The sequence below is a fragment of the Bufo bufo genome, chromosome 3 (genome assembly GCF_905171765.1).
Source record: "Bufo bufo chromosome 3, aBufBuf1.1, whole genome shotgun sequence".
Lineage (NCBI taxonomy): Eukaryota > Metazoa > Chordata > Amphibia > Anura > Bufonidae > Bufo > Bufo bufo.
Genome location: NC_053391.1, coordinates 46,461,480 through 46,605,658, shown reverse-complemented (window position 1 = coordinate 46,605,658; position 144,179 = coordinate 46,461,480). Strand labels below are relative to the sequence as shown.

General features: G+C 45.4%; 1 protein-coding gene across 1 annotated transcript; it reads left to right on the top strand.

Moving 5' to 3' along the window:
- Positions 1-79,865: 79,865 nt before the first annotated feature.
- Positions 79,866-82,429, top strand: LOC120994535 (claudin-8-like). The gene has a single exon (XM_040423177.1). It carries the CDS (start codon positions 79,981-79,983, stop codon positions 80,656-80,658), a length of 678 nt encoding a protein of 225 aa, XP_040279111.1. The 5' UTR covers positions 79,866-79,980; the 3' UTR covers positions 80,659-82,429.
- Positions 82,430-144,179: the final 61,750 nt, after the last annotated feature.

Here is a 144,179-nt window from a genome sequence, read left to right as displayed (position 1 = left end):
CCTCTCTCTTTTGCGGAACGGGTGCAGACCCATTTATTTGTATGGGGCTGTAAAAAAGATGGGGACTGCATATGGTTCCATTCCACGGCTCCGTAGAAAAGATAGAGCATGTCCTATTCTTGACAAGAAAAGGCATTTTCTATTAGGGTTGCGTCCAGGTGCGGTCTGCAAATGGCAGTCGTCTGAATGCGCTCTAAGGGAAATAATTACTAAGGATACATTAGTGTAGCAGTAAAGATAGCTGGGAAAATGGTATAGACCCTATTACGTGGGAACAATGGTATAGGATATGGGCTACTGAGATTATGTTCATAACCTCTATTATAGAGTAACACAATTTATGATTTTACATCATTTGTACTGTTTGTGACTCCTAGATGGCTTTACAAAGTATCTAGCAACACCCCTAGAATTTGCCCAAGATTTCAGTCTGACGATGCTGGTCTTATTCACATGTGGTGGTGCTGCTCCAAGATCCCACCATTTTGGTTTAATCTAATTGAAATTATAGGGGATATTTATAAGTGCAAACTGGACTCTTCCATCCCCCTGTTAATTCTGGGAGATCTGCCACAGGGGTTGGAAAGGGACAAGGAGCAAATTATATCAGTTTTTTTGGCACGTCTACTGATTGCTAGAGATTGGATGAGGACTAGAGTGTCCTCCATGAAGGAGTGGTTAATTTATTAAACCTAAATGGAATGTTAGAAAAAGAAGGGTATATTAAGCAAAATAAGGGGGGTGGAGGGAGGATAAGTGAGTTAGGGTTATTGAGTATTAGGGCTCATGCACACGGCTATTGCCCGGCCGTGCCCGTATTGCAGCCCACAAACAGCTGTCTGCAATATACGGGCGCCGGCTGTTTGTAATACCTAAATATGCCCACACAGATCTAACAAAGACACCTTCTCTACAAAAAATCATGAACCACAACAAAGGCAAACAGAGCGAGCCGAAGAATAAAAATATCACATATTTTATTAGTACAAAATCACAAATAAATATAAAAAATATCTGATGTTGCTGTCTATTATTGAAGACAACCCCAATAATGCAGAGTGCACATAGCGGTGCGATCTACAACTCTCGAGGTGGACTTTTCAGTCTAGCGGTGCAACACTACATTTTCGTCATGTCGCAGGGTATGTACCATTTGTATTGATTTTTGGTGTTGAGCTTTTTCTTTATTTATTTCGGGATATTGTTTATTTTCCAAATTTCCATAAACATTTTGTCAATCTTTGTGCATTTTTGTATTGGGAGATATACTATTTATTTGCTGTTACCATACATCAGTTTTGGCAATTTTGTCTCCTATTCACCACCAATTTCAGGTATATTTTTGCACATTTTTTGACACATTACTATTATATTTTTTATTACTTTTTTTCTTTATTTTTACACATGCCCGCTGTGACATGAGTTGTAGATCGCACCACTATGTGCACTCTGCATTATTGGGGTTGTCTTCAATAATATACAGCAACATCAGATATTTTTTATATTTATTTGTGATTTTGTACTAATAAAACATGTGATATTTTTATTCTTCGGCTCGCTCTGTTTTCCTTTGTTACCAGCTGTTTGTGCACCACACCACGGATGCAGACCCATTCACTTGAATGGGTCCACAATCCGGAAGGTGCGGTGCGGAACAGAGTGCTTCTGTGGGGTTTCTGTCTGTGCCTCCACACTGCAAAAAAGTAGTGCATGCACTACTTTTTTGCGGTGCGGTCCGTTGGATGCGGATCGCAGACCCCATTCAAGTGAATGGGTCCTGCGTCCACATATGGCGGTGTTGCATGAACAATTATAATGTAAAAATTGGAAGGTGGAATATTATATTGTTTTTTGGGGGATAAGTTTTGGGGGTGGGAGTTGGTGGGGTTGGAAAATTATGCATATGGATATGAGATATTTTATCTGTATTTGGAGATCTATAAATAAAGATTAAAGAAAATTGGTGTATCTTTAAATCTTTTCTAGAAATGCTGCTCCAGTGTTTCTACACCACCCCCTACTGGAGTGAAATTGTGACTTTTTTGTGACTTCCTAAAAAATTTACTGTGATAAATCATAAAATTATGAAAAACAAGAATTCCGGCCATTCTGGAGGTCTCTGCCAGTCTGTGTTTACTTCCCTGTAGTAGTAATGTACTGTTCATCCCTGTGACCACCGTAGCCAATCACTGGCCTCAGTGTTGACGCTTGCATTTATGAAAAGTCCAGTGATTGGCTGTACCGGTCACATGGTTGTATGGAACGTCTTCATTGCTGGACAACCCAGCAGGTACCACTGGAGCGGCAGGAATTTAAAAGATGAGTTATTTTCTTTATTAATTTGATGACATCGACTACTGTTGCAAAACTACTTAAACCTCCTGGAAAAACCCTTTCAAGCATTTTTCCTGGTTCCATAAACATCCTTTGTTTATGAAGGTCGCTGAAATTTTGTCATGTATTTCTTTTACCTTTATTGCTCCTATCTCCAGTTCTACTCTGCAGTCAAATGACCATGTCCATGCAGCTCTTTCTTATTTCCTGTGATGTCATGTCCTTGGGCGGGGTATTGATAGGGGAGTGTCTATGTAACTAGGTGGGTGGGAGGAGCTATAAACCATCCGGGGCGTGGTGCTGGAGCTGTGGCAGGGAAAGGAGAAGTGCATCATGGGTTTGGTTGGATAAAGCAACAGCAAGTGCTACATACAAGATGGAAACAAACCAGAGTGAGTTGTAGCTACATGAGCGTTTCTGTTAAAAACCATAATCCCCTTTAAGGGCCTAATATAATTCGGTGCTGGTATCTGTAAATGTATTATATGTATATACACACCTTAAAAGATACACTGTCTACAAACATACTAACACATTTAACTCCAAGCCCTAGGGCCACAAAAATATCCTTATTTTACAGGTACATTGTGTTCTGCTGCATTGAATTGATGGATGATGATGAATTATATATAAAAAAAGGCTTTGTATCAGCGTCATATTTATTCACATGGAGACAGAATAGCAGTGAAGTATTAAATTAAGGAGGGCATGATGAAAAATCCATTCATTTATACATACAGTATGTTGGCTTGCAAATTCCATTATCTCCGTACTGGAAGGAATAGAATCTTCTAAATAAGACTAAACCCTTTGTCTAATGTTTAACTGGAGAAGAACAATTTTCTTCCTTATATTTTATTCAGGTCGTACTTTACAATCGCTTGTGGATGCGAAAATTAAAATGCAATAAAAGAAGAATGGAGGCATGAGGACTATGAAGTATCTTCCTAAAGGACCCTCCACCCCCCAAAAAATGAATAATTGAAATGAGACCTACACTAGAGGTAGAGCATGTTACCCTTATGAGATACTTAGTGACAGGGGCCCAGTATGCAACTGCTCATTCTGTTCTCCCCTTCCCTTGGTCATGGTGTTAAAGGGTTTATTGAAAAATCACAAACTATAACCTAGTCAACTGCTGATTGCTGGTGGGTCCCATAAGCTATCTTCACCAGTCCCATAGACTTTCAATGGAGTGGTGGTGAGTATGACCCCTGTTCTCTTGATAGTTCCAGTGGTGGGACCCCCCCCCCCCCCCCCCCAGTGATCAGACACTTATAACCTATCCTGTGAACAAGTGATAAGTTGTGATTCTGGGACAACACCCTCCCTGACCGAGCAATTTTCCATTTTTGCGTTTTCGTCTTTCACTCCCTGTCTTCCCAGAGCTATTAATTTTTTATTTTCCTGTCCACATAACCATATAAGGGCTTGGTTTTTGCAAATTATAATTTCTATTGGCACCATTTTCTATTGCATAAGATTTAGCAGGATGCTGGAAAAAAAATCCAAATAGAGTGAAATTGGAAAAAAAACCTGCAATTCCGACACCGTTTTATGGGGTTTGTGTTTACGGCATTCCCTATGCGGTAAAACTGACCTGTTACCTTTATTCTCCGGGTCACTATGATTACAGCGATACAACATTTATATAGTTCTTCTTGTGTTTTAATACTAAGAAAAAAAATCTTAGGATTTTTTTTTTTTTTCTTTACATTGACATATGAGGTATCTTCTTCTGAACCATTGGGACTCAATATTGTGGTAGAGGCTGGGCCCACCAGATGATGCTTTGGTAGTCTGAGGGGTCAATCTGACCATGGCTATGCACTCCGGAAAATAAAGAATTAAAACAAGATTCGAATGGGTTCCATATTAGCAGCAGAGACATAGAAGATGTGGCCTCACACTTTGGAATAACTTGAAGATCCTGACGCCATATGCAGAATCAGAAACAGGACCCTCACCTACCATGTACCATTTAGAATACTGGAATTTTCTTACATGGCAGAAGGCCTTTTTGGGATATCTTCAGCCACCAGTTGTGACCTCTGCACATCTATAATCATGGCCCTGCTCTCGCAACGTTCTCTCTTTAACATCAGCCTCTAACAGGAAAACACATAGGACAGCAAGTACTGAACTGAATAGCCGAATAATACAGACAATGACATCTTATTTCACTCATCAGCTCATGTTGCTTGTTTTTTTACCTAGCTTATGACAAAAGACATGGATGTTAGGCAGCTTGGATGCGTGCCCTGCCCATCGCCCGTCCTGCCAACTTTTCAGTTTTTCTCTGGTGCATTACTGTTACTGGGTGACCTCCTGCAATAATTTTGTGTGGTGATGTTAAAATATTAATAACATAAATGTTTCATGACTATAAATATTAATAATACAGAACAGTCAAATTGAACACTTGCCAAGTTTGAAAATCACGGAACTGAAGTCAATTTTCATTCTCAATGGACAAGGTCAGCTAGTAGGATCAGAAGAGCTGGGGGTGTCAAGCATTATGCCACACAGCAATTAAGAAACCTCCAAGTGGGGATAAGGTACCTTATATTAAGGGAGTACATTGAGGAGAAAGGGCCCCATAGAAAAATCTAAAATGTGGAGCCCATCTTATACTGATTGAGGTCACCAAGTCCCTATCCACCTTGAACAGGAGGAATTGGTGTGCCTATTTTAATGATCTTTGGGTTGATTCCCTGTGGAGATCATAAGTTCTCACCACTTATTAAAATAACTGGCTTTGGTTTCCTAGCCCAAGGGACCCCAAAGAAACCACATGGTTTGGCTCTATGATTTGGAGTCCCTAGACTTAAAAGATGTGTTTAATTAGGACCCCCTTTTTTCCCATTAGTGGAACATATACTGTATTAGCCAAGGATGAGAGCTCCGAAGGACTACCGGTGACCACATAGCTATCCACTGATTTAAGTAAGAGGTTTTAAAGGAAACTTCAAAAAACTTTTGATATGTCATAGAGACATATCAAGAGTTTAGATTGGTGGGGGTCTGAGCACTGAAACCCCAACTGACCTTTAAAACTGGAGGAGAGAAGCACACCTATATTACCCTCTTTCTCCTTGCTGCATGACATGGCCTCCATAGAAGTCTATGGGCCCATCTCAATTTTGTCTTCAGCAGTGAGAAGAGAGAGCATACAATATTCTCTCCTCTCCGTTTTGAGATCAGTTGGAGTCTCAGCACTCACACCCCCACTGATCTAAACTTTTGATATGTCTCTATGGTTTGTTGCTTGTTGAATATGCCATATGTGTGCTATAGCCCAAAAAATGATTTAAAGAGTTTGTCCTCTTTTGACAATCTTTTTTGCTCAAGGGGTCCCTAACAACAGGGTGATCAGAGTGTCCTGCTAGTGGGACCACATTGATCAGCTGTAATCTGTTGGAAACCTGTTCTATTAAACGCTTATACAAGTAGAGCCCCCCTGACAGAGTGGAGAGGGTGTCAGCAGTAAGTTTGTGTTGACATCACTGATTCTCATTCTCCGTAGATCCCTCCAGTATCTCATCCACTGGAAGGGTTACAGACCAGAGGAGAGGATGTGGGTTCCAGAGGATGTTAATGCGAATCGTCTGGTGAAGGCCTTTCACAGAGCCCATCCTGATAAGGTCTGTCCTGGGTGCCCGGAGGTCACCCGTAGAAGGGGGGGGGGGGGGGGGGGGTACTGTCACAGTCCCTCAGGTGACTGATGTCAGGAAATCAAGGAGATTGGCTTAGCGTGGAGGAATCTAACAGCCTCCTTGATATCTTTTGATTCAGTGTTGATAACGTTGAAGGGCTTCTGTCACTCCTCTAAACTCATTTTTTTTTTTGTCTCCTTAAAATCCTTATGCTGCGATTTCTCAATATATAGGGCTATTACTCAGTTTGGTTCAGTAGTTAGATCAAAAAACTGACTTTTATAATATGCAAATTACCTCTCTAGCAGCAGGTAGGGCGGCCGCATCCTCCATTCATAATGACGCCCCCTCCTCATGTTGATTGACAGGACCAGCGGACGCGCTCGTTCTCTGACTGGCCCTGTCTGCATTTTAAATCTCACGCCGGTCTCCAGTTGGTGTAGGCGCACTGAGTGGAGGACGCTCGCTCGGCCGCTCCATCCTCAGTGCGCCTGCGCCCGGTGTACATGTGACGTCATCGGCGCAGGCGCACTGAGGATGGAGCGGCCGAGCGAGCGTCCTCCACTCAGTGCGCCTGCGCTAACTGAAGACCGGCGCGAGATTTAAAACGCAGACAGGGCCAGTCAGAGGAGGAGCGCATTCGCTGGCCCTGTCAATCAACATGAGGAGGGGGCGTCATTATGAATGGAGGATGCGGCTGCTAGCAGCAGGTAGCTGCCCTACCTGCTGCTAGAGAGGTAATTTGCATATTATAAAAGTCAGTTTTTTTTATATAACTACTGAACCAAACTGAGTAATAGCCCTATATATTGAGAAATCGCAGCATAAGGATTTTAAGGAGATAAAAAAAAAAATGAGTTTAGAGGAGTGACAGAAGTCCTTTAACCACCTCAGCCCCCATGGCTTAAACACCCTGAAAGACCAGGCCACTTTTTACACTTCTGCACTACACTACTTTCACCGTTTATTGCTCGGTCATGCAACTTACCACCCAAATGAATTTTACCTCCTTTTCTTCTCACTAATAGAGCTTTCATTTGGTGGTATTTCATTGCTGCTGACATTTTAACTTTTTTTGTTATTAATCGAAATTTAACAAAAATTTTGCAAAAAAATGTCATTTTTCACTTTCAGTTGTAAAATTTATCAAAAAAAACGACATCTATATATACATTTTTCTCTAAATTTATTGTTCTACATGTCTTTGATAAAAAAAAAATGTTTGGGTAAAAAAAAAATGGTTTTGGTAAAAGTTATAGCGCTTACAAACTATGGTACAAAAATGTGAATTTCCACTTTTTGAAGCAGCTCTGACTTTCTGAGCACCTGTCATGATTCCTGAGGTTCTAAAATGCCCAGACAGTAAGAACCCCCCTACAAATGACCCCATTTCGGAAAGTAGACACCCTAAGGTATTCGCTGATGGGCATAGTGAGTTCATAGAACTTTTTATTTTTTGTCACAAGTTAGCGGAAAATGATGATTTTTTTTTTTCCCTTTCAAAGTCTCATATTCCACTAACTTGTGACAAAAAATAAAAACTTCCATGAACTCACTATGCTCATCACAAAATACCTTGGGGTGTCTTCTTTCCAAAATGGGATCACTTGTGGGGTAGTTATACTGCCCTGGCATTTTAGGGGCCCTAATGTGTGAGAAGTAGTTTGAAATCAAAATCTGTAAAAAATGCCCTGTGAAATCCTAAAGGTGCTCTTTGGAATTTGGGCCCCTTTGCCCACCTAGGCTGCAAAAAAGTGTCACACATCTGGTATCGCCGTACTCAGGAGAAGTTGGGGAATCTGTTTTGGGGTGTCATTTTACATATACCCATGCTGGGTGAGATAAATATCTAGGGCAAATGCCAACTTTGTAAAAAAAAAAAGGGAAAAGTTGTCTTTTGTCGAGATATTTCTTTCACCCAGCATGGGTATATGTAAAAAGACACCCCAAAACACATTACAGGGGGGTGATTAATGACGGGGGTGATCACCCCATATAGACTCCCTGATCACACCCCTGTCATTGATCACCCCCTTGTCATTGATCACCCCCCTGTAAGGCTCCTTTCAGACGTCCGTATGTGTTTTGCGGATCCGATCCATGGATCCGCAAAACACATACGGACCTCTGAATGGAGCCAGCCTTACAAGGGGGTGATCAATGACAGGTGGGTGATCAGGGAGTCTATATGGGGTGATCCCCCCCCTGTAAGGCTCCATTCAGACGTCCGTATGTGTTTTGCGGATCCGATCCATGGATCCGTAAAACACATACGGACGTCTGAATAGAGCCTTACAGGGGGGTGATCAATGACAAGGGGGTGATCAATGACAGGGGTGTGATCAGGGAGTCTATATGGGGTGATCACCCCCGTCATTAATCACCCCCCTGTAAGGCTCTATTCAGACGTCCGTATGTGTTTTGCGGATCTGATCCATGTATCCGTGGATCCGTAAAACACATACGGACATCTGAATGGAGCCTTACAGGGGGGGGATCGATGACAGGGGGGTGATCAATGACAGGGGGGTGATCAGGGAGTCTATATGGGGTGATCAGGGGTTAATAAGGGGTTAATAAGTGATAGGGGGGGTGTAGTGTAGTGTGGTGATTGGTGCTACTTATTACAGAGCTGCCTGTGTCCTCTGGTGGTCGATCCAAGCAAAGGGGACCACCAGAGGACCAGGTAGCAGGTATATTAGACGCTGTTATCAAAACAGCGTCTAATATACCTGTTAGGGGTTAAAAAAAATCGCATCTACAGCCTGCCAGCGAACGATCGCAGCTGGCAGGCTGTAGATCCACTCGCTTACCTGCAGTTTCTGTGAACGCGTGCACCTGTGTGCGCGCGTTCACAGGAAATCTTGCGTCTCGCGAGATGACGCATATATGCATGACTCTGCCTGGAGCTGCCGCCTCCGGAACGCGATCCTGCGTTAGGCGGTCCGGAGGCGGTTAATGACCACTTCCCTTTTCTCAGCTGTTGCTCAGTGGTCATCACTTCTACCCTTCATAGTCTCACCCCACCCTTCTGACTATGCGATTGATAGCTTAATTTGGGTTTGGCTGAGCTGGTGTGAGATCCTCTTTGGTGTTCCCGTTCTTCCATCTCTACAAAAGTTAAGTGTCACATTTGTTTGTATTTGTTATATTTCGTGTTATTGTATCTGGGTGTGAGACAGAGACTTATATTCGTCCATCTGGGGAGGAATGGGTTGTCTCTGGTTCTATACCTATTCCAGGGCCTTATAGGGAAATCAGGGCCTAGGTATCCTGCTTATGAATATTCCTACCTTCAAGGTCTATTCATCTTGATAGGTAATCAGGGACCGGATTATGGTTGTCTAGGAGGTGACCTGTTTCTTTCCTAGTTTCAAGGCCCAGTTACTGTTCCCCTTCCCTCCTGTGTTCAGTGTGGAGTTTTCCCCCCACACTGATCGTGACATTATCAACCTCCACAAAAACCACAATTTCGTTCAGGTCAGTGCAGCTATAGATCCTATGTCTGTACTGGTCGAACAGCTGCAGGAACTGTCTTTGGAGGTAGCTGACCTCCGCGTAACAGTCTTACGGATTCAGAGACCACAGGCGGCTGGTTCTGATGGTGGGTACCAGGCCTGCCCTGAACCTAAGGTTGCCCTCTCGGACAGATTTTCTGGAGGTTGTGACAATTTCATTCGGTTCAGAGAATCGTGTAAATTGTACTTTAACCCCTTAAGGACTCAGCCCTATTTCACCTTAAGGACTTGGCCATTTTTTGCAAATCTGACCAGTGTCACTTTAAGTGCTGATAACTGAAAACGCTTTGACTTACCCAGGCCGTTCTGAGATTGTTTTTTCGTCACATATTGTACTTCATATATAAGTAAATTTGAGGCACACAATTTTTTGAGTTGCAAAACTGGGGCATTTATTCATTAGCATATAATGCTGTCATCCATAGGCCCAATCTTTTTCAAATTATACACATATTGGCAGAAACCGTACGTTTCGGTCGCGCAGGACCTTCATCTGCGGTTTTATCTGCTCAGACGGATGTGTGTAAGTGGGGCGCTGGATGCAGCGCCCCACTTACACACATCCGTCTGAGCAGATAAAACCGCAGATGAAGGTCCTGCGCGACCGAAACGTACGGTTTCTGCCAATATGTGTATAATTTGAAAAAGATTGGGCCTATGGATGACAGCATTATATGCTAATGAATAAATGCCCCAGTTTTGCAACTCAAAAAATTGGGAAAAGTTTAATATACAACTACAGCCGGCGGCAGAAACACATTGCCGGCACCCTGCCTCTGACAGGGCGCTGCGATCCGCGGCAATCAACCCCTGCCAGGGGCAGGGTGTCGGCAATGTGTTTCTGCCGCCGGCTGTAGTTCTATATTAAATGTTAATTATCATTGGTGGCGCAGTGCGCCCTGCCCCGCCCCCCCTAGTATTAAAATCATTGGTGGCAATGGCCACAGAGTCCCCTCAACTCCTCTCATTGGTGGCAGTGGCAGCTTCTGATCGGAGCCCCAGCAGTGTAATTGCGGGGCTCTGATCGGTTACAATGGCAGCAGGTACGCCACTGAAGCCCTGGCTGCCATGGTCAGGGAGAGTGTGAAGTCCTATTCACTCTAATAGATCTCTATTAGGGTGAATAGACAAGGGATTAAAAAAATCCCAGGTTCTAGCCCCTAAGGGGGGCAATTGTTATTAAATAAACTGTAAAAAAAAAAAAAAGTTAAAAGAAATACAACAAAATATTAAGTATAAATCACCCCCTTTCCCAATTTAACATATAAAATATATAAACAATAAATAAATAAAATATTACATATCGCCACGTCCGAAAAGTCCAAACTATTAAAATATTAAAAAATATCTCCTATGCGGTGAACGCCATAAAAGAAAAAAAAAAGAAAAGAAAAACTGCGCGATTCGCCTTTTTATTTATTTTTTGTCACCTTGTCCCCCAAAAAATAGGATAGGACTGTTCGATTATGGGCCGGACATTCCATAAAATGCGGAATGCATGCGGATTTCTTTGGCATTCTTTTTTTTTTCCGCGTGGTATCGAATGGTATCGAGTATCACAATACTTTTTTATGGTATTGAAACGGAATCAAAATTTTGGTATCAAAACAACCCTATCCGGACCTGAGAGTGGGTGATTCTGTGTGGCTGTCCACAAGAAACATTAAGCTTAAGGTACCTTCTTGGAAGTTGGGCCCAAGATTTATTGGTCCATATAAGATCACTGCCATTGTTAACCCTGTAGCCTTCCGTCTTGAACTTCCTCAGGGTTTGAAAATTCATAATGTATTTCATAAGTCGTTGTTAAAGAAATGTGTCGAACCTGTTGAGCCGTCCTCCTTGCCTCCCGCTCCTGTCATGGTGGATGGTAATTTAGAATTTCAAATCAGCAGGATTGTGGACTCCCGAGTTCTCCGTAGATCCCTCCAGTATCTCATCCACTGGAAGGGTTACGGACCAGAGGAGAGGATGTGGGTTCCAGCGGCCGATGTTAATGCGAATCGTCTGGTGAAGGCCTTTCACAGAGCCCATCCTGATAAGGTCTGTCCTGGGTGACGGAGGTTACCCGTAGAAGGGGGGGGGGGGGGGGGACTGTCACGGTCCCTCAGGTGACTGATGTCAGGAAATCAAGGAGATTGGCTGAGCGTGGAGGTATCTAACAGCCTCCTTGATATCTCTTGATTCAGTGTTGATAGGGTTAATGACCACTTCCCTTTTCTCAGCTGTTGCTCAGTGGTCATCACTTCGGCTCTTTATAGTTTCACCCCACCCTTCTGACTATGCGGTTGATAGCTTCATTTGGGTTTGACTGAGCTGGTGTGAGATCCTCTTTGGTGTTCCTGTTCTTCCATCTCTACAGAAGTTAAGTGTTACATTTGTTTGCATTTGTTGTATTCCCTGTTGTTGTATCTGGGCCTGAGACAGAGACTTCCATTCGTCCATCTGGGGAGGAATGGGTTGTCTCTGGTCCTATACTTATTACAGGACATTACAGGGAAATCAGGGCCTAAGTATCCTGATTATGAATATTCCTACCTTCAAGGTCTATTCATATTGATAAGTAGTCAGGGCCCGGATTAGGATTGTCTAGGAGGTGACCTGTTTCTTCCCTAGTTTCCAGGCCCAGTTACTGTTCCCCTTCCCTCCTGTGTTCAGTGTGGAGTTTCCCCCCCCCCCCCCCACTGATCGTGACATCCTCTGATCCGTTAGAACAATAACCCCCAAAAAACGGATCCTGTCTGTTGAGCATCCGCCTTGACTCGGTCAGCATTTGGTCAGTAATCCATTAGTATTGCTAAAGCCCAAAAAAAACAATGGATCAAAAACAGAGATGACACGTGAATGGAATATTTGCATGTCTTCTGTGTTTTATACCCACTCCTGCTTTTGGCGACCAAATCAAGCCAAATTAAGTCAATTCTGATGCAAAATGGGACCATGTTATACAGACCTTACAGGTGCTACATAGACAGGATCCGTTGTGCATCTCATTTTTTCTTCCTTCTGACAGATCAGAATAAGGGTCAAATAAATGATGATGTCAACCGGGCCAAAATGGCAAAATAGTGGCCCAATCATGGAGTGGGGAGGGTGGGAACAGCATAAGAAGTCCACAGAGTGGCCTGACAGACTGTTGAGGTGGCAGCAGCATGAGGAGACCACAGAATGGCCCAGTGACATAGTGGTGAGCTGGCAGCAGCATGAAGATACCACAGAGTGGCCCAGTGACATAGTGGTGAGGTGGCAGCAGCCTGAGGAGATCACAGAGTGACCCAGTCACATAGTGGTGAGGTGGCAGCAGCATGAGGAGACCAGAGAGTAGTGATGTGGCAGGAGCATGAGGAGACCACAGAGTGGCCCAGTGACAGAGTGGTAAGGTGGAAGCAGCAGCATAAGGAGACAACAGAGTGGCAAGGCAACATAGTGGTGAGGTGGCAGCAGCATGAGACTACAAAGTGGCCCAGTGAGATAGTGATGAGCTGGCAGCAGCATGAGGAGACCACAGAGAGGCCCAGTGACAGAGTGTTGGGGTGGCAGTGTAATGTCCCAGAGCGCCATTACCACTCCTTTGGACACCTTGCTACCATTTCCTATGTGCTAATCCTTGTCATCTCAGGTATCTTATGTCATATTCTGATAATGTGCACATTTATTCTATGTAACTGTTCTAACTCATGTAATGTGCCTGGTTACCACAAGGTGGGAGCAATATTTGGCAGTGCTAGAGCAGGGAATGGACTGGATTGTCCATTCTCTTTCTCCCTCTAGAGGGAGAAGGAGAGGAGAAGTTTAGCCAGCGTTAGTGAGTTCTAGTCTACAGCATAGCAGAGCTGAGTTTTTTTTGCAGAAGTAATTTGCCTGCCATTTGCTTGCGGAAACCTATTGGAAACCAAGGTGAAGTCTGGAAACTGTATGGATTACCGTTTATGCCAAGTAAAAGCAACTGTTCAACGTTTACCAAGTCTGGACTCAACTTTGTTCTACCCCATCCAATTTCTTCATCCCCTTTCGCACTGCCTCGGTCGACCACGTCTCGGATCCACCCGTATTCAGGTAGGACCACTATGACACAAGTGCTACACAACACCTCCAGGGATATTGTGGCCTATTTAACACCGGTCTATCCTTCCTACACTAGGTACCAACATTACCATCTACAAAGGGGACTTCATGTTCCCGTTGCTTAACTGCAACTGGAGTCACATTTACTTTCTCTATAAGAGGGACATGTTTCGTAGAAACCTCCTAAGGGGCAAGGGATCCCCCAGGCACTGGGCCCGGCCGTGGGCATCACAATTGGCGTCCACGAACAGGATTCTGACAAAACCATTCTGTGTGTTGCTACCTTAAAACAGGATTCAAACAACAAAACTGTGTGCCTACCAACTTTATTTGCCTATTGGAGTTACAAAAACCCCATTAAAAGTGACTTTATTGGATTTGCTGCGGTGCAACAGGAGCAAAACTGTGCGTGCTGGCATCCGAGGGGTTAATCAGCCATCTTTGACTTTGATGGTGCAGCTTCTTCTTGCACAGTCAGAGTGGGAAACTAAAGGAACGCCGCCATCTAGAGCGGGAAAACATAGCCCTGCCCACCGAGAGCAGCGGCTATCTTAGAAAAGGGCAAATGCAGTTTCTTTTTCCCTGGATTCTGAGAAGCAACGTCCAGAGTATTATACGCCCCAAAATTGCGCAATTGCCATGAACCAATTACGCTGCAGTTGTCCATAGCAACGCACACTTAAATTGCATTGTAGCCCAGGCGCTGGACCCGGCCATGGGCATCGCAGCAGCAGCATGAAGAGACCACAAACTGGCCCAGTGACAGAGTGGTGAGGTGGCAGCAGCATGAGGAGACCACAGAGTGGTCCAGTGACAGATTGGTTACCTGGCAGCAGCATGAGGAGACCACAGAGTGGCCCAGTGACAGAGTGATAATGTGGCAGCAACATGAGGAGACCATAGAGTGGTCCAGTAACATAGTGGTGAGGTGGCTGCAGCAAGAGAAGACCACATAGTGGCCCAGTGACATAGTTGTGAGGTGACAGCAGCATGAGGAGACCACAGAGTAGCCCAGTGGCATAGTGTTGAGGTGGCAGCAGCCTGAGGAGACCACAGAGTGGCCCAGTGACATAGTGGTTAGGTGGCAGGAGCATGAGGAGACTAGAGAGTGGTGATGTGGCAGCAGCATAAGGAGATCACAGAGTGGCCCAGTGACAGAGTGTCAAGGTGGCAGCAGCATGAGGAGACCACAGAGTGGTGAGGTAGCAGCAGCATGAGGAGACCACAGAGTGGTGAGGTAACAGCAGCACAAGGAGACCACAGTGTGGTGAGGTGGCATCAGCATGAGGAGACCACAAAGTGGTTATGTGGCAGCAGCATGAGGAGACCACAGAGTGGTAAGGTGGCAGCAGCATGAGGAGACCACAGAGTGGCATAGTGACAGAGTGGGGAGGGGGGGGGGGGGCAATACCAGTACCAGCTGAAGATGGTGGGTGGCAGTAGGAGCACTTGGCAGCAGGTGTTACATCAGGTGGGTGGCAGCATCGGAATAGTAGCTGAAACAGGTATGCAGAAGAAACAGGTCTCTTTTGACAAAGTTTAGGTGTGAATCAAAAAAAAAATAACAATCACAATTCACTGCAGAACGGATAATAAGGTTGTCAGCCATAAGGTTTATTTACCTTCAATACACCACGTAAATGGCTGTAGTACAATGTAACTTCACAGCAGAACGGCAATTAAGACGTATTCTTTTTCCTGCTAATACACCCCAAAAAATAAAATATACCAATCACAATTCATCGCAGAACGGCTAATAGGACGTACATTTATTTTCTTTCAATACACACCATAAATGGATGTAGTACAATGTAACTTCACTGCAGAAGGGCAATTAAGACGTATTCTTGTTCCTAATAATACACCCCAGAAAAAAAAAAATAACAATTACAATTCACCGCAGAACGGCTACTAGGACGGAGGTATATTTTCTATTAATACACCCTGTAAATAACTGTAGTACAATGTAACTTCACAGCAGAGCAGCAATTAAGACGCATTCTTTTTACTATTAATAAACCCCCCAAAAAAGTATGATAATCAAAATTCACCACAGAATGACTAATAGGACGTATGTATCTTTCCTGTAAATACACCCCATAAATGGCTGTAACACAATGTAACTTCACCGCTGAACGGCAATTATGACATATATTTTTTCCTTTTTTTTTCCTATTAATACACCCTCCCAAAAAAGTAAAACAATGTAAAATCAACGCAGAATGGCTAATAGGACGTACGTATCTTTCCTATTAATACACCCCGTAAATGGCTGTAGTACAATGTAACTTCACCGCTGAACAGCAATTATGAAATATATTTTTTCTTTTTTTTTTTTCTTATTAATACACCCCACCAAAAAAAATATATATAAAAATTCACCGCAGATCAGCTACTTGGATGGAGGTATATTTCTATTAAAACACCCCGTAAATAACTGTAGTACAATGTTACTTCACCGCAGAACGGCAATTAAGACTGTAATGACGGGCGTCACGCACAGGGAGGGAAAAGGGAAAGCCCTGCCCAAGGGAGAGGGTAAGGTGGTGACCCCTGACTCACCTTGCGGCTGGCACCTGACTGCCCTGACGTCCCTAGACGGGTTCCTCACCCGTGCGGCGATCACGTGCCTAAACCCTGGCTTTCCCTAGAATGAGCCCTAGATAGTGAACGGGCCGGTGGGATCGCTAGTCCGCACCACTGACACTAAGAGGGAAACACCAGGGAGAGGACAGACAATACAGACAAACACATACACCCAGGTGGGCGACCACAGCAGACCACAAAGGTCCAACAGGGATCCGGAGGGTAACGTTCTGGACCAACTACCAGAGAACGCAGCAACACAGCTCCAGAGGGTCAGTATAGAAGTCCAGGCAGGAAGCTCTATATCTGGCAACCAGAGAAGTGTGAGAGGGGAATATAAGGAGGTTGGGAGTGCTGGACAAGGAACAGCTGAGGAGAAGGAGCTACGGATCCCTGAGTGAGCCAAAAGGGTTGCAAAGCAAACCCAGAAAGCTACTATAAGGAAAAAGCCCTATCTTACATAGAGCGCGCAGCCAACCGCTGCGACTTCCTGACCCCGGGTATAACGGAGTCAGGCGTGGTTCTTGACACCCTCGTGACAAAGATGTATTCTTTTTACTATTAATAAACCCCCCAAAAGAAGTATAACAATCAAAATTCACTGCATATTGGCTAATAGGACGTACGTATATTTCCTATTAATGCACCCTGTAAATGGCTGTAGTACAATGTAACTTCACATCTGAATGGAAATTATGGCATATATGTTTTTCTTTTTTCCCCCCGATTAATACACCCCCCAAAAAAAGTAAAACAATGTAAAATCAACGCAGAACGGCTAATAGGATGTACGTATATTGCCTATTAATACACCCCGTAAATGACTGTATCATGCAGAACTTGCACCCCAATCACAATCAAGGTTTGCTGGAATTAGTGATGTATCATATAGTGCAAACAACCTAAAAGCAGCAGTATAAGGCTGCTTTCACACAAGCGAGTTGTACACTCCCGACTCAGAGTGTGAGTATCAGACAACTCCCGTCCTGACCTTCCAGCACTGACGGGGTATAGTGTTGAGCGAGTACACCAGTTCGGCTCGAGCATCGCTATGCTCGGCACATCGCGGAGTTCGGCCGAACACAGTGTGTGCTCAAGCGAGATGCTCGAGCCAGTGTATTTAAATCTAATTTAGCCTTTATTTCTATGCAGAAGATCGCTGTACAGTGAGGGAATACCTCAGTGTGAGTCCGCGTCTTAGGAGTCCCTGCTCTGACTCCATATATAGCTATGTCCATATATGGAGTCAGTGCTTGGGGACACCCCAGTGTATTTAAATCTAATTTTGCCTGTATTTCAGAAAAGTTTCTGCCGGGACTCGAACTTACGACCTTCTGCATTAGAGGCAAGGCACTTAACCACTCAGCTATAATAGCTGCAAAAATAAATATAAGACTTCTACTGTACTGTACTTCTACTGAGACCTATACGTACAGTAGAAGTCTCTTCTTTTTTTTTGTGACTGGCTATGCAGCTATATAGTGTAGTGGTTAAAGTTCTAGGCTATGATGCAGCTGTGAGTTTTCAGAAATGTATTGGATAACACTGACAGCATTATGTCAGTGTCATCTAATACAGCGGTCCCCAACCGCCGAGCTGCGGCCCAGGACCGGGCCGTGGAAGATTGTTTGCCGGGCTGCGGCGATCAGGGCCATCTTTAACGCGGTACTAATGAGCTTTATTAGTACAGGAGGACCAGGAAGCGGTGAAGGATCTGTACTCACCGCTTCCTGGTGCTCGGCTATCGGCTGTGCAGGGCTGCGCACAGCGTGAGGTCGCTCTGTGACCTCACACTGTACACCGCGATACACAGCAGACAGCAGGATGAAGATGGTGACCAGGAGCAGGAGAGGTAAGTGTTTTTTTTTAAATTTGCGCTGATATAAGGGCTGATGGTTGACCTGGGGGCTGACATGGGGGGCTTATGGCTGACATAAGGGCTGGGGGCTGACATGGGGGCTTATGGCTGACATGGTGGGCTTATGGCTGACATAAGGGCTGGGGGCTGACATATGGCTGATGGCTGACATAAGGGGCTGATGGCTGACATGGGCTGATGGCTGACATGGGGGGGCTGATGGCTGACATGGGGGCTTATGGCTGACATGGGGGGCTGATGGCTGATATAAGGGCTGATGGCTGACATGGGGGGGCTTATGGCTGACATGGGGGGCTTATAGCTGACATGGGGGGCTTATGGCTGACATGGGGGGCAGATGGCTGATATAAGGGCTGATGGCTGACATGGGGGGCTGATGGCTGACATGGGGGCTGATAGATGGCTAAAGGTTGGGGGGTTTATCTGAGGCATTGGGGGTCTGATCTGAGGTCTGATTAACATTGGGGGTCTGATTGCTGGTCTGACCTGAGGTGTAATGAAAAATATTTTTTTCTTATTGTTCTACTCTATATATATAGTGTTATATATTTTAATATGCACATTGTGTTTTGTTATGCGCGTGAATCAGTCAGCTCCGACTAGCACCCCCTAATCCCCGCCCACCCCTAAGCCCTGCCCCAGAACCCCGCCCCCTTTCCCCCTCACCCGGTCCCTGGGAAAATGGTCTTGCATGAAATTGGTCCTTGGTGCAAAAAAGGTTGGGGACCACCGATCTAATACATTCCAGAACTGTAAGGATTACATAGCATCATAAATCAATGTAATGCTAAGTGACCCCGTCAGTGCTGGAAGTTCAGGACCGTAGCTGTCTGATACTCACACTCCGAGTCCGGAGTGTACAACTCGCTCGTGTAAAAGCAGCCTAACTGCAATTTGGATCCCCAATTAGTGCAGCAAGGTGTAATAGAATCGCTCCTATTACCCAGGCTGTACACTCTCCTATTGCACCCTGTTCTCCTTTTATAGTGTAGATGATGCCTCCCTATCCTTGAATAATCTTTCCCTGAACTTGTAAATCTTTTTTTTTAGCACAATAAAGTCATCCCTAGCACTGTCCCTAGCGCCTGCTAACGTCTCTCCCTGCACTAAGCACACTGGAAAATGGCAGAATCCAAGATGGCTGAGGGTATTTATAGGGCTGTGACATCACAGGGGCTGGCTGGCTGCTGATTGGCTGCATACATGGCATTGTGGGTGATCCCTCGTTCCCAGAGTTCTTTGCTTCATGTCCTAACACGTGCAGCAGCCATTTTTCCTGAAATTCGGATCGAATTCCTTTGTCAACTTCGATTCGCTCATCTCTAACTCCCACCAATCCAGACAGTGAAGGGGATGCAATTCTGAGGCAGCACAATATTCCCTTAGAATTTTTCCCTGCATAATGGCATTTCTGGCCACCTAGCATTGCAGAGAACTGCAGTCAGCCCTCTTCATGTGACTGAAGCCCTGCTGCAGCTCCCTGAACATCTGGTGGCCACAGGCTGCTGTGCAGTGGAAAGACAATGAAGGGGATGCAGTAACATAGCAGTGGTGCATCCGCTTCATTCTCTGGATTGGTGGGGGTCCCAGAGGTCTGACCTACACTGATCATAAAGTGATGGCATACTTTAGCTATATACCATCACTTTATAAGATGGTAAAACCCCTTTAAAGTGATTGTCCGAGACTGGAAGCTAATGGTCATAGGGCTTGGCACAGTGTAAAGTTACAAAAAACAAAAAACAAAAAAAGAAACATGCCAGTTAATGGCCTCAGTGGTGACCTGTGCAGCTGCAGTGCAGAGGATGGGAGTGGTAGTGGCATTGATGAAGTGTTGTGTCACGGTGTACTCCCTCAGGCTGCTGCTCCCTGGGGGTCGGTGCAGTGGAAATGTAGTGTTGAAGACTGAGGCCAGAATTAAATGTAACAAAGTCTTTTTACTAAGTGCAGCGTAGAACCTCAAATACAATTGCAGCAGATTTCAAGTTCAAAACTTTTTTGGCACCAGTAAGGATTATGGAGGCAGTAAAGTTCTGGGTGATGAGTGTCTTAAGCTGTAGTCTCTCACCTTGCAGCAGTGTCTAGATATGCTAGTTATAGCAGTTTACTCTGCTGTAAAGCTTCTCAAGACTTCACCTGAGGCAAAAGAATAAGTGATCTCTCTGGAGAATCCTCTTTTGGAGCAGGAGCTCAGGCTTGTGGTTCCTCTCCTACCTGTGACTACACAGGACCACCCCCTCCTAGCAGGAAGCAGGGCCATCCCACTCCTACCAAGAGGGGAGGACCAGGGTAGTTAGCCCTGTTCCTGGCTAACCATTGCTATCCTATCCATATACTTTCTGATAGATACGGCCATATAATACAATGCAAAATACATAACATTGCAATTTAAAATAATAATAAACTAATTAATGACTGCTGACACTCAGTGTTAATGTGTGTCATAGGCCGCATCACTGATGAGGCCATTGATTGGATGTGCATATACAGTAGATAGTATGTTGTACTTCTGGTCCAGCGGGGAGTTCGATTGGAAACACTTTGAGCATGTTTTTTTCCTTTTTTGGTAAATATTAGCCATCACCAGACCAATAGATATTAGTTTTCAGTCTCAAACAACCCCTTTAAGGACAGAAAGTTTATTGCGCAAACTTTATCCTATCCCCTGCACAATAAAGAGGTTTTCTGAAAGTCTTAGAGTACCTTCTTTCTAGATTTGTCTCCTTTTAATAACTCCTTCCTTTTTCCGATTGACGGTGACCTGTGGGCTGTTGTTGATAAACTAGGATGAGTTGCTGCTGGCTATTCATTTCACCTACAGTGGCCACTACAGGGGACATGTGGTATTACATGCCCGCCATTCAAATGAATCGACAGCCAGGTCCCACCAATGTTTTCCCCGTATGATGTTTTAGCTGAAACTTCATATGACTGCACTGTATGCGTTTTGTGGACGCAGCAATGCTGTGAACAAATATTGGATCACCATAGTTGATTTTAATCCCTTAGACATTCTAGATGAAGTCAACAGAATCTCGCTGGCAGCAATAGTTTCTTGGAAGAATCTAGCAAATCTCCACTGCATCCCCCTAGAGGTCTCCAGCCTTCCAGTCTTTGCACATAACACGATGCTCTATGTGTTTTATTTATAGGTGATCTCCTAGGAGTATGGAAAAGTGCAGACATGCCGTGCTCTGTGGGATGCTGTCAGGAGAGAGATGGCAAACAGTGGGTGATCTTCTCACTCAGGGAGGTTTCCTACAGACCAGACTTCAATGTTTATTCACTTAGAAAAGAAGGCAGAGGATTTTAATGTTACTGTCACAAGGAGATTCACATGAACTTCACAGCAAGGTGCAGCTTTGCTGATGTTCAGTTCTGGTGTATAATTATGAGTTAATTGCCGGTTATTACAAAGAGTTACGCTTTGTTATATAGACCTAATAAAACTTTTCACCATATTTTTTCTGTTCCGATGGTTGTTTGACCTGAAGCATACACATTTTACATAAAAAAAGCAAACCACCTCCAAAATGAAGACTTTGAGTTGACGTCATCCAACTTTCCAAAGACCCTGAGTGGCATAGTCCTCTTTCCTAGGTATCACAGTAGTTGTCGTAGGTTTGTAGTGCTGGCGTTATATTTATGAACCAGTCAAATAAAAGCGCAATATCACTGGGCCAACACGGATGGATATTTAGAATTAGCAAGTGTCCCATTGTCACTGACCACTACCCAACCAGGCATACAAGGGTAAATGGGTCTAACTTATGGCAGAAAACAGTAATAGTCTTGTAAACGTCCACTCTTCAATACTAAAAGTGTCCGTGATGTGCCCCAAGCAGGTTTCAAAAAACAACAAGCACACCAATTTCAGATCGCAATCGCAGGACTAGATGACACAAAGAGGGGGGCAAATAGTAAAGACTGTAGGGAAAGTTTAAAAATTAGCAGATATCGTGCATGCGGGATGCTGTTCTTTAGCCCAACCCTGGGTTTCTGCCATTCAAAAAGGGCCTCTGTTTGCAGTCTACCTTATCTGATGTAGTCCAGCACGTTATAATGTTATATGTGAGGCTGCTACGCAGATCAGACCTGTGGACTGCATGTCCAGATGTGATGCCATGGCTGGTACACTAGGGAGCCTGAAGGGGCACTAATCCTTCATGTGTGACACTATATCAAGCGATACTTTGATACTGTTAGTTCAGTTCCATCTAGTTTAGTTCCATCTAATGGCCATTTGTGCAAACAGTTTCTAGCTAGCCAGCATTTAGTTCTTTGGTATGTCCAATGTGGGCCACATCATCAACTTAGCTCATATGCAGGCCCGGTGCTATAATAAGGCAGACCAAGCGGCCGCCTTAGGGCGCTGAGAAGGTGGGGCGGAAAAATATTACTTTTTTTTTTTCATTAATCACTTGCATGCCGCCGGTTGTTCTCCTCTGTGTGGTGGTCCTCATATCTTCTCTCTGGGCTCCCGAGTCCTGACAAGTTGTTTGAGGACCTTTCCCACTCTGCCAATCAGTGGCCGCAGCTGTGTCACGTGTCAGGGCAATGATTTCCTGCTGAGCCAATCACTGGTCTGACACATGACACAACTGCAGCCACTGATTGGCTGAGTGGGAAAGGTCCTCAAAGTCTTGTCGGGAGCACAGAGAGAAGATACCAGGACCACACAGAGGAGAAGGGGAGCTGCTGCAGACGACCAGGGCCAGGTGAGGAGCATAATGTTTATTTTTACACAACATTAATAGAGGGGGTAAATGTGACATGGAGGGGGGGGGAGAAATGTGCCATGTAGGGGGGAGAAATGTGACATGGGGGGAGAAATGTGACACAAAGGGGGTGATGTAAAAAGCAGGGGGTGATATGACATGGAGGGGGAGAAATGTGACATGGAGGGGGAGAAATGTCACATTTCTCCCCCTCCATGTCACATCACCCCCCTATGTCCCATTTCTCCCCCCTCTATGTCACATTCCTCCCCCCCTCCAGGTCACATTTCTAATCCCCCTCCATGTCACATTTCTCATCCCCCTCCTTGTCACATTTCTCATCCCCCTCCATGTCACATTTCAACCCCCTCCATGTCACATTTCAACCCTCTCCATGTCACAATTCTCACCCCTCAATGTCACATTTCTCACCCCTCAATGTCACATTTCTCCCCCCTCCATGTCACATTTCAACCCCCTCCATGTTACATTTCAACCCCCTCTATGTCACATTGCTCACCCCCCTCCATGTCACATTTCTCATCCCCCTCCATGTCACATCACGCCCTCCTTTTTACATCACCCCCACCGAGTTGTGTGTGTGTGTGTGTGTGGGGGGGGGGGGGGGGGGGGGGCGGGGGGCGCCAAAATGTAGCTTTGCTTGTGTGTGCAAAAATCCTTGCACCGGCCCTGCTCATATGAGCCATCTTTAGCAAAAACTATTGAAGGACAAGCATCACATCTGTAATTATCCTCCACACCCAGATTGAATGTGGCATCACTGGTACGTTTAGGCTATTACCACTGCAGGATTGTATGCTCATGCACATGTATATTCAGTACTGTCTGTAGCCTGGATTTTATGTCCGTCTGTTTTTTGCATACTTTTGTCCTTAGTACTGTAATGTGTTATAGCCTATTGTAATGGCGGATCTAAAATAGTAAGCATATTCTCTTTCTGTTCCTCAGTTTCACCCTATCCTTGCAATAAAAGTTGAAGTGGATGTTACTCCAGAATCAATCAGTTGCTAGGAGGGAGTTTACCTTCCTGTCAACGTATGCCCCAAGGAGGACAGAACACGTTCAACACGTTCACAACAAAAGGAATCTGCGTAAAAAAATATATAAAAAAAGTTAAAACTGCTAAAAACTACTTTTATGAATGTACCATGATATTCTTCAATGTTACATAATGTTATGTCATATCTATTCTCATTCTGCTTTTGACCTTTGTCACTGGTTTAACTGGGTTAGATGCCTCTCAGGAATTCTCAGTGAATAGCTTTGCATAGCTTTGTGCTGTAATGTGTTATAGCCTATTGTCAGAGGCTGATCAGTAATCGATGAAGGTGGGTTCAAGGCAACAGTCCCTCTGCATATGCACACATTGCCAACAGTGCCAAATTTGTAGAGATTCTCCTGATTTTTTTCGAGATAATACTGGGCAAATTTGGTTTGTCCTGGCTGGAGAATTAAGTAAACTGTGCTCTGAAGTGGGAAATCCGTGTTTGCGGTGATTCCAGCATTGTGGCTTAAAGGGATTTTCCAGGATTATTTAACTGATGGCCTATCCTCTGGATAGGTCGTCAGTATCTGATCGGTGGGGGCCAGACTCCCGGGACCTGCGCTGATCAGCCCTTAAAATCCCTTTAAAGGGGTTGTCTGCTTTTTACTATTGATGACCTATCCTCAGGATAGGTAATCAATATTAGATTGGGGGGGGGGGGGGGAGTCTGACTCCTGGAACCCTCGCCGATTAGCTCTTTTGAAGAGAAGGCAGAGCTCATGCAAGCGCTGCCTTCTCTGCTCTGTTTACTTGCTCGCCACGGCAATTGCAGTGGTTAGCAGGTGTAATTACAAGTATGGCGTCCCCATTCACATGGGATGGCTCCGTCTGCTCAAGTGAACACTACAGAGCCTTCCCATAGAAGTGAATGGGGTGCCATACTTGTAATTACACCTGCTCACCACTGCAATTGCTGCGGCAAGCAGGTAAACAGAGCAGAGAAGGCAGTGTTAGTTTCAGCTCTGCCTACTCTTTAAAGAGCTGATCGGCAGGGGTGCTGGGAGTCAGCCCCCCTCCGATCTCATATTGATGACCTATCTTAAATTAGGACCAAAATCTCTGACTAATCCGCACGTAAATATTGCCAGAATTGTGGAAGATCCCATACAACTTAGAGTACTGTTGGCCGAACCTGCCATTTTTATTGGGAATGGCCCACAATCTAATGTGTATGGGGAACTCCTGAGTCCCGACTCTCACTCAACATCATCAGCTTCATTTCAACGCCCAATCCTTTTGTTCTCCCAGGAAATAGGCCAGCATCAGAGTTGTCTGGCAGCAGCTTTATCCTCTTTCCTCATTGAAAACGCATTCAATAAACACTCAGGAGTGGGCAGAGATAGCTGTCGGCCAAATGAACATTCGTATGGGCACCTTTAGGGTACGTCCACACAGTCAGGTTTCCTGATCCAGTTTTAGAAGCCAAAACCAGGAGTGAATTCAATAATGGGTACATGTTGTATCTGTCCTTTATACGTTCTCTCCTTTTGTGATCCACTCCTGATTCTGACTTCCAATGCAGAAAACTTCGTATGCAGAAAACTGACCATGTGGCCATGTGAAAATCTAGAGGTGGTGGAAAGCAACTACAAGCCTGACCTAATTTGTACCGTATTTCTTTAACAGGACATGACCCTAGTAGATGTGGGAGAAAGAGTGGACCACCGATTCCCCACTGTGTTATACTTGGTTCAGGGTCTCAGGGTTTTAAACCTAGATGACAGGACAGGTTTTTCACACTTTTAATGACTAATTAATTCAATATGTGTAATCTTTGGAAATTGATGTGTGTTACTGAATGTTAGAAAGTTGAAGTATTACAAGTGGAGAAGTTGATGCTAAAAGGTAAATCAGTAACTTGGTGACATGCAGTGAGAAATTTTTTGGCAGGACAAGTGTGAAATTGCAAAAGAACTTCTCAGTTGTGTAACCTCAGACTTTGGTGGCATATCGCTAGGATATGCCACCAATATCAGATAGGTGCAGGACCCGCACCTATCTCTAGAAGGGAGCCCCCAAAGTGAATGTGTAACACCCCAGAGTGGGGTTACTAACGCTTTTACCCCGCTACTATCTGCTGAGGGGCATCAACACGGTCATTTGATGTGATTTCCCTCATGTCATTCACAACTGTGCAGATGAAACCATTTTAAATGTGATATTTTATTTGTAATGTTTCAGGTCTACCAGCAGGTGGCGGCATCGTTGGTAGAAATAGTTAATGTTATGGCCATTCAGAATGGAACGTTCCAGTTCTGTTCTGCCCCCCTGCTTAAGGGAAGTGGAGTTTCCCACACCCTGCAGCAAGGGAGGGAAAAAACTGTTAGATCCAGTGTGTTCCAGCTCTCCCTGCACGGGGAAGGCTGTGTGTGTAGGAGCTCCCAGTTCTAGGGATCCCAAACCAGAATCTTGTCTCGGCTGAGACAAAAGATCACCATTCTCAGTCTGAGCCCTTTAGCCTCAGCTGGTGGAAAGCAAGCAGCCACCTCCAGAACTCCAGGAAGAACCATTCCCTGTGAGGACAACTGTGAGTACCGTCCAGAGACCAGGAGAAGCCAAATTCCTCCTCAGCTAGTCATTCCCCATACAGCAGAAGATAGTGCAGAAGATAGTAATTCCTGCCACATTACAGAGCCACAAGCAGATGGCTTATCCTGTAGAGAGCTCCAGGCACATGATAGAAGCAGAAGACAGATTCCTGCCATACATTGTCAATACCTGCTGGGACTTCAGACTATTGCTGTACCTCATATGGATTACTGCTGCATCAAGTAAAGACCAGTTTGAATTATATTCCAAGTCTGGATCTCATTTACTGCTACTAAATCCCTCAATTACTCCTACTAGCAACACTCATTTTATTGCAAGTGAGCCAGGATCCAGGAGTCCAGCCGTACCAAGGTAGGAGACACCATTGACACTATACCCACTACTATACAGAGACCTTATACCACTCTGTTATTCCTAACCTGGTACGTGAGTTGCAACATCTTAAAGGGCCCTGAGACAGTACCCTGCGCACGCTGCAATTGGCGTCATGAACAAACCATAGACTATTATACCCATATCATGATCCACTGCATAATTTCGTCCGTGTAACCGTACCCACTGTCCGGCTCATTGCAAATGGAGAGCACTTCTCTATGAAAACAGAAAAGCAAGTGAGCGAAATTGCTGCTGCCATTTCTATGGTAATGCCGGAAATATTTTCTGCACTGAATGTGCACTTGTTTATTTTGCAAGCTCCGTTCTAGAGATTGATGGGACCAGCACCTATCTGACATTGGTGGCATATCCTAGCGATATGCCACCAATGTCTGAGGTGAGACAACCCCTTTAACTTCTAAAGCTCATCCAAGGACAGACGTATGCGGGAAGGTGTCCTATACCATACCTTCTGTTACCTACTGTGGTGAAGTATACAGATGACCGTACCATATAGTGTCTCATTATAAGCACCAAATACAGATGTAGCCGAACTAAAATTGACATTTCACTGTGTTATTTAGTGACAACAGCCATTGAAATATATTGTAAAGCTAGTTAACATCTTCTTGCCATTATTTACTTTACTGCACGTTAACCATCAAGTTTAGCTCAGCTGCATCTGCAGTGTAGTTTTACATTGGCCACATAACATACAGCTGCCCATATAACAATACTATACAGTACCACTAAAATAATGCCCTCTTTTAGATGGGAACAAAGTAGTTTATGCCTTGTCACCATGTGTATACAAGATGTTTCCATGTCCGCCTGTCCAAGTCTGCCTGTCCAAGTCTGCCTGTCCAAGTCCCCATGTCCGCCTGTCCAAGTCTGCCTGTCCAAGTCCCCATGTCCGCCTGTCCAAGTCTGCCTGTCCAAGTCTGCCTGTCCAAGTCTGCCTGTCCAAGTCTGCCTGTCCAAGTCTGCCTGTCCAAGTCAGCCTGTCCATGTCCACCTGTCCAAGTCTACCTGTCCAAGTCTACCTGTCCAAGTCTACCCGTCCAAGTCTACCCGTCCAAGTCTACCCGTCCAAGTCTACCCGTCCAAGTCTGCCTGTCCAAGTCCCCATGTCCGCCTGTCCAAGTCTGCCTGTCCAAGTCTGCCTGTCCAAGTCTGCCTGTCCAAGTCAGCCTGTCCATGTCCACCTGTCCAAGTCTACCTGTCCAAGTCTACCCGTCCAAGTCTGCCTGACTTTGCCATAAAACCGTCTTGTAACTCTCAAGGTTAGCACAGAGATAAGGGGCCACAGGAGGTTTAGTGACATCACAGATTTCATAAGTGTTTTATAATGAGGCAATAAAGTAATTCCCATCATTATAGATAACACAAAGATATTTGTATCTGTCTCCAGCATTCAATCCAATCTTGTCCTTATATTAGACGTCGGGAAGGAATAAGCTTGACCCAACAAAGGTAGGATAAGCAGTTTATCATAGTAGGGCGATTATCGTAGGAGGATGATTATAATGTTTGGAGGGTGATTATCATAGGAGGGATATTATCATCGCAGGAAGGCGAATATTCCTTTCTTGTGGCATTGCTTCAGGAGACTCATGTACTTAGCTGGCAGTTACTAAAGGCAAGAAATTCACAAGATTCGTAGAAGGGAGGCAAATTTTTGGGAGGGAGGCTTCATTTGGTCTACTGGAAATGCCACTGCATTTAGGGATCCTGCCAATTTGCAGTAAAGGTTGTAATTGTACAGTATATTTATGTGATTGGGTAACCATTACAGTATTGAAATGTTGAAATGGGGGGTATCAAGAATAAAGCCCCTGTTTATGTGCTCTCTTAGCATATGGGCATCATAAAAGGAGGTCACCTTGTAACTCCCTCTAATGAGTGGAGATGCTAACAAAGAAGGGCTCATGGACTTGACCCATTCATTCATTGACTGGCATATTATATTGCATTTTGAGCACTGCATGTTTTTTTTCTAATTTTATGTTGGGTGTGTCATAAAGTCAGGTGCGTCTTATAGTCTGGAAAATACGGTATATATGTTGACCAATTAATTGTTTATACAATACTGTATCAAATATATTAAATGTCATCATTTTTGTGCTCTTTTTGCCAATTCCTAAATTAATAGATCTTACAACCCTATTAATACACCTCCACCAATGTTTAAAACTGCAGGAGTTTCAATTTAGGTGAAATTGTAGCAGATTTCAAGTGTGAATTCAATGCTGAAAATATCCACCCCATCAGACTTTAGTATAATAACTCTATCACACAAGCATGGGTAGCATCTTGTTTCGGCATGGATGACACGGCTGGATACACATTTCCAAACAATTCCCACCCAGCATGGGAAGGAGAAAACGCTATGCCATCATACTGTCTAGTGGTTTGCCGACAGCACGCTGGCAAGAGCTGATTTTTAAGTATGCTTAAAAATCTGAATTGCCCGATGAACTTGCAAGTTTTTGTAGATTCACACTGAAGGCATCAAAACTATGAATTAACACATGTGGAATTATATACATAACAAACAAGTGTGAAACAACTGAAAATATGTCATATTCTAGGTTCTTCAAAGTAGCCACCTTTTGCTTTGATTACTGCTTTGCACACTCTTGGCATTCTCTTGATGAGCTTCAAGAGGTAGGTTGATGACAATAGAAAACTGATCCGTCCCCCGGATCCGTCATGGCTATAGAGGACATAATACAACCGGATCCGTTCATGACGGATGCATGCAGTTGTATTATTGTAACGGAAGCGTTTTTGCAGATCCATGACGGATCCGCAAAAAACGCTAGTGTGAAAGTAGCCTAACCCGTTGCCTCCAGATAAAACTCCCTCCAGATAACCCTGCTGCCAGCTTTGAATTATATTTGTTTAACCTTTCTTGTACCTATGTAATAGACCTATCATTACTTTCTTGCCAGTAATAATGAAATCATAACATTCAGATAAACTGTAGGCTGTAAAATGAGTTGATTCTCCAGTGCAAAGTCTGCGGTAAAAAAAAAAATATTTAAAAAGCGATTTCACAAAAATTATCTAGAAAAATTGTCTCTCTTCATCAAATAACATGTATCATGTAGAGAAACTTAATACAAGGCACTTACTAATGTATTATTATCCATATTTCCTCCTTTGCTGGATGGATTCATTTTTCCATCACTTTATACACTGCTTGTTTCCATGGTTACGGCTAGAGATGAGCGAATTTCATATTTTGAAAGGACTCCCCTGCATAACGGAAACGGGATGGATCCGTTTTGCAGTCCACAGACTTCTATTATGACGGACCTCTAAAGGCATTCCGTTATGCATTCCGTCATAGAATTGCGTTATGGTCCGTGGTAACGGAATCCATAACGCAATTCATCTTTTACCACCAAACGAAGTGTGAACGAATTTCATAAGCGGAAATTCGTTCATCTCTAGTTACGACCACCCTGCAATTCATCAGCGGTGGCCATGCTTGCACACTATAGGAAAAGGCACTAGCTTATGTGTGGTCCCATGGTCATGGCCAACAGAGAGGTCGGCGCTTTTTCTTAAGTGTGTAAGCACGACCACCACTGATGGATTTCAGGGTGTTCGCAGCCATAGAAACGTGATGGAAAAATGAATCCAGCCAGCAAAAGAAGCTGCGGTGTACCTCCAATAGAGGCAGACCACACAGCTGCTATGGGGCCCGTGGGGAAAAGGGGCCCGCAGTGGAGGATAGGCACTGCCCCCTAATTACACTCATTACATCCAGCCCCATTATAGTATCCCTACCATCAGTTGTGAAAGCTAAAGGACCCGTGATGATGTCATCACAGGTCTTGTAAATCTGGTACAATTATGTGTGAATGCTGTACGGAGATCCGTCTTATCAGCAAAGTCTCGAGTAACTTCGATTTTTAAACTTGAAAATCATTTTAAAATTTGACTCTGAAGTCGGCTTGTAGTGGCCCAGAGTGGGCATTACCATTCCTACACCCTGCTACTGTCTCTAATGGCTAACAATAATGTCAGCTGTGTATTTATTCCAGGTCCTCCTACATTGTACCTTAATAGTATTGCTATGAAACTGTTATGATAATGTAATGTGCCTGGTTCACTAGCAGGTGGCAGTGCATCTGACGAGGTATAATATATGCAGTGTATACAGATATATAGTATATACAGCAGTGTACTGACATGTGAGGTAGTGATGGACGAACATCTGCTGGGACGGTTTGCGATCGCGCGAACGCGATCAAATGTTCGCGAACCGCAAGTTCGCGGTGGGTCCCATTCATTTTAATGGCAGGCGAACCTGAAAAACCTTCAGCTGATATTTGCAGCCAAGAAATAATTACTAGAAGTGCACAAATAGTCCCACAACATGGACAGTGACATACCAGATGTATTATGCGAATTTACGATCTCCATTCATTATTTTTTTCAATTCGAAATATCGGCAATATAATTTTCGCGCACGCGCATGCGCAAATGCACTATCCAGTACCCAAATGCACTATAAAGAAAGTATATTGGTATATAACACCCCACTTCAATCAGTTTTTTTGGGGGGCGACAGGTATATCACACCAGTAGAAATCATTTGTTCCAATAACTCTTGTCCCTCTATATACCTGCGGTATCGCAGCAGAACCGCACACAACTGCCGCACAATACAAATGCACTATAATATACTGTCTGACATAGAAAGTATATTATAACATTGTACACGGAAGGCAATCCATCAGAATATACATAAAGATAAAACGTAACCTTTAATAATTTTACTATGAGGGTCCATTCACACGTCCGTAAGTGTTTTGCGGATCTGAAAAACACGGACACCGGCGATGTGCATTCTGCAATTTGCGGACCGCACATCGCCGGCACTATAATAGAAAATGCCTAATCTTGTCTGCAATTGCGGACAAGAATAGGACATGTTCTATTTTTTTGCGGAAACGAAAGCACAGATGTGGAAGTGCGGATCCGCAAATGCGGATGTGGATCCACAAATGCGGATGCGGACAGCACATTCCGGCCCCATTGAAAATGAATGGGTCTGCACCCATTGCGCAAAATTGCGGAACGGATGCGGACCCATTTTGCGGACGTGTGAATGGAAAAGAAACCCCTTTAAAATGAAAATAAATAAAAATTTTAAAGTTAAGCAAAAAGCATAGATGTGGTCGGCAATAACAAGTGCTCGGCGGCACCAAATCAGAAACCATATGTCCTACCACAATCCAGGGGGTTCCAGTGCACATCCATGAATCCCGGAGGGAAAGCAAAAAACATCTATCCCTGGGCTAGATGATGATGTGGTATTGAAGGACAGGATGGGCAAAGAACTGTCCCTGATATTGCCCTACAGGGGGGTGCTAGTCTGGCCCTGATAGCCTAACCACAGACCACCCGCCCTGATAAGAGCGACCCTGTCCGGAACCTTACCCTATATAAAAATGTCCCTAGTAAGCCCCTAGCCCCTAGGCCCCTGACTTCCAGGTGATCACTATATAGATCCATGTGTTTTTGACTCATTATAAAAGTATATTATAAGTATATCGCACCCCTCTGTGTATCACACCTATCGATAGCACACCTATACCAGTCCTTAAAAGGACTTTTGTGGCCCTATTAGCTAGCGTTTGGTGTCCCTAACAGCCTGTCCCTGCTCCACACAGCAACCTCTCCCTACACTGGCAAAACACTGAATGTAAAACGGCGGCCAGATCGGATTTATTTATAAGGTAGGGGGTGTGTCCATGTGCTGAAACGTGTCAATTGGCTGTCCTGTACCACCTGATGCATGTGTCATGGGTCAAAGTTCTTCACAATGTAAAAGAATATGGCGGGCGCGGATTTCTCCATATGTTTGCATGTTCGGCGAATCACGAACACGCAAAGTTCGCTGCGAAACGACCGCCGGGCGAACCGCAAGGCCATCTCTAAATGTGAGGTATGAGTTGTAATAGATATAGTGGGTACAGATATATAGTATATACAGCAGTGTACTGATAGGTGAGGTATGAGTTATAATAGATGCAGTGTGTGCAGATATATAGTATATACAGCAGTGTACTGATAGGTGAGGTACGAGGTATAATAGATGCAGTGTGTACAGATGTATAGTATATACAGCAGTGTACTGATAGGTGAGGTACGAGGTATAATAGATGCAGTGTGTACAGATGTATAGTATATACAGCAGTGTACTGATAGGTGAGGTACGAGGTATAATAGATGTAGTGTGTACTGATAGGTGAGGTACGAGGTATAATAGATGCAGTGTATACAGATATATAGTATATACAGCAGTGTACTGATATGTGAGGTACGACGTATAATATATGCAGTGTATACAGATATATAGAATATACATCAGTCTACTGATAGGTGAGGTACGAGGTATAATAGATGCAATGTGTACAGATGTATAGTATATACAGCAGTGTACTGATACGTGAGGTACGAGGTATAATAGATATAGTGTGTACAGATATATAGTATATACAGCAGTGTACTGATACGTGAGGTACGAGGTATAATAGATGTAGTGTGTACAGATGTATAGTATATACAGGGAGTGCAGAATTATTAGGCAAGTTGTATTTTTGAGGATTAATTTTATTATTGAACAACAACCATGTTCTCAATGAACCCAAAAAACTTATTAATATCAAAGCTGAATATTTTTGGAAGTAGTTTTTAGTTTGTTTTTAGTTTTAGCTATTTTAGGGGGATATCTGTGTGTGCAGGTGACTATTACTGTGCATAATTATTAGGCAACTTAACAAAAAACAAATATATACCCATTTCAATTATTTATTTTTACCAGTGAAACCAATATAACATCTCAACATTCACAAATATACATTTCTGACATTCAAAAACAAAACAAAAACAAATCAGTGACCAATATAGCCACCTTTCTTTGCAAGGACACTCAAAAGCCTGCCATCCATGGATTCTGTCAGTGTTTTGATCTGTTCACCATCAACATTGCGTGCAGCAGCAACCACAGCCTCCCAGACACTGTTTAGAGAGGTGTACTGTTTTCCCTCCTTGTAAATCTCACATTTGATGATGGACCACAGGTTCTCAATGGGGTTCAGATCAGGTGAACAAGGAGGCCATGTCATTAGATTTTCTTCTTTTATACCCTTTCTTGCCAGCCACGCTGTGGAGTACTTGGACGCGTGTGATGGAGCATTGTCCTGCATGAAAATCATGTTTTTCTTGAAGGATGCAGACTTCTTCCTGTACCACTGCTTGAAGAAGGTGTCTTCCAGAAACTGGCAGTAGGACTGGGAGTTGAGCTTGACTCCATCCTAAACCCGAAAAGGCCCCACAAGCTCATCTTTGATGATACCAGCCCAAACCAGTACTCCACCTCCACCTTGCTGGCGTCTGAGTCGGACTGGAGCTCTCTGCCCTTTACCAATCCAGCCACGGGCCCATCCATCTGGCCCATCAAGACTTACTCTCATTTCATCAGTCCATAAAACCTTAGAAAAATCAGTCTTGAGATATTTCTTGGCCCAGTCTTGACGTTTCAGCTTGTGTGTCTTGTTCAGTGGTGGTCGTCTTTCAGCCTTTCTTACCTTGGCCATGTCTCTGAGTATTGCACACCTTGTGCTTTTGGGCACTCCAGTGATGTTGCAGCTCTGAAATATGGCCAAACTGGTGGCAAGTGGCATCTTGGCAGCTGCACGCTTGACTTTTCTCAGTTCATGGGCAGTTATTTTGCGCCTTGGTTTTTCCACACGCTTCTTGCGACCCTGTTGACTATTTTGAATGAAACACTTGATTGTTCGATGATCACGCTTCAGAAGCTTTGCAATTTTAAGAGTGCTGCATCCCTCTGCAAGATATCTCACTATTTTTGACTTTTCTGAGCCTGTCAAGTCCTTCTTTTGACCCATTTTGCCAAAGGAAAGGAAGTTGCCTAATAATTATGCACACCTAATATAGGGTGTTGATGTCATTAGACCACACCCCTTCTCATTACAGAGATGCACATCACCTAATATGCTTAATTGGTAGTAGGCTTTCGAGCCTATACAGCTTGGAGTAAGACAACATGCATAAAGAGGATGATGTGGTCAAAATACTCATTTGCCTAATAATTCTGCACGCAGTGTACAGCAGTGTACTGATAGGTGAGGTACGAGGTATAATAGATGTAGTGTGTACAGATGTATAGTATATACAGCAGTGTACTGATAGGTGAGGTACGAGGTATAATAGATGTAGTGTGTACAGATGTATAGTATATACAGCAGTGTACTGATAGGTGAGGCTGTAATTTATACCTCATACCTCACATATTAGTACACTGCTGGCCAGGAATGTGTAGTGGGAAGGGCTATGAATGGAGACCCAATTTACATTTTTGCTATGGGGCCCAGTGACTTCTATGTACGCCCCTGAAAGGAAGCACTGTGTATAATAACATTACATTAGTAAGTGCCTTGTATTAACTTCCTCTACATAATAAATGCCATTTGCTGAAGTGAGAGGACCTCTTTAACTTTTCAATGATATTCTAATTTATTGAGATTCACCTGTATTTTAAAGTCAAATCATAAATAGTAGATATATTTGGATCCTGTGCCAAGATGTATTTTTTATTTGTATACTATAATAACCCATCATTAATAGTTATATTGGGAAACCAACAACATGTCTATGGCAAACACTCATCACCCATTGAATACACTGAGGCCTTTCTTTTATAAGTCCTAAAATATACTGGTAATTCATGATCGTGGCCAATTCCTCAGTTTACAAAATATCTCCCTCCAGTTTTGGGTAAATATATTTATAAATCGGAGATAAAAGAGACAAGTATAACCCAAAGAAAAATGTTCATGGCTGTAATAATCTCATGCTAGAGATACATTAAGAGGTAGAGTGGGATGTAGTTTCTCAGTCGGAATGGACTTGGGTATTCCCAGTTATTTCCCTTGCCGTCTTATATATGGAAAATATTTAACATGGGTTGGTACTGGGCCCACCACAGAACATAGAGATCCTCCAAATGGCCCAGGTCCTGACATCATAAAAGGCTACAGTCACAACAAAACCTATGGGTTTCAAGAGAGTTTATGATGCTTTTGTAAAATGTAATTTTAGGCTAAATGCCCGCTTATCTTTAGAAGTGATGCCCACTTGAAACATGTGGAAGCTCATGCAGGAGCTCCTTTCTTGTAACTTTCTGTTTCCTGAGGACAAGCACTGCAAAAGTGTGCTCGGCCACTGTTACGGAGGCACCGTTCCTGTCACACGCTTGCTCCAGAAGTTAGCTGAAAGTCTATGGGATATATCAAAGCATGCATTTTTTTTTCTACTGGCATTTTTGGTAGTTAGGTGTTTTTTTTTGGTCTCTGGCATTGTTGAAAAAGGCAGCATGCTGCAGCTTTTGACGTTTTTTTTCTCCTTGATAGAGAAAAAAAATCCAGAAAAAATGTGGTTCACATAGTCATTAAAAAAATTGCCAGGGCCAATTCATGTGTATGGAGACCTATAAAATGTAATATAACTACAAGGATATCAGGGATAAAGCAACAAAGAAAAGAATAGCGATGTGATTTAGGAGGCATCATCACGTGGTTGAACTGGTAAAAATAAAGTCATATCCAATGTCCAATGTCATTTTCTGACCAGTGCACCTTGGCTTGTCTTTCAAGTCATGCAAGGTACATTTCCATCAGAAGATTGATGCCTGGTGTAGGATATGTAAATCTCTATGGACAGTTTACATTTGGAAGACATACAGAGATGCCAAGCAACCAAAGGTCAGTCTTGAGATAAAGATCTTTCCTTGGCAAGAACTGCCATATATAAGTGATAGGAGATCTTTATCTTCCAGGTGGTGACCTGAAGTTAGATGACACTTTCTCCCATAAATTGTGTTCTGCTTGCACAGCTATGACAGCACTGCTGATATTCATTCCGCTTTCTTTTAGCAATCATATATGCAGCATTTGTACATTGTAATGGATCATAATGTTCAGGTCATGTTTACACGGTGCGGTTTTTCTGGTAATTTTCTATGTTTTTTCAGGTCATTGTGTTGAGGGGAAAGAAAGGACAGGGAAGAATGCCAGTGCTGAAACTATGTTCTACTTTTTTTCTGTTTTATGAGCCAGATGTATGTCAAAAATATAAGATAGATAGATAGATAGATAGAAGAGATAAGCAAAGTTTTCAAAGATTCGATTTGGCTGCTTCACCAAATTTTTTCAAGAAATTCACCTCATTCCAAATTAATTGGTTAAGTCAGCTATATCCCAGCCTGCAGGGAAAGTGTATCTTGGTGTACATCACTGTGCATTGCAGTAACATGCATAGCTAGTCCTTTCTAGCAGTGAAACAGTTACTGTGCGTCAGCATGACCGGCTGATCTCATACAGTATATGGACATGCGCATAGTCATGCAGGCCAGCAACAGTCCTAGCTATCCCCTAGCTAAACAACAAGAACGGCATACAGCAGTCTTTAGTAAAAGAAAAAAACAAACACTGTGCATCCCTGCAAGACCTGTGTCCCAATGACTCTTTAGTGGAACAAAAGAAGGACAGTTTGACATCTGTTGTGGGTAAACTGTTTGAAGGTTTTCTGAGAGACGCTATCTTGGAGGATCTCAATGAAAATAAGCAAATAACGCCATATCAGCATGGCTTCATGAGGGATCGGTCATGTCAAACTAATTTAATCAGTTTCTATGAGGAGGTAAGTTCTAGACTTCACAGCGGCGAATCAATGGATGTCGTATATCTGGACTTCTCCAAAGCATTTGATACTGTACCACATAAAAGGTTAGTATATAAAATGAGAATGCTCGGACTGGGAGAAAATGTCTGTATGTGGGTAAGTAACTGGCTGAGGGATAGAAAACAGAGGGTGGTTTTTAACGGTACACACTCAGATTGGGTCACTGTCACTAGTGGGGTACCTCAGGGGTCAGTACTGGGCCCTATTCTCTTCAATATATTTATTAATGATCTTGTAGAAGGCTTGCACAGTAAAATATAAATTTTCGCAGATGACACTAAACTGTGTAAAGTAATTAACACTGAAGAGGACAGTATACTATATATATATATATATATATATATATATATATATATATACTACAGAGGACAGTATACTACTACAGAGGGATCTGGATAGATTGGAGGCTTGGGCAGATAAGTGGCAGATGAGGTTTAACACTGACAAATGTAAGGTTATGCACATGGGAAGGAAAAATGCAAGTCACCCGTACATACTAAATGGTAAAACACTCGGTAACACTGACATGGAAAAGGATCTAGGAATTCTAATAAACAGCAAACTAAGCTGCAAAAACCAATGTCAGGCAACTGCTGCCAAGGCCAATAGGATAATTGTTTGCATCAAAAGGGTCATAGATGCCCGTGATGAGAACATAGTCCTACCACTTTACAAATCATTAGTCAGACCACACATGGAGTACTGTGTACAATTCTGGGCTCCTGTGAACAAGGCAGACATAGCAGAGCTGGAGAGGGTCCAGAGGAGGGCAACTAAAGTAATAACTGGGATGGGGCAACTACAGTTCCCTGAAAGATTATCAACATTAGGGTTATTCACTTTAGAAAAAAGACGACTGCAATCCTCCCTGTCCCTCTGCCAGATCCCGCGCCTGCGCACTAGGCTCAGCCTGATGCGCCCGTGCGGACTCCTGGCAGCGGCTTTGTTGAGCGAAGTGCGCATCAGGCCGGCGCATGCGCACTTCGCTCAACGAAGCCGCTGCCAGGAGTCCGCACGGGCGCATCAGGCTGAGCCTAGTGCGCAGGCGTGGGATCTGGCAGAGGGACGGGGAGGATTGCGGAGGCGGCACTGAGCTGTAGAAGGCGGCGCTAAAGACAGGGAAGGCGGCTCTGGGCACCACACGGCGAGGGGTGCGGCTGGGCACCCTGTATTAACGGACCTCCCCTTGGGCACCTTAAGTAAGTGATTGACAGGTTATAAAAACCTGTTTTTTGGGCAAATAGAGCCACAGTGAGGTTTAATAAGGCCAGCTTAGGATTCTTCTTATTAGTCTGGACATGAGCATATGTTTAGGTTAGAGGTGTTAAATTTGATGATGGAATCCCTTTAACTGTGAAGTGGTCAAAGATTCTACTATAGAGTGAAAGAGTGGTCTCATTTTATACCATCTGCTGTTTCCACATAGATTGCTAGTTAACCTGTTCTGTTAGGACTGATTCTACTATAGAGTGAAAGAACTGTCTAATTTTACCCCGTCTTCTGTTTCCACATACAGTAGATTGATAGATAGTTTGTTCTGTTATATTGTTGGATAGACTGGCACACGATATCTGGTAGCAAACAGAAAACAGACAAATGGTGTTAGATGATTGGTAATTTATTATCTTGATATAGAGAAATAAATATATGGAAATCTATATTAAAATTCTTTGTATAAACAGTCCTACATACATAAAGTTTATACGCATAGGGCTCAATTTATTAAGGTAAAAACTAATAGTAAAATAGTGAAGGAATAGTAAAAATGGAGGAAAAGATTAAAAATATAGATGTAAAAAATATAGGATATTGATGTGGGGTTATAAATTCACGCCTCAGAGGAAAATAATTGTGATAAAATCTTATTGATCAGTAGAAAGTCTTTTTGTTGAGAAACTTAATGCAGTCAATGATCTGGAGGGTTGGTAATAGTCAATACTCCAAGATCTAGTGGTAGTCAATATTCCAAAAATAAGGAATCAATGTTCCAAAGAGTTAATAATTAATCCAGCTGGGGATTGCAGTTTGTCAACAGAAAGAAAATGGTATAGAAACTGCTGTGGGCCTATGTGGCCAATATTCAGAAGTCTATAGCAGGCAGGTGTATATATCCTGTGGCGTCCCACAAGAAGATAACACACTGTCTGCTATTACCTCTTTAATGTCTTCAAAGATTGCTGACCGGTGTCTGTTATAGCAGCAGTCTCCTCTCCGGGTGTGCGGCAGGGACGGCGTCCACATGGTGTTAGGCTTTGCGCGCCCACAGTGCTTGGCGTCCCATGTGGTCTTATGTTGACTCGGCGTATCACACGCTGCTGAATGAGTTCAGCGTGTCACGTGGTTGCTTTGCGCTGATAGTATATGCCGGGGAGGCTGTAGGGAATCTGCGGGCAGTGATTGTATGTGGAAGCGCTTCCTGTATTGTCCTTTTACTGTTTGGACATGCAGGTATCGTAGTACACCAGACGCATTTCGGGGGTCTAAACTGACCCCTTCCTCAGTGGACCCCGTTTATACCCCGAAACACGTCTGGTGTACTACGATACCCGCATGTCCAAACAGTAAAAGGACAATACAGGAAGCGCTTCCACATACAATGACTGCCCTCAGACCCACTACAGCCTCCACGGAATATACTATCAGGCATTACGGAAGTTCCAAAGACAAGATCCGTTGTGTTTTTCATTTCAGGTTCTTCTGACAACAAGGTCAAACAGGGACACTAGTGGGTCCACAGCAGACTGGTGAAGTTGGCAACAGCATGAGGAGTCAACATAGTGGCCCAGTCACAGATTGGGAAAGGTGGCAAATGCATGAGGAGTTAACATAGTGGCCCAGTCACAGAGTGGTAAGGGTGTCAACCGCATGAGGAGTCAACATGGTGGCCCAGAATGAGAGAGTGGGGAGGGGGCGGGGCAACAGCAGTGGCAGTAACAGCACAAAATGGTGGCAGTAGAAGAAGATGGCAGCAGGTGTGTAGCATCAGGTGGGTGGCAGTATCACAATAGTGGCTGAAGCACGTGGCTAGAAGTAACAGGCCATATTTCACAATGTTCCAATGTGGCACTTTACTGCAGTCAGAACATTATTGCAAGAATGATCTAGTCGGATGCATCAGATACTGATGTGTGGAAATCCTGGCTGATCCATGCCTGATTCATCTTTATAAAGGTAATCTCTCAATATCTCTTTAAGTAACTATGCCACCCGCAGCACTAAACACCTGCTCTGATGCCACACTACTAGCGCTGTCTCCTATGGATCCCTTCAGCTTTGGATTACAGTCTCTGCACTATCCCTGCAGTCTCAGTATGCTCTCCATACAGTGTGTAAAAACTCTCTCTATGATCTCCCTACACTGTCCCTACACTGTCCCTACACTGTCCCTGCTCTCCCTATCCAATATTCCGCAATAAAAAACTTTTACCAACATTGTCTCCCTAGTGCTTGTCATGTCTCTCCTTATGCTCAGCTCACAGTGCAATGGCGGAGACTGTGCAGGATGAGGCTTTTAAAGGGCTGTGACATAACAAGGGCTGGCTTGCTGCTGATTGCATGTCTGCATGGCATTATGATTGATCTTGCATTTCTGGGCTTCTTACTTTCACTTTGTAACAAGTGTAGCTGCCATTTTAGGAAAAAAAACCTATTCGATACCGCGAAGCACGAGGAAATTCAGATTAGTTGCGAATCAAATTTTTCCTAAACTTTGGATTGAATTCCACTTCGGATGCTTCAATTCACTTGACATTTAGGATGGCTGCAGTGTGCCAGTGGCTGAAGAGTAGTGATGGACGAACATTGGCCGGGACGATTTGTGAACGCAATCAAATGTTCGCGAACCGGATTAACTTTATTGGCAGGCGAACCTGAAAAACCTTCAGGTCCTATTTGCAGCCACCAAATACTTACTAGAAGTGTACAAATAGTTCCACAACATGGACAGTAACATACTAGAGGGGGATCAATGACAAAAATTCCCACAAAAAATATGTATTTTAATCATGGGCCATTTTTATGGGTCTTAAAGGGAAATCTCAAAAATGTGCCCTGCTGGAGCCTAGAATTTTTTTTTTTTAGGCCACGGGCCCTAAAAATTATGCATTCACCTGACATAAAAGAAAAGGCATTCACCTGACATGCGGTCACTAATTAATACTTTTACTGTAGCCCACTGTAGGCCCCAAACATTAGGCATTTACCGTACAGAAAAGATCAAGTGATTATGTGGCTAGAGGTATATTAGACGGTCATTGGATATCAATTTTTCTGCAGGCCAGTACAAATACATGTCAAATACATATGTTTAAAAGAACTAAAAATATAAAATTGGATTAAAAACATGGCTAACGAAATCCCCCCTCTTAAATAAACCCCAAATGATAATAGGTTAAATTCGATAACACATGGTCGTCACAGGTGTTGAATTCCTCCAAGGCCCCAACATTAGGCATTCACTGTACAGAAAAGATGAAGTGATTATGTGGCTGGAGGTATATTAGACAGTCATTGGATATCAATTTTACTGCAGGCCAGTGGAGTACAGGCCCCAAATATTAGGCATTCACCGGACAGAAAACATCAAGTGATTATGTGGCTGGAGGTATATTAGATGGTCATTGGATAACAATTTTACTGCAGGCCACTGGAGTACAGGGCCCAAACATTAGGCAATCACCGGACAGAAAATATCAAGTGATTATGTGGCTGGAGGTATATTAGGCGGTCGCCGTATAACAATTTTACTGTTGGCCAGTTAGATTACAGGCTCCAAAAATTATGCATTCACCGTACAGAAAAGATCAAGTGATTATGTGGCTGGAGGTATATTAGACGGGCATTGGATATCAATTTTACTGCAGGCCAGTGGAGTACAGACCCCAAACATTAGGCATTCACCGGACAGAAAAGATCAAGTGATTATGTGGCTGGAGGTATATTAGATGGTCATTGGATAACAATTTTACTGTAGGCCAGTACAATTACATGTCAAATACATATGTTTAAAATAACTAAAAATATAAAATTGGATTAAAAACATGGTGTAACGGGGTGCCAAAGGTGCACTCGGTCTCCCATCAGCCGCAGACCTGCTGCTTAGCTTCGGGAGCGAGAATCTGTGTTTGACCTCGTTCCCAGGATGGCTTTGCTGCTCCTAGGTCTGCCTTGAGTGCCGAGCTGATCACTCGGTGCTCGACTGGTCGGTCTGTCGGTCATGTGATGCTGGCCACGTCACATGACCCTCACTCCCCAGTATAAATACAGGCAGCCTGCTGGCCAAAGAATGCCTGTTAATTTAGGTTCCTGGCGTTTGTTGGATACCTGTATATTTACCTGACCCTGTTCCCTGACGATCCTTTGCCTGCTCCTCCTGTACTGCGCATCCCTCCTGGTATTTATGACCCCGGCTTCTCCTGACCATTCTTTGCTTATCCCTCTGTACTGCGTTGTCCTCTTGGTTTTGACCCGGTCCGTTCACTATCAGTTATTTGGACTGACATCCAGTTGTCCCCTGTCATCAGGACTTGTGAGACAAGTAGGCAGGGCCAGGGGTGAGGGTGGAGCGCAGTGGTCACTATCCTCCCCCCTGTGTGTGTGTGTACGTGACCGTTACAGATTAACAGGCCCAATAACCACTGTATAATGAATCCTCTGGTGACCCTGACTGACCTTGTCTCTAATCTGACGCAGATGGTGCAGGAGCTAGGGGAAAAACTCAGTTCTTTTGAGTTAGGGCAAAGTTCTTCCACTCCTCAGGCCTCCAGTCCGCATTTTGAGCCCCAGATTAAGCTCCCAGAACCCTTTTATGGAGACCGGAAGAAGTTTCTCTCTTTTAAGGAGAGTTGCAGACTTTACTTCCGTTTGCGCCCGTGTCCTCTGGCCCCGAGAATCAACGCGTGGGCATTATCATTTCCCGACTACAGGGTGATCCACAGGACTGGGCGTTCTCTTTACCTGCTGGTGCCAGTTGTTTAACTTCTGTGGAGGGGTTCTTTCAGGCCCTGGGTACCCTCTATGATGAACCAGACAGGGCTCTGGTAGCTGAGACGGCTCTAAAGGCACTGGTTCAGGGCAATCTACCTGCGGAGGATTATTGCACCCAATTCAGAAGGTGGTGTGTCCCCTCAGGATGGAACGAACCAGCCCTGAAGAGTCAGTTCAGGTCAGGTCTGTCTGATAATTTAAAGGATCTTCTGGTCAGTTATCAACTTCCAGAGACCTTAGAGGAGATGATGACGCTTGTTGTCCGACTTGACCGACGGGTTAGAGAGAGACGACAGGAACGACAGTTCTCTTCCCAGATGGTGGTCCAGCCAGAGGCCTATCCCAGAGACAACGCTGAGGTCTCTACCGAGGAACCCATGCAGGTTGGCATGACCCGAGGGAATCTTCGCCGCAGACGTGGAGAATGCTTTTACTGTGAATCTTCCTTTTCTCATCCTCCTCGTCCATCACGTATATGCCTTCTCATATAATTTTTCGGATGGTCAGCTCACCAGCAGGCCCTCACCCATGTTTTTGATGATCAGCTCAACAGCAGACCCTCACCCATAATGTTTTAGATGGTCAGCTCACCAGCAGGCCCTCGCCTATAATGTTTTAGATGGTTAGCTCACCAGCAGGCCCTCACCCATAATGTTTTAGATGGTCAGCTCACCAGCAGGCCCTCACCCATAATGTTTCAGATGGTCAGCTCAGCTGAAGACCCTCACCCCTAATGTTTTAGTGGGTCACCAGCAGGCCATCAATCATACTTTACCTCTCCTGTATAACGTTTCCTCATCCTAAATACCTATGACATTCCCTGTAATTTTTTTGTACTCGTTCCAATGACAGACTCTCCTAAGAGTCCTGTATTGTTATTTATCGTCACTACCACCCTGAGTCGGTACTGGGAAATTTGCGCGCCCCCGCCTGCCTTTCTTGGAAGTGGTAGCCATGGCCATCCCTCAGGCTCCCTCTCCGGAAGCGAACCCTGATTCCCCATTATCCGTTGTCACCATGGTAGGCGCAAAAAAGAACATCGAAAGTCCGTTCCTCTTGCAAGTTCATTATCATCAGGTGATAGTCTGGTCAACACAATCGTAATCACCGGGGGTCACATAACTAATTAGCACGGAGGAGTGTCTTTGGTTATCGGAATGAACCACACAAATCGACTCGATCCACACGCTCAAAACGGCCATGCACCACCACCCACAGAATCGCGAATTAGGTATCAATCTGTCAATCCTTTCTGTGTCCGGGCCGGGTGAGGCTTCCCGTGCGTAGTCAAATTAAGCCGCAGGCTCCACTCATGGTGGTGCCCTTCCATCAATTAGTTTAAGTTTCAACTTTGCAACCATACTCCCCCCGGAACCCAAAGACTTTAGTTTCCCAGAAACTGCTCAGCGGGAAATGGGAATAACGCTGCCGGGGATCGTCTTCGAACCTCCAACTTAAGTTGTTGATTAATGAAAACGTTCGTGGCAACAAAGGTTTCGGCTGTGGTTCGGCTTGCGCCGGTACAAGAATTTCACCTCTACAGGTACAATACGGATGCCACCAGCCGTTCCTCTTCCAATGAGTTCAGTTTGATCGTCCAAGAGTCCGGTCAACACAATCAAAACCACCGGCCGTCCCTCTTAGTCATGGCCCCAGTTCCGAAAACCACAAAAAATTTTGTCTGAACTTGCTCTTTATATAAAAGTAAATATACAGGAAAGAATGTTTCCTAACAATTTTTCATCTAAAATCGCTTTTATCTTCGGTTTTGTGAGTTTTATGGTCAGTCTGTAAAAGTGGCGTACAACTCGGGCAACATCGTTACCAGCAGCGACATTGTAGTCTAAGATGCATCCAGACATCCTCCCCATGCTGTCCCCGACCCATTTCGGTGGTGTTTCCATCAATTTCTGACCTTTTCCTATGAACCAGGCACCCTCCCCTCTTCAGAGCAGGGGGTGCCTGGTTTAATGCTCGGGTCCTCCCATTGACTTCTATAGGGCTCGGGTGCTCGGTAGAGCACCCGAGCATCCCGGTGTGCTCGGGCAGAGCACCCAAGCATCCGAGCATCGGGGTGCTGGATCATCACTAGTCCCGGGTTATAAGTGGTGTACCCTAAGCTTCAGTGCTGGGTCCTCTATTATTAAATTTATTTATTAAAGATATCGAGGATGGGATTAATAGCACCATTTTTATTTTTGCAGGTGACACTAAGCTATGTCGTACTGTACAGTCTATGGAAGATGTCCATAAACTACAAGCTGACTTGAACACTCTGAGTGATTGGGCATCAACTTGGCAAATGAGGTTCAATGTGGATAAATGTAAAGTTATGCATCTTGGTAGTAATAATCTCCGTGCTTCATATGTCCTAGGTGATGTAACACTGGGAGAGTCACTTATAGAGAAGGATTTGGGTGTCCTTGTAGATGGTAGATTAAATATCAGCATACAATGTCAATCAGCTGCTTCTAAGACCACCAGGATATTGTTATGCATTAAACGAGGCATGGACTCGCGGGGCAGGGATGTGATATTACCACTTTACAAAGCATTGGTGCGGCCTCATCTGTAATATGCAGTTCAGTTCTGGCTACCAGTCCACAGAAAGGAAAAAGTACAGAGGAGAGCGACTAAACTGATAAGGGACATGGAGGGTCTTAGTTATAAAGAAAGATTAAAATAATTTAATGTATTTAGTCTTGAGAAGAGACGTCTAAGGGGGACATGATTAACCTATACACATATATAAATGGGCCATACAAAAAATATTGTGAAAAACTGTTCCATGTAAAATGCCCTCAAAAGACAAGGGGGCACTGCCTCCGACTGGAGAAGAAAAAGTTCTTTAAGAACTGTGAATCTGTGGAATAGACTTCCTCAGGACGTGGTCACAGCAGGAACAGTGGGCAGTTTTAAAAAGGGTTTAGACGAATTCTTAAAAGTAAACAACATTAATGCTTATGAAAATGTGTAGAAATCTGAGGCTCACTTCCTTCTGGGATTCGCGTCCCCACCTATCCCTTGGTTGATGGACTTATGTCTTTTTTCAACCGTTTACTGCCTAACTAAAGTACGTTAAACGTACTTTAGTTAGGCAGTAAACAGTATTTTACGTCCATATACTATCATACTTTAGTTAACTTTTTTCAACCGTATCAACTATGTAACTATGTAATCTGGTCTGGTGATTAAATAACACTTTTTTTTATTTACTTTCCTTGGGCGTGCCATGGAATTTTTCTATATTTATCTGGATAGATAGATAATTTGATGCAAGGCAATGCAGTTTAATGCTGCTCATTTATATTGAACCCCACAAAAAAAAAGAATTTCTGTGAAAATGGGAGGAAAAAAAATATACAGTTGCAAGAAAAAGTATGTGAACCCTTTGGAATGATATGGATTTCTGCACAAATTGGTCATAAAATGTGATCTGATCTTCATCTAATTCACAACAATAGACAAATTCTGCTTAAACTAATAGAACACAAAGAATTAAATGTTACCATGTTTTTATTGAACACACCATGTAAACATTCACAGTGCAGGTGGAAAAAGTATGTGATCCCTTGGATTTAATAACTGGTTGAACCTCCTTTGGCAGCAATAACTTCAACCAAATGTTTCCTGTAGTTGCAGATCAGACGTGCACAACGGTCAGGAGTAATTCTTGACCATTCCTCTTTACAGAACTGTTTCAGTTCAGCAATATTCTTGGGATGTCTGGTGTGAATCGCTTTCTTGAGGTCATGCCACAGCATCTCAATCAGGTTGAGGTCAGGACTCTGACTGGGCCACTCCAGAAGGTGTATTTTCTTCTGTTTAAGCCATACTGTTGTTGATTTACTTCTATGCTTTGGGTCGTTGTCCTGTTGCAACACCCATCTTCTGTTGTGCTTCAGCGGGTGGACAGATGGTCTTAAGTTCTCCTGCAAAATGTCTTGATAAACTTGGAAATTAATTTTTCCTTCGATGATAGCAATCCGTCCTGGCCTCTATTTCTCCACACATAGTGTTCTGTGTTTCTTCCAAACAACTCAACTTTGGTTTCATCTGTCTACAGAATATTTTGCCAGTACTGCTGTGGAACATCCAGGTGCTCTTGTGCAAACTGTAAACGTGCAGCAATGTCTTTTTTTGGACAGCAGTGGCTTCCTCTGTAGTATCCTCCCATTAAATCCATTCTTGTTTAGTGTTTTACGTATCGTAGATTCACTAACAGGGATGTTAGCATATGCCAGAGACTTTTGTAAGTCTTTAGCTGAAACTCTAGGATTCTTCTCCACCTCATTGAGCAGTCTGCGCTGTGCTCTTGCAGTCATCTTTACAGGACGGCCACTCGGGAGAGTAGCAGCAGTGCTGAACTTTCTCCATTTATAGACAATTTGTCTTACTGTGGACTGATGAACAGCAAGGCTTTTGGAGATACTTTTATAACCCTTTCCAGCTTTATCCAAGTCAACAATTCTTAATCGTAGGTCTTCTGAGAGCTCTTTTGTGCGAGGCATCATTCACATCAGGCAATGCTTCTTGTGAAAAGCAAACCCAGAACTGGTGTGTGTTTTTTATAGGGCAGGGCAGCTGTAACCAACACCTCCAATCTCATCTCATTGATTGGACTCCAGTTGGCTGACACCTCACTCCAATTAGCTCTTAGAGATGTCATTAGTCTAGGGGTTCAGATACTTTTTCTATTTGCACTGTGAATGTTTACATGGTGTGTTCGATAAAAACATAGTAACAATTAATTATTTGTGTGTTATTAGTTTAGGCAGACTGTGATTGTCTATTGTTGTGACTTAGATGAAGATCAGATCACATTTTATGACCAATTTGTGCAGAAATCCATATAATTCCAAAGGGTTCTCATACTTTTTCTTGCAACTGTATTTGCTTGCAGGTACATAGCTGCTTTTGAGGCGCACCTGCACTTCTGACAGCACACAGCCAGCCACCGGTCCTGTCTCCTCTCTCAGCTACCCTTCTTCTCTCTATTGTACACAATGCATCAAATTCTTCTTCGTAATCCTCGCCTTTCCCTTCATTCTCCCTGGCAATAAGCTTGATTGATTGATTTCAGACTGTCCCTGATTGATGTCTCACTGTCCCTGTCTCCCTAAGATAATTTTCCTGGCAGACACCGTCACACACAAACACCCTCTTTCACAGCCCAGCACAGAATGATGTTCTGCCTGTTCTCCTAGGGAACCTCCTTGCCTACTGCAGCCCTGATTGACTCATCCCGGCTGTCTGTCACCCGGGGAGCCAATCAGGGCCAACCCTCGCCCCCACTTTCTTCTCAGGCTATTCTTCCTCTTTAGTGCTTTTTTACCACTGATATGTGCACTAAAATGGCGTTTTAGTGGATTTGTCCAAAATGAACCTGTAGCTCCTAGATGGCACAAACCCAGACACTCAGCATATACACAGATATAATACAAAAATGTATATTCAAAAATGTATCTTTATTGCGATAAAACAAATAAATAGATGCATAAATTGGCAAAGACAGACACAACCACATGGAGGGTGCACACAATACGTCGGGACATCAAGTTATAGCATTGCAAGTAATGGAAAAGGTGGGATGGAAAAACAAGTATAAATAAATACAAAATTAAACCATGTGGCTCCCCCACCTAGATAAAAAACATGATAACAACATATACACAATACAGACCCGGCTAGTGGCACCTCCTAGAGACCCCGACACGTGTTTCGCGTCAGCTTCTTCAGGGAGAGGAAGCGGACGCGAAACTCCCCCTTCAATGCTTCTTTCCTTTCTTAGCAAAGTTTCTTAGCAAAATTGCTTTTTTAGCAGCTTTCTCTCACGGAGATGGTGTCTCCCTGGAGAATAGTTTGTGCCTGGCTTACACAAAAACAGCAGCATGCCCAATTTGTCTCCAGGCCTACTTGCCAGGAACTACTCTCTAGCCAGGAGAATGTGGGGCCAGCCCACCACCCAGCAACTATTACTACGGACTGCCAGTTAACAATTTCTGTTTCATACACAACCTTTTGGTGCGTAGTTAGCATCTCGGTAAACACTCTAACAACTTTAAAAGTGAACCATTAACCTGTTAGCAGTGAACTATTTGATACTTTAGCAGTGAACCTCTGGGTCACTGCACATAGTGCATAATAAAGTCAAATTAGCCATTTGTACCACTGAAAGTGCAGTCAGCATTTCAGTAAGCATTTAACAACTTTAGAAGTGAACCATATTATATACCAACATTAGCCCTTTAGCAATGAACCAACAGGTCATTGCACACACCCCTATTTTAACAATAGTTGTCCCCAGCATTACTTGACATGTCGATCTCCTGTGACCTAGAGGACAAACAAGAAGCAAATGCATACAATACAATCACATTTCAGTTTTTTCTTCTTTTCATCCACCTGCATGACACAATAACAAGGCATATGCATATCCAGAGTGCAAATAGACATAGCAGCAGTAACTAGGGCTGATGGTATCTCAAGTATAGTGACAAGGGGAGGTCTTCTCATAGTGAGGATATAGTCCATGATTAGTGCAAAATAGTCCATGTTAAGTGCAAAAACTGGAACACATGGCCATAGTCCATGGAAAAAGTTATTGGATAAGGCACAGTTGGTTTATAGCATAGGTCCATCACGGGGTATGGGATGTAAATGTTCTAGAAACATATCAGAGGGCTTTGGTATGTTAAAGTCTCACACTCAAGGCACAAAATTCTTGAATGTTGTAAAAACACATAGTCACAGAGGGTTTTGGGGTAGAAAAGTCCTTCCCTGGGCAAAGGTATTTAAACACTGCAAAACATAGCTCAGGATGGGGCTTTAACGTGAGAAGGAGGGAAAAGTGCAGATTTTGGAAGGGTTAAACAGATGTGGGATTGAGTCCTTCAGATAGAGTCCACAGGAAAGACTTTAATTGGCCAACAAACAAACCACTGGAAAAAGGGCCAGTCTCTTACCCTTGGTTCTAGGCTCCATTATTCTTGATACACTCAAGTCTGACCAGTATTCTCCACCTAATGCAGATATCTGGCTGGTACTTTGCCTTTGGTGAACTTGTTGGATCTCCTCAATGGTGATTCTTCTAGCTACCCTGTTCTACTGGACTGGTGGAGGTTCTTACTGGAGGTGTTTTTGGAGGCTTTTGTTGGTCTAATGAATATTTACTTTGAGTGATGAAGCAAATCAAGGGTCCCTGGAATCACTGAAACGAATCAGGAACAGGAATGGGTTCTGCTGGTAGTACCAGCAAGGAATCAGCAACGGATGACTGGGAGTTCTGACTGCTATTTTACTTCAAAGGACTCCTCTTGTACCAGGTTACTTAGGTATAATTTCAGTTTGTTGCGGTTAGAGATGAGCGGATTTCTCAAAAATTCAATTCGACCGGTACACCAAATTATCGAAAAGATTAGATTTGAATTAATTTGCAGCGAATCGCGTTAAAAAACAGCTATTTCCTGGCTGCAGAGAGCCTGTACACTGCGTGCAGAATTATTAGGCAAATGAGTATTTTGACCACATCATCCTCTTTATGCATGTTGTCTTACTCCAAGCTGTATAGGCTCGAAAGCCTACTACCAATTAAGCATATTAGGTGATGTGCATCTCTGTAATGAGAAGGGGTGTGGTCTAATGACATCAACACCCTATATTAGGTGTGCATAATTATTAGGCAACTTCCTTTCCTTTGGCAAAATGGGTCAAAAGAAGGACTTGACAGGCTCAGAAAAGTCAAAAATAGTGAGATATCTTGCAGAGGGATGCAGCACTCTTAAAATTGCAAAGCTTCTGAAGCGTGATCATCGAACAATCAAGCGTTTCATTCAAAATAGTCAACAGGGTCGCAAGAAGCGTGTGGAAAAACCAAGGCGCAAAATAACTGCCCATGAACTGAGAAAAGTCAAGCGTGCAGCTGCCAAGATGCCACTTGCCACCAGTTTGGCCATATTTCAGAGCTGCAACATCACTGGAGTGCCCAAAAGCACAAGGTGTGCAATACTCAGAGACATGGCCAAGGTAAGAAAGGCTGAAAGACGACCACCACTGAACAAGACACACAAGCTGAAACGTCAAGACTGATTTTTCTAAGGTTTTATGGACTGATGAAATGAGAGTGAGTCTTGATGGGCCAGATGGATGGGCCCGTGGCTGGATTGGTAAAGGGCAGAGAGCTCCAGTCCGACTCAGACGCCAGCAAGGTGGAGGTGGAGTACTGGTTTGGGCTGGTATCATCAAAGATGAGCTTGTGGGGCCTTTTCGGGTTGAGGATGGAGTCAAGCTCAACTCCCAGTCCTACTGCCAGTTTCTGGAAGACACCTTCTTCAAGCAGTGGTACAGGAAGAAGTCTGCATCCTTCAAGAAAAACATGATTTTCATGCAGGACAATGCTCCATCACACGCGTCCAAGTACTCCACAGCGTAGCTGGCAAGAAAGGGTATAAAAGAAGAAAATCTAATGACATGGCCTGATGTGAACCCCATTGAGAACCTGTGGTCCATCATCAAATGTGAGATTTACAAGGAGGGAAAACAGTACACCTCTCTGAACAGTGTCTGGGAGGCTGTGGTTGCTGCTGCACGCAATGTTGATGGTGAACAGATCAAAACACTGACAGAATCCATGGATGGCAGGCTTTTGAGTGTCCTTGCAAAGAAAGGTGGCTATATTGGTCACTGATTTGTTTTTGTTTTGTTTTTGAATGTCAGAAATGTATATTTGTGAATGTTAAGATGTTATATTGGTTTCACTGGTAAAAATAAATAATTGAAATGGGTATATATTTGTTTTTTGTTAAGTTGCCTAATAATTATGCACAGTAATAGTCACCTGCACACACAGATATCCCCCTAAAATAGCTAAAACTAAAAACAAACTAAAAACTACTTCCAAAAATATTCAGCTTTGATATTAATGAGTTTTTTGGGTTCATTGAGAACATGGTTGTTGTTCAATAATAAAATTAATCCTCAAAAATACAACTTGCCTAATAATTCTGCACTCCCTGTATAGTGGTGTAGAACACTGTGCCTTCCAGTAACATGCATAGGGAGTCTGCTGTGGTAGTGAAACAATATTGTGAGTCAGTATGACATGCACATGACAGCCATCGCTCTTAGAATCACTGCACACTTCACTGAATCACTGAAGTTACGGGGCCAAAACTGACCAAATAACTCAAGTGTGAACTCAGCTTTAAAGGTCGATGTTAGTGCCAGGTATAAAGAACCGTGCAGAGACCCAAGATCCTACTGTACTCCTTTTATACCGTTGTCAGCTAATTCCACATAGATGTCTACAGAACCTGTTCTATTAAATGCTTATACAAGTAGAGCCCCCCCTCACAGAGTGGAGAGGGTGTCAGCAGTAAGTTTGTGTTGACGTCACTGATTATTTTTACCTTCCTCTGATCCATCAGAACAATAACCCCCCAAAAAACAAATCCTGTGTGTTGAGCATCCGCCTTAACTCGGTCAGCATTTGGTCAGTAATCCATCAATATTGCTAAAGCTACAAAAAAACAGGAGTGGATACAAAACAGAGATGACGTGAATGGAATTTTTGCATGTCTTCTGTGTTTTGTACCCACTCCTGCTTTTGGCTACCAAATCATAAGCCAATTCTGATGGGACCATACAGACCTTACAGCTGCTACACAGACAGGATCTGTTGTGCATCAAATTTTTCCTTCCTTCTGACAGATCAGAAGGGTCAAATAAATGATGATGTCAGCCAAGCCAAAAAGGCAAAATAGTGGCCCAGACATGGAGCTTGAGAAGTCCACAGAGTGGCCCAATGACATGGTGTTGAAGTAGCAGCAGCATGAGGAGACCACAGAGTGGCCCAGTGACATAGTGGGGAGGTAGAAGCAGCAGCATGAGGAGACCACAGAGTGGCCTAGTGACATATTGGGGAGGTGGCAGCAGCATAATGACACCGCAGAGTTGCCCAGTGACATAGTGTTGAGTTAGTAGCAGTATGAGGAGGCCACAGACTGGCAAGATGACATAGTGTGGAGGTGGCAGCAGTAGCTGCATGAGGAGGCCACAGAGTGGCCCAATGACATAGTGTTGAGTTAGCAGCAGCATGAGGAGGCCACAATGTGGCCCAGTGGGATAGTGTTGAGTTAACACCAGCATGAGGAGACCACAGAGTGGCAAGGTAACATAGTGTTGAGGTAGCAGCAGCATGAGGAGACCACAGAGTGGTGAGGTGGCAGCAGCATGAGGTGACCACAGAGTGGCACAATGACAGAGTGTAGAAGTGGCAGCAGCAGCATGAGGAGGCCAAAGACTGGCAAGGTGACATAGTGTGGAGGTGGCAGCAGCATGAGGAGACCACAGAGTGGCACAATCACATAGTGTGGAGGTGGCAACAGCAGCTTGAGGAGACCTGAGTGGTGAGGTGGCAGCATCATCAGGAGACCACAGAGGGACCCGGTGACAGAGTGGGTGGCAATAACAGTACCCGCTGACGATGGTGGGTGTAAGAAGCAGCACTTGGCATCAGATGTGTGGCATCAGGCAGGTGGAAGCATCAGAATAGTAGCTGAGGCAGGTAGCCAGAAGAAACCGGTCTCCTTTGTCAAGGTTTGGGTGAGGCAGCATGGATAATCTAATCTGATGCATCAGGCATTGGTGGGTGGAAATCCTGGCTGATCCACACCTGATTCATCTTGACAAAGGTCATTCTCTCCACATTCTGGGTGGACAGGAGAGTTCTCCTTGGGGTAACTTTGGCCCCCGCGATGCCACATTACTGGCCAGGCAGGACAGCTTTTACAGGGAAAACTCGGCCAGTTGCGGCCACAAATCCAGTTTGGCTGCCCAGTAGTCCAGCGGATCTTCAATGTTGGGTGGCAGGGTGCTGTCCAAGTATGCCACCACCTGCTGGTTCAGGTTCTGCTCCATATCTAGCTGCTGCTGGTACGGAACGGAACGTTTTTTGGCCGGAGAAAATACCGCAGCAAGCTGCGCTTTTTGCTCCGGTCAAAAATCCTGAACACTTGCCGCAAGGCCGGATCCGGAATTAATGCCCATTGAAAGGTATTAATCCGGATCCGGCCTTAAGCTAAACGTCGTTTCGGCGCATTACCAGATCCGACGTTTAGCTTTTTCTGAATGGTTACCATGGCTGCCAGGACGCTAAAGTCCTGTTTGCCATGGTAAAGTGTAGTGGGGAGCGGGGAAGCAGTATACCTACCGTCCGTGCGGCTCCCGGGGCGCTTCAGAGTGACGTCAGGGCGCCCCACGCGCATGGATGACGTGCTCGCATGGATTACGTGCTCGCATGGATCACGTCATCCATGCGCATGGGGCGCCCTGACGTCATTCTGGAGCGCCCCGGGAGCCGCACGGACGGTAAGTATACTGCTCCCTCGCTCCCCACTACTACTATGCCAACCAGGACTTTAATAGCGTCCTGGGTGCCATAGTAACACTGAACGCATTTTGAAGACGGATCCGTCTTCAAATGCTTTCAGTTCACTTGCGGATCCGGCGGGCACTTCTGGCAAATGGAGTACAAGACGGATCCGGGCAACGCAAGTGTGAAAGAGGCCTTATCCCAGATAATAAAACTTTTATTAAAGGGATTCTGTCACCAGGTTTCACCCCTGTCAGCTAAATATATGCTGATGTTCAGGGCCTCATCACAATTCCTAATGTGGGCTTATAAATGTGATCTGTAGCCTTATTTTGCTAAAAAACAGCTTTTACTAACCTGTCACTCAAAGAAATAAGGTGCCCAAGGGGATGTCAAGCGATGCAAGGTGCCCGCCGCACCCACCGCTGTTCGTGCCCAGCGCCGCCTTTCCAGACTTCTGCGCCGCCTCCTAATCCTCTGTGCCGCCTCTCGCTCTCCCTCCCTCCCCCCTCCTCCTGCTGTAAGATCTCGCGCGTGCGCACAGGGCTCTGCCTGATGCGCCCGTGCGGACTTCTCCATTTGGCTTCCTACAGCGAAGTGCGCATGCGCCGGCACTTCACTCAACCCCCTGTATGACCTGCACTCTGGCGCCAGCCTCTCAGAGCCCTGTGCGCACGCGCGAGATCTTACAGCAGGAGGGAGGGAGAGCGAGAGGCGGCACAGAGGATTAGGAGGCGGCGCAGAAGTCTGGAAAGGCGGCGCTAGGCACGAACAGCGGTGGGTGCAGCGGGCACCTCGCTTGACATCCCTTGGGCACCTTATTTCTTTGAGTGACAGGTTAGTAAAAGCTGTTTTTTAGCAAAATAAGGCTACAGATCACATTTATAAGCCCACATTAGGAATCGTGATGAGGCCTTAAACATCGGCATATGTTTAGCTGACAGGGGTGAAACCTGGTGACAGAATCCCTTTAAGTCTACTAAGATAAGATAAGATAGTCCTGAGTGAAATAAATGTGAGCACTGCTAAATTAAAACTTTCTGATGTCCTGTCAGTACTTCAGCAGTAATGTCCTAGCTAGCATGTGAACCTGAGGTGCACATCCCATTCATTCACACACTATATTGCTGTATTCACAGACACATGTAGTATCGTACTATCTATTTCGCCATGGAAGATTCCACATGCAGACACTACATGTGTTGAAGACTTGCTATAGCAATCTTACTGAAGGCTGACACTGACAAAGATCTCAGAACCTAAAACATGAGACTGTCCCCCAACATGTTTCGCCAGCTAATCTGGCTTCATCAGGGGTAACGGACAGAATTGAATGAAACACTGTTTGAGGACCTTAAAAAGGCAGTCACGTGATTGGAGGCGTGTTACCAAGACCAATCACTTTAGAGTGTACTTGTAGGTGAGTATCAGATAGATGCAAGTAGCCAATGAACAGCCTGTAAGTTGCCTCTGACGCTCCACTGGCATCATCCATGTGGGAGTGTTCAGATACGTCAGATGTGCACACGCCCCCTGCACCAAGCCTTACCTTACCAGACCATTATATCAGGGCTCTGCGACTGCACGGGGACTTAGAATGTGGCTGGGGCGGGCGCCTGCATGTGTACTTAAAAAAGAAAAAAACAACATTTTTTATTTTTTATAATTTAAGAAAAAAAAATTATATATATATATATATATATATATATACACACTCACCTAAAGAATTATTAGGAACACCATACTAATATGGTGTTGGACCCCCTTTTGCCTTCAGAACTGCCTTAATTCTACGTGGCATTGATTCAACAAGGTGCTGATAGCATTCTTTAGAAATGTTGGCCCATATTGATAGGATAGCATCTTGCAGTTGATGGAGATTTGAGGGATGCACATCCAGGGCACGAAGCTCCCGTTCCACCACATCCCAAAGATGCTCTATTGGGTTGGGATCTGGTGACTGTGGGGGCCATTTTAGTACAGTGAACTCATTGTCATGTTCAAGAAACCAATTTGAAATGATTCGAGCTTTGTGACATGGTGCATTATCCTGCTGGAAGTAGCCATCAAGGATGGATACATGTTCTTATTCTGTTTACGCCAAATTCGGACTCTACCATTTGAATGTCTCAACAGAAATTGAGACTCATCAGACCAGGCAACATTTTTCCAGTCTTCAACAGTCCAATTTTGGTGAGCTCGTGCAAATTGTAGCCTCTTTTTCCTATTTGTAGTGGAGATGAGTGGTACCCGGTGGGGTCTTCTGCTGTTGTAGCCCATCCGCCTCACAAATGCTTTGCTGCATACCTCGGTTGTAATGAGTGGTTATTTCAGTCAACGTTGCTCTTCTATCAGCTTGAATCAGTTGGCCCATTCTCCTCGTACCTCTAGCATCCACAAGGCATTTTTGCCCACAGGACTGCCGCATACTGGATGTTTTTCCCTTTTCACACCATGACTTACAAGGATGGAAGATTTCTCCTCAGACTATCCTCACTAAGCCCCATTCCTTACCAATAACCACACTGACATCTTCTTGCTTGGTAAAATGACCATTACGGCCAACTTTATTATACACACAAATAAAATAATAACAACAATCACTTTAATACATCCTTCAACATTATGAGCCACTGTACCGTCACAAGGATCCTGGAGGGCAACCCAAACAAGCGGTATCGTCCGTAACCATCTCTCCTTATACTTCAAAATTACCTTTGGCCGCACTCACCGACCCAAGGGAACCAAATCCTTGAAGTATCCAAGTGTCTCCTCCTGTAGACCTTTTAGCCCAAACAGGAGCCCCATCCTCGGCATTCACAAACCACATGAGATACAGGCTCCAACATGTCCTGCATCTCTTAAACGATTGTATTGCTCCCCCAGGATCTCATATCAATCAGCCACCAGAAGACCACCGGTGACACCTCGCCTGTGGGCGTCCTGCCACACCCTAAGAGCCGTCTCCAGCCTCTCCTGAATACCTAAGGCCCACATGTCAATCCCCACATCATTAAGATGCACGCCATCAGATCTCAAGAATTGAGGGGACGCCGCCTCCAATTCCCGATGACGAACCACCACACCACCTTGCCTGCAAACAAAACGCCCCACCTCCTTGTTTAACTTCGCCCGAGCTTTGTTGATTCGTTCCACCGACCTAGCAAAACGCCAACTACTCCTCGCAACTACCTCCGACCACACCACCAACAAATCCGGAAAATCTGACAACAAACGCAACACGTCCAACTTAATGTCCCGAATCACGTCCCGCGACCGACGTACCCCCAAATCATTGCCACCCACATGCACAACCAAAATATCAGGCGGGCGGTCCAACAGGACGTTCGTATGGATTTCAGGCAAGAGAAGCCCCCTTACACCAATCCACCGGACTTGCAATTCCTCCATCGAAAAACCCAATTGACGGCCGTTCCGCCGAACATAAGCTCGCAAAGCTCCCCAGTAGACGTACGAATGCCCAAAAATCCAGGCAAGACAAGGAGCCACCCCTGCAACAAAACAAACAAAGTCAAAATAAAACAAAACCGTCACCGCCAACTCCAAATACACAAATAATCCAATGAAACAATTCCAACCCCAAACACTATAAGAGATGAGGCCTAACATATGAACGGAAACAATCAGACTCCCACCGCCCTATACGCTTTATAGCCTCCTCTCCAAGCCCCCACCTGGAAGCCTCAGTCGCGGCCCCGATCCTAAATGAATGTGATGCAAAATCCTTCGCAGGAAGACCCGCGGCAGACAAACATCTCCTAAAAACAGCCACAAACTGAAATCGAGACAAACACGAACCATCCACATAAAAAAGCAACGCACCCGGACCGCCCGGACGCAATGCCAAAAATTCCCTGACACAACGCACTGGGCAAACAACCGACTCCGCAAGCGGCCTAAGCCACAAAACCACGCCCTTACCCTCCTGATCTGTCTTAGACTTGGGGAGCAGACATCTCAAAGCACCATCCACCAGCACAACGTCCTCCCACAACAAACCGTCCCCACTCGTGCGACTTGCTGCCACCAGCTCCGAAATCCGAAAAGCCCCGAAAAAAAGCCAATGCAAACGCCGCCCTAAACAGACACACCTCGTACGCCGACCTACAAACCAACCCCGCTTCCTTCCACAGCAACTGCAACACTGCAAAAGAAACCGGCCTCCGACTATCCTTCCGCACCACACTACGACGGTAACCCTTCAAGGCCTGCCGCACCATAAAACACCTAGACACGTCGGCCAAGCCCCTCAAGCGCAACCAGAAGGCAACAGCCGCTACCCTCTTTGACGCAACAGAAAAAGACAAACCAGCCGCATAAGACTGACCCACCCAAGAAACCAACAACATCCTAAAATCCTCAAAAGAACTGCAACCACCCATCCGCTCAATCAATTCCTCCCACAACGCCCACACTGAAGAATAGGCCGACCACGTACCTCTACTCAGAGACTGTCTAATCAGGCCCGTCGACACCCCAAGGCCACGCTCCAGAGCCACTGGGGGCAGGGCAACCCCTTGACCTCGGCACCCGGCGCCAGGCTGCGAAAACGATCCCACTGAAAGCGAGAAAGGGAATTGGCAAGTTAGTTATCCACTCCAGGCACATGCACCGCAACAAAACATGCATTCAACTGCAAACCCCGCAATACTAGATGCCGCAACAAATTCCAAACTGGAGGCGAGTTCGCCGTCTGGCTATTATTTGCCTGCACAACACCCATATTATCACAGTAGAAACGAACCCGCCGATTCCTAAGCCAGTCCCCCCACAACTCAGTAGCCAAAACAATAGGAAAAAGCTCCAACAAGACCAAGTTAGTAAGAAAACCGGCCTGCCTCCATTCAACCGGCCACGCACCCGCACTCCACTGACCCTTACAAAAGACCCCATAGCCAAACGAACCCGACGAGTCAGAGAACAATTCCAAATCAACACTACCAACCACCGCTTCCATCCACACTGACCGGCCATTGTATTCCGACAAAAAAGCCTCCCACACCACTAAAACTTCCTTCACCGCAGCAGGCAAACGCAAATAATGAAAAGGTGCAGCAACACCCGCCATTGCAAGCGCCAAACGACGACAAAACACCCGCCCCATTGGCAAGATGCGACAAGAGAAATTCAATTTACCTAAAACCGATTGGACCCGCTTGAGCTGGACCTTCTTCACCTTCCGCAAGAACACCACCTCATCCAACAAATCAGACACCTTATCAACAGGCAAACGACACTCCATGGCCACACTGTCAATCTCAATCCCCAAAAACGTTATAACCGTGGAAGGGCCCTCAGTCTTATCAGCCGCCAGCGGAATACCAAAACGCGCCTCCACCCTCTCCATGGTATGCAACAAAACAGAACACACCCTAGATCCAGCCGGACCCAAAAACAGAAAATCATCCAGGTAGTGCAAGACCGAACTCCAACCCGCCTCCTTCTTTATCACCCATTCCAGAAAAGAACTGAACGACTCAAACAATGAACACGAAATCACACAACCCATCGGCAAACAACAATCAACGTAGTAACAGCCATCCCACTGAAAACCAAGTAAATGCAAGCTATCAGGGTGAATAGGCAACAACCGAAAGGCGGCCTCAATGTCTGTTTTCGCAAGCAGGGCACCCTGCCCAAAACGTCGTACCCACCGCACCGCCTCATCAAAAGACGTGTACGAAACTGAGCACAACTCATCTGCTATACCATCATTCACTGACCCACCCAACGGTTAGGACAAATGATGAATAAGACGAAACTTATTAGGCTCCTTCTTAGGAACTAAACCCAAAGGAGAAACCCACAAATCCGGCAAAGGACACTCCACAAAGGGGCCCACAACCCTGCCAGCAGCAATCTCCCCTGCAATCTTGTCCCTCACCACGGCCGGATGGCGCAATGCCGAAGACAAATTCCGCAGAGCCCGACTCACACCAACCAAACCGCATGGAATAACAAAACCCTTGGTAAACCCCGCCAACAACAACTGCGCAGCCTCCTTATTTGGATACATCCTTAAATACGGCTCCATCTCGTCCACCCTCACCGGCGTCCCCCCTCTTCTGCACAACCTCGGATCCCTTACCCTTGCCTCGCTTGAAACACCGCGACAAGCTATGGGAACCGCCGCAACCGGAGCACTCATGTTTGTACCGGCAGTCGGACAAGAACCTACAATGCCCTTCATTGTACTGCCAACAACAACCCCTCCTGCTACCCCCAGAAGACTCTGAGGCCGAGACACCACCGGCCCCCCCACGAAAGGGCTTAGGACCCCCCCTCGGTGCCGCCATCAATTGCATCCACAGACCAATATCCTTGTGGTCCCAACGAATGCTAGGCCTGACCGCCTACCGCTGCCGGAACTGCTCGTCATACCTAAGCCACACCACACCCCCATGCGTCCGATGCGCCTCACCGATAGCATCCATATAACAGAAGAGCGCAGAGCAGTGCTCAGACGCCTTCTCCCCAACTACACTAGCCAAAATTGCAAAGGCTTGAAGCCAATTTTGAAAGGTACGCAGAATCAGCCTGTACCACCTCCTTTCTTCCTCCTCCTTCTTACTCTCGTCCGGCTTACCCCTATCCAAATTAAATTTCTCCAATGGAAGCAACGAAAAATTTTCCACATACTCATCCCTCCATATCTTTTCTTTAATCTCCTGCTTCAAGTGAGCCCCCAGCGGCCCCTCAAAAACACACATAAATCTCCCCTTTAGCCGCATCCGCCAACAGAACACCATCACCCACGTCGCCCCCAACCCTCGCTACCACACCCGACCCAGCTGCCTGGGTACCCACCGCAATGCCGTCCTCACCAGCCCCCAAGGAACCCCTCGCCGGCCCCTGCTCCAAAACCTGTACTGGAGACTGGCACCAGAGACGCCGCAGACCCAGAACCCAATCGAGACAACAAGGACAACATACCCCACAATACCTCCAGCACCAAAACATCAGAACCCCCCACATTGTTAGCAAGAGTACCCCCACCCCCCACAACATGACACTGACCCGCCGATCTCTCACCTGGCCATCCCCGGATAACATCACCGGCAGCCGCTGAACTCCTCCCAGACGTCCTCAGCGGCGTAGTCAACCTGCACGACACGGCTTCTTCCCCCAGAGGGACGTCCATAGCGCCTGCCGCCGAATCTTCACACGGCTCAACCTCCCCTTCCTCCAGTGGCGACAGCTCCCCATCACCCTGCACCTGCAGGTGACCGTCATCCAGGAAATCTCGCGCCGCACCGGCCTCCACACAGGGCCGCACACTCTCCTCTTCCAACAATCCCATCATCCCCTGCTCTTCAGCATGAGTGCTGAAAGCCGCGTCCTGCTGTAAGAGGTCAGGGGGCGGAGCCACCACCATGGTCCCCTCCACGCTGCCATGTCGCCGGCCCACCGCCAGGGGTCGCGACGCATTCGCATTACTTCCCCTTCCTCCACGCTCGTCAGTCCTTGAGCGCTCCAGCCGCCGACCGGAAGCCGCCGGCCGCGGCGCAGAAGACCTCACTGCCCTGCTCACCGGAAGGCCCAGGCTGCCAGACCGCCCGACCGCACTGCCCCTCCGAACATCAGGTAAGGCCGCAAGGGTTCGCTCCCCGCGCCGGACCGCCCCAGGGGAGACACCCGCATGCCCACGATCTCTGCCTCTCGACGCCTGGGAGACAGGACCGGGGTTAGCCCGGCCCTCTCCCGCCGCTCCACCGCGCACAGACGAAGTCCTCCCGCTGCGCCTGAGTGCAGCGACATCTTGCCACTAAAACACTCTGCCTTGTACTGACGCCTGCTTACCAATCCACTCCCCCAAACCCTATATACAGCCCGCGAAACTTCACTCCTCCCCCCAGCAATCTTTCTGACCGTAACCCCTTCCTAGCCTGAGGTCTTCCCCCCAAGTCAATGCGCACTCCGCTATGTCTGCGCCACGCTCCATTGCTGTTATTCTTTGTAAACCCTAGAAATGGTTGTGCGTGAAAATCCCAGTAACTGAGCAGATTGTGAAATACTCAGACCGGCCCGTCTGGCACCAACAACCATGCGACACTCAAAATTGCTTAAATCACCTTTCTTTTCCATTCTGACATTCAGTTTGGAGTTCAGGAGATTGTCTTGACCAGGACCACACCCCTAAATGCATTGAAGCAACTGCCATGTGATTGGTTGACTAGATAATTGCCTTAATGAGAAATAGAACAGGTGTTCCTAATAATTCTTTAGGTGAGTGTATATATATACAGTCAGGTCCATAAATATTGGGACATCAACACAATTCTAACATTTTTGGCTCTATACACCACCACAATGGATTTGAAATGAAACGAACAAGATGTGCTTTAACTGCAGACTGTCAGCTTTAATTTGAGGGTATTTACATCCAAATCAGGTGAACGGTGTAGGAATTACAACAGTTTGCATATGTGCCTCCCACTTGTTAAGGGACCAGAAGTAATGGGACAATTGGCTTCTCAGCTGTTCCATGGCCAGGTGTGTGTTATTCCCTCATTATCCCAATTACAATGAGCAGATAAAAGGTCTAGAGTTCATTTCAAGTGTGCTATTTGCATTTGGAATCTGTTGCTGTCAACTCTTAAGATGAGATCCAAAGAGCTGTCACTGTCAGTGTAGCAAGCCATCATTAGGCTGAAAAAACACAACAAACCCATCAGAGAGATAGCAAAAACATTAGGCGTGGCCAAAACAACTATTTGGAACATTCTTAAAAAGAAAGAACGCACCGGTGAGCTCAGCAACACCAAAAGACCCGGAAAACCACGGAAAACTACTGTGGTGGATGACCAAAGAATTTTTTCCCTGGTGAAGAAAACACCCTTCACAACAGTTGGCCAGATCAAGAACACTCTCCAGGAGGTAGGTGTATGTGTGTCAAAGTCAACAATCAAGAGAAGACTTCCCCAGAGATAATACAGAGGGTTCACCACAAGATGTAAACCATTGGTGAGCCTCAAAAACAGGAAGGCCAGATTAGAGTTTGCCAAACGACATCTAAAAAAGCCTTCACAGTTCTGGAACAACATCTTATGGACAGATGAGACCAAGATCAACTTGTACCAGAGTGATGGGAAGAGAAGAGTATGGAGAAGGAAAGGAACTGCTCATGATCCTAAGCATACCACTTCATCAGTGAAGCATGGTGGTGGTAGTGTCATGGCGTGGGCATGTATGGCTGCCAATGGAACTGGTTCTCCTGTAAGGGCTCTTTCACACTTGCGTTATTGTCTTCCGGCATAGAGTTCCGTCGTCGGGACTCTATGCCGGAAGAATACTGATCAGGATTATCCTAATGCATTCTGAATGGAGAGTAATCCGTTCAGGATGCATCAGGATGTCTTCAGTTCCGGTACGGAACGTTTTTTGGCCGGAGAAAATACCGCAGCATGCTGCGCTTTTTGCTCCGGCCAAAAATCCTGAAGACTTGCCGCAAGGCCGGATCCGCGATCAATGCCCATTGAAAGGCATTGATCCGGATCCGGCCTTAAGCTAAACGTCGTTTCGGCGCATTGCCGGACCCGACGTTTAGCTTTTTCTGAATAGTTACCATGGCTACCGGGACGCTAAAGTCCTGACAGCCATGGTAAGTGTAGCGGGGAGCAGGGGAGCAGCATACTTACCGTCCGTGCGGCTCCCCGGGCGCTCCAGAGTGACGTCAGGGCGCCCCAAGCGCATGGATCACGTGATCACATGGATCACGTCATCCATGCGCATGGGGCGCTCTGACGTCATTCTGGAGCGCCCGGGGAGCCGCACGGACTGTAAGTATACCGCTCCCCCGCTCCCCGCTACTACTATGGCAACCAGGACTTTAATAGCGTCCTGGGTGCCATAGTAACACTGAAAGCATTTGGAAGACGGTTCCGTCTTCAAATGCTTTCAGTACACTTGCGTTGTTACGGATCCGGCAGGCACCTCCGGCAACGGAAGTGCATGCCGGATCCCAACAACGCAAGTGTGAAAGAGGCCTAAGACCTGAATGATGTGACTGCTGACAAAAGCAGCAGGATGAATTCTGAAGTGTTTCGGCCAATATTATCTGCTCATATTCAGCCAAATGCTTCAGAACTCATTGGACGGCGCTTCACAGTGCAGATGGACAATGACCCAAAGCATACTGCAAAAGCAACCAAAGAGTTTTTTAAGGGAAAGAAGTGGAATGTTCTGCAATGGCCAAGTCAATCACCGGACCTGAATCCGATTAAACATGCATTTCACTTGCTGAAGACAAAACTGAAGGGAAAATGCCCCAAGAACAAGCAGAAACTGAAGACAGTTGCAGTAGAGGCCTGGCAGAGCATCACCAGGGATGAAACCCAGCGTCTGGTGATGTCTATGCGTTCCAGACTTCAGGCTGTAATTGACTGCAAAGGATTTGCAACCAAGTATTAAAAAGTGAAAGTTTGATTTAGGATTATTATTCTGTCCCATTACTTTTGGTCCCTTCACAAGTGGGAGGCACATATGCAAACTGTTGTAATTCCTACACCGTTCACCTGATTTGGATGTAAATACCCTCAAATTAAAGGAGGTGTAAGCAATATGAAGGGGCACACTCAGAAGGGAAACACAATTGGTGAAGATAATAATGTACTTTTATTATTCTAAAAACATAGCCCTAAAAATTATATAAAACATACATATAGGCACACATATAACCCATGAATAGTAAATAGCGCTAACAATCAATATTGCACTATGGTGGGGAAAAGGATAAAGCCACTGTAGGCGTGCTGGTAAATCATGAAACAGCAATGTCCCATTTAAATATATGGCAGCATGCCGGCAATGTCCCAATAAGAGTCCTATTCCCGTTAGGCGTAGATTCTGCTGGTATCTCTTTAGCAATATGGCCGAAACCAGACTGAGCAGTAATTATATTGCAACACAGTTCCAGTATCCAATAACGTATATCAAGCACATTCAGTGACGAATATCTGTTAAGCTCGATATTACTGACTTCACAATGAGGCTGATAGTCTCGTTACCTACAGTCTCTTCATGCGCCTTGCAATGCTCATATACGAGCCCGGTCTTACCCCTCTTCACTGCCTCTCCGCAGCGCTGTTCCCAGGTGGCCGTACACTAGCTGCGTCCCACGTGGTGTACTCGGCTGTGCGTGGCGTCCCACGTGACCTGGTTGTCTAGGGGACCGGATAAACGCTCTGCTAACGTCACTATTAAGCGACTGCTCCTCCAGCTCTTTGATTCAAGCAGGTCTTTTTGCTTTTCTCTTTTGGCTTCAGGCTTCCTTTTTCCTTTGTATGATTCCACGCTCACTCTGTAATTCCAGACGCGTTTCAGGGTCTTACGCCCCTTCCTCCGTGGCCAACTGAGTGAGCGGATCCTCACTCCTTATAAATGGAATGTCATTACCCACAATCCCACATTATTTTGTGCATTTACTAATATGCGGAGTGGATTTCAATTATCATGCATGCCTCCTTTCATAGAGATAAAATAATAAATAACCCCTTATGCATTGATGCAAATAACCTAAGAACACATTAAAAACAAGTTAAAAACAAATTATGGAGAAGACTGCAAGGTCCGGCGATCATCTGAAGGACAGCCGCATCAAAAACGCATATATGTGAATTGTGTTTTATGTGCATTTTTGGCCTATTTATATGCAATCCATCTTGACTAGTCAAAGACTGACCCCCCATCTTCCTTTTATGTATTATTTATCCAGGGGGGCTGTGATATTCATCAAAAACAAACAGCAGAGGTAGGTGTGGTGTTGTTTTTGATGAATATCACAGCCCCCCTGGATAAATAATACATAAAAGGAAGATGGGGGGTCAGTCTTTGACTAGTCAAGATTTTTTGATGCGGCTGTCCTTCAGATGATTGCCGGACCTTGCAGTCTTCTCCATGCAGCTTTTCGGGGGCCAAACATTGCATTTATTGGGACATTTTTCATACACAGAACAGTCCAGTTAACAATACCTGCCCGGCTAGGCTCTCACTAGACCTGTTAACCTGGCCCTGACTCATCTACAGAACCCTGTTCACACACGGAACCCATATGCGGCTTTTTCTCAGCCCGTAGTTCCCCAGCCTCTCCGGCTGTAATCAGTCCCGTACCTGTATGGGGAAGTGTGGCCCAACAGTCCTCCCGACTCCGGCCTTGTGACCCTTGAATCCCGGCGTCACGGCGTTCCCCAAAATTCGGGCTGTCACAATGCCCTGGTCTCTCAGCCTGGCAAGACCACACACAGAGCCTCTGCTCTTCCCAGACTGACCTACTCTGAGGCGCTTTATGCTAGCCTGATTACAGCAGGCCTCACCTGCGATCACCTCAGGTAGAAAGGAAAACCTGCACTGGAAGGGTGTGGACTGGCAACTCCCTCTACCAAGCCTAGCCACCAGCCCAGAAAATGTATACAAAAATGTCTCAGCAAACTATGCTTTGCTGAGACTACTGCCACTCTCTGGATTTTATCTGTCTCGCCCACCTGAGGTACCTGAAGTGGGACAACACACCTTCCAGCACTGTTCATATTACCACAATATTTTTTCTCTTTCTCCCTCTTCTCCAACTCCTCGATTAACAAATCGCTCCACCTTGGTGAGACTGTACAGAAACTTAGAACAATCCGAACATATCCACTCATTAATGCACCTGTGCTTGCACTTATTTTAACGGTGGATGCATATCCCTTACTGCGTCTGCCCTTACACTTAAAATTCAAGACTTACCACTCTGCATCACTGCGCCTGCGTTTGCACTTGATTCTTGGTATCACTGGACACTGCTGCGCATGTGTGTGGACTAGAACTACCGCAAGTTACATTACATAGTAATGGTGATACTTTGCCAACGTCTCACACCAAGAATGGTGACATGCATGGCGCAGTGGGTGAGCACTAAGGTCTCACCACATTTGATGGTAAGTATACTACCCCATAACCGCATTTACTTCTGCTCACCAAACTACATATTGATCATATTAAATAAAACCGTGCAGGTAATTATTCTAAAAATGAAGAAAAAGTAAAGTCTTAATTGAGGCCTTTTGGACTGAGACTGTCAAGATGGCAAATCCATCTTGTTTCCTCTTGGAGGAGACTTTTATCTAAATTCCCTCTGCGTGCTCCAAGCGTCTTTTTGCACACACCCCAGAAGCTTAAACAACCGGGGTCTCCCTTGTGGAAGGTACTTACATGCCTAGATATAGGGGTGTCAGACTTGGTGTTAATGCTGCTTATATGCTGGCAGATCCGCCGACGAAATTCTTGTGATGTTTTGCCAACATACAGTTTGCGACACTGGGCCACATACACTATGACCGTCGTTTGACAATTAATAAATTGCCTGATCTCATATTTTTTATTGTCCAATGGATTTATAAAATCTTTAGTCTTCTTGATGTAGGGACAAACGCTGCATCAACCACACGGGTGACTTCCCACTACATTGGATCTCAACCACATTGTTTTGGGGGGGTCCTTACTGTGAAAGCTGTGCACTAGCTGGTCTTTGAGGTTCTTACCTCTACGATACGTGACACTCGGTTTCTGCAATAGGGCCTCACTCAGGTCACTATCAGTTTGCAAAACGTGCCAGTGCTTTTGCAGGATTTGAAAAAGCCTGCGATGTTGAACATCAAAAGTGCCAATGCACCTAATGATGGCTGTGGTATCAGGTTTTTTTTTTGTGTCACTCAATAGGTCAGGACGGCGGGTATTTTTTGCTCTGTAGAAGGCTTTGTGTAATGCCTTTTTGGGGTAAACTCTTTGATGGAATCTATCATACAGTGTGTCACATTCCTTGAGGAACGCAGAGTCACTTGAGCAATTTCGACGTGCCCTTATATACTGTCCAACAGGTATCCCTCTTCTCAGAGGCAAAGGATGATAGCTCTGCCAATGTAGCAAGTTATTTGTGGACGTTGGTTTACGTAAACTTCCGTATTGATGCGGCCACTAGGATCGATGGAGATTCTCAGGTCCAAGAACGTTAACGTGTTATGATGTATCTCTGAGGTAAATTTCATACCTGTATCATTATTTTTGAGACTCCTAACAAATTCGTGAAATAATTCCATAGTACCGTCCCATAAAATCAAAACATCATCAATAAACCGCCCCCAAAACAAAATGTGCTTGATGTACTTTTGAAAGTACTCGGTGAATACAATAGTGTTTTACCACCACCCTAAAAATAAGTTTGCATTATTTGGTGTACATTTACTGCCCATTGCTGTACCGACAGACTGTAAATAAAATTTGCCATTGAATAAAAAATTATTATGTGTAAGAAGAAAACGTAATAAGGTGAGTACTAGCTCGTTATGAGCGTGAAATTGAATCCCCTTTGTGTACAGAAATGAACTAACTGCCTTTATTCCCAAATCGTGCTTTATATTAGTGTACAGTGCCTCGATATCCAAACTAGCAAGGAGAGTGTGGTTTCCGACCTGAATCTCCTGCAACCTGGTGACCACATCTTTGGTATCTCTGATATAAGAAGGCAAAGAAGGGACAAATGGAGAGATAAACGTGTCCACATATTGACTAATATTTTCCGTCAGACTATTATTACCTGATACAATCGGTCTGCCAGGTACAGGTCTTCTCTGCTTATGGATTTTAGGAATCGCATATAGTGTTGCTATAGTGGGGCAGGGATTGTACAAAAATGTATATTCGTCTTTCGAGATCAAATAGTCCCTCTTTGCTGCCAACAAAATGAGGCTACATTCACACATCAGTATTTTTCTATATCCCGATTTTCGGTCCGTTTTTTGCGGATCCGTTGTTCCTGAAAATGTTTCCGTATGTCATCCGTATGTCATCCGTTTTTTGCGGATCCGCAAAAAACAGAAACATGTATAAATTTCAACAAGCAAATAAAGTTGTTTGGTTCTCTTTGAAAAAAAATTGAAAAAAAAAAAGTGAATAAAAGTTTATAAAATAAAAATTTAATTTTCAGGAACGGAATCCGCATAAAACGGATGACATACGTAATGACATACGAATGTCTTCCGTTTTTTGCGGATCCATTGACTTTGTATTGTACCAGGATCCGATTTTTGCGGAAAAGAATAGGACAAGTTTTATATATTTTCGGACATGCGGAACGGAACAACGGAAACGGACAGCACACATTGTGCTGTCCGATTTTTTCCAGGACCCATTGAAAATGAATGGGTACAGAACTGGTCCAGATCTGTTCCGCGTAAAACGGAACAGATCAGGAAAGAAAATACGGACGTGTGAATGGACCCTGACTCTGAGTTCCTCAAGAAAGGCTGATGTGGGATTGATATCCAATTTTTGGTATATATATTTTTCCAATCACGTGACTGCCTTTTTAAGGTCCTCAAACAGCGTTTCATTCAATTCTGTCCGTTACCCCTGATGAAGCCAGATTAGCTGGCGAAACATGTTGGGGGACAGTCTCATGTTTTAGGTTCTGAGATCTTTGTCAGTGTCAGCCTTCAGTAAGATTGCTATAGCAAGTCTTCAACACATTTAGTGTCTGCATGTGGAATCTTCCATGGCGAAATAGATAGTACTATACTACATGTGTCTGTGAATACAGCAATATAGTGTGTGAATGAATGGGATGTGCACCTCAGGTTCACATGCTAGCTAGGACATTACTGCTGAAGTACTGACAGGACATCAGAAAGTTTTAATTTAGTAGTGCTCACATTTATTTCACTCAGGAATCTCTAATCTGGGATAAGAGAGGTCATTAGCCTTAACAGGCTTGAATTGTCCCTTATCCCCTGCCACAGCTCTGCGGCGGTGTGCTGTTTGTCACCTAAGCAAATTAGTTTTAGCACGGCCTGTTGCCGCTTCCCCACTGCAGTGCTACACTGCTTCCAGCTACTGACTGATGGCTGACTGGTGCTGCAAGATAATAATTCAGAAGTGGAAGGGGAGGTGGAGAAAGGTGGGGTGGGGGGAGGGGGGGTTGCAGCCACTAATGTAGGTGGTGGCGGAAATCTTGATGGAAGTAGAGCCCGCAATCCTTGGCGTCGGTACCACCTGTGCCATCCCAGGGTACAACTCGCTCCCGGCCTCCACAACGTTCATTCGGTGTGCCGTCAGGGAAATGTAGCATCCCTGGCCAAAAGCATTTGCCCATGTGTCAGTCGTTAAGTGGACCTTCCCAATAACTGCATTGGTCAGGCCACGGGTGATGTTACGGGACACATGCTGGTGTAAGGCTGGGACGGCACACCGGAAAAATAGTGTCGGCTGGGGACTGAGTAACGAGGGACGGCCGCTGCCATCAGGCTGCGGAAAGCCTCAGTGTCCACAAGCCTAAATGGCAACATTTCCAGGGCCAGCAATTTGGAAAGGTGCGCATTTAGTGCTATGGTCTGTGGGTGGGTGGCTGGTTATTTGCGCTTTCGTATAAAAGGCCTGGGGTATGGAGATCTGTACACTGCACTGGGACACAGAAGTGGATGTGCTAGCTGATGGTGCTTGCGAAGGTTCAGGTGCAGGGCAGGAGGCATCCGGGCCTGCGTCTTGGACAGGGGATTGGCCAGCACGTAACACAGGGGAAAGGGAGTCAGTGGTGTGACCCGCAGACACTGGTTGTGGACCCAGGCGTTCAGCCCACCTATTAGGGTGCTTTGATGCCATGTAGCGGATCATGCTGGTGAGGTTGCTGGTGTTCACGCCCCTGCTCATTTTGGTACGGCATAGGTTGCAAATGACAATTCTTTTATCGTCCGCACTTTCCTCAAAAAAAAAGCGCCAGACTGTGGAACACCTACCTCTTGCCAAGGGAGGTTGCCGCAAGGGGGTGCTCCGGGGAACAGTTGCGGGCCTGTTTGGTGTGGCCCGCCTTCTCACTTTTGCCACCCCACTGCCTCTTCCAGCCTGTTGCGGTGCTTCAAATCCCTCCCCCTCCTTTACTGCTGTCCTCGCTCGGCTTGTCACCTTCCCAGGTTGGGTCAGTGATTTCATCGTCCACCACATCCTCTTCCACTTCCTCACTCTGGTCATCCTCCTGACTTGTTGACCTACAGATGGAGCAGGGTTAGCATTCCAGCTCTTAACTCAAATTTCTTAACTCATCGCGTTATCTTAAGACAAAAGCCATTGAAAAGCACCTGAAGGTGTTTGCTTAGATTAGATAACACAACTCATAAATCTCAGAAAACAGGAGTGTTAACTCTACTCCATCTTTAACAAGAACCTCACTAATTGACAACTGTGTCTTATCCTCATCATCAACCTCTAGAGACACTAATTGCCGTTGACTTATTGGCAACTGTGTCTCATTATCATCATCCACCTCGTGAAACACTAATTGCCGTTTCCCACCGTCATCTTCTTCTAACTGTGGATGCTCAAAAGTTTGGGAAGGTCTCCTCATGTCCCTCTTCAAGCGGGCTTGGCGAGAGGCCCAAATCAAGGAATGGCGATGAAAAGAGCTCCTCGGAATATCAGAGTGTGGGATCACTTGTTTTCCTGGACTCCCCATGGTGGGAGGAAGGAGGATCAGGGTGAGGATTCTGTTGACCAGACTCTTGACTACTGAGACGGGACTTTGTGGAAGACAGGGTGGTGCTTAACCGACTGGAAGCATTATCTGCTGCAATCCAACCGACCACCTGGTCGCACTGGTGTGACGTCGAGAATGGTGTCTTGCGTCGCCCTGCAAACTGGGACATGAAGCTAGGTATCGTGGATGAGTGTTTCTTGTGCTCTGGCATGAGGCGCAGTTTCACCGCGCACAGGGCCACAGCTTCTGCGTGCACCATCAGCAGCACGGCCACTTCCCTGTCCCTTAATGCTCGCCTTCAGCATATTAAATGGTATATTTCCTTGCAAGTATGTCACACGTACAGTAGCGTAGGCTTTGTGAGTGTATGCGCAAATAAATTAGACTCAATGTCACTGATATTTAGGATGCGCTAACGTTATACTGGAGATGTAGCGCAGGTAATGTCGCTGTCACCAGCAGCAAAAAAAATTGAGAATGTCACTGATATTTAGGATGGGCAAAGGTTATACTGGAGATGTAGCACAGGTAATGTTGCTGTCACCAGCGGCGAAAAACTTACACTGATATTTCGGATGCGCTAACGTTATACTGGAGATGCAGTGCAGTTAAGGTTACTGTCACAAGCGGCCAAACAATTGCGCTGAATTTCACAGCGCATAGGTAACACAACAGATGTAGCAGAAGTTGTGTCACTGCCAGCAGCGGCCAAACAATTGCACGCAATTTAGTGCAGGTTGCGCTAATAATATATATTGCAGCCAGATAAAACAATAGTCCTTAAAAAGACTTTTGGGTCTCCAACACCTTTCACCAGTATACCTTGCCTAAAAAACAAACCAATTCCTGTCTCTACACTATCTGTCCCTTCTGCTGCAGCTCTCCCTGACTAAGACTGAGCCGAACCACATGTCATCGGGTGCTATATAGCACCCGATGACGTGTTCCGGCCAGCACATCACTGTAATGCCAGTAGCCAACAGTGAATGCCAGTACCTCCGCACACATTTATTGGCTGCTCGAGTAAAAAAGTGTACCATTTATATAATTGAAGAACATTTTAGGGTTAATTTTGCTCTCTTTGGCAATTAATCTCTTAGTCTCTAGTTTAGCAGCTTTTATTTGTTTTTCACATATTCTAACATAGTAAGGCCTCATGCACACGACCGTATTTTTTTGCGGTCCGCAAAACGGGGTTCCGTTTATCCGTGATCCGTGACCGTTTTTTCGTCCATGGGTCTTCCTTGATTTTTAGAGGATCCACGGACATGAAAAAAAAGTCGTTTTGGTGTCCGCCTGGCCGTGCGGAGCCAAACGGATCCGTCCTGAATTACAATGTAAGTCAATGGGGACGGATCCGTTTGACGTTGACACAATATGGTGCAATTTCAAACGGATCCGTCCCCCATTGACTTTCAATGTAAAGTCAGGAGTTAATATACCATCGGATCGGAGTTTTCTCCAATCCGATGGTATATTTTAACTTGAAGCGTCCCCATCACCATGGGAACGCCTCTATGTTAGAATATACCGTCGGATTTGAGTTACATTGTGAAACTCAAATCCGACAGTATATTCTAACACAGAGGCGTTCCCATGGTGATGGGGACGCTTCAGGTTAGAATATACTAAAAGAACTGTGTACATGACTGCCCCCTGCTGCCTGGCAGGTGCTGCCAGGCAGCAGGGGGCAGCCCCCCCCTGTAGTTAACACATTGGTGGCCAGTGCGGCCGGGCCCCCCCCTCCTCTGTAGTTAACTCATTGGTGGCCAGTGGGCCCCCCCCTCCCCTGTAGTTAACTCATTGGTGGCCAGTGCGGCCGGCCCCCCTCCCTCCCCTGTAGTTAACTCAATCGCTGGGGCTCCGATCGGTAACCATGGCAACCAGGACGCTACTGCAGTCCCGGTTGCCATGGTTACTTAGCAATTTTAGAACCATTATACTTACCTGCGAGCTGTGATGTCTGCGATGTCTGCATCCGGCCGGGAGCTACTCCTACTGGTAAGTGACAGGCCGCACTGGCCACCAATGAGTTAACTACAGGGGAGGGGGGGGGGGGCGGCCGCACTGGCCACCAATGAGTTAACTACAGGGGAGGGAGGGGGGCCCACTGGCCACCAATGAGTTAACTACAGGGGAGGGAGGGGGGCCCACTGGCCACCAATGAGTTAACTACAGGGGAGGGAGGGGGGGGCCGGCCACACTTGCCACCAATGTGTTAACTACAGGGGGGGCTGCCCCCTGCTGCCTGGCAGCACCTGCCAGGCAGCAGGGGGCAGTCATGTACACAGTTCTTTTAGTATATTCTAACCTGAAGCGTCCCCATCACCATGGGAACGCCTCTGTGTTAGAATATACTGTCGGTTCTGAGTTTTCACGAAGTGAAAACTCAGCTATGAAAAAGCTTTTATGCAGATGGATCTTCGGATCCGTCTGTATAAAAACTAACCTACTGCCACGGATCACGGACACGGATGCCAATCTTGTGTGCATCCGTGTTCTTTCACGGACCCATTGACTTGAATGGGTCCGTGAACCGTTGTCCGTCAAAAAAATAGGACAGGTCATATTTTTTTGACGGACAGGATACACGGATCACGGTCTCGGCTGCAAAACGGTGCATTTTCCGATTTTTCCACGGACCCATTGAAAGTCAATGGGTCCGCGAAAAAAAACGGAAAACGGCACAATGGCCACGGGTGCACACAACGGTCGTGTGCAGGAGGCCTAACATAGTACATAACGTCGAAAAAAGACATTTGTCCATCCAGTTCGGCCTGTCATCCTGTAAGTTGATCCAGAGGAAGGCAAAAAAAAAACTGAGGTAGAAGCCAATTTTCCCCACTTTAGGGGAATAAAAAATTCCTTCCCGACTCCAATCAGGCAATCAAACTAACTCCCTGGATCAACAACCCCTCTCTAGTAGCTATAGCCTGTAATATTATTACACTCCAGAAATACATCCAGGCCCCTCTTGAATTCCTTTATTGTACTCACCATCACCACCTCCTCAGGCAGAGAGTTCCATAGTCTCACTGCTCTTACCGTAAAGAATCCTCTTCTATGTTTGTGTACAAACCTTCTTTCCTCCAGACGCAGAGGATGTCCCCTCGTCACAGTCACAGTCCTGGGGATAAATAGATGATGGGATAGATCTCTGTACTGACCCCTGATATATTTATAGTTATTAATTAGATCTCCCCTCAGTCATCTTTTTTCTAAAGTGAATAACCCTAATGTTGATAATCTTTCAGGGTACTGTATTTGCCCCATTCCAGTTATTACTTTAGTTGCCCTCCTCTGGACCCTCTGCAGCTCTGCTATGTCTGCCTTGTTCACAGGAGCCCAGAACTGTACACAGTACTCCATGTGTGGTCTGACTAGCGATTTGTAAAGTGGTGGGACTATGTTCTTATCATGGGCATCTATGCCCCTTTTGATGCAACCCATTATCTTATTGGCCTTGGCAGCAGCTGCCTGACACTGGTTTTTGCAGCCTAGTTTGCTGTTTATTATAATTCCTAGATCCTTTTCCATGTCAGTGTTACCGAGTGTTTTGATATTTAGTATGTACAGGTGACTTGCATTATTCCTTCCCATGTACATAACCTTACATTTGTCAGTGTTAAACCTCATCTGCCACTTATCTGCCCAAGCCTCCAATCTATCCAGATCCCTCTGTAGCAGTGTACTGTCCTCTTCAGTGTTAAATACTTTACACAGTTTAGTGTTATCTGTGAAAATTGATATTTTACTATGCAAGCCTTCTACAAGATCATTAATAAATATATTGTAGAAAATAGGGCCCAATACTGACCCCTGAGGTACCCCACTAGTGACAGTGACCCAATCTGAGTGTGTACCATTAATAACCACCCTCTGTTTTCTATCACTCAGCCAGTTACTTACCCACATACAGACGTTTTCTCCCAGTCCAAGCATTCTCATTTCATATACTAACCTTTTATGTGGTACAGTGTCAAATGCTTTGGAGAAGTCCAGATATACAACATCCATTGATTCGCCGCTGTCAAGTCTAGAACTTACCTCCTCATAGAAACTGATTAAATTAGTTTGACATGACCGATCCCTCACGAAGCCATGCTGATATGGCGTTATTTGCTTATTTCCGTTGAGATGCTCTAACATAGCATCTCTTAGAAAACCTTCAAACTGTTTACCCACAACAGATGTTAAACTTACCGGCCTATTGTTTCCAGGCTCTATTTTTGGACCCTTTTTGAATATTGGCACCACATTTGCCATGCGCCAATCCTGTGGAACATTCCCTGTCAGTATAGAGTCCGCAAATATCAGAAATAAGGGTCTGGCTATGACATTACTTAATTCCCTTTAGGATACGGGGGTGTATGCCATCCGGTCCTGGCGATTTGTCTATTTTAATCTTTTTAAGTCGCTGTTGTACTTCTTCCTGGGTCAGACAGGACACTTTTAATGAGGAATTTATTTTTACATTCCGCATTTCATCTGAGAGTTTATTTTCCTCAGTGAATACAGTGGAGAAAAAAATATTTAACAGCTTTGCTGTCTCCTCGTCTCTCTCTGCGACTCCCCCCTTATTACTCTTTAAAGGGTCGACACCTTCAGATTTATACTTTTTAACATTTATATAATTGAAGAACATTTTTGGTTTAGTTTTACTCTCTTTGGCAATTAATCTCTCGGTCTCTAGTTTGGCCGCTTTTATTTGTTTTTTTACATGTTCTTTGTTTTTCAGTGCTTCCGCGCTACCCTCCTGTTTTAGTGATTTATATGCTTTCTTTTTGTCATTTATTGCTTTCTTTACAGTTCTATTTATCCACATTGGTTTTTTCTTGTTCCTTAAATTTTTATTCCCATAAGGTATGTACCTCTCACAATTAGATTTTAGAATGCTTTAAAAATATCCCATTTTGTGACTGTATTTTTATTTGTGAGGACTTTGTCCCAATTACAGTATTTAGGCCTATGGCCTCTCTTAGTTGGCTAAATTTAGCTTTTTTGAAGTTTGGTATTTTTGTTCCTCCCTGAAGAAACACTCTTTTAAATGACAATTGGAAGGTTATTACTTTATGGTCACTATTTCCCAGGTGTCCACCAACCTGCACGTCTGTTGTTCTGTCAGGTCTATTGGTTAATACTAAGACCAGTATGGCTGTCCCTCTAGTCGGGTCCTGCTCTCCTGGTCCCCTGCTTACTGGAGTCGACATTCCGCTGACTGGCAGAGGAAGGGTCCGGCTGCAGCAGTGCTCTCTCTGAACTGACATCCCCCTCATCTGCCGACCTTGCAAACTTGTTGGGGTGTGTCAGATCAGGGCTAGCCTCTCTGGCACTCTTCCCTCTACCCCGCTTTCTAACTGTTATCCAGCTAGCTACCTCATTTTCCTGAGCCTCCCCGCTACTACCCTCCCCCGCATCTACCGTATAGAGTGCTTGCTCAGTGAGCCGCAAACTCTTTCCCAAATTGTCAACCGTTCTCAGTGTTGAAACTCGCTTGGTTAGATACACGATGTGCGATTCCAAACAGGCAATCTGCTCACATTTTGAACAAAGATATGCACCCTCAAACGGCTGTTCCAGGATACATACATTAGACAAGATGTGCGCTGTACTGCGCTGTCAATAATGGAACACATACTAAATGGGGATTACGCAAGAAAAGAGAAGAAATACAATATAGTGCAGTGATAAGAATCTAACGTACTGTAGTCCCCTCCAAAAGTCCCTAAATCTCAAGTCATGTAATTTAAAGTCACACACTTAATATAAACACACACTTGAAATAAAACACACAAACGCTCACAAACTCACGTTGTTTGCCTGCTTGTATAAGTGCAGCTCTCAAACCAGACAGTTTTTTCCCTCTGTATTCAAAGGACTGAGCTGCCTTCAAGACTGGCTATTTAACTTCTCCTAATTAGTTAGCCACACCCTAATTACTCACCTGTGCAACACCCTGTGCAACACCCTGGAGAAGGAAGAGAAAAAAAAAATTAACTAAATGTAATCCAAGTGTCAGCTGTTATGAAATAAACCTGGCAACAAAAGCAAGTCACAGTGTATAAACTAGACTACACTGCTCTGACTTGGTATAGAGCACAATAAAGTCAGGCACAGCCACTCAGCAATGCCCACAAATGCTCTCACATATACTCCCTCATGTAATCTAAAGTCACACACTTAATACAAACACACACTTGAAATCAAACACGCGAACGCTCACAAACTCGCGTTGTTGTCTGCTTGTATAAGTGCAGCTCTCAAACCAGACTGCTTTTTTTCCTCTGGATTTTGTTCTCCAAAAAAATACCATATATAAATATGCCCATATAGCACTGCCATATATTTACCATGGAAAACTGCCATTCCAAGCCCAAATAATACCACCATACAATGATGTCCTTGGTGGTCTACAACTGTGAAATGGTTACTGGCCAATTCCCTAGTGGTCCAGTATTGTGAAAGTTTAAATGGTCTGCTCTAGGAGTTAATTTCATGGAGCCCTTGAGGCAGCGGGTCATTCTAGGTTGGTTTTTAGTCGGGGCTAGGCGCCTACACAGGGATATAGTCTCCGCAGGTACTGCAATGAAAGTAAAGGAGGATGTGGACATCTTTTCGAATCATGAAAGTGTGATGTGAATATTTGCGTGTGTGGTGGTGTAAATCAGCTGCTGAAATGGGGATTATTTCTATAATTTATGGACCTCTGTCCTTTACTTGTTTGTGAGGGAAGGTACATTAGATTACACACTTGATCGTGTAGTGTCAATTCATTGGATGGCAGAATTCATCAATGGAATGGGAGGTTTTACATTTCTTCTATTTTCTGAGCAAGGGGGAACTAACTCTCCTTAGGGAGGAGAACACCTTAATCTCATTTGCATCCCTTCCCTTCCTTCTATTTTCTGTACACATTAAACCTTCACCTGCATTGCTGTATAAGACGTTTGACCTCTCATTATTTCCTTTTCTCTCTTGCAGGTTTCGTCTTTTACTTTGTTTTTAAGTGGATTTGTTGTTCTTCAAAACCCTCAATCCGTCCAATCAGGTTGATGGAGTACAAAAGAATGTGGTTTCTCAGGCACGGAGACCTGTTTCCCAGCGACAGCTTATCAGCGTCTCCTCTTTCTCTTTCATAGTACGACTCTAGAGTTTTGGAAGACATCCATGCACTAGAAATAGTTGCTGTTCATCCAAGCGCTGGATGCATATGTGCGTAGACTGCCCTTCACCACACTTGTATTATATTCGATATTGTACGAGAGGAAGCAAGTACGAGTGAAGAGGTAACAGTTATTGAAATGAAAAATCCTTTGTTGGTATAACCACTCCCCTTCCAGCTATCATGTCATTGGCTGGTAAACCTGTTCAACCTGATAAACAGGTCTCTTTTCTCCACTTGGTGGTATTTCGATTTTTCAAAACAGTTCAGTACATAAAATTCCAACCAGTCTCTGCTGGATTCAAGTTGGTAGCAGGTGGCTGAGACGTGCTCTGCAGGGTTTCTCACTGGAGATCTTATTGTGTTCTTCGTCTGCACCTGAGACCTGTCATCCAGCATCTTCTACAAAAACAGCATGGATAAAGGGGTTCTGCAACTAGCCGGGCTGGTACTAGGAGGCATTGGCCTTATAGGCACTTGTGCAGTAACGGGCATGCCACAATGGAGGGTGACGGCTTTTATTGAGAACAATATCATAGTGTTTGAAACCCTCTGGGAAGGCCTATGGATGAACTGCATCCGACACGCCAACATACGAATGCAGTGCAAAATGTATGACTCTCTGCTGGCGCTTACACCGGATTTGCAAGCTGGTAGAGCATTGATGTGCATCGCTGTGATTTTATCATTTATTGCCTTCTTGGTTGCCATAATTGGCATGAGATGCACCAACTGTGCAGAAGACAATGAGAAGTCCAAAAAGCTCATACTCCTAGTATCAGGAATTTCTTTCATCTTGTCCGGTGTCCTTGTCTTGATTCCAGTTTCCTGGACAGCGAATCATATCATCAGAGATTTCTACAACCCCTTGGTCAATGCGGCTCAGAAGAGGGAGCTTGGAGAAGCTCTCTACATTGGTTGGGCAACAGCGCTGTGTCTAGTGGCTGGTGGAGGCATTTTATGTTGCGTATGTTCCCCCACTGAGCAGAAGTACAAATATTCTCTACCCCCAAAATCAGCCGCGTCCAATGTCCCCCGAGTGGGGGTGGCAAAGAAGACTTCAAGTTTGTACTCAAAAAGCCAATACGTTTAGACCGTGGATTTGGTATGGCCAAAAGGTTATGAAGGACAGTGCTTTTTGGAATGTCTATAAACACAATCTGCTTGCACTTTTCTTGGACTATAGACTTGGAAAAGAAGAGTCCAACCTTTGAGCCCCTGGAACTTCAAGAATAGCATCTTGCATGTGCCGGTTTTGGTTGGCGGTGTGAAAGTGACGATTTACTATATTTCCTCCGTAGGACAGCTAGTAGATAAACCTGGGAGGTGACGCTCTACAAAGATCATGCCTTGAAGGAGAAATCTTGTACGGTAACTTGTAAGGAGAAGTTTTTCACGTTGTAAGCAGACGCTAAGGAGAAGGAATTACTGAAACATATGATGTTTTTGGATTTTTATTCCATTTTTTTTTTTTTTTAAATTGATTTGAGGCTCGTTCATGAATTATTGTACATATGGTTTGGGGTGAGTGTGAAACTCTTAATGAGTCAGAAAATAATTGATAAGAAATGTTCTGATTTCTTGTACATTTTTTAAATGGTTAATGCTGCATTTGCTTTATGTTATGTGTCTATAATCACGATAAATAATAGGAGCCTGTACGGAGGCACATGGCACATGATTGTACCTGCCGCACCATGCTACACTTATATGCATTCCATGTGCCTTTATACATCTGCATTGCCTCTAGGAGAGAAGAGCTCTGTAATATGCCGCCTGATGGAACACGGCATGTATGAAAAACAAGGCATTCAAAAGAATACTAGGGCCCCACTGACTCGTATGGATGCTGTATTACGGCTTCGAACAACTTGGAGGTTGTGCGATTAATCGAGTACTCTAATAAGAAAAACATTCTTAAAATAATGTGTTGCTTTATAAAAACAATATTTTTATTTCTTACAGTGGTATAGCAAATAATTGCACACACATAAGGCTTCTTTCACAGCTGCAATATACATTCCGTCAGAAGAACAGCCAGCCAAAATGTACCAAATCGGGTATAGCTGGATACTGACGGCTGCTGCAGTTATTGACTCTAATGGGGTCCGGCCTTGTCACAGCATTCATGCTGGGTTTTGGCCGGACAAAAAAAAAAAACGCTTTGGACGATACCCAGCATGTATGCCAGAACATGGCCAGATGGTCTTGGACCACATTATAGTCAATGAGTGCATATAGCTGGTTGTACCTGGCTATACCCAATACAGTATACTCCGGCCAGCTGATCTTCTGCCAGAATGTGTATCTAAGGCTATGTTGTGAACTCTGTCAGTCTGTTCCGGTGGAGGAACAGACTGCCGGAGTTCAATGGCTGCATCTGTCATAGCTGGATGCCCATTGACTGTAATGGGGATTCGGACAAAAAATGCTGCACAGTGACATAGCATTTTGTGGCTTTGTGCCACAGTAAAAGTTGAGTAATTTGAGTCATACTTTAGGGGGGTAAAATAAGAATTTCAGAAACAAAATATTTTTCATCAGAACACAGATCATCAGATAAAACTACACCCCCCAAATCAGACTATCACATCTCAGCCACAGATAAGACCCCCCCAAGTCAGTCAGCCTTGCCCTCAAATCAGTCCTCCCAAGCCACAAGCCCACAATTAGACCCCCATGCCAATGCCACCATGATCAGACCCCCAGGCTGCCACCATCATCCCCTTCCTTGCTGCAATCAGAGCCAGACCCCCATGCCATTCATTGCTATGTCCCCCTGTCCCCTAGTGCCTCCATGCCATCCATTGCCACCCCAATTGCCATGTCCCCCACTCCCCCAGTGCCATCCATTGCCATGTCCCCCTTTCCCAGTGCCTCAATGCCATACACCATGTCCCCCACTCCCCCAGTGCCATCAGATCAGCCCCTCCATGCCATGTCCCACACTCCCCCAGTGCCATCTGCACCTCCATGCCATGTTGCCATCCATTACAGGGAAACTGCATCGAGGATTTTTTTGCCTCGATTACATCGATTAGATCGATGAATCGTTTCAGCCCTAGTGCTGGATAAAATGCATGAAGCCTATAGGGTCATACACAATGACTGGTATGACTAATCACTGATGGTGGGATCGATATTAAAAGTGTTCTCCTCCCGAGTTACTTTCCCAGAACCTTGAAAAGAAAATATATATATTTGGTTTTTAGCTGGATACAGGGGACATTAGACTAAATATTTTAAAAAATCTAAACTTTTTTACAACTTCAGAAATGTGATGCACTGTTTTAAGCATTCATGTCAATGCCAGTGTGCCTACAATATTGTGTCAGGTTTTCAGAAAGCTCTGCATAGTGCCAAAGGGGGTTTCAGGTACTCCAATTACAAAAAGTTATCCCCTATCCACAGGGAAGGGGATAACTATTAGATAGGTGGGGGACCCCCACTGATCAAGAGAACGGGTGCCCTATACCATAGGCCCTAATGGTAACTGGAATATCCTGTTAAGCATTCTATTGAGGTCTTTGATTTTGGAGTTCATTGGCGATCACAGGCAGCACCATGTGAGTATGTGAGGTATAGCTCAGATGAATGTAATGATTCTTTCACTCGGAGATCTGTTGCCTCATTCTGGAGAAAAAGTACTTTGAATCCATATGCAAAAGAGCAATTAAGTGCCCTGAAGAGGGGGGCCCAGGCCACTATGTGCACTCTTGCTCCTCCTCCTTCCTCTGCCATCTCCTCCTTTTTGATTGACAGGACCAGGTTACTCTGTGTTAATACGTGACGAAGTGTGAGTGAATGATCTCCAGGTACCCCCTAAAATGACAATAAAAAAGACCAAAGCAAAATGGTGAACCCAAAGTTGCACATTTACTAAAGCAGTTTTTGGAGGTTGCAAAAGTTGCACATTTTTTAGAAAACATCAGTTGGCTCAAAAATGTGTGACTTTTAAAGATTTTCTGACTCTCACACCTTTTTATAGCAGTGTGGGGCTTAGCTGAAGGGGGCAGAGCCGCATCGGCCAGACACATCTACTGCTGTTGCTGTTTCTCCATTTTTTTTAGTAAATGTGCCCAAAATGTGAAATTCCACACAAAATCCACACCAAAATCCCAATGTAAGGCAAACAGATTTTGCAGTGGATTTGGCCACAGTGGAAAATAGTGATACATGTGAAGGCATCCTTAGGAGCTGATACGTAATTGATGTTTCTGTACCATATTCAGTTATTTTTTTATGTGTACATTACCTGTAAAAATGTGCTGTATAATCTGTGTAATAAAATATCATTTCATAGTGTGTCGGCCTAATCTCTGGTGTCTGTGGGTTTACACTATAGGACTCCTGTAGCAACCAGCTCAGACAAAAAGAGTCCTTGTTGACCCAGCAACCAATAAGAATCCAGTTTCTATTTTGCCACTGCTGTTTAGGTTTTGAAAGATAAATTCTGATTGGTCAATATGGTAGCAAGGCTATGGTTTTACAGCTGTGGTGAAATTACCACTCCCAGCATGCCCTACTACATGTGAGATACAGTTATGGATAGGCTTTCCTTTACCCAGGGAAAATACAAAAATTGGGTTTTCTGGTGTGCTCATGTGGTTGCTTACCTCATGTACATATGTAGCACTTCCTGTTCCTGTATCCAACCAAACCCATGATGCACTTCTCCTTTCTCTGCCACAGCTCCAGCACCGCCCCTAACAACAGCTCCTCCCACTCAGCTAGTTACATAGACAATCCCCTATCATTGCCCCGCCCATGGATATGACATCACAGGAAATAAAATATTAGCAAAAATCACAGCAGATAAGTAAGATATTCTTTCTGTTTCTTTTTTTATTTTTTGTTTCAAAAATAAAGTATAATAACATACGGCAGTACGTGTGTAAACGTTTTCGGCTATGGAAAGCCTTCCTCAGACACTGTGCCGCAGTGTGATGTGGATATGATGGTGAAGAGAGGGTAAAGTTTGTGCCAATGGAAACGGAGCTATGCTCCAAGTACACCAAAATTGGGTCAAATTGACCCAATTTTGGTGTACTTGGAGCATAGCTCCGTTTCCATTGGCACAAACTTTACCCTCTCTTCACCATCATATCCACATCACACTGCGGCACAGTGTCTGAGGAAGGCTTTCCATAGCCGAAAACGTTTACACACGTACTGCCGTATGTTATTATACTTTATTTTTGAAACAAAAAATAAAAAAAGAAACAGAAAGAATATCTTACTTATCTGCTGTGATTTTTGCTAATATACTACCCGGGGTGGGAACCCTATACACAGCAGCAACCGACTGTTTGCAAAAACAAATTTTTGTCTAAAAATCACAGGAAATAAGAAAGAGCTGCATGGACAAGGTCATGTGACCACAGCCCAGAACAGGAGCAATCCTGCTCAGAAGGGAAGTTATAACTCACAAATACAGATACTGGCAAGAAGATTACATTCACTACAGATTACATCATGTACCTTTCTAGCAGGTCAAAGAATATTTTTTTTTCTTCTTTAATGTCATTGTCACATATCTAATTACCCTATCCAGGACAGTGTGAACCGTGGGAGTATAGCACCATGGACCAAACCATTTCTATATATGACTCGTTACATTGGGTGTATATGTTACACTGCTAGTAGTTATATTGTTCAGCATCCTCCCCCCCCCCCCTACTCCGCAAAAAGATTACACAATCGTGTTTAGAACTGGATGTTTTATTCTTAGGAACACAAATACATAGTAATTATAGTCTGCGTTGGAGATCACAGGTGTCAGGGCGGTAGCTACAGGCAATAGAGAGGTAGCTGTCGTACCCTGGTGCTGATATCTAAGGAGGCCAAAAGCTCCTCTGCCATGTAAGAGGACAACTGTATTATACATGACACATGGTAATTAGTGGGGGCCTGGAACCGATTTTGCTTTGGAGCCCAGGAGTTTCAAGCTAGGCCCCAGATAGATGTAAATGGGGCCATTTATCATGAGGGGAACATTTTAATTCAGTTTTGCTTGGGTCTGCACTGATGTACTTTATGCCACATGTATCAAATGTTACATGTTGTCAATATCTTTACGCGAGTGCAAAAAGTCGCGAAAACCATATTTTGCGACTTCCTGAAGCCAGCATTCTAGAGTGAAGGCACACTAAATCAAGGCCAAAGCCTTTAACAACTCTACAATTCTTCAAAGTAATATACCGTGAATTTGGAAGTACTATGTATAAATAAAATAGTGCCTAATATATTGTTATTAAAGAGGTATCCCATTTAATACAGTGATGGCAATCTGAGACCCCACAGTCTTAAGAATGAAGGGTTCTAACTTTTAGCACAGCGGCTGGCTGTGCAGGGAAGTGCAGCGCAGCCCCATTCAAAGATGACCGTTTTTTTTTTTGGCTTCTAAATATTAATGACCTATACTCAAGACACAGTAGGTTATCAAAATCGGATCAATGTGGGTACAGTGACCCAGTGGTTCCATGCTAAAGGGTTAATGTTATAATGCACCATGGTTCACTGCTAGAGTTGTTAAAAAGTTTACTGTGATGTTAACTATGCACTTACATTGGTACAAATGGCTACCGTGACTTTACGATGCACTCTGTATTACAAAAGTTTTTAATGTTGGTTGCTGGATAATGAGGTGGTGCTACTTCCCTGGTTAGTTCCTGGCAAGTAAGCCAAGAGATAGTAAGTGTATGTGCAGTACCCCACACCTGGGGTTTCTACAATTGTTGTTTTATTGTGTAATATAATGTAACTCATTTTGTGTTTTGGCCATACATTCATAATAAGGTAGGATGGTGTGGCACTCATGTCCTGGTTAAATGGGTGCTGCGGTTGTGGGTTCCTAGCCCGCAAAAAATGTCGACATAGAAACTTCATGAGTATGGTGATATCAAGGTGTCTTTATTTTTTATTTTTCTTATGCAAGGCAACTTAAAGGTGACAGTGTGACGTTTCGGTCAAGTTAGACCTTCTTCAAACACTAAATGAGGAAATTAAACATTGAAGTTCACATGGTGTTTTTTTCATACAGAATAATGATAGTAGACAGTAACAAAGTAGAAAGTAATAGATTAAAGTCGTATAATGTATATCAATAATACAAAATGATAATACAAGGATAATACAAGAATTCTTCATGTACTATAAAAGGGTTAAACGTATATAAAGAGGTGACATGACGCAGGGATATCCCTCTTAGATGGTGTGGTTGGTAATAGACATTAGAGTCCACATTACGGCTGTTCTGAGCAGGTATCTGTGTGATTAAGTTAAGCTAGTAATAACTATGTCAAATAATAAATGACAGTTAGGTCTTGAGGTAAAATTACGCACAGTGCTAAAGTACATAGTAATCAAATATAATAAGGAACCAGGTCCCCTGACATATAGACCAAACTTACCAAGATGCCAGTGAGAGATTAAGGAAAAAGGATGGAAGATGTATTGAGCTGGTACACACGTGTATCCACACCATGAGCAACGCTAGAGAGCATAGGAAAATGTCCACTATTTGTGATGTCAGCAGCAGTTAGTGTAATGGAGACTGGAACGCAAAGCACTTCCTATGTGGAACGCATGGAAAGTAGTTGGAAAACAGACTCTATCAATGTACGGTAGCTGTGCTGCGTTTATATAGTAATGGAAGAAGGGAGTAAATGCGGGGACTGTGGTGGCTACAGTGTGCAATATTAGGGTAGAATGGCACTGTGTTGGTGGAAATGTAAATCCAAAATGGCGGTGCGTTTCACTGTGGAACGCACGATCACTCACTCAGGAGCAGAAATGAAAGATCAAAGATGGCGGTGCGTTCCAATGTGGAGCGCACCTGTTAGTAAAGGACGGAGGTAAGGAGATCTCTTACTGGCAACTTGGTAAGTTCGGTCTATACGTGAGGGGACCTGTTTCCTTATTATTAGTGATGGACGAATATCGGCCGGGACGTTTTGCGAATGCGCGTTCGCCATAAAATGTTCGTGACCCGCACGTTTGCGGCGGGCCCCAATCTCTTTATTGGCAGGCGAACCTGAAAAACCTTAAGGTCATATTTGCAGCCACCAAATACTTACTAGAAGTGCACAAATAGTCCCAAAACATGGACAGTGACATACCAGAGGGGGATCAATAGCAAAAATTCCCACACAAAATATGTATTTTAATCAGGGGCCATTTTTATGCGTCTTAAAGGGAAACTCTCAAAAATTTGCCCTGCTGGAGCCTAGAACATTTTTATTTTAGGCCACGGGAGTACACGCCCCAAAAATTAGGCATTCACCTGACAGAAAAGAACAAGTGATTATGTGGCTGGAGGTACATTAGGCGGTCACTGAATAACAATTTTACTGTAGGCCAGTGGAGTACAGGCCCCAAAAATTAGGCATTCACCTGACAGAAAAGAACAAGTGATTATGTGGCTGGAGGTACATTAGGCGGTCACTGAATAACAATTTTACTGTAGGCCAATGGAGTATAGGCCCCCTCAATTACATGTGGTCATCACAGGTATTGAATTCCTCCGAGATCCATCCTTCATTCATTTTTAGAAATGTGAGGTAGTCCAAACTGTCGTGAACAAGGTGAGTGCGCTTATCGGTCACGATCCCCCCTGCTGCGCTGAACGTCCTTTTGGACAGGACACTCAATGAGGGGCAAGCCAAGAGTTCCATGGAAAATTGTGCCAGCTCTGGCCAGAGGTCAAGCCTGCACACCCAGTAGTCCAGGGGTTCCTCGTGTCTCAGAGCGTCCACATCGGCCGTTTACCCGATGTAGTCGGACACCTGTCGGTCTAGGCGTTCCCGAGGCTGGATCCGGAGGGCGGCTCTCGATGGGTTGGCTGCAAGAATGATCATATCCGCAGTGACCAACACATCTTCAAACCACCCTCTTCTTGCAGGCGCAGTAGGATTGGTACCCGCACCTGTTTCACTGTGGGTGGAAATTCCTCTGCCAGCGCCCGCAACAGCAGAATGCAGCATCTCTCGCAGCAAGGCCTAGAAATGCTGCATTCTGCCAGCCCTCTGTGATGCTGGTAACATGTCCGCCATTTTGTGTTTGTTCAGGGGGTCTAAATACGTTGCCACCCAGTACTGGTCCTTGCCCTTTATGCTTTTTATACAGGGGTCCCTTTTCAAACACTGGAGCATGAAGACCCCCATTTGCACTAAATTGGAAGTGGTGGATCGCCCTGGCTCCTTCTCATTGCCCAGGAGAATGTCATCCTCGGTCTCCTCCCCTCAGCCACGGACAACACCAGCAATCCCCAAAAAGTTTAAAGTCCCCCTCAAAGCCTGCTTTTCTTGCTCCTCCTCCACCTCACTTCCCCAGCCACCATCCTCTTTTGACTCCTCTTCACACTCCTGCTGACTTGTCTCAGATGTAGTAGCCCCCCCTGGGAATTCATTCAGCATTGTGACTTCCTCATCTTCCAGCTCCTGCTCCTCGACGGCTTGATCAATGACACAACGCAATGCACGCTCCAGAAAGAAGGCGTAAGGTACGATGTCACTGATGGCACCCCGGCTCCGACTGACCAGTTTGGTGACAAGTTTGGCCGCAGAAGTCTGCATGCGTCCTGCATGAGCAGCCACTGGCACGGTGAAAAGAAACCAAGCTCCCAGAACCTGTCCTGCCGCAGAGTTCGTACAGGTAGTTGTTAACTGCACGTTGCTGCTGGAGTAGCCTATCAAGCATATACAAGGTAGAGTTCCAGCGCGTCGGCTTGTCACAAATCAGACTTCTGATGGGCAAGTGGTGTCACCACTGAACGTCAGCAAGGTGAGCCATGGCCATGTAAGATCTTCTAAAATGGCCAGATATTTCCCTGGTCTACCGAAAGATGTCCTGGACCCTGGGGTATTTGGCAAGGAATCACTGCACGACTAAGTTCAGGACATGTACCATGCACGGCATGTATGTCATTTTGCCCTGTTTCAGCGCGCTCAGCAGATTGGCACTGTTGTCGCACACCACTTTACCAACTGTCAAATTGAGCAGGGTTAGCCACTGATCGGCCTGTGACCGCAGAGCTAAAAGCAGTGCAGGACCGGTGTGGCTCTTGGCTTCGAGGCACAACAGCCGCAGCACAGCATGGCAATGTCTCACCTGGCACATCGAATAGGTTCTGGGTAGCTTGGGGGGTGCAGCGGAAGAGGCGGTAGCAGTGGAAAAGGAGGCGTCAGCCAAGGAGGATGGAGTAGGAGGAGGATAAGAAGAGGCAGGCCTGCATGCAATTCGTGGCGGTAACACCAAATCTACATGGGTGCCACAGGTTACATGCTTGACAGCCGTCAGAAGGTTCATCCAGTGGGCAGTAAAAGTTATGTACCTTCCCTGCCCATGTTTCTTGGCACCGACACTGTGTGCCAGAGATATATTCACTTGCCGCTGAACGTGGCCATAAAGCTCTGGGATGCCCTTCTGGGAGAAATAATTCTCTCCGGGGACTTTCCATTGCAGTGTGCCAATGGCCACAAATTTTCTAAAGGCCCCCGAGTCAACCAGTTTATATGGCAGTAGTTGGTGGGCTAGCAGTTCCGACAAGCCAGCGGTCAGCCGTTGGGCATAAGGGTTATCCTGCGTCATTAACTTTTTACGCTTGAACATTTGGGCCATGGAAGTCTGCCTTCTGCCAGATGAACGCGACGACGGCACGGTGGAAGGTGGAGTGGAGGACAAATGGGAGGAGAGAGGAGAAGGAGAAGAGGAAGGATGTGGAGCGCCAGGAGTGTGGGTTTTGACGGCATTGCTCCCACTGGGCTCGTGATGGGAGGCCAGGTGCCTTCTTAAGGCGGTCATCCCTAGGTGAGTGTTGGGCTTACCACGACTTATGAGTTGACAGCACAGGCTGCAGATGGCAACACTATTGTCAGCAGCTGACACGTTAAAAAATACTCACACTGCGGAGCCATGTGCCCGCATCCTGGGAGCGCAAGATGTGACTGTGCATGGTGGATGGCTCGCTCCAGATACATTTGCAGTCTGCTTTTTGCCTCCGGTGCACTGCAAGTTCTGCCTGCTTCTCCTCCTTTTCCTCCCTATCTGCTGCTCCGTTTCTCCCTCTGAACTCCCCTCCTCTTCCTCTCTTGTGGGCACCCACGTGACATCCATCGACACGTCATCATTGTCACCTTCACCACCACTGACATTAGAGATCTTGGAGTAGGCAGCAACAGCAGGGACCACCTTCCTTGGGCTGATCTGGGTACTGTCGTCAGACCGCTGTGTGGCGGCTGTTGCTACCTCCTCTTCCTTATCCAATGCCAAAAATGGCTGTGCATCGGTAAGGTCTGGGAATGGATGGGAAAATAATTCCTCTGACTCGAGTGGAGGGGCTATGGTGGTGGTGGTGGTGTCTTTGGGGGTGCACATAGCAGAGAGTGAGGAGGGTGCAGATACAGAGGATGAGGAGGGTGCAGAAGTGGAAAGGCTGAGTTAGCCACTCAACCAACTCTGGTGTGTCCTTTGACGTAATCGCACGCACCTTCTCCAACCTCCCACTTAGACTCCGGCCTGGTGCACCTGCCCGACCCTACCAGCCCTGCAGAACGGCCTGCCTCTTCCTCTGCCTGTTATTTTCAAAATGACCCTTTGCCAAAGTCCTTAGAGAAGAGCAGTATTTGTGGAAGAATGTATATCGCAGGCCTCAATCAGTATTTGGTGGAAGCAGGTATATCAATCCCCTTAATCAGTATTTTGTAGAAGCAGGTGTATCGCAGGCCTCAATCAATATTTGGTAAAAGCAGGTATATCACACCCCTCAATCAGTATTTTGTGGAAGCTGGTATATCAAACCCCTTAATCAGTATTTGGTGGAAGCAGGTATATCAATCCCCTTAATCAATATTTGGTGGTAGCAGGTATATCGCACCCCTCAATCTGTATTTTGTGAAAGCAGGTATATCAAACCCCTTAATAAGTATTTTGTGGAAGCAGGTATATCGCACCCCTCAATCAGTATTTTGTGGAAATAAGTATATAGAACCCCTTAATCAATATTTTGTGGAAGCAGGTATATCGCACCCCTTAATCAGTATTTTGTGGAAGCAGGTGTATCGCAGCACTCAATCAGTATTTTGTGGAAGCAGGTATATAGAACCCCTTAATCAATATTTGGTGGTAGCTGGTATATCAAACCCCTTAATCAGTATTTTGCGGAAGCAGATGTATCGCAGGCCTCAATCAATATTTGGTGTAAGCACGTAAATCAATTCCCTTAATGAGTATTTTGTGGAAGCAGGTATATCAATCCCCTCAATCAGTATTTTGTGGAATCAGGTATATAGAACCCCTTAATCAATATTTGGTGGAAGAAGGTATATTGCATCCCTCAATATGTATTTTGTGGAGGCGGGTATATCAAATCCCTAATCAGTATTTTGCGGAAGTAGGTATATCACAGGCCTCAATCAATATTTGGTGGAAGCAGGTATATTAATTCCCTTAATGAGTATTTTGTGGAAGCAGGTATATAGAACCCCTTAATCAATATTTGGTGGAAGCAGGTATATCGCATCCTTCAATATGTATTTTGTGGAAGCAGGTATTAGAAAAAAATTGGTTCTGGTCCGCACTTCTCACAACAAAACACGTAGCCACTTGTGCACACAGGAAAACTTTAGTTTTATCACAGGCAGACGCCCTGTTCCTTGCTCCACGCTGCTCAGCGAAATCTCATACACTCCAGCACCTTGAAAGAAACAGCAACATAGTGCAGCATCCACGGTACTTTTAAATGAAATTCTATTTATTGTACTCACAAACAAGCACTTGATATCAGCATTGAAATATTTAGTCAGTCCGCTGTCCGCCCGGCCCGGGTTTCGCCCAATGGCTTTGTCAGGGGCTCTGGCCATTGGGCGAAACCCGGGTCGAGCTGACAGCGGACTGAATAAATATTTCAATGCTATCTCACCCGTTGCAAATAGTTGTTCCAATAGCTCTTGTCCCTTTATACACTGCGTGCAGAATTATTAGGCAAATGAGTATTTTGACCACATCATCCTCTTTATGCATGTTGTCTTACTCCAAGCTGTATAGGCTCGAAAGCCTACTACCAATTAAGCATATTAGGTGATGTGCATCTCTGTAATGAGAAGGGGTGTGGTCTAATGACATCAACACCCTATATTAGGTGTGCATAATTATTAGGCAACTTCCTTTCCTTTGGCAAAATGGGTCAAAAGAAGGACTTGACAGGCTCAGAAAAGTCAAAAATAGTGAGATATCTTGCAGAGGGATGCAGCACTCTTAAAATTGCAAAGCTTCTGAAGCGTGATCATCAAACAATCAAGCGTTTCATTCCAAATAGTCAACAGGGTCGCAAGAAGCGTGTGGAAAAACCAAGGCGCAAAATAACTGCCCATGAACTGAGAAAAGTCAAGCGTGCAGCTGCCAAGATGCCACTTGCCACCAGTTTGGCCATATTTCAGAGCTGCAACATCACTGGAGTGCCCAAAAGCACAAGGTGTGCAATACTCAGAGACATGGCCAAGGTAAGAAAGGCTGAAAGACGACCACCACTGAACAAGACACACAAGCTGAAACGTCAAGACTGGGCCAAGAAATATCTCAAGACTGATTTCTCTAAGGTTTTATGGACTGATGAAATGAGAGTGAGTCTTGATGGGCCAGATGGATGGGCCCGTGGCTGGATTGGTAAAGGGCAGAGAGCTCCAGTCCGACTCAGACGCCAGCAAGGTGGAGGTGGAGTACTGGTTTGGGCTGGTATCATCAAAGATGAGCTTGTGGGGCTTTTTCGGGTTGAGGATGGAGTCAAGCTCAACTCCTAGTCCTACTGCCAGTTTCTGGAAGACACCTTCTTCAAGCAGTGGTACAGGAAGAAGTCTGCATCCTTCAAGAAAAACATGATTTTCATGCAGGACAATGCTCCATCACACGCGTCCAAGTACTCCACAGCGTGGCTGGCAAGAAAGGGTATAAAAGAAGAAAATCTAATGACATGGCCTCCTTGTTCACCTGATCTGAACCCCATTGAGAACCTGTGGTCCATCATCAAATGTGAGATTTACAAGGAGGGAAAACAGTACACCTCTCTGAACAGTGTCTGGGAGGCTGTGGTTGCTGCTGCACGCAATGTTGATGGTGAACAGATCAAAACACTGACAGAATCCATGGATGGCAGGCTTTTGAGTGTCCTTGCAAAGAAAGGTGGCTATATTGGTCACTGATTTGTTTTTGTTTTGTTTTTGAATGTCAGAAATGTATATTTGTGAATGTTGAGATGTTATATTGGTTTCACTGGTAAAAATAAATAATTGAAATGGGTATATATTTGTTTTTTGTTAAGTTGCCTAATAATTATGCACAGTAATAGTCACCTGCACACACAGATATCCCCCTAAAATAGCTAAAACTAAAAACAAACTAAAAACTACTTCCAAAAATATTCAGCTTTGATATTAATGAGTTTTTTGGGTTCATTGAGAACATGGTTGTTGTTCAATAATAAAATTAATCCTCAAAAATACAACTTGCCTAATAATTCTGCACTCCCTGTATACCTGCGGTATCGCAGCAGTGCCGCACACAACTGCTACACAATACAAATGCTATGTTAGAAAGTATATTATAAGTATGTCACACCCCTTAGTATATCACCTATCAATAGCACACCTATACCAGTCCTTAAAAGGACTTTTGTGGCCCTATTAGCTAGAGTTTGGTGTCCCTAACAGTCTGTCACTGCTCCACAAAGCAACCTCTCCCTACACTGGCAATGGGTCAAAGTTCGGCACAATGCAAAATAATATGGCGCATGGGAACATTGACATATGTTTGCATGTTCGGCAAATCGCAAACAAGCAAAGTTCGCTGCAAAACGACCGCCGGGAGAACCACAAGGCCATCTCTAGGTATTATATTTGATTACTATGTACTTTAGCACTGTGCGTAATTTTACCTCAAGACCTAACTATCATTTATTATTTGACATAGTTATTACTAGAACAAAGAGTGGACAAAGAAATAGTGCACAACACTGGTAAATTGACAATATATGGCTAAACCCTCACACTGGTATTAAAATGAGACTTTCGCCAATATATTCTTGTATCAATAACATACCGAAGTCCGCACACCTCGCCAAGGTCTCTAAAAGTGGCACGGGACCTAACGCTAACCTACCTATGCCATACAAACAATTATTGATAGGGGCATAGAGTCACACAGCCAACTGACCCCCAGTTACCTCCAGCGTGAAATCACACATACAATGGGAGGAGGCTGTGAGTCCCACCGATCACTTATTCAGATGATGTAAGCCAAACAGGTGCACCTGAAGGCTACCCATGGTTCAAAATCAGGCACATTCAGACCTGGAGTTGCCACACCTCCAGTCATGCATATACAAACAGATTCACAGAATAAAGTGGTCTTACAGAGCAGGAGATGCTCCAACCCCCCTATGCTGTAGTGCACTTCTATCCGGGGGAGCAAATCCTGCACATGTGATCCATTGCCAATGGCAATCCCCAACAATAATGTATACAATGGAGGATTTGCTCCCCCGGATAGAAGTGTGCTACAGCATAGGGGGGTTGGAGCATCTCCTGCACTGTGAGACCACTTTATTCTGTGAATATAGTTATTACTAGCTTAACTTAATCACACAGATACCTGCTTAGAACAGCCGTAATGTGGACTCTAATGTTTATTACCAACCACACCATCTAAGAGGGATATCCCTGTGTCATGTCACCTCTTTATATTAACAGTGCGCTTAACAGTGCCCGGCGCATGCGCCGGATCTTGTTAAGTCCGGTACAGTAAGCGCCGCCCAGCTCATCAATATTCACTTCGCTGGGCGGCGCTTACTGTCCCCGACTTCACAAGATCCGGCGCATGCGCAGGGCACTGTTAAGCGCAGCGCTTTAGAGCGGGGACCGCAGAAGCCGCCCAGCAAACTGAATATTCATGAGCTGGGCGGCGCTTCAAAGCGGCAGTTGGGGGAGGCTGGCTGGGCGCAAGAGAGGTGAAACGCCGCCCCTTGGGCAGATTGAAGACCGTTGGAGCAGGTTATAAAACTTAAGTTTACTGTATGTATAAGGTGGACAGGGGGGATACTTAGATGATTGTAATACCCATTATAAGACCTGTACTGCCATATATATACCTCAATATGCTTATTGGCCCTGTCAGTGTCCCTTTAATCTATTACTTGACTGTCAACTATCATTGTTCTGTATGAAAAAAACACTATGTGAACTTCAACGTTTAATTTCCTGTTTTAGTGTTTGAAGAAGGTCTTACTTGACCGAAACGTCACACTATCACCTTTAAGTTGCCTTGCATAAGAAAAATAAAAAATAAAGACACCTTGATACAGTCCTGATCAAAAGTTTAAGACCACTTGAAAAATGGCAAAAAATCATATTTAGCATGGCTGGATCTTAACAAGGTTCGAACATGAAGAAATAGGAGTAAGATAAAACATTTTTTGAGCATTCAATTTAATGAAAACAACGAATAAACTGAAACAGGCTGTTTTTCAGCTGATCAAAAGTTTAGGACCATACCTCCAAAAAAAACTAAACCCCCCCAAAAACAGAAATCCAACTTCAAAACATGAACTCAGTAATGAGTAGCTCCGCCGTTATTGTTTATCACTTCAAAAATTTGTTGTGTACTGTAGCGTTGTCCTGTTGAAAAACCCAGTCGTTACCACACAGACGAGGGCCCTCAGTCATGAGGAATGCTCTCTGCAACATCTGGACATAGACAGCGGCCGTTTGACGCCCCTGCACTTCCTGAAGCTCCATTGTTCCACTGAAGGAAAAAGCACCCCAGACCATTATGGCGCCCCCTCCACTGTGGCGCGTAGAAAACATCTCAGGTGGGATCTGCTTGTCATGCCAGTAACGTTGGAAACCATCAGGACCATCAAGGTTAAATTTCTTCTCATCAGAGAATAAAACTTTCTTCCAGCTTTGAATGTCCCATGTTTGGTGCTCTCTTGCAAAGTCCAAACGAGCAGTTCTGTGGCGTTCAAGGAGACGAGGACTTTGAAGACGTTTTTTGCTTTTGAAGTCCTTCAGTCTCAGATGCTGTCTGATGGTTATGGGGCTGCATTCAGCACCAGTAAGGGCACTAATTTGGGTCGAGGATCGTCCAGTGTCTTGACAGACAGCCAATTGGATCCTCCGGCTCAGTGCTGATGAATTTTTTTTGGGTCTTCCACTTGACTTTTTTGTTCCATAACCCTCAGGATCATTTAAGAAATTCCAAATGACTGTCTTACTGCGTCCCACCTCAGCAGCAATGGCGCACTGTGAGAGACTTATGCAGTTCAACAACCCGACCACGTTCAAAAAGGGAGAGTTTTTTTGTCTTTGCCATCACAACGTGTGACTACCTGACAGAAAATGACAATGAATCCACATCTTTGCACAGATTTGTCCTTTTAAAGGCATGTGGTCCTAAAATTTGGATCAGTTTAATCGTTATTTTCAATTAATTGAATGCTCAAAAAATGTTTTGTCTCACTCTCATTTCTTCTTGTTGCATTTTGAAGCTCTACTTGGAACCTTGTTAAGATCCAACAATGTAAAATATGATTATTTGCCATTTTTCAAGTGGTCTTAAACTTTTGATCAAGACTGTATTACCATACTCATTGGCCATACAGTCAACTAGAGAAAAGAGAGGCAGCACACACTAAGGCAGCACACACTAGAGCTACTGCTCCTGGACCGACATTTGATTCTCCAGAGAGACCAACACCTTTCAGTTTCAAGACAGCACTTGAGAGACATACTGTAGCAGCAGAGTGAGCATCAAAATACTACATTAAAGACACTACAGTAAGCTGAGGGACTTCAGCTCAGACACCCATCACCCACACTACCACTAGGTCAGATAACGTTAAAGTCTGAACCTAACATGTGCCTAAATACAGTCATCCAACCTGCCACCATATCTCCTCAACGGGTGCCAGAAACCACACTTTGACTTTGCTTCTACTGGATGTACTGCAAGTTATATTTTGTACTAAGTAAAAAGAGACTGTTATATGTTAAATTCTGGCCTCATTCTTCAAACTACATTTCCACTGCATTGATCCCCACGGAGCAACAGTCTGAGGGAGTACACTATGACACAACATCTCATCAGGGCTACTACCACTCCTATCCTTTGTACCGGCTCCTCAGGGGCTCGCTTCATAATGCTACCGCTGGTGTGTAAGCCAGACAAACTAAAGCAAAAGAAAATAATCCTTCTCCAGGGAGACACTATCCCTGTGATTGAAAAGTTGCCGGAATTGCAAGATAGACCCAATGATTTCTTTGTACGGCCTTGTCTCTCCCTCACCCTAAAAAAAGGATCAAAAGGTCCCATCTATATTAAAATGATATAATGAAATGATAAGAACGAAAAACTATATATTGTGCCTCAAAAAGTAAGCTCTCACACAGCTCCACCTTATTTTTTATTTATGAATTTTAAATCTATTTTAACAACAGTACAAAGGGGACAGTGTACTGGGACGAAGCCCAGAATATCGAGTCACCGTCCCATATATTTGGGCATGTAGCAGAAAGACATAGAGTAACAAAGCAGGCTTGCTAAACTGGAGAACCATAAAATTAAGGACCAGCTGAACTCAGTCCCGTGTGGTCAAGTCTTCACCTGGTACAGTGAAGTCTAGATAAAGACATGTTCCTGAAAGACATGTGAAATGTAACAAGCCCCCTTAGAACCTTGGGGGTACCATATAGGGAGGGGGTAATACAGGGTAGTCTTAGAACCGATGGGGGGGGGGGGAAGAAGAGGAAGAAAGATGTATAGAGGAAGAAAAGAAGAGAGTAGAGTGAAAAAAAAAAGCGTTGCTGTCACAGTCAGAAATGGCGGTACAACCGCTTCACGAAGTCAACAAGAGCATGAACTCCTGGGTCTCCTGAAATGCCATCCAACTCCTCCAGGTTTTGTGGAAAGTTTTCTCATTATTCTTCAGCGTAGCAGTAAGATCCTCCATCCTCATTATTTCCAGAATTTTGTCTATCCACATTGTCATTGTGGGTGTAGAGGTTTGTCTCCACATTATAGGGATACATGCCCTTGCCGCGTTGACCAAATGACGCACCACAGATTTCTTGTAAGTCGCTATAGAGAGGTCGCACTGTTGGAACAGAAAGAAGGCGGGGGCCTTCGGGAGGTCAACCGTGGTAAATTTAGATGTGACCCGCCAGACTCCCTCCCAGAACCTAGTCAAAGCTGGACATTCCCAGAAGATATGCAGTATCGTCCCCCTAGCCTCGCCACAGCACCAACAGAGGGGGGAGACTGTGGGAAACATTGCGTGTAGTTTGGAAGGTACCCTGTACCACCTAGGCAGTAACTTGAACCCTCCTTCCTGTACGCTGCTAGCTATTGACGTCTTGTGTGCACACAAGTAAAGTCGGTCCTTCTGTTCTGTCGAAAAAGTCACTCCCAGGTCATGTTCCCACTGTGTTATGTAGTTCGGAGGTGGAAGCTCCGAGGGCGAGTTCAGTAGGCCATATGTCTGGAATAAAGTATGTCTAAGTATTTCCCCACGGTTGCAGAGTTTTTCAAATTCAGTTCTGTCCCTGCTGTATGTGGTCGCTGGGGGCAATGTAGCTAAAAAGTGATGTAATTGTTGGGATTGCCATTGTGACAAGGTTGGAGGATTACAGTCGCTAGGAGTAGAATCAGGAAGCGACCAAGTGTCCGCAGTTATGAAGTGATGAGCCCGGAAAACATTCCTGGCAAGCAGAGTCCGGAAGCCACCTGGGCCAAGCCCAGGCGAGAATTGGGGGTTACCCAGGATCGGGAACAGTGGTGAAGGAGAGGGGAAAATGCCATGTTTCTCCGCTGTCGAAGCAAAGGATCGTAATGTCGGGCCAATGGTTGGGTGTAGACGCGCTTGTAAAGGGAAGAGGGTTTTCAACCACGGGGTAGCCGGCAAGGGAGTGGAAATAAATGACTGTTCCACCTGTACCCATTGTTTGTGCGAATGGTGGCGACACCAGTCGATTATGCGTGTCAGGTGTGATGCCTTGTGGTAGGCTACGAAGTCAGGCAAACCCAGTCTCCCGCTATTTTTCAGACGGAACAAAGTGGAGCGAGCAATCCTGGGTGACTTCCCCGCCCATATGAATTGGGTGAGCATTTTCAGGAGTGTGTGGAAAAATAGACGTGGAATATGAACAGGTACAGTCTGGAAGAAGTAGAGTATCCTAGGTAATACATTCATCTTAATTTCGATTCTGCCAAACCATGAGAATGTGCCCCTATGCCATTTGTCTAAGTCCAGCCTTATTTGTCGAAATAAGGGGAGATAATTTTCCGAATACAACTCGGAAATGACAGGGGTTAGGTGTATTCCCAGGTATTTTAGGGAGGATCTGGCCCATTTAAATGGGAAGCCCTCTGGCAGGTCTTTAACCATGGCTGGGTTTGTTTCCATACTCATAATAATGTCTTCGGCACCTGACTATGGCCGCCTTGGCCTTGGTCGTGCACAAGGAGCGGATTTGCTCCCTCCGGGAGCATATTTCAGTCCCTATTTGATCAACCGGAGTGGTCTTGTGTCGCTTTTCAAGAGTGTGAAGATTAGTGATCAAGGACGTAAGGGTCGGCGCTTTCTCTATTTTAAGTCGTGCCCCTAGTTTAATAAAGGAGCCCCTAATAACGCATTTATGGGCTTCCCAAGTGGTAAGGGGATCGCTTTGTGCTGAAACGTTATGGGAGAAATAGTCTGTGAGGTCCTTTCGGATCTCCACCAGTACTTGGGTGTCTTGGAGGAGGGAGGTATTGAGGCGCCAGTGCCATGCTCTTGGTTGAAAAGTCTGTATAGTGAGGGACATGGAAATGAGATCATGGTCAGAGAACGCTATTGGGTCAATCTGAGCTCCAGACAGCAGGTCTAGCTGAGTATGTTGTATAAAGAAATAGTCCAGCCTACAGTAAGAGTTATGAGGGGCCGAATAAAACGTATAGCAGAACCCGCACCTTTGAGTGTGAGTAATGGGGGAGACAGGACTGACCACTGGAGGAATCCGCCGATGGGTCGAAGGGGAGATTAAAGTCGCCCCCCAGTATCACAGTCCCGTCTGCCAATTCCTCTAAGTCAGTGAGGGTCCGGTCTAGGAAGTGGGCCTGTCCCGAATTGGGAGCATACAATGTAGCTAAAGTGACAGTCCTCCCCGCTAGCATACCTTTAACAAAAAGGCATCGGCCTGCTCCATCAGTGCGCACCTCCGTCAATTCCCAAGGAACGGTGTTGGAGACCAAGATAGTGACTCCTTTCATCATTGGAATCGGGGGAAGTACTGTGGTAGACATGAGGAAAACATCGGTCAGTGAGAGATTGAATGGCATCCGAGTGGAAATGTCTCCTGGATAAAGGCGACGTGTGCATGCTTCTGCCAGAGGAGCCTGAGGAGGGAGGATAATTTTTCCGGGATGTTCAAGCCCTGTGCTTTAAGAGAAATAAACAAGATATCATGCATGGTGACAGTAGAGCTTGTTAGACAACCTGGAGAGGACACTAAGTGAAAGATCAGAATGTAGAACAGTTAGAGGCCCAGAGAAGAGAAGAAAGGAAAGAGAAAAAGGAGAGATCACAGAGAGGGGGAGGGAGGTATGGGAAGAATGGGTACACGGTAAGAGTGAGTTTCAATACGTAACAGACAGGGGCGTAGCTAGAAATGCATGGGCCCCATAGCAAAAAAATGTATGCCCCCCCGTGCCATCCACAGATCTCCCCCCTAAACAGTGCCATCCACAGATCCCCCCTAAACAGTGCCATCTACAGATCCCCCCTAAACAGTGCCATCCACAGATCCCCCCTAAACAGTGCCATCCACAGATCCCCCCTAAACAGTGCCATCCAGAGATCCCCCTAAACAGTGCCATCCACAGATCCCCCTAAACAGTGCCATCCACAGATCTCCCCCTAAACAGTGCCATCCACAGACCCCCCCTAAACAGTGCCATCCACAGATCCCCCTTAATACAGTGCCATCCACAGATCCCCCTCCCCTAAACAGTGCAATCCACAGATCCCCCCCTCATAACAGTGCCATCCACAGATCCCCCCCTCATAACAGTGCCACCCACAGATCCCCCTCCCCTAAACAGTGCCATCCACAGATCTCCCCCCTAAACAGTGACATCCACAGATCCCCTCTAAACAGTGTCATCCACAGATCCCCCCTAAACAGTGCAATCCACAGATCCCCCTACAGTGCCATCCACAGATCCCCCTCCCCGACGCTCACAGCAGTATATTTATAAACTAATCAGTAACTAATTTAACTTTAATCATTGCTCATTGCTGAGCTCTTTATTTGGATTATTTGGCTATCTTACTTTGTCATAGCTCCAGTAATAGCAGGCAGTGCGGGGGGCGGCGCTCACTCACTGACGTCACGTGCCTGCTCCTCCCACTAGGCGGCACAGGCGCGTGACGTCAGTGAGTGAGCGCCGCCCCCTGCACTGCCTGCTATTACCGGAGCTAAGACAGAGTAAGATATCCAAATAATCCAAGTAAAGAGCTCAGCAATGAGCAATGATTAAAGTTAAAGTAGTTACTGATTAGTTTATAAATATACTGCTGTGAGCGGCGTGGCCGTATATTCTAACCCCCAGGCAAGCATCCCTGTCACCATGGGAACACCTGGGGGTTAGAATATACCATCGGATTTGAGTTTTTACGATCTCACTGAGCTCGTAAAACTCAGATCCGATGGTATATTCTAACCCCCAGGCAAGCGTCCCCGTCACCATGGGAACGCCTGGGGGTTAGAATATACCATCGGATCTTCTGAGTTACTGCGTGCGCCCTGCTCCAGTCCTGACTCCTCCCCAGCCAGGCCCGAGCCTCGGACCGCCCACTACACTAGTCTAGTGTAGTGGGCGGGCAGTCCGCAGCTCGGGCCTGGCTGCCTGTGTGTAGTGTGTGTGTAAATAAAATAAAAATAATAATCAACAGAAGGCGGCACGGACGGGCCCCCAGTGGCGTAGGGCCCCATAGCCACTGCTATGGTTGCTATGGCGATCCCACTGGTAACAGAGGTGCTGTCAGATGCGTTAACGCTAACGAACTATGAGATGATCACTCCGGTGAAGTCCACCAAAGGGGTCAAAAACACAGTACCCTAAAGGGGGAAAGTGGAACAACAGGTCACAGAGAAGAAAAAACAATAATACTTAGGCGGAGCATCCTATGATTGCCCCGATAACATTAAGATAACGCGCGCCCTGGTTACTGAAACAATTAAGCGGAATGACCACAACCATATTGGCTTGGTTAACATCTGCAGGGTAGGGTCGTCCATTTCAAGCGACTGTGCAGTAGGCAGTGAGCAAGCAGTAGTCTTGTCCCAGAGGGGCCTAGGCGTAGATTGCATAGGTGACGGAGACCAATGATATTATCCGCCAGTCCGGGCGTGATGGGAGCACTCAGCTGACTAAAGTGACCAAAGCAGGAAAGTCTCCTCGTGTCATCAGCGGATTGGGGTGCGGGGAGGTCTCGACGGCGATTGGCGTTGGCGATTCCTGATGTTGTTCAGGCGTCCGTTCGCTGTCCTTTGAGGTAGGGGTAATTGATGCCGTCGGGATATGTCCTCGCGTAAGGCTGGGGTTAGGAGCAAAGGCGGAATGGTCCAATCGGGTACGGAGATGGGCACTACCTCCAGGAATGTGAAGGCCTCTGGAAGGTCGTCCGGCGAGTGAACTGGGAAAGATTGGCCTCCGGGTTTGCGTATGATAATGTGAAAAGGGTGGCCCCAGCGGTAAGTTGTTCCCGCTTGTTTTATGGCCTCCAAAAGCGGTTGGACAAGGCGTCTCATATAAAACGTAAGTCGGGAGACATCAGGTAGTATCGTTACAGACGAACCCTCAAAGAGGACTTCCTTTTTCTCCCAGGCTTTGCGTAGAATGTCTTCCTTCACTTTATAAAAATGCACACGACATCACATCCCGCGGTCTATTCATGTCACGGGCACTCGTGCCCAGAGCTCTGTGTACCCTGTACAGCTCTATTTCGTTGCGAGGGGATTTGTCAAGGATTTTGTTGAATATGTACACCACTGTATCGTGGAGTTGGTCATTTGTGATCGATTCTGGCAGGTTCCTTATTTTGAGGTTATTATGGCGACCCCTATTTTCTACATCATCCAGGTGAAGCGAATAGTCCTTCAGTTGAGAAGTATGGGAAGACAATGCGTCTGAAACAGAGGACAATTGAGAGGCTGAAGCAGCTACTTGGTGCTCAAGGGTCGTCACTCTGTCCTCCACTGCCTGGACTGATGTCCGCATAGCTTGTAGGGCAAGGGTTTGTCTGGCCTCTATACGGGCTATCTGGGACTCCAAGTCTTCCCTGGTAGGTAGGGCTTTCATCATCCCCATAGCTCGGCTAACGTAAAGGTGAAGATGGCAGGCACACCCTGGCTGAGGAATGGAGTCTCAGCAATCATAGGGGGGGGGGAGACGGTACCTGGGTGACCTACCTGTCGGTCTCTGCAGCAGCCTGTGGCGTCGAATGCGGTGAGGAGGCCGAGGAGTCCATAGGTGAAGCTGCCGGCCCTGGTGAACTGATGGAGAACCTCTCTCCTGGATGGGCTGAGCGGGGAGGTGAGTAGGTGTCTGGTGAGGTGCCGCCCAGCCTGTCTTCCCGGCGATCACATGCTGGCATGAACGGAGGTGCCGTAGGCCTAGGCTCTGATGTGGCGTCCGCCATCTTGGGCGGGTCTGCGGCCGATAGCTCTACCGGTCCAGGGCGCAGGAAACGCCCGATCGATTGGCCCGGGGGGACTGCTGGCTGGCTCCTTGATCTTCTGCCCCTGGTCATGGCCTGTGGTGAGCGGGGAATGCGCTGCTGATAGCCGGTACACTGCTGGCGATTCAGAAGCTCACAGTGAGAGCGTCTTCACGTGGCCATGTCAAAGCCACGCCCCCCCTATTTTTTTTAAATAGTAAAACATAACAAAAGCCATGTAAGTTTGGTATCTCCATAATTGTACCGACCCAATGAATAAAGTTAAATATTACTACGCAGTGAATACCATAAAAAACAAATACCTAAAAACAATGCAGAATTGCTTTGTTTTTGCAAACTGTCGTCACAAAGCAGAAGATTCAGGAGACAGCAAGTAAGCGCTCTCATAGATATTTTCTTAAACCCGCAACTAGATCCTGCTTTAATTAAAATCCTTAATTAAAAGATATAAAAATATTACTCACTAGCTGTTTTATTCTACATGCTATATAATTTACTGAAATGATTACTGTTTAAACAGTTCAACTAATCATTTCATCCGATTCTGGTCTTAAAAAGTGAAAGCTGTGCTGTGATTGCTTGCTTTTTTATTTTATTTTAATTTTTTTGATAGTTTTACAGATATCTCCCAATTATAGAGAGTTTGTGGAAATGTACAGTACCCCTGTGGAAGGGGGTATCTGCAACTGTTTGATAACATACAATTAAAGGGACTATCCAATGATTAATATAAAAAATGAAAGTCAGCAATCGTATAATGTGAGAAACAGAAGTATTTGAACACCCTGCGATTTTGCAAGTTCTCCCACTTAGAAATCATGGAGGGGTCTGAAATTCACATTGTACATAGGTGCATTCCCACTCTGAGAGACAGAATAAAAAATAAAAAAAATAAGGAAATCACATTGCATGATTTTTAAAGAATTTATTTGTCTTGCACTGCTGAACATAAGTATTTGAACACCTGAGAAATAGCAAGAATTCTGGCTCTCAAAGACCTGTTACTGTGCCTTTAAAAATTCCACCTCTACTTCACTCATTAATCTAACTTAGCAGCACCTGTCTGAGCTCTTTAACCACCTCAGGACCGCCGTACGCAGGATTGCGTGCTGGCGGCGGCCCTGTTATTCCTCCTGGACGCGCCGATGCGTCCTCCCGCGAGACGCGAGATTTCGAGCATAGCCGGCCCGCACATGCGCAGTGCGGGCCGGGAATCGGCTCAGGAGAAGTTCGTCACCAGCCTGCCAGCCTATGATCATCGCTGGCAGGCTGGTGACTTTTGAAAAATCAAATCAGAAGCCATTTAACACATTATATTTATAAATATAGTGTGTTAAATGGCTTCTGTGCTCTCTGTTGGGTCCTTTTCGTCGGTTGGTCCCAGAAGAGAGCACACATCACTGTGAGTACACCAAAAACTTCACACTTAGCCCCAGATCGCCCCCCATCACCCCAATTAACCCCTTGATCACCCCTGTCAATCACTAGTGAAAGGGAAAAAAGTGATCAGTGTAAACTGTCACTTTTTTTTCCCACCAGTATTGACTGTTAGGTTTTCGGTTAGTTTAGGCCCCTTTGTTAGGTAGTTAGCGTCGGTTAGCGCCCAGCCCACCGCACCGCAGTCACTGATTCGCTGATTAGCATATCGCTAATCAGCATTGGTACTTTTATAGTATCTGTAAGTGATCAGAACTGATCACAGTCAGATCTATAATAGTATTAGTGTCACCTTAGTTCGCTCTCCATCCAAAACAAAGTGTTTGCCCGATCAGGCCTGATTGGTCGCCCACACGTGCGTTCACCCACGCCCGCCCCGCCGCAGTGACAAAAATTATTTTATTTTTTTATCACTTCACAAGCGCTGCGGCGATAAAAAAAAAATCAGTTTTGATATTTTTTATCAATTGCAGCGGCTTCCTGTACTTCGCTAGCCTCCCATTTGTAAGACAGGCTTGCTTTTTTTCTTGGGTAGTCTCAGGGAATACCCCCTAAATTTTGTTGACCAAATGGCAAATAAGGGGTATTCTTCTGAAGAGGCCTACAGGCTTCTGACCCTGTCGGATGAGGAATGGGAACCCTCATCTGACGAATCCAGCGGGTCAGAATACGAACCTGTAGAAAGCAGTGGCAGTCTGACCCAAAGTTCGGACGATGAGGTTGAGGTCCCTGATACCACCAGGCGTACCCGGCCCCGTGTTGCTAGACCACAGGTTGCACAGGATCCGCTTCAATGGCAGCAGAGTGGGGCTGGCGCTGTCGGATTACGTGGTGAGGCATACACCAGCAGCGCAGCCCATCCTGGACCTAGTACCAGCACTGCCGTAGAACATGATAAAGTGGCGAGCACCAGAAGGGCAGTTGAAGCTGGTACGGTGGCACGTGCATTAGTTCCCCCGTCGCAGCCACCGCACAGACAGGCCCGTAGAGCCCTTAGAGTCCCTCAGGTGCGGGCAAACCCTGATTGGCAGCCCCCAACTTCAGCCGCACCAGTAGTTCCCCCTTTCACCGCCCAGTCTGGAGTTCGGGTTGAGAAGACTCAGATCGGATCGGCACTGGGGTTTTTTGAGCTGTTCTTGACTGCTGAGCTCTTGGACTTAGTCGTTGCAGAAACAAACCGATATGCCACTCAATTTATAGCCGCCAACCCGGGAAGCTTTTTTTGCCCAGTCTTTCCGGTGGAAACCCTTCCAAGTTTCCGAATTTAAAACTTTTCTGGGCCTTCTCCTCAACATGGGCCTGACAAAAAAGCATGAATTGCGGTCATATTGGTCCACGAACCCAATTCATCACATGCCCATGTTCTCTGCTGCCATGTCCAGGACACGATTTGAGACCATCCTGCGTTTCCTGCACTTTAGTGACAACAGCACCTCTCATCCCAGAGGCCACCCAGCTTTTGACCGGCTCCACAAAATTCGGCCCCTCATAGACCACTTCAACACCAAATTTGCAGATTTGTATACCCCTGAGCAAAACATCTGCATAGACGAGTCACTTATACATTTTACCGGACGCCTTGGCTTCAAACAATATATCCCAAGCAAGCGCGCCCGGTATGGGGTCAAATTGTATAAGCTCTGTGAAAGGGCCACAGGCTATACGCACAAATTTCGAGTCTATGAGGGTAAAGATCAGACCCTGGAGCCGGTCGGTTGTCCTGAATACCTGGGGAGCAGTGGGAAGACAGTCTGGGACTTAGTGTCACCCTTATTTGGCAAGGGGTACCATCTTTATGTGGACAATTTCTGCACAAGTGTGCCCCTCTTCAGGCATTTGTTTTTAGAACAGATTGGCTGCTGTGGCACCGCGTGACCTAGTCGCCGGGGCTTCCCCCAACGGCTCGTTACCACCCGTCTTGCAAGGGGGGAGAGGGCTGCCTTGTGTAAAGAAGAACTGCTCGCGGTGGCTCGCGGTGAAATGGAGAGACAAGCGTGACGTTTACATGCTCTCCTCCATTCACGCAGACACGACAATCCAAATAGAACGAGCAACCAGTGTCATTGAAAAGCCCCTCTGTGTCCACAACTATAATTTGCTCATGGGAGGGGTGGACTTCAATGACCAGATGTTGGCTCCTTATTTACTTTCCCGCAGGACCAGACGCTGGTATAAGAAGGTGTCTGTATATTTAATTCAATTGGCACTGTACAATAGTTTTGTTCTCTACAGTAAGGCTGGGAGAACAGGATCCTTCCTCAAATTTCAGGAAGAGATCATCGAGAACCTCCTGTATCCAGGAGGTTCCCTGGCCCCATCCACCAGTGTAGTGAGCCGTCTACATGAGCAACATTTCCCCAATGTCGTTGCTGGTACCTCAAACCAACCGCCACCCCGAAAAAAATGTCGTGTCTGTAGCAGGAGTGGAATAAGGTGTGACACCCGCTATTTCTGTCCTGACTGCTCTGACCACCCTGCCCTATGCTTAGGGGAGTGTTTCCGGAAGTACCACACACAGGTACACTATTAGCATAGCATTGCGTGACACAGGACAGGCACACAGGGCTCTTAGGGCCCTTTCACTCACAGCTGCTGCAAACCTCTCCTTTCACCTGGGACAAAGTGCATAATGTACTTTGCCACATCTCTGGGCGATTTGCGCTTTGCACATTGTCCCATGGGGAAGGAGAGGTTTGTCCTATAAAGGTAAAAAAACAAAAACAAAAAAAAAATCACCGGTAAGCAAAAAAGTTAATGTTCTGTTCCAAAAGTTCAATAAAGTTCATAAAAGTTAATGTTCTGTTCAAATGTTATATAAAGTTAATATTAATAAATTTATTGCGTTGCGGCCTGTTTTTTTTTTTTTTTTTTACCTTCTAGGTGGACCAACCAATGAACCAGCTGCAGCACTGATGTGCATTCTGACAGAAGCATTGCGCTGCTGTCAGATTACACAAAAGTCGGTGTATGCGGCGCTGCAAGACGAGATTTCTCCTCTGCAGTAAAAAAGATACGTTTGCCGAGGCTTATGAGCTGAGCTGTTCATATGCTTTGGCAAATAGTTTGTATATATAAAAAAAAATAAAAAAATCCTGGCAATGATTTATTCATCCACAGGGCATACGGGCTGAGTGGGTTTGGATGTTGGGTGGAGCTCCTATGTCCTGGCAGACGCCTTTCCCCTCCTTTTTTTTTTTGGCAGAGATGTTTTCATCCACATTGATCGATGCGAATGAAGAAATCTGTGCCGTTCATTTTTTCTTTCAGCCCAGAGGCTGAACGAAAAAAAAATATCTCATTACCCGTATGCTCAATATAAGGAGAATAGCAAAAACTCCTAATGCTGGCCATACATGTAATGATTGCGGAGACCCTCAAATGCCAGGGCAGTACAAACACCCCACAAATGACCCCATTTTGGAAAGAAGACACCCCAAGGTATTCGCTGAGGGGTATATTGAGTCCATGAAAGATTTAATTTTTTGTCCCAAGTTAGCGGAAAGGGAGACTTTGTGAGAAAAAACAAAAAAAAATCAATTTCCGCTGACTTGTGCCAAAAAAAAAAATCTTCTATGAACTCACCATGCCCCTCATGGAATACCTTGGGGTGTCTTATTTCCAAAATGGGGTCACATGTGGGGTATTTATACTGCCCTGGCATTTTAGGGTCCCTAAAGCGTGAGAAGAAGTCTGGAATCCAAATGTCTAAAAATGCCCTCCTAAAAGGAATTTGGGCCCCTTTGGGCACCTAGGCTGCAAAAAAGTGTCACACATGTGGTATCGCCGTATTCAGGCGATACCACATGTGTGACACTTTTCTGCAGCCTAGGTGCCCAAAGGGGCCCAAATTCTAAAGAGCACCTTTAGGATTTCACAGGGCATTTTTTAGGCATTTGGATTTCAGACTACTTCTCACGCTTTAGGTCCCCTAAAATGCCAGGGCAGTATAAATACCCCACAAGTGACCCCATTTTGGAAAGAAGACATCCCAAGGTATTTCGTGATGGGAATAGTGAGTTCATGGAAGTTTTTATTTTTTGTCACAAGTTAGTGGAATATGAGACTTTGTAAGAAAAAAAAGAAAAAGAAAAAAATCATCATTTTCCGCTAACTTGTGCCAAAAAAATAAAAATTCTAGGAACTCGCCATGCCCTTCACGGAATACCTTGGGGTGTCTTCTTTCCAAAATGGCGTCACTTGTGGGGTATTTATACTGTTCTGGCATTTTAGGGGACCTAAAGCGTGAGAAGTAATTTGGAATCCAAATGCGTAAAAAATGCCCTGTGAAATCCTAAAGGTGCTCTTTAGAATTTGGGCCCCTTTGCGCACCTAGGCTGCAAAAAAGTGTCACACATGTGGTATCGCCGTACTCAGAAGAAGGTGGGCAATGTGTTTTGGGGTGTCTTTTTACATATACCCATGCTGGGTGAGAGAAATATCTCTCTAAAATGACAACTTTGTATAAAAAAATGGGAAAAGTTGACTTTTAGAGAGATATTTCTCTCACCCAGCATGGGTATATGTAAAAATACACCCCAAAACACATTGCCCTACTTCTTCTGAGTACGGCGATACCACATGTTTGACACTTTTTTGCAGCCTAGGTGCTTAAAGGGCCCCAAATTCTAAAGAGCACCTTTAGGATTTCACAGGGCATTTTTTAGGCATTTGGATTCCAGACTTCTTCTCACGCTTTAGGTCCCCTAAAATGCCAGGGCAGTATAAATACCCCACAAGTGACCCCATTTTGGAACGAAGACACCCAAAGGTATTTCGTGATGGGAATAGTGAGTTCATGGAAGTTTGTTTTTTTTGTCACAAGTTAGTGAAAAAAAAGAAAAAAAAGAAAAATCATCATTTTCCGCTAACTTGTGCCAAAAAATAAAAACTTCTATGAACTCACTATGCCCATCAGCGAATACCTTAGGGTGTCTACTTTCCGAAATGGGGTCATTTGTGGGGTGTTTTTACTGTCTGGGCATTGTAGAACCTCAGGAAACATGACAGGTGCTCAGAAAGTCAGTGCTGCTTCAAAATGCGGAAATTCACATTTTTGTACCATAGTTTGTAAACGCTATAACTTTTGCGCAAACCAATAAATATACACTTATTGCATTTTTTTAAATCAAAGACATGTAGAACAATAAATTTAGAGAAAAATTTATATAGAAATGTAGTTTTTTTGCAAAAATTTCGGTCAATTTCAATTAATAACAAAAAAAGTAAAAATGTCAGCAGCAATGAAATACCACCAAATGAAAGCTCTATTAGTGAGAAGAAAAGGAGGTAAAATTCATTTGGGTGGTAAGTTGTATGACCGAGCAATAAACCGTAAAAGTAGTGTAGTGCAGAATTGTAAAAAGTGGACTGGTCATTAAGGGGGTTTAAGCTAGGGGAGCTGAGGTGGTTAAAGACATCTGTCCACCCTACTACCATGGGCAAGACCAAAGAGTTGTCAAAAGACACCAGAGACAAAAGTGTGGACCTCCACAAGGCTGGAAAGGGCTACAGGAAAATTGCCAAGCAGCTTGATGAAAATAGATCAACTGTTGGAGCAATTGTTAGAAAATGGAAGAGGCTAAAGATGACTGTTTCCCTCGGACTGGGGCTCCATGCAAGATCTCACCTCATGGGGTATCACTGATGATAAGAAAGGTGAAGAATCTACAAGGGAGGAGCTGGTCAATAACATGAAGAGAGCTGGGACCACAGTTTCAAAGGTCACTGTCAGTAGAACACTACGCCGTCATGGTTTCAAATCATGCATTGCACGAAAGGTTCCCCTGCTCAAGGCATCACATGTCCAGGCCCGTCTGAAGTTTGCCAATGACCATCTGGATTATCCAGAGGAGGCATGGGAGAAAGTCATGTGGTCAGATGAGACCAAAGTAGAACTTTTTGGTCTAAGCTTCACTCGTCGTGTTTGGAGGAAAAAGAAGGATGAGTTGCATCCCAAGAACACTAACAATTTAAATGTGCCTGTTTTCCATCTACAGGCTACATTTAGGTGCACCTGTGAAGCCTGGGCCATACCAGCCAGTCTTGAGTGGGACTTGCAGACTCCTCCCTCCTCCCATTGCTGGCATGGTAGATGCTGGACTTAACTGGTGAGTGGTCTGTGAGTCGGTCCTCACACTCCTGTAATTCACCCACTGGCCCCTGGTATTGCCCATACGGCTCAGGTAGGTGAGTGTTAGGACCCAAGCTACTTGAGAAACCTTGGCGCGGTGCTCGGACTCAGACAGATCCTCATAGTAGGACATGTTGGCTAATCTCTCAATTTTAACACCAGTTTGAGGGCTTAGTAAGATCGCAGAGTGCACCTGTCCTTGTTATTAAATTGGCATCCCAACAACACCATCCCTACTGTGAAGCATGGGGGTGGTAACATCATGCTTTGGGGGTGCTTTTCTGTGAAGGGGACAGGACGACTGCACTGTATTAAGGAAAGGATGAATGGGACCATTTATTGTGAGATGTGATTTCCTGATTTATTTTTATTTTTATTCTGTCTCTCCCGGCGATCAGATGCTGGCATGAACGGAGGCTCCGTAGGCCTAGGCTCTGATGTGGCGTGGGAATGCACCTACAATGTGAATTTCAGACCCCTCCATGATTTCTAAGTGGGAGAACTTGCAAAATCACAGGGTGTTCAAATACTTCTGTTCCTCACTGTAGTACATAGTCTCTTTTTAACAAAGCTAGAACCAGCCCTGTACCCCACATGAATCCAGAGATTTCCCCATTCATTGCTCTTATTGCTTTGCTAGATTTATTTCAAGCAGGCAGATCAGTGGGCATGTCCTTTCTTGGGGCTTACCCTTTCTGCTGCAGCTGGTGGTAGTTGAAGGGTAGAACTGAGCGTGTGCGTCCATCCCAGTTTTGTGGACAGAGAAATTAGATACAAAGCAAACAGCAGGTAGCGCTATACAAATGGAATTCATTGGATAACTCAGTGGCTATGCTAAATTTGTAATTACATGCAGTTACAAAAGTATTCAGATCAAGTGCTGGTTTGAAAACAGTAGAATATTGTTTGTGGGACAACCCCTTTAAAGTAATGTTCTGCACTTTGTGTAATCCACAATATGCTCAGAATGTTCCAGCATGAGCTAGATGTTACCAGGACAAACTATCCTGGCTCAGCCCTCTCTTTAGCTTAGGGCATGGTATGGCTTCACCTCCTAGTTCCAGAAGATACTTGTTGTTCGAGGGGTGAGTGGGCCTAGAGGAGGCAGGGAGCAGGCATTATGTGCTCGTCTTAGGCATTCAGCTTTAATGTTTTCAGAGACAGATCTCCATGTTACTATCACAAAGAGAGAAGATAGATTTTGAAGGAATTGCATGGCTACAGAGAGAGAGAGAGAGAGAGAGAGAGAGAGAGAGAGAGAGAGAGTCAACAAGGTAACCAGCGTAAAAGCATTACTGATTTTGCTGCTGCAAAGGGGAACAAATTAAGACAGCTATGCACCCCAGATTACTGGACTCAGTGGCTGAAACATTTTAGTCAGCAAGATGGTCAGTATACAGCATTTTAGACCCTGCTGCAGTGGAGGGATAATGAGTTATCACACCCTGCACACTACAGGTACGATTTGGCCAGCTGTATTAATGGAACTGCACATCATCATACAAATTACGGACAGATGACGGGTGTTAGCCAGAGATCCCAGTACTAGAGACTGTAACAAAAGTAAACATCTGTTTAGCTCAAGCTTGGAAATCTGGGAAGAATTTGCACTGCATACAGATAATTGCTGGAGGTACTACAACTCCAATTTTGTACACAGTAAAGAGAGACTATTAATGGGTTAATCAGGCCTGGTAACTAACTCCTAACACTACATGCTGGCCATTGAAACATTTCAAGCCCTACTTTGCACCCACATGGACATTTAATATCAAGGGTACCCAAAAACTACCATCACACAGGATCCCTAGATACAATAAGTGCTCTGAGGGAATATAGGGCTCCCCTCTTTGACTGCACTGACCCCAGGGAGCAACCGCCTGAGGGAGTATACTGCGACACATCATCATCCTCTGCACTGGCTCCTCAGAGGCTCGCTATAAATGTAAATTATTAAGGGGTTTTCCAGGAGTAGAATATTGATGACCTATCCTAAGAATAGGCCATCAATATCTGATATTCAGGGGTTGAACATCCTACACCCTTTCCAACCACTGTTATGCAGTAGCTCTGATGTCAGAAGTTGGTGCCAGAACTGCACAGCTTCACCTGCCATGGTCGGGCATGATAGAAGTTGTAGCTTAACAGCAAAGATAGAGACACAGGATGGATACTACTTCCCTACTGAATAATTACAATAGTGAATTCATTTATTACTGGAGTATTTTGTTGATGAATTATATGGTAGATTTATGGCAACTTGAGACAACATGAGACACTTGAAAAAGTTTAGTCCAACATTAGCAGTAACTGTATACAAAACAAATCCTCATATATCGACTTCATTACTGAAACGGTAAAGGTTTCAGGTTCTGTATTTAAGCTCTTTTTAATTTGTTTTAGAGGATTATTTTATTTGCATAGAGGTAGATGTGTACTCTGAAGGCTTCCCGTTCCTGGCAGAAGGCTAATATGATCTCATAAAGCCACAGTGATGCCCAACCTACGGCCCGCGGGCCAAATGCGGCCCGCGAAGCCCTGTAATGCGGCCCCCGCAGTGACAGGACTTTATCAGCACAGGGAGCGCTGCGAACGGCACAAGCAGCAAAGCGATGCTGCCTGTGCCTGCAATCTTCCTGCCCAGCGCCACCTCCTAGCTAATTTATTCACTGCACTTGCCTCTGTGAAATTGAAGAGAAGTGCCGTAATCTCGCACAGGCGCACTGGCATAAGCATCGAAGTGCGCATGCACCGTCTTCCTGGCCTCTGCCAGTGTGCCTGTGCGAGATTACGGCGCTTCTCTTGAATTTCAGAGAGGCAAGTGCAGTGAATAAATTAGCTAGGAAGCGGCTCTGGGTGGGGGGGATATCTGTGGACGACACTGGGGGGGATATCTGTGGATGAAACTGGGGGGGATATCTGAGGATGACACTGGGGGGGATATCTGTGGACGACACTGGGGGGGATATCTGTGGACGACACTGGGGGGGATATCTGTGGATGACACTGGGGGGGATATCTGTGGACGACACGGGGGGATATCTGTGGAAGACACTGGGGGGGATATCTGTGGACGACACTGGGGGGGATATCTGTGGACGACACTGGGGGGGATATCTGTGGACGACACTGGGGGGATATCTGTGGACGACACTGGGGGGATATCTGTGGACGACACTGGGGGGGATATCTGTGGACGACACTGGGGGGGATATTTGTGGACGACACTGGGGGGATATCTGTGGACGACACTGGGGGGGGGGATTTGTGGACGACACTGGGGGGGGGATTTGTGGATGACACTGAAGGGGGGGGATCTGTGGATGACACTGAAGGGGGGATCTGTGGACGACACTGAAGGGGGGATCTGTGGACGACACTGAAGGGGGAGATCTGTGGACGACACTGAAGGGGGGGGATCTGTGGACGACACTGAAGGGGGGATCTGTGGACGACACTGAAGGGGGATCTAGGGAGGGGTGTGGAGATGTTGGGGTGGGAGGTCCTGGAGGGGTGTTTGGGTGGGAGCTCTGGAAGGGGTGGGAGGTCCGGGAGGGGGGGGGCCATAATTTTTTTTGCTATGGGGCCCAGTCATTTCTAGCTACGCCCCTGATTGGTAAGATTGGGCGGGCACTGGAGCGATAGAGCGCCCTGCTGTAGGATAAGCCGGCGGGAGATGAAAGGTGGAGGGGCCAGCTCCTGGTGGTGTCGGGCACACGGCGCAAGCATGGCGGTGGAGGATCTGACTGAAGCCTAAAGACCAGACATCAAGGTAGACCTGCAGAAGAAGGTGACAGCGCAGCATGTGATGTATACATGTGTGCAATGTATGTAGTACAGTGTGTGATCATCACATGTATACATCACATGCCCCCTCACAGTAATAATGCCAAGATATGTGCCCTCTTCACAGACGTAATGCTCACACATGCCCCCTCACAGTAGTTATGCCCAGATATGTGCCCCCTCACAGTAGTTATGCCCAGATATGTGCCCTCTTCACAGTAGTAATGCTCACTCGTGCCCCCTCACAGTAGTTATGCCCTGAAATGTGCCCTCCTCACAGTAGTTATACCCTGATATGTGACCTCCTCACAGTAGTTATGCCCAGATATGTGATCCCTCACAGTAGTTATGCCAGATATGTGCCCTCTTCACAGTAGTAATGCTCACATGTGCCCCCTCACAGCGTTTGCATTTCTTTCTGGCAAAGTTACCTGGTTCCGGCCCGACGAAATTTATGCCAAGTCTAGTGCGGCCCTCAAATGAAAAATGGTTGGGCACCACTGCCATAGAACAATGAATCATTATTTCTTCATGGTGGGGTCTACATATAGCTTTGTAATTGAAGAAAACAATTAGAAAAATTGCCATCATATTATGGTTCAATTATAAACAGTGTTTATTAACTAGTGAGGTACAGTGTCCAAATAATAGCACCATGAGGTATACTACTCTACCCAGGGTAGATTGGGCAGCCTGCAAGTGGCTCCTCTGCACTATGAAGATCATAGCATTATTAGAACCTTGTACCAGGGTCAAAATCCTATCACTGGAAGCTAACACTAATGGAAAAGCCATATGACTTGGTCAACTGTTTAAAGGGCTTTTTCCGCATTCCCTTGATATTGATGACTTATCTTCAGGCACAGCCAATACACTTTGAATGGAGATGTACTTCCAGCTCTGTTCAAAGTGATATTTCCAGAACAACGTCTGCAGTGAACAGCTGATTGGTGGTGGTCCTGGGTGTCAAACCCCCATTGATGGGGTAATGATGACCTGAGGGCAGGTCATCAATATCAAGAGCCCTTTAAAAAGAACTTCAGTGGAGATACTAGAAGTGCCATGATGTCTTTGACTTCCACCGGAGGATGGAATCTTCTAGAAAGACAACGTGACATGTCACGCAGCTAGAAATGTCCAACAGTGGTTGGAAAGGTGCAGCAAGACCCTGAGTAGCTGGTGCAGAGGATGAGAATGGTAGTGGCCCTGATGAAGTGTTGTGTCATGGTGTACTCCATCAGGCTGTTTCTCCCTGGGGATCAGTGCAGTGGAAATGTAGCATTGAAAAATGAGTCCAGAATTAAATGTATGAAAGTCTATTTTATTAAGTGCAACGTAGAACTTCAAATACATTCAATACTAACTGAATCTTCTGGCCCCAGTAATGAATATGGAAGCAGGTTAGTTGTCTGCAGTTTAGCACGCATATTGTACTTACCTAGTTGTAGTATGAGTGCCTGAGCTATAGTCCCTCACCTTACAGCAGGGCCTTTCATTCTGGTTGTAGCTGTTCACTCTGCTGTCTGTCTTCTCCATGATTCAATACTTGATATAGCTGTTATTCTTTTTGGAGAATCCTTCTTAGGATCAGGAGCTCAGCAGTGTGCTTCCTCTCCACTCTGTGGTTAGACATGAACTCTCACTCCTGGCAAAAAGCAGGACTAGCCTAATAATACAAAACTATATACAATGGTGGTACCACCAGGTCTGGGGTGCTACAAAAGCATGACCGATACTTTCAAGTATTAGACTGGCCCCATAATTCCCCAGACTTAAACGCCAGTCCTGCAGGGTGAGCAAATGTGAGGTCACAGGGGTAGTTAACAAACCGAGGGTTGCTCTTGGTACTCACAGTTTTTATTTACCCTGGGCAGGCATACAGCAGTGATGGAGAGGCTGGCACATGAATCCTCTGGGGCACTCTCTGTGTATAGGGACCAGGCCAGGTGGTAGGTGAGGTGCCCTGGGTGTTGGAAGTTTAACGTGCCGGTGGCAAGATCCCTTATGGTTTGTGACGCCAGTGCCGGTAACGGTGGCACACCGATTTGTTGTAGGAATAATTAAGGTACACAAAGTTGCAGTGAACCAGAACTTCTTTTTACTGAACAGTTCAACTATTTCCAGGTTTCAGTTAGTTCCACATGTACAATGTTGGTCACAGGCAGGCTTCACATAAGTGGCAGGCAAAGTCTTTGCAAGATACGCAGAGGGAATAACACTTACAGATCAGGCTGTATTTTCCTCAGATCCTGTCTGGCTTTCTCCAAGGCCCGTATGCCCTATAGCTGGCTTTATCCTTGGGTAGGGAAACCTTCCTCTGGTGTAAATCCTTATGCTGTAAATATCTTTCTGCCCTTCAGCTTTCTACTTAGCTGGATAAAAGTGGCTCTGCACTGTACTTTTCAAGGTGCTAGATATCTTTAAGAGGCAACTTCTTCTCCTGGGTTAACTTCTGAGCTTTGCTTACTCAGGAACCTCAGGCAGGCTAGACTGAGCTACTTAGCCTCCTGGACTGGACTGAACTAACTCTTTCCTGTCTGGGCCTAACTATATATACTAAGGGGTTGCCTAGCAACATGACCCTTGGTAGTGCCCACCCTTATGTAGTGGGACACTACATAGGACCATCACGATCATCGTGTTCGCTCTATGGATCCTCTCCCATTCACCCTCCAGCAGTTGTGGAATGCACCGCAGTTGCAGTACCCCAGTACAGGTGGGGTATTTGCAAATAAGTTTGTTCTTAAATGTAATGCAATGTTATGTTATGTTACATATTGGTATGTTATCCATTGTAATTTTTTCTATACTCTCTGCATAGCTCTGTATGGTAGTGACAGAGTTAACTAACTCTGACACAGCCCTTTGTAGGAGGTTGCTAGGTGGTGGCTTGCTCCAATCCTACAGTAGCTCTAGAGTTTCCTAGGAGTGTCTGAGGAGGAACTTTACAAAGGAGGATGCTCTGACATGTGCCCCTTTCCCCTGGCCTCAGGATTCAGACACTAACAGTTCTCTGTATTATTGCTGCAAGATCTACAGGGAGTGCAGAATTATTAGGCAAATGAGTATTTTGACCACATCATCCTCTCTATGCATGTTGTCTTACTCCAAGCTGTATAGGCTCGAAAGCCTACTACCAATTAAGCATATTAGGTGATGTGCGTCTCTGTAATGAGAAGGGGTGTGGTCTAATGACATCAACACCCTATATTAGGTGTGCATAATTATAAGGCAAAATGGGTCAAAAGAAGGACTTGACAGGCTCAGAAAAGTCAAAAATAGTGAGATATCTTGCAGAGGGATGCAGCACTCTTAAAATTGCAAAGCTTCTGAAGCGTGATCATCGAACAATCAAGCGTTTCATTCAAAATAGTCAACAGGGTCGCAAGAAGCGTGTGGAAAAACCAAGGCGCAAAATAACTGCCCATGAACTGAGAAAAGTCAAGCGTGCAGCTGCCAAGATGCCACTTGCCACCAGTTTGGCCATATTTCAGAGCTTCAACATCACTGGAGTGCCCAAAAGCACAAGGTGTGCAATACTCAGAGACATGGCCAAGGTAAGAAAGGATGAAAGATGACCACCACTGAACAAGACACACAAGCTGAAACGTCAAGACTGGGCCAAGAAATATCTCAAGACAGATTTTTCTAAGGTTTTATGGACTGATGAAATGAGAGTGAGTCTTGATGGGCCAGATGGATGGGCCGTGGCTGGATTGGTAAAGGGCAGAGAGCTCCAGTCCGACTCAGACGCCAGCAAGGTGGAGGTGGAGTACTGGTTTGGGCTGGTATCATCAAAGATGAGCTTGTGGGGCCTTTTCAGGTTGAGGATGGAGTCAAGCTCAACTCCCAGTCCTACTGCCAGTTTCTGGAAGACACCTTCTTCAAGCAGTGGTACAGGAAGAAGTCTGCATCCTTCAAGAAAAACATGATTTTCATGCAGGACAATGCTCCATCACACGCGTCCAAGTACTCCACAGCGTGGCTGGCAAGAAAGGGTATAAAAGAAGAAAATCTAATGACATGGCCCCTTGTTCACCTGATCTGAACCCCATTGAGAACCTGTGGTCCATCATCAAATGTGAGATTTACAAGGAGGGAAAACAGTACACCTCTCTGAACAGTGTCTGGGAGGCTGTGGTTGCTGCTGCACGCAATGTTGATGGTGAACAGATCAAAACACTGACAGAATCCATGGATGGCAGGCTTTTGAGTGTCCTTGCAAAGAAAGGTGGCTATATTGGTCACTGATTTGTTTTTGTTTTGTTTTTGAATGTCAGAAATGTATATTTGTGAATGTTGAGATGTTATATTGGTTTCACTGGTAAAAATAAATAATTGAAATGGGTATATATTTGTTTTTTGTTAAGTTGCCTAATAATTATGCACAGTAATAGTCACCTGCACACACAGATATCCCCCTAAAATAGCTAAAACTAAAAACAAACTAAAAACTACTTCCAAAAATATTCAGCTTTGATATTAATGAGTTTTTTGGGTTCATTGAGAACATGGTTGTTGTTCAATAATAAAATTAATCCTCAAAAATACAACTTGCCTAATAATTCTGCACTCCCTGTATAGCAAGAGAGAAAGAAGAGCGTTCAGAAATTGGGTCACTGCTGTAGGGTTAATGTTATAATGCACTATGGTTCCCTGCAAAAGGTCTTTACTGTGTATATTATTAGAGATGAGCGAATCAAAGTTGACGAAGTGGAATTTGATCCGAATTTTAGTAAAAATTCGATTCGCCATGAATCCGAATTTCCTCAGGCTTCGTGGTAATGAATCGCATTTTTTTCTTAAAATGACTGCTGCACGTGTTGGAGCAAGGAACTCTGGGAACGAGGGATTACCCACAATGCCATGCATGCAGACAATCAACAGCCAGCCCTGTGATGTCACAGCCCTATAAATAGCCTCAGCCATCTTGTATTCAGCCATTTTCCAGTGTACTTAGTGCAGGGAGAGACGTCAGCAAGCGTTAGGGACAGTGGTAGAAAAGACTTTAAAACTTTTATTTAGCTGTATAGAAGTTCAGAGAAAGGATAGGGAGGAATCATTCCACATTATTTAAGCAAAACAAGGTTCAGTAGGGGAGGTTACAGCTTGGGTAATAGGAACAATCCTATTACACCTTGCTGCACTGACTGCGGATCCAAATTGCCATTATACAGCTCTGTAATTCCAGCAAACCGTTCTTGTTATTGGGGTGCAAGTGCTGTTTGTTACAAGGAAATATTTCTACATCTTATTTGCCCTTGTGTGGGGCAGTTATATGTTATAAAGCATTTTGTTGGCTTGTATAAGTGGGGAAAAAGGGCATATTAGCCGTTGTGTGGTGAAGTGAGAAAATTACAGCCCTTTTTGGCGTATATTAGTGGCAAAAAAATATATATTATATGCCGTTCATCGGTCCAGTTATATGTTCTAAAGCCCTTTTTGGTGTGTATTAGTGGCCAAAAAATATATATTATTTGCCGTTCAGCAGTGCAGTTATATGTTCTAAAGCCCTTTTTGGCGTGTATTAGTGGCAAAGAAATATATATTTTGCCGTTCCGAGGTGCAGTTATATGTTTTAAAGCTTTTTGTGGCGTGTATAATTGGAAAAAGTAAGGGCCTATTTGCCGTTCAGCGGTGCAGTTATATGTTCTAAAGCCCTTTTTGGCGTGTATTAGTGGCACAAAAAAAAGTATTTGCCGTTGTGTGGTAAAGTGAGAAAATTACAGCCCTTTTTGGCGTATATTAGTGTCAAAAAATATATATATTATTTGCTGTTCAGCAGTGCAGTTATTTGTTCTAAAGCCTTTTGTGGCGTATATAAGTGGAACAAAATAAGGGCCTATTTGCCATTCAGAGGTGCAGTTATATGTTCTAAAGCCCTTTTTGGCGTGTATTAGTGGTAAAAAAATATATATTATTTGCCGTTCAGTGGTGCAGTTATATGTTCTAAAGCCCTTTTTAGCGTGTATTAGTTGCAAAGAAATATATATTTTGCCTTTTCGCGGTGCTGTTATATGTTTTAAAGCTTTTTGTGGCGTGTATAATTGGAAAAAAGTAAGGGCCTATTTGCCGTTCAGCGGTGCAGTTATATGTTCTAAACCCCTTTTTGGCGTGTATTAGTGCCACAAAAAAAAAAGTATTTGCCGTTGTGTGGTAAAGTGAGAAAATTACAGCCCTTTTTAGCGTGTATTAGTGGCAAAAAATATATATATATTATTTGCTGTTCAGCGGTGCAGTTATTTGTTGCTAAAGCCTTTTGTGGCGTATACAAGTGGAACAAAATAAAGGCCTATTTGCCATTCAGAGGTGCAGTTATATGTTCTAAAGCCCCTTTTGGCATGTATTAGTGGCAAAAAATAATATATTTTTTTCCTTCAGTGGTGCAGTTATATGTTCTAAAGCCCTTTTTGGCATGTATTACTGGCAAAAAAATATACTGTATTTTTCGCTTTATAAGATGCACTTTTTTCCCACGGAAAGTGGGGGGAAAGTGGCTTTGCGTCTTATAAAGCGAATAGAGCAGTATTAAATGGCCAGCACATCGCAGGCCATGCCGTGCTGCATAGGCATAGCGGCCTGCGATGTGCCAGTGACATGTAAACAGGGGCGCTATCAGGGTAGTAGTGGGGCCCAGCACAGTCACTGAACTTCATTAAGCCGGGCCCTGGTCAGAGCAGCCATCACATATAAAGTGTATGCAGCAGTCCCTTGCAGTGCTGCTTTCCAAAACTAGCTGTAATCGCTTCTCTGCAATACTCACTATTCACGCAGTGGGCAGGCCGGCAGCGCACGTCACTCACTCAGTCACGCTCCGGCCCCGCCCACTTCATTAATGATTAAGCGATTACTGCTAGTTTAGCAAAGAAGCACAGCTAGGGGGTGCTGCATACACTTTAGATGTGATGGCTGGGCTGCTATAACTGGGGACCAATGTAATGGAGTAAGATCGCCCCATAACAGAGCCATCCACAGATCCCCCAATAAGTGTCCTCCACAGATCGCCCTATAACACTGTCCTCCACAGATCCCCATAACAGTGTCCTCCACAGATCCCCCAATAACACTGTCCTGCACAGATCCCCATAACAGTATCCTCCACAGATCCCCCAATAAGTGCCCTCCACAGATCCCCCAATAACACTGTCCTCCACAGATCCCCATAACAGTGTCCTCCACAGATCCCCCTATAAGTGTCCTCCACAGATCCCCCTATAAGTGTCCTCTACAGATCCCCCTATCAGTGTCCTCCACAGATCCCCATAACATTGTCATCCACAGATCCCCATTAGTTCAAAACCCACTAAAAGCACACCATTTGGTTTAAAATATTTTCTTTTCTTAATTTCCTCCACAAAAACCTAGGTGCGTCTTATCATCAGGTGCGTCTTATAAAGCGAAAAATACGGTATATTAGAGGGTATATTATTTGCCGTTCAGCGGTGCAATTATATGTTCTAAAGCCCTTTTGTGGAGTGTATAAGTGGAAAAAAGGTAAATATATTTGCCGTTCAGCGGTGCAGTTATGTGTTCTAAAGTCTTTTGTGGAGTGTATAAGTGGGAAAAAAAAAACATATTTGCCGTTCAGCGGTGCAGTTATATGTTCTAAAGCCTTTTGTGTCATGTATAAGTGATAAAAAATAATGGCCCGTTTGCCGTTTAGCGGTGCAGTTATATGTTCTAAAGCCTTTTGTGGAGTGTATAAGTGGAAAAAAGATAAATATATTTGCTCTGTTCAGTGGTGCAGTTATATGTTCTACAGCCTTTTGTTGAGTATATAAGTGGGAAAAAATAAGGGCCTATTTTCCGTTCAGCGGTGCAGTTATATGTTCCAAAGCCCTTTTTGTCGTGTATTAGTGGCAAAAGGAAAATTTATTTACCGTTCAGCAGTGCAGTTATATGTTCTAAAGCCATTTTTTGCATGTATTAATGGCACAAAAAAGTATTTGCCGTTGTGTGGTGAAGTGAGAAAATTACAGACTTTTTTGGGGTGCTTTAATTTCCTTTTTATTTATTTATTTAATCTGACTGCAGTACACGCCAAATAGGGCTGTAATTTTCTCACTTTACCACACAACGGCAAATACTTTTTTTGTGCCACTAAAACACGCTAAAAAGGGCTTTAGAACATATAACTGCACCGCTGAACGGCAAATAGGCCCTTACTTTTTTCCAATTATACACGCCACTAAAAGCTTTAAAACATATAACTGCACCGCGGAACGGCAAAATATATATTTCTTTGCCACTAATACACTCCGAAAAGGACTTTAAAACATATAACTGGACCCCTGAACGTCAAATAATATATATTTTTTTGCCACTAATACACGCCAAAAAGGGCTGTCATTTTCTCAATTTACCACACAACGGCTAATAAGCCCTTTTTTCCCACTTATACAAGCCAACAAAATGCTTTAGAACATATAACTGCCCCACACAAGGGCAAATAAGACGTAGAAATATTTCCTTGTAATAAACCCTGTTAATGGCTGTATCAAACAGCACTTTCACCCCAATAACAAGAACGGTTTGCTGGAATTACAGAGCTGTATAATGGCAATTTGGATCCGCAGTCAGTGATATGTTCTAAAGCCATTTTTTTCCATGTAATAGTGGCACAAAAAAGTATTTACCGTTGTTTGGTGAAGTGAGAAAATGACTGCCCTTTTTGGCGTGTATTAGTGGAAAAAAAGGGCTTATTAGCCATTGTGTGGTGAAGTGAGAAAATTACAGACTTTTTTATTTATTTATTTGATCTAACTGTATGTCAGGCAAAGAAGTGCCAGGCCCTGCACAGGGGAGAGGCAGAGGCCTAAATGTTTCTGGTGCAGGCACAGGTCGCAGCAGAGTAAGGGGGCGTGGTAGCAGGAGCCACGGCGAGAGGCCTGAGCTCCCGGTGTCATCTAGCTGTCGTATCTTGACCAGCAACCCAGCGGTTCTTAAATGGTTGACTTCGTCATCCAGTTCGTCTGAAGTGACATCAGCCAAGAGTCGTGGCTTCGTCAGACACAATCCTTAGTTGACATGGCCCGGGAGCAGGCTTTGTGTCCTCCCCTGTCCTCAGCCTAACTCTGTCCTTTTCTGTTCCCTCAGCCAGAGAAGTATTATATGCTGTGGGCTCATCCCCACAATACAGCGAGAACGAGCTACCAGAGGTCAGTCAGCAGCTACTGGCCAGCCAAGATGTGGAGGAGACATTCGTCGCTTCCTCCGCTAGGTGGGCAAGTAGTGATGAGGAGAGTGGCATGGGAACTGGTGTTGCGAGGCTCCTGACCCAGAGACCATTGAGGAGGACATCAGTGATGTGCAGACAGTACTCGATGATGATGATATAGCTGATCGCACTTGGGAGCTGGGTGAATTAGGGGCTTCATCATCATCGGGAGAAGAGGGTGGCAGCTTGCCCGTGAGGCAGCGGCAGAGCCAGAAAGTCGCCAGCGTGGCCAGGAGTCAGCAGGGTTGCAGCAGTGGGAGGTTGGTATCCAAACGTGCCTGGGGTAGACCACCTGCTTCGCAGGAGCCTGACTGCCCAGAAAGTAGTGGTGCACTGGTTCACGGAAGCAGCGGCGGTAGCAGTCAGTCAGTGCATAGCTGCCGGAGGAGGTGAACATAGCCATATGTTGAATCTGTGGGCAGAAGGTGAAGCGTGGCCAGGGTGCGTCACCATAAAGTGGCCTGGGAGAACCGTGGCTCCGATGTGGTGGTCCAAACTACCGCAGCAACCTCTGCATCACCCAGTGGCATGCACCCAGTTTCAGGCAGTGAAGGCTCCACCACCTTGGCCGAAGGCTCCACCACCTTCCCATCATCTGCTGGTCCTGATGCTCTTGCTCCTCCTCCTACTCCTCGTCAGTCATTCCGTCAGCAATCACTGAAGCGATTGCCAAGAGACAACAGTATGCATGCACTCATCCAACAGCGCAGAAGCTGAATGTGCTTCTGGCCAAGTTGCTGGTGCTGCAGTCCCTCCGTTTCCAAGTGGTGGACTCTGCACCATTCAGAGATGGCTTGTGCCTAGCCGAGGTGGAGTGTCCCAAGTCGTCATTTCTTTGCCAAAAAGGCAGTACCAGCCCTGCACACATATGTAGAAAAGAAGGTAGGCCAATCCTTGAGCCTGTCCATGTCGACGTGTAGAGCTGAAACTAAGGCCAGGGACAATACATGTCCTTTATGGCCCACTGGATGAATGTGGTTCCTGCATAGCCACACCAGCAACTTGGCAAGGTGACGCCGCTTCTGCCTCAACGTTCTCACGCCGTTGGTCCTGCGAAAAATGTCTGCCTCTGCCTCCTCATTCTCCACCATGTCCTCAGCCTCCACTGCAGGGACAATTCACACAGGGGAGGAACTGCTCAGTGTCCTTCATCAAGAAATCGAATTCTGGCTTTCTTCACAACAACTCAAAATCGGAACCATGTTGACCAACAACGGGAAGAACATGGTGTCTGCGCTGCGTCAAGGAGGGCTGAGCCATGTGCCCTACATGGCACACGTGTTAAATCTGGTTGTCAAGCGGTTCCTGAAGTCTTCCACCCATCTGCAAGACATCCTAAAAATGGCCAGGAAACATTGCATGCACTTCAGCCACTCATACACCGCATAGCACACCATTCTGCAGCAGCAGAATGGCATCCCCCAACATAGGCTGATATGCGACGTTTCCACCCGTTGGAACTCCACCCTCCATATGTTGGACCGACTATACGAACAGAGAAAGGCCATAAACGATTTCTTGATGATCCAAGCGGACAGGAGTACTCCTCTGTGTAACTTCAATGTCAGCCAGTGGCAGCTCATGTGTGACACCTGCCGTTTGCTCAGGCCCTTTGAGGAGACCACGTTATTTTTTAGTTGCCAGGACTACGGGATGAAAAACGTCATTCCACTGCTTCATGTCCTGGAACAGATGCTGGTAAATCTGGGTCATCAGGGGACTGGAGACTTGGCGCCTAGATCTCACGGCCACATGAGCCCTGTGGGGGCTGAACTGGAGGAGAAGGAGGACATTGGAGCACAACCAATGTGTAGCGAAATGGGTGGTTTTTATACACAGGCGACAGGAGTGGAGAAGCAGGAGCAGCCAGATGAGCTACAGGGCAATGAGGAAGACGAGGCAGAGGATCCAGACACACCGTGGCAGTATGCAGTGTAGATGGAGGCAGGGAGTCCCTCCGAGTCACTTGCACAAATGGCCTGATGCATGCGCGCTTGCGTAGTGACAGCCAAATCGTCACCATTCGGCAGAGGGATGACGTCTGGCTCTCCACCTTGTTGGACCCTCGCTTCCGGTCCAAAATGGGGGCCCTTTTTACACCAGCTAAGAGGGAGGACAAACTGAACTACTATAGAGACATCCTATGTAGTCAGTTGGCCGCTGCCTCTCTGTGCCATCGTCCATCCTCTCGCAGATCTGACCGGGGGGGTCCCTCTGCGCTCACGTTCCTCTGCCATGGCTGCTGTGGCAGGGTGGGAGGGAAGGTGGGAGCAGTTCCAGCTCCATCAGCATCACCTTGAGTCTAGAGTTGCGGATGAGCAACTACTCACCAGCAGCAGCAGCTAGACCTGGAACAGGACCTGAACCAGCAGGTAGTGGCATACTTGGACAATACCCTTTCAACCCACATTGAAGATCCGCTGGACAACTGGGTAGCTAAACTGGATTTTGGCCGCAACTGGCAGAGTTTGCCCTGGAAAAGCTGTCCGGTCTGGCCAGTAGTGTGGCATCAAAGTGGGTGTTTAGTGCAGCGGGGGCCATACTTACCCCAAGAAGAACTCGCCTGTCCACCCAAAATGTGGAGAGACTGAGCTTTGTCAAGATTAATCAGGCGTGGATCAGCCAGGATTTCCACCCACCAATGCCTGATGCATCAGACTAGATCATCCACTTTGACAAAAGAGATCGGTTTCTTTTGGCTACCTACCTTAGCTACTATTCTGATGCGGTCAGCCTCCTGATGCCACACATCTGATTCCAAGTGTGCCTTCTTTCACCCACCATCTTCAGCTGGTACTGGTATTGCCACCCACCTCCCCACTCTGTCAACGGGCCACTCTGTCGTCTCCTGATGCTGCTGCCACCTAACCACTCAGGTCTCCTGATGCTGCTGCTGCCACCTCCACACTGTCATTGTGCCACGCTGTGGCCTCCTCCTGATGCTGCTGCTGCCACCTCACCACTCTGTCATTGGGCCACTCTGTGGCCTTCTCATGCTGTTCCCACCCTCCTTACTTCATGGGCCACTATTTTGCCTTTTGGCCTGGCTGACATCATCATTTATTTGACCCTTCTTCTGATCTGTCAGAAGGAAGGAAAATGAGACGCACAACGGATCCTGTCTATGTAGCAGCTGTAAGGCCTGCATGACATGGTCCCCATTTTGCATCAGAATTGGCTTATGATTTGGTAGCCAAAAGCAGGAGTGGGTACAAAACACAGAAGACATGCAAATATTCCATTTACTTGTCATCTCTGTTTTGGATCCACTCCTGTTTTTTTTGGGCTTTAGCGATACTGATGGATTACTGACCAAATGCTGACCGAGTGAAGGCGGATGCTCCACAGACAGGATCCATTTTTTGGGGATTATTGTTCTGACAGATCAGAGGAAGGGAAAATAATCAGTGACGTCAACACAAACTTACTGCTGACACCCTCTCCATTCTGTCGGGGGAAGGGGGGGGGCTCTCTACTTGTATAAGCGTTTAATAAAACAGGTTCTGTAGAAATCTATGTGGAATCAGTGAATTGGTGTAAAAGGAGTGCGCACTTTCACGCTTTAGTAGGATCTTGGGCCTCTGCAGGTTCTTTATACCTGGCACTAACATTGACCTGTAAGGCTGAGTTCACACTTTAGCTATTTGGTTAGATTTGGCCCCATACCTGCCGAGATAAGTGAAGTGTGCAGTGATTTTAAGAGCAACGCCTGTCATCTACATGTCATACTGACTCACAATATTGTTTCACTACCACAGCAGACTCCCTATGCGTGTTACTGCAAGGCACAGTGTTCTACACCACTATACAGGCTCTCTGCAGCCCGGAAATAGACGTTTTTTTTATGTGATTTGCCATGAATAAATTCGGATCGAACCAAATTTTGGGGGGAAATTCGGTGAACCGGCTGAATCGAATTTTTTTTAAATCCGCTCATCTCTATATATTATGTCTCACAGGCTGTGTATTGGAGAAATAGTTGACCCCTTCAGGACCTTGTGATTTTCTGTTTTTGCTTTTTACTCGCTGCCTTCCTGGAGGCATAACTCTTTTATTTTATTTTTTTCAGATAGCTTTATGAGGCTTTGTTTTTGTAATTTCTAATGGCACCATTTACTTTTACATACAATGTAGTGGGAAAAGATTCCAAATGGTGTGGAACTGAAAAACGAAAAAAAACACAGTTTTTAGTTTTTACGGTGTGGCCTATGTAGTAAAACGAATCTCCACTCTCGGTAGTGGACTGGTCCAACTTATTGCTATGGGTGTGGCTTAGAGAGGATAGTGAGGAGCGAGGGAGAATGCTATCCTAGTGGACCGCAGAAGTGGCTTACCTAGGAGGACGTAAGGGAGACTGCAAGGTCCTAGGCCAAGGAGTATTTGCCAGCTACAGCATATTACAGTCAGCAGAGTGATCAAGTGGCCAAGCTATTAAGATTGCGCTGTAATGTAGTGGATAACACGCTCAGACACCATTACAGCAGTTCAGGACAGGCATAGCTAGAACCCTACATCATTCACTGGACACCTACAGTCAGAGTAAAGCCATAGTGAATCCAGAGAAAGAGAGAGAGAGAGAGTGAGTGAGAGAGAGACAGCATCAGCTAGCAAGTTTCTGAGTGTCATCTTCTGCCACATTACCAGCCACCATACCCCATTAAGAGCAGATGTACGTACTGCTACTGAATGTACTGCAATGTTTTTCCTCAGTAAAGGAAGACATTCTTTGTTTAACCACCTCCGGACCGCCTAACGCAGGATCGCGTTCCGGAGGTGGCAGCGCTGCGCACAGTCACGCATATATGCGTCATCTCGCGAGACGCGAGACTTCCTGTGAACGCGCGCACACAGGCGCGCGCGCTCACAGGAACGGAAGGTAAGAGAGTTGATCTCCAGCCTGCCAGCGGCGATCGTTCGCTGGCAGGCTGGAGATGTGTTTTTTTTAACCCCTAACAGGTATATTAGACGCTGTTTTGATAACAGCGTCTAATATACCTGCTACCTGGTCCTCTGGTGGTCCCCTTTGTTTGGATCGACCACCAGAGGACACAGGTAGCTCAGTAAAGTACCACCAAGCACCACTACACTACACTACACCCCCCCCCCGTCACTTATTAACCCCTTATTAGCCCCTGATCACCCCTGATCACCCCATATAGACTCCCTGATCACCCCCCTGTCATTGATTACCCCCCTGTCATTGATCAACCCCCTGTAAAGCTCCATTCAGACGTCCGCATGATTTTTACGGATCCACTGATAGATGGATCGGATCCGCAAAACGCATCCGGACGTCTGAATGAAGCCTTACAGGGGCGTGATCAATGACTGTGGTGATCACCCCATATAGACTCCCTGATCACCCCCCTGTCATTGATTACCCCCCTGTCATTGAATACCCCCCTGTAAAGCTCCATTCAGACGTCCGCATGATTTTTACGGATCCACTGATAGATGGATCGGATCCGCAAAACGCATCCGGACGTCTGAATGAAGCCTTACAGGGGCATGATCAATGACTGTGGTGATCACCCCATATAGACTCCCTGATCACCCCCCTGTAAAGCTCCATTCAGATGTCCGCATGATTTTTACGGATGCACTGATAGATGGATCGGATCCGCAAAACGCATCCGGACGTCTGAATAAAGCCTTACAGGGGCATGATCAATGACTGTGGTGATCACCCCATATAGACTCCCTGATCACCCCCCTGTCATTGATTACCCCCCTGTCATTGATTACCCCCCTGTAAAGCTGCATTCAGACGTCCGCATGATTTTTACGGATCCACTGATAGATGGATCGGATCCGCAAAACGCATCCGGACGTCTGAATGAAGCCTTACAGGGGCGTGATCAATGACTGTGGTGATCACCCCATATAGACTCCCTGATCACCCCCCTGTAAAGCTCCATTCAGATGTCCGCATGATTTTTACGGATGCACTGATAGATGGATCGGATCCGCAAAACGCATCCGGACGTCTGAATGAAGCCTTACAGGGGCGTGATCAATGACTGTGGTGATCACCCCATATAGACTCCCTGATCAACCCCCTGTCATTGATTACCCCCCTGTAAAGCTCCATTCAGACGTCCGCATGATTTTTACGGATCCACTGATAGATGGATCGGATCCGCAAAACGCATCCGGACGTCTGAATGAAGCCTTACAGGGGCATGATCAATGACTGTGGTTATCACCCCATATAGACTCCCTGATCACCCCCCTGTCATTGATTACCCCCCTGTAAAGCTCCATTCAGATGTCTGCATGATTTTTACGGATGCACTGATAGATGGATCGGATCCGCAAAACGCATCCGGACGTCTGAATGAAGCCTTACACGGGCGTGATCAATGACTGTGGTGATCACCCCATATAGACTCCCTGATCACCCCCCTGTCATTGATCACCCCCCTGTCATTGATCACCCCCCTGTCATTGATCACCACCCCTGTCATTGATCACCCCCCCTGTCATTGATCACCCCCCCTGTCATTCATCACCCCCCTGTCATTGATCACCCCCCTGTCATTGATCACCCCCCTGTCATTGATCACCCCCCTGTCATTGATCACCACCCCTGTCATTGATCACCCCCCCTGTCATTGATCACCCCCCCTGTCATTGATCACCCCCCTGTCATTGATCACCCCCCTGTCATTCATCACCCCCCTGTCATTGATCACCCCCCTGTCATTGATCACCCCCCTGTCATTGATCACGCCTCTGTAAGGCTCCATTCAGACATTTTTTTGGCCCAAGTTAGCGGAATTATTTATTTTTTTTCTTACAAAGTCTCATATTCCACTAACTTGTGTCAAAAAATAAAATCTCACATGAACTCACCATGCCCCTCACGGAATCCAAATGCGTAAAATTTTTTAGACATTTATATTCCAGACTTCTTCTCACGCTTTAGGGCCCCTAGAATGCCAGGGCAGTATAAATACCCCACATGTGACCCCATTTCGGAAAGAAGACACCCCCAGGTATTCCGTGAGGGGCATATTGAGTCCATGAAAGATTGAAATTTTTGTCCCAAGTTAGCGGAAAGGGAGACTTTGTGAGAAAAAAAATTAAAAATATCAATTTCCGCTAACTTGTGCCAAAAAAAAAAAATTTCTATGAACTCGCCATGCCCCTCATTGAATACCTTGGGGTGTCTTCTTTCCAAAATGGGGTCACATGTGCGGTATTTATACTGCCCTGGCATTCTAGGGGCCCCAAAGCGTGAGAAGAAGTCTGGTATCCAAATGTCTAAAAATGCCCTCCTAAAAGGAATTTGGGCACCTTTGCGCATCTAGGCTGCAAAAAAGTGTCACACATCTGGTATCGCCGTACTCAGGAGAAGTTGGGGAATGTGTTTTGGGGTGTCATTTTACATATACCCATGCTGGGTGAGAGAAATATCTTGGTCAAATGCCAACTTTGTATAAAAAAATGGGAAAAGTTGTCTTTTGCCAAGATATTTCTCTCACCCAGCAAGGGTATATGTAAAATGACACCCCAAAACACATTCCCCACCTTCTCCTGAATACGGCGATACCACATGTGTGACACTTTTTGCAGCCTAGGTGGGCAAAGGGGCCCATATTCCAAAGAGCACCTTTAGGATTTCACAGGTCATTTACCAAGTTAGTGGAATATGAGACTTTGTAAGAAAAGAAAAAAAAAAGAAAAAATCATCATTTTCCGCTAACTTGTGACAAAAAATAAAAAGTTCTATGAACTCACTATGCCCATCAGCGAATACCTTAGGGTGTGTACTTTCCGAAATGGGGTCATTTGTGGGGTGTTTGTACTGTCTGGCCATTGTAGAACCTCAGGAAACATGACAGGTGCTCAGAAAGTCAGAGCTGCTTCAAAAAGCGGAAATTCACATTTTTGTACCATAGTTTGTAAACGCTATAACTTTTACCCAAACCATTTTTTTTTATCAAAGAAATGTAGAACAATAAATTTAGAGCAAAATTTCTATATGGATCTCGTTTTTTTTGCAAAATTTTACAACTGAAAGTGAAAAATGTCATTTTTTTGCAAAAAAATCGTTAAATTTCGATTAATAACAAAAAAAGTAAAAATGTCAGCAGCAATGAAATACCACCAAATGAAAGCTCTATTAGTGAGAAGAAAAGGAGGTAAAATTTATTTGGGTGGTAAGTTGCATGACCGAGCAATAAACGGTGAAAGTAGTGTAGGTCAGAAGTGTAAAAAGTGGCCTGGTCTTTCAGGGTGTTTAAGCACTGGGGGCTGAGGTGGTTAAGCTCTGCTGGTTCCTTTAATCATCACCTTTTTCATTGCATTGAACCCCAGGGAGTGACGCCATGTGGTAGGACACCGTGACACTACAATACTATATCAGGGCCACTGCCACCCCCATCCTCTGCACTGGCTCCTCAGGATGTCACTGCACTTGGAGTGTCACACAGCTTTATCACACCATTGCCCGTCCTTGCAGATGCCTCAAGCCTTGCCTTACACCTCAACACCTATGGTATCTCCTATCAATGCCACTATCACCACTCCTGTCCTCTATCCCTCTCCCTTCCTTGGCCCGTTGTACTTGTTTGCTGAGTTTACTTGTGCAGTCTAGTTTATTATCTCATATTAATTACTGCAATATGAACTAACTTGGCCAAGATTACTACATTCCATAGTGATCCTTCAAGTATATTGAGTAACTTTCTACAAGTATTATAGTCAACATTTTAGTTACTCTTTGACAGAGCTGAAACGTGACTACATGGTAATTTGCTCAGGGCAATTCCCCTGGTCTCCAGCTTCATTGCTGTCTCATTACGGTATAGTAACTCCACCTATCAAAAATAATGTCCTGCATTAAAGAGGTTTGCTTATTTCAGGGGGAGCATGGGAGCGTCTGACGCTGAGCTTCACCCCCCTCTTGCCTCTGCTGCTTGATTCGGAGCCGGTGGTCCCATGTGTGCAGGCCTAGGAGTTGTGGATGGGGGAGACGCCACATGTGGAATCTGGTGTGGTGTCCCCAGTTCTCCCTGACAGCCTTTGAACCCAGGAGTCCGTCAGTGCTGCGCCAGCTGAAAAGTAAAGTGGCCACTTACATGTGGCACGCTCGAGCTGAAGGTGGTTTGGGGAAGAAGTCTGAGAGCTGGAAAAGAGTGGTACTGGATGTATGGAGTAAGCAGGGACCCGGTGAGAGTGGGTTGGTGGCACTCGGTATGTCCTGATGGCTGTGAGGGCAATTGTGCTATCCTTGAGAGGGGCAGAAAAGAAGATTTGGAGAAGGAGTAGGAGCGTTGAAGTTGAGAGTTCCGGAGGTATTGTTGGGGAAGAAGTGCTGCTGAATAATCTCTCTTTATAAGGCTCTTGTTATGCTCTTCTATAAGACTCTTATTGCACTAAACTCTTCAGTTTCCCCTAACTAACCAATGTGTTTGGACTGTTTAAAGAGGACCTTTCACCGGATTTTATTAATTGAGATAAGTACCTGTGCTTGCGGGGTATCCCCCGCTGATGCTGCCACCCTGCCTGTTTTGTTAAAATAGCGCTCCTACTCCGCACTGTGCCCCCTGGTATTTTCCCCGCTTAGTATGCAAATACTGAGCATCGGAACAATGAGGAGGAGACTGAGTCTTTCTCAATGGGCGTCTCCTCCTTCCTGGCTGTAGCGCTGACCAATCATAGCGGAGAGCGTCACAGCCAGGGAGAAAAAAGCTCCCTGGCTGTGACGCTCTCCAATGCGATTGGACAGCGCTACAGCCAGGGAGGAGGAGACGCCCATTGAGAAAGACTCAGTCTCCTCCTCATTGTTCCGATGCTCAGTATTTGCATACTGAGCGGGGAAACTACCGGGGGCACAGTGTGGCGTAGGAGCGCTATTTTAACAAAACAGGCCGGGTGGCAGCATCAGCGGGGGTTACCCCGCAAGCACAGGTACTTATCTCAATTAATAAAATCCGGTGAAAGGTCCTCTTTAATTTCTCACACGTCTTCTAAACCTGGATCCTTTAAACTGGATTTTGGACTGCTCCTCTTTGACAAATAGTCTGTGATCCTCTATTAACCTATTATTACTAACAGTGCCTAACTCCTATCCGAAAAGCTCCTACCTCACATGCTCTTAATTAAGGAACTCTTATATAATTTGTGATTTCAGTTTTTAATCATATCTGATACAATGCCACAAAAAAAAAATAAGTTGATAGACGCTCAGCTGGAGGTGCTGGTTTGGAAACAAGACAAAAACAAAATGTGCTGAGTAAATATTTAACATCTACAACCTCTCCATCAAGAATCCTTAATCAAGGAAAAGAGGTGGAGGAGGGGATAGAAGCATGTTTGGAAGGAAACGTACTTAGGCACACTTGAAGGGAAAAAAACTGATGTTGACACATGTGATTATGAACCAAGAATGGTGAAAGAAATTTTGGGTGCGGTTACAAGGTTGGAAAGTATGATGGAGAAGGTGGTAAATCAGATAGGAGGGATTCAAACAGATGTGAGTTTAATCAGAGATGATTTGGTGAAACTGTGGGATCGTATGCAAGAGATGGAGGATAGAATATCACCAGTAGAGGATTTATTAAGTAAACTTGAGAAAGATATTGCGATCCTAAGGCTCCATTCACACGTCCGCAAAATGGGTCCGCATCCTTTCCGCAATTTTGCGGAATGGGTGCGGACCTATTCATTCTCTATGGGGACGGAATGGATGCGGACAGCACACAGTGTGCTGTCTGCAGCCGCAATTGCGGAGCGCGACCCCGATTTTGGGTCCACAGCTCCGCAAAAAGATAGAGCATGTCCTATTCTTGTCCGCAGTTTGCGGACAAGAATAGGCATTTCTATGGGGGTGCCGGGCTGGTGTGTTGCGAACCCGCAATTTGCGGGTCCGCAACACACCACGGACGTGTGAATGCAGCCTTAAACAGACTAACTAAATTATGGAGAACAAAATAATGGATTTGGAGGATAGGTCTAGAAGAGTGAACTTGAGATGGGTGGGAATACTGGAGGGAAAGGACGGATCGGACTGTATGGATTTCATGGAAAAATTGATTATGGAGAACTGTAAATCCAGGATACTACCCAATTCTTTTGCAATAGAGAGCGCACAGAGTTCCAAGACAAAAGAGAAAACCAGGAGAGTACCCAAGGACAATCTTGACCAAGTTTGTATGTTATAGAGAACGAGAGGTGGTGTTCAAAGAAGTTAGAGTTTCTGAGAAATTCATAATTGTTGGGACAAAAGTAAGAGTTTATCCGGACTATTCAGTAGCAACTAGTGCTCATAGGAAAATGATGACATATGATGACATAAAAAGGAGATTGAGGCAGGCCGGGGTTAAATATAGCCTGTTTTTTCCTGCCAAATTGGGAGTAGTGTATCAAGAAAAAGTATTGTTTTTCAGTCTCCAAAAAAAGCAAATGAATGGGCAGATTTGAAGGGCCTAGGTGAAAAATAGTAACTGAAGATGGGGGGCGAGGGGGGAAATAAGGAATTTATCATGCATGGATAGAGGGCTCTCTGTTGTGACAAAATGGGGAGCAATATGGTGGTGTTTGGGGTGGGGGGGGGGAGGGACGTATCGGGTTTCCCTGAGAGAAAAAAGGGGTGTTTGGTGAGTTTCTTTTTTCTCCTTGTTTGGATTTATTTATATTGTCCGTTAAATGATAAGAATTATTTCAATCAATGTACGCGGGTTAAGAGATAGATTAAAAAGATTTGCCATTTTTGACTGGATGGGGAGGTACCTGCCAGCTATCATTTGCCTGCAGGAAACACATTTAGATAAGGAACTTTAAAAATGTGTAGAAAAAAGATGGATAGGCGCACGTTATCAGTCAATATATACTTCATACTCAAGAGGGTGCATAATAAAATCATAATAAAATGCATAATAAAATCAAATATGAGTATGTTGCACTTAAGGTGGATGACTGCGACGGGTATCTCTTCCTCCAGTGTAAAACTAATGTTATAGCGATGTTAATTGCAAATATGTATATCCCACCTCCGTATAAATTCGATGTACTTTATGAGTTAGGGCTCTTTCACACTTGCGTTGTTGGGATCCGGCATGCACTTCCGTTGCCGGAGGTGCCTGCCGGATCCGGAAAAACGCAAGTGTACTGAAAGCATTTGAAGACGGAACCGTCTTCCAAATGCTTTCAGTGTTACTATGGCACCCAGGACGCTATTAAGGTCCTGGTTGCCATAGTAGTAGTGGGGAGCGGGGGAGCGGTATACTTACAGTCCGTGCGGCTCCCGGGGCGCTCCAGAATGACGTCAGAGCGCCCCATGCGCATGGATGACGTGATCCATGCGATCACGTGATCCATGCGCTTGGGGCGCCCTGACGTCACTCTGGAGCGCCCGGGGAGCCGCACGGACGGTAAGTACACTGCTCCCCCGCTCCCCACTACACTTACCATGGCTGTCAGGACTTTAGCGTCCCGGCAGCCATGGTAACCACTCTGAAAAAGCTAAATGTCGGCTCCGGCAATGCGCCGAAACGACGTTTAGCTTAAGGCCGGATCCGGATCAATGCCTTCCAATGGGCATTAATTCCGGATCCGGCCTTGCGGCAAGTGTTCCGGATTTTTGGCCGGAGCAAAAAGCGCAGCATGCTGCGGTATTTTCTCCGGCCAACAAACGTTCCGTACCGGAACTGAAGACATCCTGATGCATCCTGAACGGATTACTCTCCATTCAGAATGCATTAGGATAATCCTGATCAGGATTCTTCCGGCATAGAGCCCCGACGACGGAACTCTATGCCGGAAGACAAGAACGCAGGTGTGAAAGAGCCCTTACAGAAATATATGATGGAGAGACAAGAAAGTACAGGGTGGGCCATTTATATGGATACACCTTAATAAAATGGGAATGGTTGGTAATATTAACTTCCTGTTTGTGGCACATTAGTATATGTGAGGGGGGAAACTTTTCAAGATGGGTGGTGACCATGACGGCCATTTTGAAGTCGGCCATTTAGAATCCAACTTTTGTTTTTTTAATAGGAAGAGGGTCATGTGACACATCAAACTTATTTGGAATTTCAAAAGAAAAACAATGGTGTGCTTGGTTTTAACGTAACTTTATTCTTTCATGAGTTATTTACAAGTTTCTGACCACTTATAAAATGTGTTCAATGTGCTGCCCATTGTGTTGGATTGTCAATGCAACCCTCTTCTCCCACTCTTCACACACTGATAGCAACACCGCAGGAGAAATGCTAGCACAGGCTTCCAGTATCCATAGTTTCAGGTGCTTCACATCTCGTATCTTCACAGCATAGACAATTGCCTTCAGATGACCCCAAAGATAAAAGTCTAAGGGGGTCAGATCGGGAGACCTTGGGGGCCATTCAACTGGCCCACGACGACCAATCCACTTTCCAGGAAACTGTTCATCTAGGAATGCTCGGACCTGACACCCATAATGTAGTGGTGCACCATCTTGCTGGAAAAACTCAGGAAACGTGCCAGCTTCAGTGCATAAAGAGGGAAACACATCATCATGTAGCAATTTTGCATATCCAGTGACCCCCTTAGACTTTTATCTTTGGGGTCATCTGAAGGCAATTGTCTATGCTGTGAAGATACGAGATGTGAAGCACCTGAAACTATGGATACTGGAAGCCTGTGCTAGCATTTCTCCTGCGGTGTTGCTATCAGTGTGTGAAGAGTGGGAGAAGAGGGTTGCATTGACAATCCAACACAATGGGCAGCATATTGAACACATTTTATAAGTGGTCAGAAACTTGTAAATAACTCATGAAAGAATAAAGTTACGTTAAAACCAAGCACACCATTGTTTTTTTTGTGAAATTCCCAATAAGTTTGATGTGTCACATGACCCTCTTCCTATTGAAAAAACAAAAGTTGGATTCAAAATGGCCGACTTCAAAATGGCCGCCATGGTCACCACCCATCTTGAAAAGTTTCCCCCCTCACATATACTAATGTGCCACAAACAGGAAGTTAATATCACTAACCATTCCCATTTTATTAAGGTGTATCCATATAAATGGCCCATACAATGATAGAGTGTGGAGGTGGCGGCAGCATCAGGAGGCCACAGAGTGGCACAATGACAGTGTGTGTAGGTGGCGGCAGCAGCAGCATCAGGAGGAGGCCACAGAGTGGCACAATGACAATGTGGAGGTGGCAGCAGCAGCATCAGGAGATCACAGAGTGGCAAAGTGACATAGTGTGTCGGTGAAAGCAGCATCAGGAGACCACAAAGTGATAGGGTGACATAATCTGGAGGTGGCAGCAGCATCAGGAGACCACAGAGTGGCAAGGTGACATAGTGAGGAGGTGGCAGGAGACCACAGACAGAGTGGGGAGGTGGGTGGCAATACGAGTACCAGATGAAGATGGTGGGTGAAAGAAGGAGCACTTGGCATCATATGTGTGGCATCAGGCGGGTGGCAGCATCAGAATAGTAGCTGAGGCAGGTAGCCAGAAGAAACCGGTATATTTTGTCAAAGTGTGTGGCACCATGGATGATCTAGTCTGATGCATCAGGAATTGGTTGGTGGAAATCCTGGATGATCCACGCCTGATTAATCTTGACAAAGCTCAGTCTCTCCACATTTTGGGTGGACAGGCAAGTTTTTCCTGGGGTAACTATGGCCCCCGCCGCACTAAACACCTGCTCTGATGCCACACTACCGGCCGGGCAGGATATCTTTTTCAGGGCAAACTCAGCCAATTGTGGCCACAAATCCAGTTTGGCTGCCCAGTAGTCCAGCAGATCTTCAATGTGGGGTGGCAGGGTACTGTCCAAGTATGCCACCACCTGCTGGTTCAGGTCCCGCTCCAGGTCTAGCTGCTGCTGCTGAGTAGTTTCTTCACTAGGCGGGTAAAGAAAGCTGCTCATCAGCGACTCTAGACTCAAGTTGCTGCTGATGGAGCGGGAACTGCTCCTACCCTCCCCCACCCTGCCACAGCAGCCATGGCAGAGGAACATGAGCGCAGAGGGCACCCCCGGTCAGACCTGCAAGAGGAAGGATGATGGCGCAGAGAGGCAGCGGCCAACTGACAACATAGGATGTCTCTATAGTAGTTTAGTTTGTCCTCCCTCTCAGCGGGTGTAAAAAAAGCCCCCTATTTTGGGCCGGTAGTGAGGGTCCAACAAGGTGGAGAGCCAGACGTCATCCCTCTGCCGAATGGTGACGATTTGGCTGTCACTACGCAAGCGAGCATGCATCAGGCCATTTGTGCAAGTGACTCGGAGGGACTCCCTGCCTCCATCTACACTGCCTACAGCCAAGGTGTGTCTGGGTCCTCTGCCTCGTCTTCCTCATCACCCTGTAGCTCCTCTGGCTGTTTCTGCTCCTTCTCTCCTGTCACCTGTGAATAAAAAAAAAACATTTTGCTACACATTGCTTGTGCTCCAATGTCCTCCTCCACCAGTTCATCCCCCACAGGGCTCATGTGGCCGTGAGATCTAGGCGCCATGTCTCCGGTCCCCTGACCAGCCAGATTTACCAGCATCTGTTCCGGGACATGAAGCAGTGGAATGATGTTGTTCATCCCGTAGTCCTGATGACTGACAAATAACGTGGCCTCCTCAAAGGGCTTAAGGAAATGGCAGGTGTCACTCATGAGCTGCCACTGGCTGACATCGAAGTTACACAGAGGAGTACTCCTGTCCGCTTGGCTCATCAAGAAATCGTTTATGGCCTTTCTCTGTTCGTATAGTTGGTCCAACATATGAAGGGTGGAGTTCCAACGGGTGGAAACGTCACATATCAGCCTATGTTGGGGGATGCAGTTCTGCTGCTGCAGCTCAAGGATGGTGTGCTATGTGGTGTATGAGTGGCTGAAGTGCATGCAAAGTTTCCTGGCCATTTTTAGGATGTCTTGCAGATGGGTGGAAGACTTCAGGAAACGCTTGACAACCAGATTGTACACGTGCGCCATGCATGGCGCATGGCTCAGCCCTCCTTGACGCAGCGCAGACATCATGTTCTTCCTGTTGTCGGTCACCATGGTTCCAATTTTGAGTTGTTGCGGAGAAAGCCGGGATTCGATTTCTTGATGAAGGACACGGAGCAGTTCCTCCCATGTGTCACTCCGTTCGCCCAGGCAAATGAGGTGCTGGTGTGGCTGTGCAGAAACCACATTCACCCAGTGGGCCATAAATGACATGTATTTTCGCTGACCGTAGTTATAGCTCCACACGTCGGCGCTGCCGTGCACTTTTGCACTTTGGCAGACATGGAAAGGCTCAAGGACTGGCCCACTTTCTGTTCTACATGTGTGTGCAGGGCTGGTACTGCCTTTTTGGCAAAGAAATGATGGCTTGGGACTCTCCACCTTGGCTCAGCACAAGCCATCAGTTCTCTGAAAGGTGCAGAGTCCAACACTTGGAAAAGTAGGGACTGCAGCACCAGCAACTTGGCCAGAAGCAGATTCAGATTCTGCGCCATTGAATGAGTGCACGCATACTGTTGTCTCTTGGCAATCGCTTCGGTGATCGATTGCTGACAGAATGACTGACGAAGAGTAGGAGGAGGAGCATCAGGACCAGCAGATGATGGGAAGGACAGACAGCTCCCTTCGGCTGAGGTGGTGTAGCCTTGACTTCCTGAAACCGGGTGCGTGCCACTGGGTGATTCAGCGGTTGCTGCGGCAGGCTGGACCACCACATCGGAGCCACGGTTCTCCCAGGCCACTTTATGGTGACACTGCCTATGTTTACGCAGGGCCGTGGTGCCAACACCCTGACCACGCTTTACCTTCTGCACACAGATTCTACATATAGCCATGTTCACCTCTGTCGGCTTAACAAAAAACTGCCACACCGCCAAGTAGGTGATTTTACCCCCAACACTGTGCACTGACTGACTGCTACCGCCGCTGATTCCGTGAACCCGTGCACCACTACTTTCCAGGCAGATAGGCTCCTGCAAAGCAGGTGGTCTACCCCGGGCACGTTTGGCTACTGTCCTCCCATTGCTGCCACCCGGCTGACTCCCGGCCACGCTGGGGACTTGCTGGCTCTGCCGCTGCCTCACGGGCAAGCTGCCACCCTCTTCTGCCGATGATGATGAAGCCCCTAATTCATCCGGCTCCCAAGTGCGATCAGCTACATCATCATCATCGAGTAATGTCTGCACGTCACTGATGTCCTCCTCAATGGTCTCTGGGTCAGGAGCCTCACCGCTCGCAACACCATCTCTCATGCCACTCTCCTTGTCAGTACTTGCCTGCCTAGTGGAGGAAGCGGCAGATGTCTCCTTCTCATCTTGGCTGGCCAGTAGCTGCTGACTGTCCTCTAGTAGCTCGTCCTTGCTGTATAGTGGGGCTGAGCCCAACGCATATAATACTTCTCTGGTTATGAAAACAGAAAAGGACAGAGGCAGGTTGAGGACAGGTGAGTGCACAGGGCCTGCTCCCGGGCCATGCCAACTAAGGATTGTGTCTGACGAACCCACCGACTTTTGTCCGGGGGTGTCTGATGCCACTTGGAACGAAGTGGATGACCGAGTCAACAATTCAAGAACCGCTGGGTTGCTGGTCAAGACAGGACGACTAGATGACACCGGGAGCTCAGGCCTCTCGCTGCGACTCCTGCTGCCACGCCCCCTTTACTCTGCTGCAACCTGTGCCTGCGCCAGAAGCATTTAGGCCTCTACCACTCCCCTGTGCAGGGCCTGCCACTTCTCTGTCTGACATACTGTTAGTTTAAAATAAAAAGGAAATTAAAAACACCACAAAAAAGTCTTACATTTTCTCACTTCACCACACAACGGAAAATAAGCCCTTTTTTTAAAATTAATACACGCCAAAAAGGGCTGTAATTTTCTCACTTCACCACACAACGGCAAATAGTTATTTTGTGCCACTAATGCATGCAAAAAAGAGCTTTAGAACATATAACTGCACCGCTGAACTGCAAATATATTTTCCTTTTGCCTTTGATACACAACAAAAAGGGCTTTAGAACATATAACTGCACCGCTGAACGGCAAATAGGCCCTTATTTTTTTCCACTTATACACTCCACAAAAGGCTTTAGAACATATAACTGCACCGCTGAATGGAAAATAGGCATTTATTTTTTTCCACTTATACACGACACAAAAGGCTTTAGAACATATAACTGCACCGCTGAACGGCAATATATATTTTTCTTTTTTTCACTTATACACTCCACAAAAGACTTTAGAACATATAACTGCACCGCTGAATGGAAAATAGGCATTTATTTTTTTCCACCTATACATGACACAAAAGGCTTTAGAACATATAACTGCACCGCTGAACGGCAAATATATTTATCTTTTTTCCACTTATACACTCCACAAAAGGGTTTTAGTGCATATAACTGCACCGCTGAACTGAAAATAGGCATTTATTTTTTCCACTTATACACAACTAAAAAGGCTTTAGAACATAAAACTGCACCGCTGAACGCCAAATATATTTATCTTTTTTCCACTTATACACTCCACAAAAGGGCTTTAGAACATATAACTGCATGGCTGAATGGCAAATAGGCCCTTATTTTATTCCACTTACACAGACATGACACTAAAAGCTTTAGAACATATAACTGCACCACTGAATGGCAAACATATTTTTCTTTTTTACACAAAAGGCTTAAGAACAGGGATGCTCAACCTGCAGCCATCCAGCTGTTGTAAAACTACAACTCCCACCATGCCCTGCTGTAGGCTGATAGCTGTAAGCTGTCCATGTATGCTGGGAGTTGTAGTTTTGCAACAGCTGGAGGGCCGCAGGTTAAGCATCCCTGCTTTAGAACATATAACTGCACCTCTGAACAGCAAATATTTTTTTATTTTGCACTAATACACGACAAAAAGGGATTTAGAACATATAACTGCTCCGCTGAACGGCAAATATATATTTCTTTTTTCCACTTACATACACTCCACTAAAGGCTTTAGAATATATAACTGCACCGCTGAACGGCAAATATATATTATTTTTGCCACTAATACACGACAAAAACGGCTTTAGAACATACAACTGCACTGCTGAACGGCAAATAATATTTTTTGTGCCACTTATACACGCCAAAAAGGGCTGTAATTTTTGCACTTCACCACACAATGGCCAATAAACCCTTTTTTTCCTGACTAATACAAGCCAAAAATGCTTGAGAACATATAACAGCACCGCACAAGGGCAAATAAGACATAGAAATATTTCCTTGTAATAAACCCTGTTAAAGGCAACCTGTCACCTCCCAAAACCATCCCAAGCCGCCAGCAGTGTGTTTCTGATGATGCCTTTCTTCCTGAAGGCAGA

What these genes read in the sequence shown, in the direction of transcription:
- LOC120994535 (XM_040423177.1), top strand. Translation starts at nt 79,981, where the DNA reads ATGGATAAAGGGGTTCTGCAACTAGCCGGGCTGGTACTAGGAGGCATT.